Source organism: Polypterus senegalus, chromosome 6 (assembly GCF_016835505.1).
Source record: "Polypterus senegalus isolate Bchr_013 chromosome 6, ASM1683550v1, whole genome shotgun sequence".
Taxonomy (NCBI): Eukaryota; Metazoa; Chordata; class Cladistia; order Polypteriformes; family Polypteridae; genus Polypterus; species Polypterus senegalus.
The window spans coordinates 86,143,709-86,287,887 of record NC_053159.1 but is presented as its reverse complement, the minus strand read 5'-3'; the positions used below and the strand labels follow the sequence as shown (position 1 = coordinate 86,287,887).

Here is a 144,179-nt window from a genome sequence, read left to right as displayed (position 1 = left end):
CACCGGACCTCCTTGTTGATCCCGGGCCAGTAAAAGCGGAGCTTGATTCTCTCCAATGTCTTCTCGGCCCCGAGGTGGGCACCTAGGAGGTGAGCGTGAGCTAGTTCACATACCTCCAGCCAGAAGGTACGCGGCACTAGCAGCAACTTCCGCACCTCACCCTCGTGGGTTGCTACCCGATACAACAGATCATTCTCTAGCACAAAGGGCTTGCGTGGCATGGAACCGTCAGCTTGTGAGCGGCCTGGAAGAACAATCGCATTCCGGGCAAACCGCAGGGAATCGTCATTCCACTGCTCCCTTTTAAATGAGGCAGGCGTGGACCGAAATTGATGGTCCAAATTGCTCAGGGGGTCTTGTGGGCGGTTTTGCGGAAGTGTTCCCTGGCTTGTCCCTGCCCCGGCGGATACTTCCGGGTCAGAGTCCGTCGCCTGAAAAACATCCCCCGACTTGCCTGCGCCATTATGGCTTGCCTCTGAGCATGCCGTGGAGACCGTGGGAAGGGTGCCTCGTCCCCTCATAGCCAGACCTAGGGATATATATCTACATATATATATATACATATACATATCTACATATATATATACATATATATATATACCAATGTAATAGTTTTGGCACTTTTATGAGTGTTGCAGTCATCAAGGATTTGATTATCATTATTTCTTTCAATCAGGTTTGTTTTTGGAGGATGTGTTGTGTTCGTTATATTCCGTGTTTGTCAACTGTGGTAAAGATAACAGGTTTCATTCTTCGAAGTGTTCACTACCCAGATCGGTACTCGTGAATCTAAGATGTTTAACAGGCATTCCCGGTATTAAGTTGTGAATTTGCCTGTGAATATTTAGGGGTAGCGTGTCTATGAACTTAATTTAACCTTTCCCAGTCCTGCAAAGTCAGTTCACATGAGCCGCTCGGAGTACATGCATCGAAGCTTCTCAGCTGTGCTTTTGCTAAGAAAAGGAAACATTTTAAAAATAGCGTAACATGATTGTCAATGTAATAGTTTTGTCACTGTTATGAGTGTTGCTGTCAGCAAGGATTTGATTATCATTATTTCTTTCAATCAGGTTCGTATTTGGAGGATGTTTTGTGTTCAAGTTATATTCCGTGTTTGTCAACCGTTGTAAAGATAATAGGTTTCATTCATCAAAGTGTTCACCACCCAAATTGGTACTTGTGAATCTAAGATGTTTAATAGGCATTCCCGGTATTAAGTTGTGGATTTGCCTGCGAATATTTAGTGGCAGCGTGTCTATGAACTTAATTTAACCTTTCCCAGTCCTGCAAAGTCAATTCACGTGAACCGCTCGGAGTACATGCATCGAAGCTTCTCAGCTGTGCTTGTGCTATCTCATGCGATCTTGCGATGTCCACAGCTTTATTTAATGTTAGATCAGACCTGCCATACCAGCAATTTAAACTCTGTTACAGCAATTTTAACTCTGTTACAAAGTGATCAAAACTCTCGTTTAAACCCTGCTTCTTCTCATTAAACTTGTATTTAGCGAATATAGTATTTGTCGTGGGCATGACAAACGCCAGTGGCAGCGTGTCTATGAACTTAATTTAAACTTTAGGTTTACCCCGTGCTTTGTTTCCGAAGTAGCTGCACTCATGAATATGCTTGCATGCGTCACTCGCTTCATATTCTTTTGCTGCTTTCTCAATTGTGTGATGCGTTTCATTCATCGAAGTGATCACTCGTACTGCGTTCACAGTCAGTTCACGTGAGCCGCTCACTTGTGTGATCTTGCGATGTCCACGGCTTTATTTAATGTTAGCTAAGACCCGGCACTTAAAGGTTTCTCGCTGCAGCAATTTTAACTCCATTACAAAGTGATCCAAAGTCTCGTTTATACCTTGTGTCTTCTCATTAAACTTGTATTTCGCGAATATCGTATTCGTCATAGGCATGACAAACGGCAGTTAGGGGGTATCTATAAACTTAATTTAAACTTACGGTTTACACCGTGGTTTGTTTCTGCAGTAGCTGCACTTATGAATATGCTTGTATGTGTCACTCACTTCATATTCTTTAGCTGCCTTCTCAATTGTGTAATGCGTTTTTTTGTTCGGCGCTCTTTGGAGCTGTTGCGTTTTGTCTGCGTACTGCGTTTACAGTCAGTTCACATGAACCGCTCGGCGGCAGAGTGTTTCTATTGGATTGCCGCGGCTTTATATGGGCAGGCACTCAATTACGTGGGAGACGTGACCATGAGGGACGCAACTCCGCCTCACCTGGGGCCTCATGTATAAACGGTGCGTACGCACAGAAATGTTGCGTAAGAACTTTTCCACGTTCAAATCGCGATGTATAAAACCTACACTTGGCCTAAAGCCATGCACTTTTCCACGGTACCCCATGTCTTGTCGTACGCAAGTTCTCCGCTCGGTTTTGCAGACTGGCGGCACCCAGCGTCAAAGCAATGCTACTGTTCTTGTGTGATTACTCATTATTTTCATGACGCGGCTTTATTAATACACAGAAACTAACCGCATATTGTTTATTAGTGTAATGCATCTGATTGTAATTAACTCGTAACAATATAATGGTCCAGGGAACAGCCATAGTATTCCAAATACCATAACTGCTTTAGCGTTGTTACTCTCACTTCTTCTTCTTCTTCTTCTTCTTCTTCTTCTTCTTCTTTCAGCTCCTCCCGTTAGGAGTTGCCACAGCGGATCATCTTTTTCCATATTACTCTCACTGCAGCACTCGGAGTATTTATATCACTGTATCTGAGTGTGAATCACAGCAGCAGCTGATCGGAAAGAGAATTATCGGTATACGGCATTAAGCACACGCTGTCTCTGCCACTGCAAAATGTTTTAAAGCCTTTCCTGTACGGACCTTGCGGTTCAGAAACAGTTTAATCCCAAGAACTTTAAATGCACTCAATCAATTGCTCCTTGTAGAACGGTTTGTACTTATAAGTACAATCACCCCACTGTAAACTTGCACTACAGTTATAATATCTCACAACCTGGGCCACTTTATAAAGCGCGTATTTACATATGATGATATCATTTTTAAGGTGAAATGCAGCAAAATATGTTTGTTAAATTATACACATAAAACTTTAACTTCATTTAAATAATCTATATTCTTCACTGGGAGTGTCGTGAAGGATAGAATAATTAAACATGTACTACGAAGATATTTCAATGTTCTTTAAACGATTTGAAGAATCGGCGCTAAGCTTACAGATGGCTTGAAGTCTATTACAGAGCTGATTGTGTGGCGATCGGTTACTTGGGGAAAGAAAAGCAAGGACTCTTGGGCGGCCACGCCAATATATATTGAATATAAAACAGAAAGAGAAAATAACAACACAGCTAAAAGCACGCAGACAAATTTCGACAAAAGATAAATGCTTGTCATGAGCACGAGGCTCATGAAACACATGTTTAATAATGTGCTTTAGCTCCTATCATCATGAAAATGACATCACGTATACATCTCAGTATTTTAGTTATTCAGAGAGCTGTAATATCACAAATGTAATGGACTCTGTGTCCAGTTGGAGGAAGAGAGCCGGTTTAAGAAGCAAGTAGTGATTCTCACACATAGAGCACATAGAAAATCAAATACAAAACAAAGCATTTAATGTGCTACTTTAATTACGATGTGATTTGAGAAACTGGTTAATTAAACGATTTTAAGATGAAGTTTATAATGTTCTACTAAATGACAAAATAAACTACGTGATTAAAGTGGAAATGTCGAGATTGAAGTTGACATTTCGTGCTTTTTTCCCCACCGTGTGCCTTTTTCTCTGTACCCTAATAAGCTTTCATATGACACTCAGACAGTGGGCTTACAACTCTTTTCACGCAACTTTGATATGTGACTTCTTTTTATTTCCGGCACGGTGCGATTTTGTGAATGTGAGCTTTCAAGTTTCTCCAACACGCTATGTCACTCGATCAACTTCATTTTGTTGATTATACCACGGTTTATTTGAACAAATAGTATGTTTTTCCTTTGCCTCCACTTGGTATTCGCTGAAATTCTTATATTTTCCCCGTGCTTTTCCCATTGTCTTTTCACAGAAGGCTGCGCTTAAGGGCGATTTATATTGATTTGCATATTCAAATAGGCGTAATTCTGGGAGGATTTGGGGCGTTACAAAATGCACGTGCACGAGCGTTAGTTTTCACGCTGATCGGGATTTATGTAGCGGAAGAACGTGGAAGTTGGAGTACGCACAGATTCCTGCATCTGGATTTTTCTGTGCGTAAGCACATTTCGGCTTTTGTGCTTACACCATGTTATAGTGCGAGTTCTACGCACGGCGTTATACATGAGGCCCCTGGCGACCGAGCTGCAGGCTATGGCCGGTATATATGTACATAAGTAGGTTCCAGTTATCACCTATTACGCGTAGAATTTCAAAATGAAACCTGCCTAACTTTTGTAAGTAAGCTGTAAGGAATGATCCTGCCAAATTTCAGCCTTCTACCTACATGGGAAGTTGGAGAATTAGTGATGAGTCAGTGAGTGAGTGAGTGAGTCAGTCAGTCATTCAGTGAGGGCTTTGCCTTTTATTAGTATAGACTAGCAGAATACCTGCGCTTCGCAGCGGAGAAGTAAAAAGAAAAGGAAACATTTTAATAATAATGTAACATGATTGACAATGTAATTGTTTTGTCATTGTCATGAGTGTTGTAGGTATATATATATATATATATATAGTATATATATATATATATATATATATTGTGGCATCCGGCGGGGCTGGAGCCCGCCAGGACGCAGGAGGACGGAGGAGGGCTTGTGCCTCCTCCAGACTGCGAGGCGTCCGCCCTGGTTATGTTGGGGGCCCGGCAAAGGGCTTGGAAGCCCAGCCCTGTAGGGCCCGTGGCCACCGCCAGGCGCCCGGTGCCTGTAGAAGTCTGAGCCCAGCACTTCCGCCACACCAGGAAGTGCTGGGGAAGAAGACAGGGACACCCGGAGGGCTTCCGGCGCGCAGCCGGCATTTCCACCACACTGGGGCGTGTCTTCTGAGGAGTGCCGGGAAGCAGCTGGAGCCCATCCGGGTTCCTATTTAAGGGGCTTGGAGGCGGCCAGGAGAAAGGCACAAGTACTGTGAGGCCTGGACATTTGGGGGAACGGTGCAGAAGGCACTGGGAAGTGCACTAAAGCAAAAACCTTATAAATATTGTAAATAAAAGTGTGTTGGGTGAACTTACGATGTCCACCTGTGTGTGTCCGGGTCAGTGTTCACAATATATATATATATATATATATATATATATATACACACACACATATACTATGGGGTGCTAAACAGGCAAATACATTGATTTTGTGAATATATAAAGTCGGCGTCAGAATATATAAAGTCAAAAGTTTTATATATAAAGTCATTCCCAAATATATAAAGTCAAAACTTGAATATATAAAGTCACTGTCGGAATATATAAAGTCAAAACTTGAATATATAAAGTCATCGCTGGAATATATAAAGTGAAAACTTGAATATATAAAGTCAGCGTCAGAATATATAAAGCGCTGACTTTATATATTCCGACGCTGACTTTATATATTTAAGTTTTGACTTTATATATTCCAGCGCTTACTTTATATATTCAAGTTTTGACTTTATATATTCAGAAAAAAGTTTTGACTTTATATATACGCTGACTTTATATATTCAAGTTTTGACTTTATATATTCGGGAATGACTTTATATATAAAACTTTTGACTTTATATAGTTAAATTTAGTCATCATTGCATAACTTTTTCTTTACCATAGAAATTTAAAGACTAAATTCAACTTCCATTCCTAACAAAGATATTTCTGGCGACTAAATAGAACCTACTTATATCCAAATTCGAGCTATTGAGCCGTCACCTGCCTGCCTGAATCAGTCACCCTCGCTTTGCTCTTACTTTTTTACCGTTCATTTAATCATGGCTAGTGGCGGAAAAATTATAAAATGGAAGGAGGATTACACTGAGTACACTGAGCTTTACCAAAACAATTATTGATGGCGAATCGAATATTCATAAAGCTTCAATTGGTGATCTGTTTTTCTGTGTTAACCTCATATTTTTTCATACTTCTTCTCAAACCAAGGGGGTGTGAGGGTAAAATGAATCGGGAAGCGCTGATCAATGTAATCGGTGTACCAATAAATCAAGCATTGACAGAAGTTCCCCTTTGCTTGTATTGCAAAGTGTGATTAAATGCGTGATTTTTTAACACATTATGGAGCACATGCATCGAAGCTTCTCAGCTGTGCTTGTGCTAAGAAAAGGAAACATTTTAAATATAATGTAACACGATTGTCAATGTAACCTTTTGTAAGTAGTTCCTGGAGGATTCAGTGTGGAGAAACTGTAGAGACAGCGTGTGTATTAACTTGTGGATTTTTCTGTGAGTATTTGGTGGCAGCGTCACAAAGTCACTTCCGTAACATTTCGTACGTTAGCTGCGGAGCTCAGCTCAGAGCGAAATGAGGTGAATGGGAGGGGAGATGATGACGTGACTCCCCCACCTGCCTTAACTGTCAATCCCCCACAAACACAGTCTCTCAGAATTTGCATAAGCACAGCCCTTCACATGCAATTTTATCTTAGTTACAAAGTGATCAAAACTCTCGTTTATATCCTGCGTCCTCTCATTAAACTTGTATCCCGCATTACCCGTGGGCATGACAAACGCCAGCAGCAGCCTGTCTAAGAACTTAATTTAAACTTTCGGTTTACACCTTGCTTTGTTTCCGAAGTAGCAGCACTCATGAATATGGTTGTATATGTCACTCGCTCGCTTCTTATTGTTTCGCTGCCTTCTCAATTATATAATGCATGTTTTCTTCAGCGCTTTTTGGAGCTCTTCCTGGTTTTCTACGCACTGTGTTGACAGTCAGTTCATGTCACAACAACAACAACATTTATTTATATAGCACATTTTCATACAAACAGTAGCTCAAAGTGCTTTACATATTAAAGAATAGAAAAATGAAAGACATAATTATAAAAAATAAATCAACATTAACATCGAATAAGAGTAAGGTTCAATGGCCAGGGGACAGAAAAACAAAAACTCCAGACGGCTGGAGAAAAATAAAATCTGTAGGGATTCCAGACCATGATACCGCCCAGTCCCCTCTGGGCATTCTACCTAACATAAATGAAACAGTCCTCTTTGGATTTAGGATTCTCACGGAAGGGCTTGATGATGATGATGGTCACGTAGACTTCTTCCTTTTAATCCGTCCATCATTGTTGGAGCATCATGAAGCTTTGAGTAGGTGGAGGTGGCGCAGGCCACCACCACAAAGAAACCGGAAAAAGAAACAGAAAAGAGAGTAGGGGTCAGTACCGATTTTAGAGCCACCATGAATAGTTGTTATGATGAATTGAACATACAGAGTATCAGGATTAAGTTAAATTACGATTAAAATGAAGTTATAAAAGGCCATGTTAAAGTAATGTGTTTTCAGCAGTGTTTTAAAGTGCTCTACTGTATCAGCCTGGCGAATTCCTATTGGCAGGCTATTCCAGATTTTAGGTGCATAACAGCAGAAGGCCGCCTCACCACTTCTTTTAAGTTTTGTTCTTGGAATTCTAAGGAGACACTCATTTGAGGATCTGAGGTTACGATTTGGAATATAAGGTGTCAGACATTCCGATATATAAGATGGGGGAGATTATTTAAGGCTTTATAAACCATAAGTCAATTCTGAATGACACAGGTAACCAGTGTAGTGACGCTAAAACTGGTGTGATGTGTTCTGATTTTCTTTTCCTAGTTAGGATTCTAGCAGCTGCATTCTGCACTAGTTGCAAACGATTTATATCTTTTTTGGGTAGTCCTGAGAGGAGTGCGTTACAGTAATCTAGTCGACTGAAAACAAACGCGTGAACTAATTTCTCAGCATCTTTCAGTGATATAAGAGGTCTAACTTTACTTATGTTTCTTAAGTGAAAAATGCTGTCCTAATGATCTGATTAATATGTGATTTAAAATTCAGATTACAGTCAACAATCACCCCTAAGCTTTTTACCTCCGTCTTGACTTTTAATCCTAATGTATCCAGTTTATTTCTAATAGCCTCATTGTATCCATTATTGCTGATCACTAAAATTTCAGTTTTCTCTTTATTTAACTTGAGAAAATTACTATTCATCCATTCTGAGATACAAGTCAGACATTGTGTTAGTGAATCAATAGAATCGGGTCATCAGGTGCTATTGATAAGTACAGCTGTGTGTCATCAGCATAGCTGTGGTAGCTCACGTTGTGCCCTGAGATAATCTGACCTAACGGAAGCATGTAGATTGAGAATAACAGCGGACCCAGGATAGAGCCTTGTGGAACACCATATTGGATATCATGTGTCTTGAGTTGTAATTCCCACAACTAACAAAATATTTTCTCCCTGTCAGGTAGGATTCAAACCAATTTAAGACACTGCCAGAGAGGCCCACCCATTGACTAAGGCGATTTCTAAGAATGTTGTGATCAATGGTGTCAAATGCAGCACTCAGATCTAAGAGGATGAGAACAGATAAATGGCCTCTGTCTGCATTTACCCGCAAGTCATTTACTACTTTAACGAGTGCAGTTTCTGTGCTGTGATTTGTTCTAAAACCTGACTGAAATTTATCAAGAATAGCATGTTTATTTAGGTGGTCATTTAACTGCGTAATGACTGCCTTCTCTAGAACTTTACTTAAGAAGGGCAGGTTAGAGATGGGTCTAAAATTTTCAAGAGCCGAGGGTCAAGATTATGTTTCTTAAGTAGGGGTTTAACTACAGCAGTCTTAAGACAGTCTGGGAAGACCCCAGTATCTAGTGACGAATTTACTATGTCAAGAACATTATCAATTAGCACGCCTGATACTTCTTTGAAAAACCTTGTTGGTATCGGGTCAAGGACGCAGGTGGAGGGTTTTAATTGAGATATTATTTTTTGTAAATCAGGTAAATCTATCCTAGTGTCACACGAAACTCCGCCCCCACGGCTTTCGAGCTCAACTCCATTACAGTAAATGGAGAAAAATAGCTTCCAGTTTTGACCATTACGCATAGAATTTTGAAATGAAACCTGCCCAACTTTTGTAAGGAAGCTGTAAGGAATGAGCCTGCCAAATTTCAGCCTTCTACCTACACGGGAAGTTGGAGAATTAGTGATGAGTCAGTGAGTGAGTGAGTGAGTCAGTCAGTCAGTCATTGAGTGCTTTGCCTTTTATTAGTATAGATTACCTCATTGTAAACTTCGAGATATAGTTATAATACTTTACCACCTGAGCCACTTTATAAAGCGCGTATTTACATATGATGACAATGTCATTTTGAGATGAAATGCAGCAAAATATGTTTATTATATTATACAGATAAAACTTTAACTTTATTTAAATAATCTATATTGTTAAAAATTAAAGGACACTGTGTCACTACACTAGCAAGGATCTGGCGCTCTGTTCACGGATTCTTCCTGCCTCGCACTGTATGCTTCACTGGGACTTGCGTGAAGGATAGAATAATTAAACACGTCCTACGAAGATATTTCAATGTTCCTTAAAAATATTGAAGAATCGGCGTTATAAGCTTACAGATGGCTTAACGTCTGTTACAGAGCTTATTGTGTGGCGATTGGGCATTTGGAGAAAGAAAAGGAAGGACAGGAATTGGATGTTAGTATGTTTGAAAGAGACAGTACTGCTGCAATAAATTATTTTATCGAAGGTCACGCACAATCACTGCTAAACCGTGTTCCCATGTTTAATGACATGCTTTAACTCCTATCATCATGAAAATGATATCACGTATACATCTCAGTATTTTAGTTATTCAGAGAGCTGTAATATCACGAATGTAATGGATTCTGTGTCCTGTCGGAAGAAGAGAAAGCCAGTTTAAGAAGCACGTAGAGATTCACACACATAAAGCACATAGACGATCAAATACAAAACAAAGCATTTAACGTACTACTTTAGTTGCGATGGGATTTGAGAAACTAGTAAATTAAATGATTTTAAGATTAAGTTTATGATGTTCTACTTTAATGACAAAATAAACTATGTGATTAAAGTGGAAATTTCGAGATTAAAGTTGACATTTCGTGCTTTTTCCCCACAGAGTGCCTTTTTTTTCCTCTGTACCCTAATAAGCTTTCATATGACACTCAGATGGTGGGCTACGACTCACCTTTTCATGGTGACTTTGATATGCGACTTCTTTTTTATTTCGGGCACTGTGCGACTTTGTGAACTTGAGCTTTTGAGTTTCTCCGACACACTATGTCAGTCGATCAGCTTTCTTTTGTTGATTATACCACAGTTTAAACCAACAAATAGTACGTTTTTCCTCCACTTGGTATTGGCTGAAATTGTTCTATTTTTCCTCGTGGTTTTGCCATTGTCTTTTCACAGAAGGCTGAGCTTAAGGGCTATTTATATTGATTTACATATTCAAAGAGGCGTGATTCAGGGAGGAGTTGGGGCGGGACAGCAAGCACGTGCAAGTGCGTTACTTTTCATGATGATTGGGATTTATGTAGTGGAAGAACATGGAAGTTTGCGTAGGCTCAGATTCCTGCATCTGGATTTTTCTGTGCGTACGCACGTTCCTGCTTTTGTGCTTATGCCATGTTATAGTGTGAGTTCTACGCACAGCGTTATACACGAGGCCCCAGGAGATGTCATGTCTGACAAACTGTTGAAGAGGGACAGACAAAAGTCAGAACAGAAACAACTGTGATAACCAACAAACAAAACATAAGGGCAAATCAAAAGAGAAGTCAGAAACAGAAGCAGGTCAAAAAATGAAACGAAACCTAGTGCTAGGCCTACTTCATAAATTAACTAACTACGCCAGAAGCTCTTTTGATAGAAGTTATCCATCAAGGGAGAAAGCTATGTTGCGGAGACACCAAAGTTTAATGTCTGCATATGGCATCAAAGCGGCCTCAGGGTCACAAGACATGTAACATGTTGCACAAGTCACATAAACCAAAGAGAGTAACATCAAAATTAAAAAACTTTGTCCAAATAATAAAAAAATATCTTAAAACGTCACAAAAGTAATTCTACATAATAAAAAACTATCACCCAGCACATAACGTAAAAAGGAATAATGTTAATTTACGACAGGAAGTAAACTCTGCAATGCAAGCACCTGTAATGCCATCTTTGATGAAATAACTTGCAATGCACTGGTAGAGATACACAGTTTGTTATGCAGGTGTGGAAAGATGAGTAAACCAGAAGTACAACCTGAAAGAAGTCAGTCACTGTCCTCCTGTAAGACACTGGAGGGTAGACATTCAAGCAAGCTGCTGGGTTACCCGACAATCTGTCTCAGGAGGTTAGCAAAAGGTTTTAATGACCCAAACACCATCCCAGCTGGCAAAGGGTAGAATTTGATTTGAAACTGAAAGAACTGTTAATATGTTGTCCTTTTAAAAGTAAAGACTAATGGAAGCATAGTTATTTTCAGTAGTGTAATATTTTAACAGCCTACCAATCATTTTGGATAAATATCCTAATGGGCTTAGGGATGGCTTTAAAGGAGAAAAAAGTAACATTAAAAAAACAAATAATGCAAATGAACTCTGCGCTCAGTTCTCTAAATACATCAGTGATTGGCAAAGAGATATTTTCTCAAAAATTGCTTCCAATTGGAGAGGTAAACATACAGAGTACATTTTCTTGTTAACCGCTCAGGGTCTTATTCTTTAATCTAACATAAAATGACCAGTTACCACTCTTCTTTTCAATTTGCAATGTTTGTGATTTTTCTTCTAAGGCACAGGAACTAAAAGATCATTTAAATAATCATTAATGTATCAGATACATCTGGCTATCCTAACCAAAGGATATTTGGAAAGATACTATTTATTAATCTTCATGCCATTTATAATATTAATTAGTCACCAAGAAAGCTCAGCTAAAGATTATTAGCAAATGTATTCACAACTGCAACAAAAGTATCAGCCATAAAACCAACTGGATTTTATAAAGCCATTTAACAAATCATTGTAATTATTTGTACATGCTTTTTTGATTAACCTGTCTCTCATGTCTGGCCAACTATTTTCTGTTTAGACAGATTATTAACTACATTCAGAAAGCTTTCCTGAAGTTGCTGAATGGTCCATAACAACTATTCAATTAAGCACATCCTGTTTAGGATCTAATTAATGGTTGTCATGGTTTTATTTAGTTTGTTGTTAAACGTCTCAGATTGAAATTATTACTGAAAAAAAACGAGATACTCTGAAGTTTCACTCCCTGCACATCTTCCTATAGTACATTAGTTTGCTTGTGTCAAATATTGTATAAATCTATATATATATTGTGATAAAAGGTGCTATATAGTGCCCGACCTGGCACAGACTCACACTAAGGCAGGTGTAAAACACAAAAAACATTTTATTTTTCTTCACCTGTGGGACACATCTTCTCTGTGAACCCCACAGGCACAATACAGTCCAAATAAGCACACCAAACACTTCTTTCTGGAACCACCACTCCTCCCGTCTAGCTTCATCCTCCACCTCCTGACTCTGGCTCCCGAGTGGTGGTTGCTGGCCCCTTTTATAGCCCACCTGGAAGTGCTTCAGGTGCTTGATCACCTGTTTCCGATTGCACTTCTGGGTGGGGATGCAGAGTCGTCCACGCAGGCTCAGAGACCCATGCAGCACCCCCTGGAGGCCACCCCAGATCCCAACAGGTCTGTGGAGAACTCCATCTCCCATGGAGCCCTGTGGGAAACTGAGGCACCATCGTCAGCCAGGGAGGCTGCCACCAAGCATCCCGGGGGAGGTACTGAGAAGCTCATGGTTGCTCCCCCGGAACATATGTAGAAGGGCGCCACAAAATATATATATATATATATATATATATATATATATATATATATACATTGTGAACATTACCCGGGCACAGACAGGCAGACATGTTGTTTTTCCACCACCACACATTTATTTACAGTTACTATCTATAATAATAAAAGGCAAAGCTCTCACTGACTGGCTGACTGACTGACTCACTGACTCATCACTAATTCTCCAACTTCCCATGTAGGTAGAAGGCTTATTCCTTACAGCTTACTTACAAAAGTTAAGCAGGTTTCATTTTGAAATTCCTACACGTAACGGTCATAATGGTCGACAACGTCTGCCATGTTGAACTTTCTTATTTATGGCCCCATCTTCACGAAATTTGGTAGGTGGCTTCCCTGCACTAACCAAAACCGATGTACGTACTTATTTTGATGATATGATGCCACTGTCGGCCGCCATATTGAACTTTTCAACAGTCTTTGTTGCCTATGGGCCCATCTTCAAGAAATTTGGTACAGGGGTTCCCAACGCTAACTGAATCCTACTTACGTACATATATACATCCATAGCCTGCACCTCGGTCACCGTGTGAGGTGGCGTTGGGTCCCCCATCCCAACGCCTCCCACGTTGTTGGCTGCCTGCCTATATAAGGCCGTCCGACGCTCCGATCTCTACATTCCCTTCCTTGCTATGCCACGGGATTCACGTCTCCCTACTGATAACTACAGCCTTTTTGTTTAATCCACGGCTTCTCCGCTGTTTTATTGTTTGTTTATTACAATTACAGTTATTGTGTAGGTATTTTAGACTTACTTTACATTGCTCAGGTACCCATTTCCTTTATCGTTCCAACCTCCATTACAATGTCTATCGAGATGATCACTATCGATCAAAGAACTGTCACTTACCGAGTGGTTTCCATGCCCGGAGATGGCACCTACCTTTTCCATTCTCTTTGTTACATATTGCACGGCCATATCAGGCTCACTCTTGATATCCGGAGGAACATTCTGTCTTATGTATTGAATGACTGGGACAGGTTCAAGGTGTGGACTGATGATGGTAAAGGAGATAATTATACTACACAGGAGCACTATAAGAGTGAAATGCTTAAGCCCTACACCTATGGTTCTGCATGTGAGTTGATGGCTGCCGCTGAATTGTTCGGTTGTCGCTTTCAAGTGTACCGAAATGGCCAAATATTTTACACCTTTCGAAACCGCCAATGCCTCTTAAACATCTTAGATTGACAGGTGACGATTTCAGTAGTGGACACTTTGTTTATGAATTTTTATACTCTCAAAAGCTGGATGTGATTTTATCGATGAAACCGGTTGTGTGCTTACAACGCTTGACAGATGCCGAATGTCTCTTCAACACAAGTCCTACAAATACTGTAGTAATTGAAACAAACCATGAAACTCAAACCGGTTATGACAGCAGCAATCCAAGCTGTGAGATTTGATACAAGATTGCTTTTCACATGGCCAACTATAAGTTACATGCTCAAGAGTAAGCTCAGCGCACAGCTTGGTCATGTTACAACCGGAGGGCCGAACTCACAACATGGTATACAAAGAGATCCTTAACAAATAATTATTGGCATATTTTCCCTCAGTTTAAAAAGGTTTCATTTTCTTCTTAATAAAAATTTGAATGCAGTACTTCGCCGCTGTGAAGCGCGGGTATTTTGCTATTTACAATATTTACAAGTGCACACAAACCCCCACAAAGTCCTGGCCACACAATGCCTTCTTCTTCGGGCTGCCTCCACACACTCTTCTGCTTTGTCCTGCTTCCACCTGACTCCAGCTCTCGACTGTTGGGAGGCGGCCTCTTTTATCACACCCCGGATGGTCTCCAGCTGCTTCCCGGCATTCCTCCGCGGACATGCCCCAATGTGGTGGAAGTGCCGGCTGCGCACCTGGAAGCCCTCCAGGTGTCCCCTGTCTTCTTCCTCCCAGCACTTCCTGGTGTGGCTGAAGTGCTGGGCCTCTAGGGTTCTTTAGGCACCGGGGCGCCGCCTGATGGTGGCCACGGGCCCCTACAGGGTTGGGCTTCCAAGCCCCCTACCCGAGGCCACCAGCCCTCCTCCAGTCCACACGGGCATCCTGGCTGGGCTCCACCCCTAGCCGCCTGTGACTATATATATATATATATATATATATATATATATATACTATATATATATTATGGGGTGCCAAACAGGCAAATATAATGATTTTCGTAATATATAAAGTGAGTGTTCTAAATACATAACACCAAAGCTTGATTATATATTATATCCTGTATATTCGGGAATGACTTTATACATTCCAACGCTGACTTTATATATTCAAGTTTTGCCTTTATATATTGGGGAATGACTTTATATATTCCAATGCTGAGTTTATATATTCAAGTTTTGACTTTATATATGCGGTGGGCTGGCTCCCTGCCTGGGATTTGTTTCCTGCCTTGTCTTCGCAGGGATTAGCTCCAGTAGGCCCCTGTGACCCTGTAGTTAGGATATAATGGGTTGGATAATGAATGGATGGATGGACTTTATAAAGTGTCTATCTATCTATCTATCTATCTATCTATCTATCTATCTATCTATCTATCTATCTATCTATTCTGACACTGACTTTATATATTCAGAAAATCATTGTATTTGCCTGCTTGGCACCCCATAATATATATATATATATATATATATATATATATATATATATATATATATATATATATATATTTATATTTATATTTATATATACAGTGTGATAATAAAGCAACACAGACATTTGGGGCAGCCACCCATACACCCGGCTGCAAAAGTTGAGTTTCTGAAGCACGATGTGCATAGAACAGAGTTCAAACCAGAACTGGTTATTAAAGATAAAGATGGAAGCTTTAAAGGCCCGTAAAGGAAGTAACGTCATCAAAAGGGCCAAAATCGGAAGTAATGTCTTCTGGACCGGAAGTGACATTAGCAAAGGGCCCAGCACAGGAAGTGATGTCTTCTGGTCCAGAAGGGAAGTCAGCAAAGGGGTTGGCACCAGAAGTGAAGTCTTCTGAGGCACAGAATCTTACAGGATTTCCTGGGAAAGGTCTGTAGGGAACTGAGAAAGCCAATTTGTGCACTCCGCTGTTTTATTTCAATTATTTAGGCCTTTTACCTGCCTCCTACTCACATGTGTGTGGCAATATACAGTATATGTATATATATATATATATATATATATATATATATATTATATATATATATATATATATATAATGATAATATTTTTTCAGGTGATTAGCATTTTGAAATAGTCTTTGGCTGTGAGACCTACATTTCTGGATTCAATTTCTTGATTAGGATGCTGGGACTGCAGGAGGAGGTAACTTTGCAAGGCAATCAACATAGGACGGTTTGCTGAGTTGGAGATTTAATTATATACGTATTCTGAAATACAATGAGCTAAAAATTTCTATTGAATTATAAATAAGGAGTAATTTACACTGTTTATGTGGCTTGTGAGTAATAACTTTCACAATGTGGGATCTAATAAGCATTTTTCTTATGACATTTCCTCTCATTATAGTAACTGGGATAGTTTAGAACTATTTTAACACAAAGTTGTTAAACTGGACAAGTGAATCTGTTGTATGGTTTTCTCTCTTGCTGTCCATTTTTGTTGGTTACTTTCAATTTTCACAATTAATAAGCTGAGGGTTTGTTTTTTACAGGAAAATATAAAAGGTGACATTGATACTTGAGGTCCCGCTCTGAAAATTACAATCCACCTCAATAGATGTTTGAATCCTCTTCTGAGCTCTGGTTAAATTCAGTTCAGATGAAGTTATTGTATAGCATTTTTCACTGAGTTCCGTTCCAAAGGACATACACAGATTTACAGATAATATGGGAATAATTCTGACTGAGGAGGGCTAGCCAAAAAATTGAGACAACACCCTACATAAAATTGTATCCATCCCTGATCAAGAGAATGAGTATATTTATTTCAAAAAGATTATATATTGCATTTCAGAGACAGGACATCAGCCTGTCAATGCATGCCTTGAACACAGTTCTCACAGAAAAGCCATTTTGTTTGTCCTTTCTGGTATTCTGTCCCTAGTTTTATGGGTTAGGCCCCTTTTCTTTTCTGATATGTCCAACTCAGATAAGGTGGATCTCTTCTTCATACAACTAGATGAATGCCTTTTATCTGACTGGATGTGTTTCTGAAGAAGACTTCATGGTGGGGAACTTACCTTGCATATACTCCAATGACCTTATGGGCTATGCCTCATTTCTTGCATTTCTGGTCTTCACCTAAAGAAACAGAAGAAGCTTGGTTATCTAATTTACTGTATCATAGTCCATTCCTTCTCTTCATGAGACTCCAGTCAGGCACACAGGGAATCCTGTATAGAGACAGAGCACAGATCCAGAGGTAATTAAAGGCCTTGATCTCAACAATGAGGATCCTGTGAGCTGGATCACCCTTTGGGAATCGTGCCACATGACTGTAGTGCCATAACTGATGTTCCCTCTCAATGCAGGTAATGTGCCTCATTTGGGACTCCATGAGCAACCATTCATTCGACACAAAGTCAAACCAGTGTTACCCAATGATTCTCTGAAGAGACACAGTACCAAAGGAGTCCAATCTTCATCTCAGGTCACTGGATAGTGTCCATATCTCACAACCATATAGCAAGACAGGAAGCACCAGGACTCTAAAGACTTGGACCTTCATCTTTTTGCATTGATATCAGTAGCGCCACATACCCCTTTCCAGTGACCTCATGGCCTCCCATGCTCTCCTTGTTCAGTCTCTCGAGACCTCCAATCAGAGCCTCCATTGACTCCGTGAAGATCACTGCATTGTCAGCAAAGTCAAGATCAGTGAATCTTTCTTCGCCAACAGATGCCCCACAGCCGCTGGACCCCACGACCTTGCTCAACACCCAATCTATGCAAGCATTGAACAGATTAGGAGCAAAAACACACCCTGATGAACCCCAGAATCAACTGAAAAAAAGGCAGAGGTTTTGCATCCACTCTGCACAACACTCACAGTACCATAGTACAGGCTGGCCATGATATCCAGCAACCTCGTGGGGATCCCGCAAAGTCTCAGGACATTCCACAGGAAAGATTGATCAACTGAGTCGAACGCTTTCTGAAAATCGACAACGCCTGCAAAGAAACTTTGACGATTTTTGCGTTTGCACTCCATGAGAAATCTCAGTGCCAGGATACGGAACCCTCTGTGCCAGAACTGTGATTCCATCAACATAAACATAAAGAGGCTTAGGCGAACTGAACAAAGGGAGGGAAATAAACCAGGCAGAGAGCATGAGAAAAGTTTGGTGGGGGAAAAAAAAATATGGTTGTGTACATTATAATAAGTTATGTATAAATAATACAACCATTAGTATCTGATATCAGTAAATTGAAAATTTAGTATGCAATAAGCACAAGTGTATGTCTTCTAAAACATGCTAGAGTTAATATTGGTTATTCCCCCTCATTGAATTTCTTTTGTTACTATCCAAAAAAATTTCATTTTGTTAAGTTAAAGCCTGATAACATTATATTTTGCAATTCAAACTACTTATGACATGCCACAGTGTAGCATAACATCAAAAGAACAAATATGTGCCAAATATGGTTTTCATTAGTGGTACTCAATTAGTAATTCTGTAGGACCCACTTGTACACACATGGCTGAAAATGATTTCCTCCTGCACATGAGTCATTGTGGGTTTATCTTAACCAATACTGGATTCAAAAAAGGGGTTGACACCATAGACCGCTTTGCATTATCTGCACCTTTCTTACTGAGGCCTGAGTTCTGATTTCAGATCCAAACTCTTACAAATGCAGAAAGACGATATATTTGCTTCTTACTGACTACCACCATGATGAACAATACAGCACATAAGCAAAGTTTATATTGAAAAAGTTGCTGGGGTAAGGTAATCGGTCAGTTTGATTCATCTTCTGGTTTGAAAGCTTAGAAACTTTAATAAACAGAAGCATTAGTTGTTGGCCTGTCAGTAGGCTGATGCATTTGCCAATAGAAATGTAACAATTTCCAGTGTGAGTTTACCAAACCAGAATAATCATGTCACTATCCTCACAGTCTGTGACCGGATCTCCCCAGATTACATGAATATTCCCTTAACTCTGTATACTGCTTACTGTTTTTATTTATTTCGGAGACAGGGAGCGAACAAAGTGCAGGCAAGGGTGCGTAAAGAGAATAGTTAAGCCGGAAACCTTAAAGATATGAATAGCAATAACAAACTGAAAGCCCTTTCTGGAAAGTAGACAAGTTAGGAAAAGCATGCATGACTGTTTTGAAACTGCTTACTTAGTGTTTATTTACTTAATTGTAGGGGAAAATATTACATTTTTGTTTATTAAATATTTTTGTAACAATAAGTCATATTCAAAAATAACAGTGGCAGCAGAACATAACTACATGTATTAGTAGGGTTTTAGTAGAGTACATAAAATTTATGCTTTTAAATAGCATTTTAAAATATATATCTCAAAACTAAGCCGAAAAAGTTTTGTAGTGTCTGACACAGGTTTTTTAGACACCAGATCCAACTCAAGTGATGTAGAAATTGCATTTTTGTACTATTGCTAGTTGTTGGATTTGGAATAGTTTATGAATAGTTGTATTTCACATTTATTAAACATATATTTTTAAAAAGTACTGAATGGAGATGTAAAATCCATGTTGGAGTCTCATGCTAAAATATTTGACTGCAACAGACCGAGGAGACAGCAGGCAATTGTGTTGCTTTGCTAATAAATTATACTGTTAATGAAACATTGAATTCTAGCCTGCAGATAATGAAGCTCTATCATTGCTTTTAGTCTCATGTAAATGCTGAGTGCATATGTATTTACTTTATGCATGATGACCTGCAGGGCTACACTTAGAGAGCTGCTTACCTCTTTCATTCATATCAAATTAAAGGGGAACAGTCACATTTTTCTGTGTTTTAATAGTGAAAAGTGCTCTTTCATGTGGATGCTTTCAAAAAAATCCTAGCATGAAATTTTGCAGCTGTTTTCATATAAATCACTGGAAAAGAGCACACCAGAGACATCCCAGGTCTAGTACTGAGCTAGGAGGAAAACCCAAAAGTGAAAGAATCATCACACAGATCCTTTGTTCTTCCACAAATCCGACAACATAGTAAAGTTAATATTTTCTGATAATGTTGTTGACACTATGAGTTAAATCTGTTTTCTGTACCGCACTGTGAAAACCAGATGGAATCTGTTCACAAAAGTTAGTGGCATAGGCTATGCCACTGGGTTTATCCAAATGAAAGGGTCTGGAACAATCTTACAATCCTCCATTACTGTCCTTTTTATCTGGTTTTGTCCCTACATCCTCAAAGAAGTGCATTGATTGGAAGTTCTAAATTAGGCATCTGCAGTTGTGTGAGGGCTCGGCAATGAACTACCACTCCATCCAGTGATGTTTCCTGCCTTGAACCATATGGTGCTGGAATAGGTTTGACATGATCCCACACTGGATTAACCATTTTTAGAAATGTTATGTTGTCTTATGCAATTTAAATCCTGCAGCATTCTTTTTATCATGATGTGAATTTATTAGCAAGGACAAAAGAGATCAAAATATTAAAATCACAAAAAAATTAGATAAAATGGTGGATTGTAAGATTGCTCCAGACTCTTTAAATGTTAGCCATACCCGATGGAATGGTCCATCCCACTAATCTGGTAAATAATTAATGATTATTAAATGATAATGAAGTGCTACTTCTTCTCATATTTTCTCATGGAATGATGTACATGTATACACAAAAGCCAAACTTGTGTCAGAATTACAAGACAGACCGTCCCAAGCTGTTCTTAAGCCAAACATTTTAAAGTAAATAAAAATGTACAAGAATCTTCAATACTGTAGTATATTTTTAAAATGATTGTATTAAGAAGTTCACAAAGTTTCTGATTCATGTAGTGAAATATTTCTAAGTGCACAATGGTGCACTATTTACATGTTCTTTCAAATTTATGATAATACAAAAAAGTGGCACTTTTTTTAGCCATTTTTACACACATAGTAATAAGCAGCATGATTTAGTTATGCCAAATATTTCAAATAATGTTTAGTCTATTAGACTACACTACTACAGAAAATGAGAAAACAATTTTATATATAAAATTAACTAAATGAAGTATGCATTAATTCCCAGTCAGTATACTATGGCCGTTGCCTGTCGACTAGTGCTGTGGATGTAATGATGCTTTTCTTCCCTCCCTGCAGCCATTCTTTTTCATCTGTCAACCTGGCCAGTGAATTCACACACACACACACACACACACACAAACACACACCCACCCACACATCTCCAGATGAAACTCATTCTGCCTGGCTGAAAACCTAGTCAAACCATTTCCTAGATTTACAGTGCAATGTTGCTATTAAACATATATCACTAGCAGATGTTTTACATTAACAGAAAAACTCTTGCCAAGATGAGATCACTGGAAAAAGCAGCAAGTCAATTTAAAGCTGCTGTCCTCTTTCAGAGCTACATGCAGCTCTGTGTATGCTGGGTTTCCAAGGAGTGGCATCTTCTAAGAAAAAATGCATTTCTTAAAGCACTTCTTTAAAATCCATCCATTCATCCATCCATTTTCTAACTAATTTCCACCCAATTTAGCGATGCATTAATTACTTTAATATTTAAGACACTGATTTAATTTTTCTATTAGTTACTGTCTATCTAGTTTTAGTTTATGACAGTGTCATCCATTCAGATTGGGGGATCTCCTTACTGACTCTGCCAAGGTATGTAATAACCCACCGGGATGAGAGGTGGTGCTGTCACTAACATTATCATGTGCCTTCCTTCCCCAAAGTACTGAGAAGGGCGACTGACTGCACTCTTTCCAATCTACCTTCCATAAAGCCCTTGGCTACCTGGAAGAAGGCATCTTTTTGGCCCGTCAGACAGAGCTCCCAAGCAGACTGACCTTAACTTGCAGCTAGAAGTTGAATATCTTTTTGTAACCCAAAAAACACAGTGTGTCTTATGTTTGGTATTAAATGGGATGACCTGGTTGGCACCCCAAATTTTCTTTTTTGCACCCAGTCACAACAGTCTAATTCATTTTATTTCAAATGTTATAAGTGAACATAAAAAGTCATTATTTGTATACAAAAGAATTTTACAAAGTGATATAACAAACAATGATAAAATATTATATTATTATCAGAATTCTTTTTAATTCTAGCCTATCATGATAGAATTAATTATGAGAAATTAATGCTCATGTGTATTTGGAAATATTTATCAGAATCATTATAAAGTTGTTAGAATTAGTTAATCGTGTAATGGCAGCAAGGCGGCACCATGGTTAGTTCCTCTGCATTACTTATCCAAGATACTGGGTTTGAATCTCAGCCATTTTCTTTGTGTTTGCACATTTTTCCTTTGTGTTTGCATAGGATTTTCTATAAGTACTCCTCTTTTCTTTCAGAATCCTAAGATGTACAGGTAGGGTTAACTGGTGACCATACATTAGACTCACTTTGAGTGAGTGTGTGTGTGTGTGTGATGGACTCATGTCTGATTTGGGGTTGATTTCTTTTTTTGCATGTGACATCTCTGCCATAGGATTTGACTAAGCAGGCCTGGATAAATGATGAAATACTGTTAACACATTGTGAGTGACGGCCCATGTCCTTTCCTGGCTGGGACACCCTCAGAATGAAAGGACTTGGGGAGAGAGTGTGCACAGGGCATCATCTCCCCCCGAGTTCTAGATGGCAGCCAGCCTGGGTTGCAGCAGTGCCTCAGATATCCACAGGACAGCATTGGACATGGAGTTCTTTAACTCAGCCCTATTGGGTTCCATGGGTGCTGCCAGGGGCTTCTGTATGGACTGGAGAGCCCTATTTCATGGGGTTTCTGTCTCACCTGGAAGTACTTTTGCTTATGTAAGACTGGTGAAAGATAAAAGGAGCTGCCTGTTTCAGATGGATGAGCCAGAGTCAGGTGGAAAGTGGACAAAGCTTGTGAGGAGAAGTGGAGGAGGCAGTGACCAGTAAAAGACAGAGAGAGAAAGGAAGACAAAGAGTGTGTTTATTATTCTCAATTGTACTTGTGGTGGTGGGAAACGCTTGCTTGAGAGGGTTTCCCACAATTAAACACTCTTTGTGCCTTAACTTGTAAACTTGTGTCAGTGGCTGTTTGTATTGGTGTTTGGGGAGCTGGAGCACCCCCTGTTATCCACAACATGCAGAGTGAAAACATGCTGTCAAACACTTGTATAGGAGACAAGCAGTGTTTCTAAATGACTGAAAAGACTAAGAGAGGAATCATGTATAAAAGGTCATTTGCAGTAATTTTCCTGTGCTCTGATAGTATTAAAGTATGGAGCAGTGCAAAGTGTGTTATGTTTTTATTATTAAGTTATTTTAGTTGGGTTTCCATAATGAAGCATACAACACAGGATTAAAATTATGTAGTTGAAAACAAGAGTAAAACTGACAAAGAAAAACAGTAACTTGGACAAACATTTTGTTCAATTTGTATTTTTATTGGTCATCAGCAATCACTGCAAATATTGTATCATATGATAATTGTATTGGCTCTATTAATTGCCTTTCCGTGCTTCACACAGTTAAGGGAGTTAGTTAAATTAAAGATAAAATACAATTTAATACAATACAATACTTTATGACTGTAAGGTTATTGTCAGTCACACCCTTACAAGGCCATCCTGTATTTTCAACATGTCAAAAGCACATAGGATGCTTTATGGTTGCGAGGCATGGATGCTATCCAGTGACCTGAGATGAAGACTGGACTCCTTTGGTACTGTGTCTCTTCAGAGAATCCTTGGGTATCACTGGTTTGATTTTGCGTTGAATGAGCGGTTGCTCATGGAGTTCCAAATGAGGCACATTACCTGCATTGTGAGGAGACGTCAGTTATGGCACTATGGCTATGTGGCGTGGTTCCTCGAGGGTGATCCAGCTCGCAAGATCCTCAATGTTGAGGCCTCGAATGGCTGGACCAGGCCAAGGGGATGTCCACATAACACCTGACTACAGCCGATAGATGGTTATTTCTGGAGGGCGGGTCTGGACTGCGTGTCTGCCTGGGGTGTTGCCAACCAGGATCCCATGCTGTTTCGTTATGTGGTGGGTTTTGGCAACATGCTGTACCCGTGCATGCTCCCCAACCTGACCTGACCTAAAGTACATATTGTAGAGAATATATTGTATAGTATATATTGTTAAAAATGAACATGGCATTGGGATATTTAGAAATTTCTATATTGTCAATATATTTGCATCCTTTGAACAATTGTACCTTAAATATAGTCTTTGTGGCATATGGCCAGGGCACTTGCCTGGCTGGGATGCCTCTATGCTGGAAGGACTGGGAGAGGGAGTGTATCCAGAGCATTACCTCCCCCAGAGTGCTAGGTGGCAGCCCCCCTGGGTTGCCTCGGACTCCCGCAGGGATCCATGGGAGCTTGAGTTTGGTGCAGCCCTGTTGGGTTCCATGGGCATCACCAGGGGGTGCTGAAGCTGTTGCTGAGCCCTTAATTGCAGCACTTTGCCACACCCGGAAGTGCTGCCAGAACCACGTCAATGAACAATTGTGCATTTCGGTGTGCCTTATAAAAGGAACCAGCAGCCACTACACTAAGATCGAGAGTCGGGTGGAAGAAGATGAAGCTTACCAGGAGGAGTGGAGGAAAAGAAAGAAGAAAAGAGAGAGAAAAAAAGAAGTGTGCTCTTTACTTGTGACTGTGCTGCATGTGTGGGAAATGGGGAAAGGCATTTCCCATGAGAGAAAGAAAGAAAAATAAAAGCATGTGCTTCCAGTTGTGTCCCACGTCTGTCTGTGTCGGGGTCAGGGCAGCTGGTGTGCCCCCTGGTGGTCCACAACGTTCATCAAAACATTTTTCTTACTACTTTCAAAATAGAGACTTAACAAAATAAAAAAAAAACTAGACAGCTTTCCTAAAGATAGATAGCATCTCTAAGCTATATGACTACTTTCAGAAGAGTGCACCATGAATGAGCTGAAAAGGCAAAAATATAATAAATGAAAGTCAGCTGTCAACAAGTCTAGTTAACTCAAGTTGTTGATTTTCATGTGTACATAGTGAAATGAAATTCATACTTGAATGTCTCCTCAGGACAGAACATACTCTTCCTTAATTTATGTGAGAAATACAGTATAGACTATTCAAGTACAAATCTGTGCATTGCATATATCTCTCTCAACTCAGACTATCCAAATGTACCCAGGACAAGATCCTGCTTTTGAGCATTCTCACTAAGCACCTGCCTCACTGAACCACTTGTTTTCAGAATATCTGTTCCTCATACTTTACAGGAATTAATTCTTTCTTTATTCAACAGATTAATAATTATCCATAATCTTCTAATGCTCTGTTTGGGATAACAATCTACACTACACTGGTACCTTTCTGCTTAATCATGCAGAACCATTGCTAACCTTTTGGATATTTTAGTATCTGAGTGACAACTTCAGACTAATTAATCTTCTGTCCCTACTACCTGGATGTGTAGGGGAGGCTGTATTTAAACTGTTTTAAATGAGCTGTAGTTCAGATTTATAACTTAATTATTATAATTCAAAAGTTATTTGGGAACTGCAGAAACAAGGTTCAGAAAATTACTAAATGGATGCTAGGTTCAAAATATCCAAAAGGTAAATCACTTAATTTGCCCTTGCAAACTGAATAAAAACAGCGGTATTGTACCCTGAACTTGTAAGTCGCCTTGGAAAAATGTTTAGCCAAATATTCAATAAAAGCCAATAATAATAATATCAAATAATCAAATCCTAAAAGAATTAGCCTACATTGCCTCTACCTGCCATGTGAAATGCCCCTTCTATCTCTGAATACCACAAAAAAATGATTATGAGGCACAACCACAGCTTAGGACCTTGTATTTTTGTGCACATATTTTTAACATGATTAAGTACAAGGAAATGTAATTAGTATAAATTTATATAACAATCTGGTAGAAGATTATTTTTGTAACAAAATATAAATAGACCGGCCAGGAAAAAAAGATATTGTGAACTTTGGCACAGGAAGGCTCTAATATAATGGTATGGAACTTTCATTAGTAATGAGGTAAATATCATGTAATAATTATTCATTATGTATGTATAAAGTAAGAATACACAGCCTACAACTACAACAAAAAACAACAACATTTATTTATATACATACACAGCATGTTTTCATACAAATGATGTTGCTCAAAGTGCTTTTCAAGATAAAGAAAGAAAATAAAGCCTAGATTGTTTCCCAAAGTATTTGCCCAAACAACATTGCAATTGGATAATATGAGAGTAAAACACAATGTAATGCAAATGTTATAGAGTTTTTGGCAAAAGAAGTATACATTTAAATATTATGTAGATATTTTTTGTTTTCTTAAGAAAGATACTGTTTTTTAGCAGAACAGAGTACACCATAATTAAATGTAAACATTATATGACATGATGCTGCAGGTAAAGTACTGATTTATTTTTTGTTTACAGTTTATGGTTCATGTGCAAAATATAAACTCTGATCTTGTCATTTTAGCATGTGGTACCCATCAGAGATCCCATTTATCAAAGATTTTCTATGCCACTGAAATTTACACCATCGATAACACAGAAATCTGATAAATTATAAAAGACCTACCTGAACAAAAAGTCTGTCAATACCCAGTTGATGTGGCTGACTCACTCATAATCACTTTCACATGTACCATAATTGAGGAGTTCTACAAAACTTCAACATCAACATCAGTTTGGATAAAAGTGTATTATTTCTCACAGACACTGCACACACATAAACAGGGGCTCACTAACTAACATTTTATTAGCTGGGAGAATTAATATTATTAAAATGATTTCATCTACATTTTTGTGCATGTTACAGTGTTTTTTCAGTTTATAGTAATAAATATGTAAAGTGTATGCAGTTATACTGTTGTCTATTTTGAATAGAATGAGACCACAAATAACTAAAAACATCTTTAGATACAGTCATGGCTGAAATTATCGGTACCCCTGGAATTTTCCCTTAAAATGCACCATTTCTCCCAGGAAATTGTTGCAATTACAAATGTTTTGGTATATACATATCTTTATTTAATTTATGTGCTTTGGAACAGCACAAAAAAACAGAGAAAAAAAGCCAAATCTGACATCATTTCACACAAAACTTAAAAACTGGGCTGGACAAAATTATTGGCACCCTCAACTTAATATTTGGTTGCACACCCTTTGGAAAAAGATAGCTGAAATCAAGTGCTTCCTATAACCATCAACAAGCTTGTTACACCTGTCAACTGGAATTCCCAACCACTCTTCTTTTGCAAACTGCTCAAGGTCTCTCAGATTTAAAGAACGCCTTCTCCCAACAGCAATTTTGAGATCTCTCCATAAGTGTTCAATCGGATTTATATCCGGACTCATTGCTGGCTACTTTAGAACTCTCCAACGCTTTGTCTTCAACCATTTCTGGGTGCTTTTAGAGGTATGTTTGGGGTCATTGTCCTGCTGGAACACCCATGACCTCTGACGTAGACCCAGCTTTCTGACATTGGGCCCTACATTGCGCCTCAATATCTTTTGGTAGTCTTCAGATTTCATGATGCCTTGCACACAGTCAAGGCATCCAGTGCCAGAGGCAGCAAAACATCCCCAAAACCAGACCCTCCACCATGTTTGACTGTAGGTCCTGTGTTCTTTTCTTCGTAGGCCTTAAATCAGTTTTCTGTAAACAGTAGAATGAAGAGCTTTACCAAAAAGCTCTACCTTGGTCTCATCTATCCGCAAGACGTTCACCCAGAAGGATTTTGGCTTCCTCAAGTACATTTTGGCAAACTCCAGTCTGGCTTTTTTATGTTTCTGTGTCAGCAGTGGGGTCCTCCTGGCTCTCCTGCCCTCCTGTGTTTCATTTCGCTCAGATGTTGACAGATAGTTCGAGCTGACATTGTTGCATCCTGAGTCTGCAGAACAGCTTGAATATGTTTTGAAGTTGATTGGGGCTGTTTATCCACCATTCGGACTATCCTTCGTTGCAGTCTTTTATTAGTTTTTCTCTTCCGTCCACGTCCAAGGAGATTAGCTACAGTGCCATGTGTTGTGAACTTCTTGATTATGTTGCGCACAGTGGACAAAGGAACATGAAGATCTCTGGAGATGGACTTGTAGCCTTGAGATTGTTGATATTTTTCCACAATTTTTGTTCTCAAGTCCTCAGACAATTCTCTGCTCTTCTTTCTGTTCTCCATGCTTAGTGTGGCACACTCAGACACACAATAGAAAGGTTGAGTCAAATTTTCTCCATTTTAACTGGCTTCGGGTATGATTGCTATACTGCCAGCACCTGTTTCTTGCCACAGGTGAGTTTAAACGAGCATCATATGTTTGAAATAAAACGATTTACCCCCAATTTTGAAAAGGTGCCAATAATTTTGTCTGGCCCATTTTTGGAGTTCTGTGTGACATGATGTCAGATTTGGCTTTTTTTCTCTGTTTTTTTGCGTTGTTCCAATGCACATAAAGAAAATAAACATGTGTATACCAAAACGTTTGTAATTGCAACAATTTTCTGGGAGAAATGGTGCATTTTCTGGGAAAATTCCAGGGGTGCCAATAATTTCGGCCATGACTGTAACTAAAGTTTCAGTTATATTCCTAGTTAGATATTACACATACTTTGAAAAGGAATTAAGTACCAATAAATTTGTAAACACTTGACTAGATATGAAAAGGAAATATCATTCTACTTCTTCATATATGCTATGTTCTGCACAACAACTAGCATTTACTATCACCAGCAAAGCAAATAAGCAGCCATTCAGAAATAATTTAGAAAATGGAACTAGTGTAGGAGATACTGAGGCTGAGATTCTCCCTTGCAAGACAATCATGTTTTAAATCTGTAAAGATAACAATATTTAATATTCTAAAATGCTTAAAATTGAGAACTTCATAGGCTTCATTATTTATAATTCATTTGAATTCATTGCGCTAGCATGTCTCAGATACACCACACCAAAACCAGTCTTCTATTACATGCATACATATTACATACATTTTACAAAAAGCAACCAGCCAGACCATCACAGCACTAGAGCTAAGTGCTTCGTCAAGGTACACACATTCTAGTTGTGGAATTACTAAGGAGCTTGCAAAATATGAAGATTTTTGTCAATGCACTACTCATACCTTCCATTTTGTCTCACTAAACAACTTTCAAGTACATGTGAACAGCCAATTGTTAGAAAATATATAAAAAAACTCTTATATGTATTGACTGTACATTTGAAATGTTTGGATATCTCATGTAATTCATGGCAATTAAAGTATCCCATAAAATATTAGGGTCTGATTTTCATCTGCAGTTTTGTTCATTAAGAGGTTTAACATCAAGTTTTTGGGTTTGGCCCAGGCTAATTGGTTAACCTGAAATCTGTTTCCTCCATTATTATGAGTCCTGAGCATCCTTAGGGGCGAGACCCATTCTACTTAAATTATTTTTGTTCTTCTTTATTTTATTATTACTGTTACATATGGAGAACAAGTCTGTCTCTTTCAGTGTCAGGCCACAGGGAGACAACAGGGAAGGGATGTAGGCAGCACAACAAGTTATCAACCCTATGTTTCTGCCTACAGCTATGATTACATCAACCAATCAGAAGAACTGGCAAGCCTTCAATTCCTGCCCTTTAATCCTGTATAGTCACAGATTAATGCTTCTTTAACAAGATTTCTCTGTTGACTAGTTTTGTTTTTCTCACAATTTATACAGGGTTGTTTGTGTTGCATCGGCTCTCAATGGCATTTTCATTGTCTTCTTTTTCAAGTGGCCCAAACTCACCTAAATCCAAGATAAGCTGCTGGGGGATGCATGGCAGGGACTGATTCTAGATAGGGCATTATGGAGCCCACATACACACAGAAGACCAAATAAGAAATGAAGACTAAACATACCATACAGGTCTTTGGCGGGTGGGAGGGCAACTTACACAGAAATGAAGCGAACACTGAAACACCATGCAGACGTTAGCCTAACATATTAGAACCCAGATCCTTGAGGCAGCAGGACTATGCCCTTCACTAGCCTGTCATTATTTTTGTAAGTTATTATTTTGCTGAGGCCTAAACTGATTTAAAAGGCAGGATATCCAACCAATTTTTTTTTTTTGCACAACTGATGTGCTGTTGCATTACATGCTTTGGCACACTGAGTTAGAAGCGGAGATTGAACCAGTAGTCTTTAAGATTTACCGTCAGACACCAATGTGGGAGAAGCCTATAAACATAACAGTAGTAGTACTTTTTGTAACAATTTTTGTTTATTTAGCAAAATATTTGGATAGATTAGCTGCATTAGAATAAAGACAAAAAAATTAAAAATCTTTGGTATTTGTAGACAAACTTTAAAAATGTCACATCAAGAAAAACAAGAATATTTTCAGTTTTCCATTTATCTGTGTAATATTTACATAGTGTAATATTTGCACAGCATGTTTTAACTCATTGAAATTGCTATTATAATTAGATATAGCAACTGACATGATAAGCCATATTCACAGGCTTTGAACACAAACGTAATTGTAACAAAAGGTGAAATCATTAATTTGAAGAATGCTTTAGATGAGAAAAGACTAATAAACCATCCCAAATCACTGCAGTAACAATCACAGAACTGCATTCATTATTTAGGGACGTCATCTTGAATGCTGGTATGACAAGCTGAATATATCCTATGTGCTTTTTTAAGCTGAGGTAGAAATATTTTCATCTAAGCTGCAATTGTAGCAAAAGCTTTATTAATGCACAATAACTGCTTAATCCCTTAAGTGATTTCTCTCTCTTTATATCTGCAACAAGGTTTTATAGCACAGCATCTGTTGAGACTTCCTTTGAATTTCCCCATATTGTGAGCCCTTCCCAATTCCAGAATGTTTGGACCTAAAACGGTTGACAAAATAATTGAAACACCACATTAAAATTTAACTTTGAAGAAACTAAATCACAATTACAAATGCAGCTGCAAAGGTGAGTCATATTAGGCAAACTGCCAGTTATCAGTTTGTGTTAACTATAAAAGTAGGTCTAAGAAGAAGTACTTATATGTTATTGTTTACAGCAACACAAGGCAGATAACAGAGTTCCAAAGGAGTTAAAAAATCAATATGTGAAATATAGATACTTCAGTCACAGACACAGCAAAATTATTTCACGTGTTCAGGGAAAGAATATCAAAAGTAATGACAGCATATGCCAAATGCGAACAAACTTCATTAGCAAAGAACAATGTTGGCAAGTCAAATCTCAACCGATAGATGGACCCTTCACAGGATAGTAGCTAAATGACACAAAATTACATCCTCAAAACTACAATGGAAATTGTGACCCAGCCTCCACTAAAAAATTACCTTGTGATCTTCACAACCCTTGAATTCATGGCAGGGCAGTAGTTTAGATACCACCTATATCCAAGGCCAATGCACAAAGATGCATAACCTGTTGCAAGAGTATGAAACATGGACCAAGCAACAGGAAAAAGTTATATGTGCTGATGATTCATCTTTCATTCAATTTTGTACATCTGGACAGGTTTACATTTGAGGAAACCCAAAGAATGCCTTTAATCCACAGTGTCAGTTGCAAATTGCTAAATTTTATGGGTGATCTGGTATGGCCAGCCATCTCATTAGAGTCATTAGTTTCATCATTTGCTGTGAACTGTTGCATAGAAATGGGATATGAGGCCATTTTACGGGATGAGGTGCACCCTAGGGTGCAAGCACTCTATCATTATGTTCCTTTATTTCAGGATGATAATGTATCCATACACACTGTTTAACTAATTTGAGAGGTTTAATGAATTACATGGGCTATCATTTATAAAACTTTGAGTGGACTTGAGAATGAAAATATGCTTACGATAAAAAACAGGAAAATGCATATGACAAAAAAACTGATTTATAAAACCTGGCATGTGCAGATTTCTTAGGAAGAACTTACCTTTATAAATCCCAATCATTTTGTAATTGTGCGAAAGTGAATATGCCTCTAACTCCACCTGGTTGCCACTCTAAAAAAAACATACATGAACGATGCTTCATATATATGCAATCATGATGCTACAGATCTTCATTAACTGGCAGAGCAGCCTCCCTCCTGATGCATCTTGTTGCAACTGGGTGTATTGCCTATCTTCGGTGCTTTGGGGATTGGAAAGACATATGGTGCTAGTGTCTGAGTGGTTACCCATTATCATCTGGCACATGTAATGACATGATTGCTGTTACAATGAGAACCTTTGGCCATATGAAATTCTGTTACCTAACCAACTAGCCAGCCACCACATACAGCACCATCAGCAAGATGCCTACCAAAGCTGCTTTGCCTCAAAATAAACAAATCATGGGTTCACATAGGCCACCAAGCCATGATGTTTTCCAGTCTCTACATTACACATGATGAGAGTTAATGAAATGTAACTGCTCACAATTAACAAAAGCAGCTCATTCTGTACAAAGTGTACAATACTTCACTTTGCCTTTTTATGTCAACAATAATCTGCTATGTTTTATGTATGTACACTCACACCAAGCAAAAACTGAATGTAGCACCTCATTGACTGGTTAATGGCTTCCAGCAGAGTGGGCATGATGGAGGGAAGATTGGCTGAGGTATTGGTAACCCTTTGGACAGTTCCCTGAGAAATGACAAGAGGTAGGCTGTATGAACTGCTGAAAAACCAAAACAAGTCTTTAGTGAAAGTATGTAGAATTGGCCTTCTTAAAACTGAAGTAAAATATAGTCTGTACATTATAAATATCACTTTTAAGGTGTAATATGTGTGTCATGTCAACACACATTCTAATAACTGTGATATTATTTATAATGTGTGTGAGTTGTCATTTAGCTGGTTTGGCGGCATTTCCCTACTTTATCAAGGGTGTCATCATTTCCCAGTTTATCTGAAATGTTGCGTATGGACGGATCAGAGTTGCCATAAAAATAGGCATGTTCTTCCATGGAGTTTAATTTTATAAATCACAATGTTTCTACGGAAAGCTATGTACATTTCAAGCATTTTTTTATGCATATGCATGCTTTATAAATACAACTCTAGAACTAAGTATCATTGTACCTTAATGGAAACTTCTAGAGAATGTGAAATAGATTTCCACTCTATTCATCCCTCATAACGCTGAAGGCTTTTCTTACTACACACAGTTCAGGACTTGTATGATAGTATTTCAGGAAGGACTGAAGTTATTTTGAAGGCCAAGGGTGGCCCTACCCCTTTTTAAGTCCTTGATATCAATAGTTTATTAGCTGTTTCTGTTATATTGTCCACCGCATGTATTTTGTGTAACTTTCATTGGTTTCGTACTCAGATTTCATTAAGTTTAGGCGCAACTTGCAACCTAACCTTTTCATTGAAGACTCTGATAATACTGTATTTGTGCAATGTCTATAATAGGTGGAGTAATTGTCTGGCTTAAGCTGCCGCTCAAAGTGACTGGGTTCAAATATCTCCCTGGGTACTGTCTAACAAAGTAAAATTTGCATGTTCTCCTAATTTCTGTGTGGGTTTTCTATGGATACTCTAGTTTTTCTCCCCCATTCCAAAGACACACAAATAAGATTAACTGTCAACTCTAATTGGAACTGGTACAAATGGGAAGGTATATGAATGTTTGCTGTGATAAGCATTCACATCCCATTTAGGGATGATTCGTAATTAGCTGCTGGTGCTGCATGGATAGGCTTTGCCTACCTGTGACACATCAACAGAAACAGGTTGGATCCCCTCGAGGTTGTTGGATATCGTGGCCGGCCTGTACACTGGTACTGTGAATGCAGTGCAGAGTGGAGGCAGGACCTCTGCGTTTTCCCTAGTTGATTCTGGGGTTTTGTCAGGGGTGTGTTCTTGCTCCTACTCTGTTCAATGCTTATATAGACTTGGTGTTGGGCAAGATCGTTGGGTCGAGCGGCTGTGGGGCATATGTTGGTGAAGAAAGATTCACATCTTGACTTTGCTGACGATGCTGTGATCTTCGTGGAGTCAATGGGGGCTCTGATCGAGGCACTTGGGAGACTGAGTGAGGAGTCGGAGTGTCTGGGTTTGCAAGTGTCCTGGATAAAAACCAAGATCCGGGCCTTTAATGACCTCTTGGGCACAGCTATTAGCAGTGTGTCTGTTTGTGGAGAGAGTGTTGACCTTGCTGAGAGGTTAACTTACCTTGGCAGTGACAATCATGTCTCTGGTGACTCTTCCTATGAAGTCAGTAGATGGGTTGGGAGAGCATGGTGGGTCATGAGGAAAGGGGTGTGTGGCGCTCCCGATATCTATGCAAAAGGAAGAAGAGTCCGGGTGCTTCCTGTCTTGCTATATGGTTGCGAGACATGGACGCTATCCAATGACCTGAGACGAAGACTGGACTCCTTTGGTACTGTGTTTCTCCGGAAAATCCTTGAGTACCGTTGGTTTGACTTTGTGTCAAATGAGCGTTTGCTCATGGAGGCCCGAATGAGGCACATTACCTGTATTGTGAAGGAGCGTCAGTTACGGCACTATGGGCATGTGGTGCATTCCCCTGAGGGTGATCCGGCTCATAAGATCCTCATTGTTGGGGACTCGAATGGCTGGACCAGGCCAAGGGGTCGCCCACGTAACACCTGGCTGCGGTAGATAGAGGATTATTTCCGGAAGGGTGTGACTGGACCGTGCGTCTGCCTGGTGGGTTGCAAACTGGGATCCCAAGTTGATTCGTCATGTAGTGGGGGCAGCAACGCACTGTACCAGTGCATGCTCCTCAACTTGACTTGACTTGACTTGTGGCCTGGCGGTTAGTATTGAAGTTTAACACTCCTATGGACTTTGTATTGACTCTTGGCATTGTCACTGCTTGATTGGAATTTTCACTTTCTCCCCTTGTTCACCATAGGTTTTCTAGGTTGTCCATTTTCCTCTCACATCCCAAATATTTGCATGTTAGCTTAAACAGTGAAGCTTACTTTTCCCCCTATAACTCAGCTAAGGTGTGTGACATTCTGTCACTGCCATGTGCCATATACTGTCCTGATATTGTACCTTCCAGCATACCTGTTCTTCTTCAATACAGTAATTTTCACTTACATTTACATACATTTGCAGCTCTGGAACAATAACATACTGGCTGCGACTTATTGCTAATCAATGACTGTTCTTTTTGTCTTTGCACTGGGATGGGAGGGAGAAAGTTTGTTGGTTTTCCCCTTTTCCTCTTTTTGTAGTTATTATTTGAGTCTAAGTATTTACAATGGCCATTGGAGAGTACAAATTATGATTACTGAATACTGGCTTTCTTCTTTGCCAGAGTTGAATTCAGCTGAAATTTTTCAAAGCAGTGTTCTTTTCTGTTCTTGTTATTGACTTTTTATGAGTCTTTTTATCAAAACTAAAACTCTAGTCAGAAGCCAGTGAAAAACATTTAATTTGATATTCCTTGGTGACAAAATATTTCCACCACGTTTACAGCTGCAGTGACATTTCTTAGTTACAATGTCTGGAGAGATAAAATGATAGATGCTGGGTCAAGGGGAAAAGCCCAATAGTGGAGACACAAGAGAGGTCAAGAAAGAAAATAAAGCCTGAGGAATTCAGAGACAGGAAATGCTTTCCATATAAGAAATCATTTTCCACAGTGTTGTCCAATTAATAATACATATTTTCACATATTCTACATTGTGTCAAGATAAAATTAAACCTGTTTTCCTTGAATGTTGTAGAAGGATGTCTGATTGGGATTTCAGAGTACAGGGCAAAGGGACTAACACAGTATGGGAACTGCAGTATATAATGTCCTGATATAAGCAAAAAGTCCTTGCATAGCTGGATTTTATTGGCATGTCAGGGCAGAAGAGGGAATACCACCAGGGCTCAGTAGTTGCCAAATTCATTGTGATTACCCTTATAGAAATGACCACAAAGATAAAAACACAGAAGGACGGTTGCGGGGGATAACAAGTCTCTCTATCTGCTAGAAACAGTTAGTAGATCTTTTAGATACATAGTATTTTCTTTTTTTTTTGTTTTGCTATACTTTATTTATCTCCAAGGAGAAAATGTCTTTTTGCATGGTCTTTGGAAGTCAGAGCGCACGGTCAACCATTGTACAGTGCAGCTAGAACAACTTTCAGGTTAATCACCTTGATCAAGGGCTTAATGAAGTAAAATTCCTTCTGGCAGTAACAGGATTTGAACCTGCAACCCTCCAGATACCGGCAATTATCCTAAGCCTCAGAGAAACCATAGATAGATAGATGGATAGATAGACACACACTATGGTATGAGCACACACCAGAATGACTAGAAGGAAAGGAACCAAAAGAAAGAAAACCTCTAACCTGAAGGTCTCACTCACGGTTGGCATTATGCAGGCATATTGGTATAAAGGAGCCCCAGTAGTGTTCCTATTTCTACTGAATAATTTGTTGGCTGAAAGTCCTCAGAGTTAATGTGTCAGAGAGAGGATGTGCAGCATTGTTCACAATGGCACTGTTTTGTTTCAGTTATCTCCTTTGTTATGACCTCCATGGGGGTCCAGAGTGTGTCCCATAACTGTGCCTGCCCTTTTAATTAGCTCCTTAATTTTGTGGGCCTTTCTTGAAGTGATGTTACCAGCCCAGCACACCACAGTGTAGAAAATCTCAAAGGCCATCACAGAGTTGTAGAAGATGTGAAGAATGACACTTCCCACATTAAAGGAACAGAGTCTCCTAAGGAAGAAGAGCCTGATCTGCCTATTTTTATATATTTCCTCTGTGTTCTAAGACCAGTCCAGCCTGTTATTGATGTGGATCCCCAAATACTTGTAGGAGCACTACCACTTCATCCACTCCCTGATTTGTGACAAGACATTGAGGATCTTTGTTGCAATGAAAGTCAATAACCAGTTCCTTGGTTTTGCAGATGTTAAGATGCAGATAATTTCTCTGCTCCAAGAAACAAACTTCTCCACCTGACTCCTATACTCAGTCTCATCCCCCCTTATTGATACACCACATAATTGCAAAATTCTAGGAGAATTTTTACAAGTGACATAACCTGGTGTTATATTTATAGCCAAGGAATTTAAAAATGTGATTGAAAAACAAGAACTAAGGTTTAACATGACAAACTATCAGTTATTCATCATCTATATGATGTGAAGGTGAAAGTTGTGCACAAAACAGACATTACTTTACATGAAAGTGAGCTTGAACCATAGGTAAAGAGTTTATCACACACAATTAATTTAACTGAGTTGCATAATTGTTATGATTAGTGGTCCCAAACCTGGTAAAAATGCAGGACCATAACCTAACCAGCCTGCCCAAAGAGACTTACCCCAAATCCAACTAGTCTCAAAAACTGTTAATTGCAGGCTGCCAGCCTAGCAGACCCAAAATAAGGTGAGCTAGACAAATTTCTGGAAATGTTACAAAATATAGAAAAAGGCTCACAAGAGGAAGAGTGACTATAAACCATCAGCTTGTATACAAAAGGGCAAACTGTTCAGAGCCTGTCTGTGTCAGGCGTTTGGGGAGTGGGAATTTCACCTGGTGGCCACAAGTGCAGTAACAAAGAGGATTTTATTGTGTGAAACACATTTCTCATGCATTTCCCACCACACAACCACAATGCAGTTAAGTACAGCACACATCAATACCCTTGTCTCTGTCATCATCTTTTCTCTCTCTCTCAGTTACTGCTTCCTCCACTTCTTCCAACAAACATCATCCTCCTTCCTCTTGACTTTGGCTTTCATAGTTGTGGCAGGCAGCTACTTTTAAGTAATCTCTGGAAGTACTTCTGGTGTCCCAAAGGCTTGGTAAGGTAGGAGCTCCATGAAGTAGGCCTTATTTGTCCCCGCAACACCCCCTGGTGGCACCCATGGAAACCAACAGGGCTGAACCAAAGAACTCCAGTTGCAACCCTGGGGGGCTGTCATGTAGTGTTCCGGGAGAGGCAATGCCCTGGCAAGGGCCCCAGCTGTCCCTCACACTAGTAATAAATAACACTAAACATACAGTAGATTTCATTTATGAAAATTTCAAATCATGTAAATATTGTATAGTGTTGCCTAAATCAAAATCTTAATTGTATTGAGGGATTAGTGTGTTGTCTCATGCATGTTCTCAATTTATCTTCGTAGGCTTTGAGTTATTCAAAGAATTGCAAGTGGAGGAACCATTGATACAATGAGGTAAAGCTAGCTTTCCAAAATTCCTCCCTATTTTGCTTTTTATATTTCTTTATATTGGTGAATAACCTCTTGTTGTTCCAATTTATTCATCTATCCATTTTCTATGTTTGTTACTATAGCATCACATTGTCCTGGAACTTATGTCAACAGTTCTATATACATGGCAGGACACCTATGCCTTTATCCATACTACTGCACTTAATTTATTTCAATATTTAAGGAAAGAACATCTCATCACACAACCTATAATGATATCTAGCTATTTATGAAGGTTTTGTAGTATTTTGATTTTTTTCCATATCTTTATTTTTAAACAAATTACTATTTACATAGTCTACCTTTTTTCTACATCCTATGTGATGTCATTTAAGGAGGCATCACACCAGTTACTATGGTCATTATGGGACCAATGGGATACATTTGTCAGTTTGCGATATTGTGGAACGTGTTACTAAAGACAGAGGGATGGCAGGAAGCTTTGACCGTACTTCATTTAAAAATTAACCAAACACTGTTTTAAGAAAGTACAAAAAGTTTTGTTTTGAAAAGATTTTCAGGTTTCTTTTTGAAGCATACTCTTGACTACGGTTTATATTATGCTCCATTACAAAAGACTGCTATATTGATCAACCCCTACTTTTCTTTAGGTTGCGAGTTTTTGTTTGCATTTTCAGCCCCTGCCACGCCGAAAATAAAAGTCAATGACATACTCTTTTTGTTTCTCAAAGACAGAATTGATGGTTACATGCTTCAAGCTGCTACAAGCTTCATTCCCAGTTCTACATCTGCAGCTGCCTCATGGACAAATCAGACAGCCTCATCCTGTGCCAGTGCTATTTGTAAGTGTTGAAGCTGGGGGGAAATGCTGGCATTCAAAATGATACGATTATGACTGAAATTCCAGCCTCTAAAAAACATAGGATCTGCTGAGAACAGAGGCTGGTTGAACAGATAAATTAGCCTGTTACAAAGTTTGTACAAGTGACTTCACAACTTCTTAGTCAAGAGTCTAATAGCCCCTCTTACCTTAGGTTCACCTTGTTATGAACACTTCGCTTTTTCCACTGTACATAGAAGGTGTAGCAAGCACTAGTGCTGTGTTTGCCATCTAGAGTCCAATACATTGAAAACCCTGATCCTGGAAAGCCGTACTAGTTGTACAGTAGGTTTCTCATCTGAGATCATCTAAAACTCTGTTAGGAATGAAAACAACTTGTAATTGGTCAACCTGCCTCAGCTCGAACTCTGCATTTGTGGCAATGACCAATAATATGATAGGCTTTATTTCTCTCGGAAATTGGTTAATTTCACACAAAATATTATTTGTCCCCCATATTTTTTCCTTATCCTATTATTAGTATTCACACATCATATCTGATCTTTTACCTTAATCAGCAGATACAGTGGTTTCACAAAGTATGTATGACAAAGTAAAAGCATACTTTAAGAAAGGTTTGCAAATTTAATAAAAATCAAAAGCAAAAATCTCTCATTTATGTAAGTATTCAGAAATATTTTGTATGGCACTCCAAAATGTGATCAGTGTCTCTTTTAATCTGCTTTAAATGTTATTGGGTGTGTCTAGAACTAAAATGGAACCTATCTATGTAAAAAAAACTGAACTGATTGGATATGGTTTTGGCATGCAGTTATGGGTGTATATAAGAGTCTATAATTCATATTGCATGTCAGGGCAAAAACCAAGCAATGAAGTTCAGGGAACCCTCTGTAGACCTTTGTGATAAAACTGTGGTGAAGCATAGATCACGCCAAGGGTATTAAACCATTTATAAAGTTTTGGGATTCCCAGATTCACAGTGGTCTTAATAATTGTGAAATGGAAGGAGCTTGAAACCACCAGGACGCTACAGAGCTTTAGGAGTCCTTTGCTGGGACGGGAGAACCTGTTCAAGGAACGACTGACTATCTCAGCCGGCATTGCATAAATCAAAAATGTATGGTAGAGTTGCTAGATGGAATCCACATTTGAGTGGAATTTGCCATACGGCATTTAAAGGACTCTGACAGCATGAGGAAAAAGATTCTCTGGTCCGTTGAAACAAAAATATAACTATTTATTTATTATCACTATGTCTAGTGATGCCCAGGGATTGCTTATCATCTGCCTAATACCATCCCTACAGTGAAGTATCATCTGCCTAATACCATCCCTACAGTGAAGTATGTAGCAGCATCATGCCATTGAGGTGTCTATCAGTGGCAGGGGACATGAAGACTCGTCAGATTTGAGAGAAGGATGCATGCAGACAAATACAGAGATGTCCTTCAAGAAAACCTGTTCCAGAGTGTATGCAACCTCAGAATGTGGTGATGGTGACAATGACCGGAAGCATACAGCCAAGACAATGCTGGAGTGGCCTTAAGACAAGTTGCTGACTGTCCTTGAGTGGCCCAGCCAAAACTCAGATTAAACCCCCATAGAAAACCTGTAGACCTGAAGATGGCAGGTCCATCCATCTCAATGGAGCTTGAGAGGGTCTTCCAAGAAGAATAGGATAAACTGTCCAAATTCAGGTCTGAAAAGCTTAATTACCAAATAAGTTGTTATTGCTGCCAAAGGGGCTTCTACAAAGTATTGAATTAAGGGTCTGAACACTTATATGGATGAAAGATTTCAGTTTTTGATTTTTAATGCATTTGCAAACTTTTCTGAAAACACGTTTTCAACTTGTTATTACAGATTATTGAGACAGATTGATGGTCAAAATGGCAAATGTATCCATTTAAAATGAAATATCCAATATAATAAAGTGTGCAAAAAGTGAAGGTGTCTGACTACTTTCTGAATCCACTGTACTTAAGAAATATGTGCAAATACCAAGTTGGGCGAAATAAAATATTTAAAAAAAAAACGGAAATGTTGAGTATTTTGGATTACTAATTCTTTCTGTTCTTTTAAGCATGTCTCAAGCAAACAAGATTTACACTGGTTGGAATATTTGAAGTAGCAGAAGAAAGATGACCAAGCAATCTAAATAAATTACATGGCACAGGAGTTAAATGATTGGCTTAAACAAAACGCTGCAGGCACTAGCACACTCTATGACCAAGGTTTCCTGCTAATGAAAGCTGTGATTAGCACTGCAATCGTCATTAAAAAAGGAGGCATGAATATAGAATATGAAAATGTTAAAACCTATGCCCTCAGCCTCCCCAAATGTCCATATAGTAACAGGCTAAAACATTTGTGATACAATATCAGAGGTTTACAAAAACAAAATTACATGCAACACATAAGAAAATCTACAGGCAAGGTAACAATCTTATCACACTTTGATAAAACAGCATAGCTTGAAACTTTTATTTTTAAGAGATTCAAGGCAAATTATAGACTACACATAACAAAAAATGACTGCTATCATGTCTTTCTATCCCAAGGTGGCAGTGTTTTCCTTCTGGAGTGCTGAGAATATAGATTCTGCCTCCTTTTTTTCTCATCCCAGCTGCAAAGACTGGGTCACGCTGTCGGTTTGGCACGCTCTTTCTGAAATGTTGCAGATGTTGTCCCCTTATAAGGAAAAAATGCACATGAAAAACAGAAGATAGTCCGTTGCTTTGTCCTGCTCTCTAGTCGCAAACTTTGGCTTTTGTTTGCTCTTTTGTTTCTGAATTCAACTTCTTTTAAAGTCACACCCATCCTGGACAAAATGAAAAAGAGGTGTCTTTTAGCAAAAACTAATCACAGCTGCTTGTCACCAGTTTTAGTACTGAATGACTACAGCTGTAGCTCTCCTAATCTAAGGAAGAAGAATACTAATATGCATGCTTGGCCACCAGGTTTGCTGCATTTTTCCTCCTAGTGGGCCATGTCTAAATATTTTTAGTCTGCATAAAAAATTACTACACTTGGAAAGCACATCTGTCACATGCTTTGGTTTGGCTTTCCAAAAGTGAAGGCTTTCCATCTCTGTGGTATTAAAGTGTTGCAAAACAGAGTGGGACGCCTCTGACATTACTGTATATTACATTTACAGCCACTTTAGACTGAGATGATTCAAAAATATGGGCTGCACGTGGAATAAAATGGGGCCCTAAGGATGGGGGTCTTGACCTGTGGACTTCCTGCATAAGAATTATGATTCGGGTTAAAAAACGTAAACTTCCAACAGTAAAACTGGCCAGAAATATACAGAAATGTAGGAAGGTGTAATTTCACAAAAGGCTCATCCCAGTTACAGAGGCTCATGGCAAAATATGTATGTCTTTGGGAAAAAGGCTTTTTTATATATTTTTCAATATTGCATGACTTAATATGAGATATGTGTATAACGTTGGGCAATAAAAAATAAACACTTTTATGAAAAAGAAAAGCTTGCTTACAGTGTCTCGAGGATATAGCAGGAAAATGAAAGATGTTAACAAGTGTTTCTTAAAAGAGGCTTTTAAGTTGCTGTTACTTTTGATGCAAGTGTGAAGGGGTCTATTAGGTGATCAACTAAGGCTTGACAGGTTACTTCAGTCTAAAGTAAACAATACGCACCACCCATTCCCCTTTTCCAATGGGGGAACCACAATGAATAAAACATTAATCTCTGTAAAATTCCATATGGAAAATAAAGCTATTTTTACATACCTTCAAGTTTGCTCAGTAAGTGGGTGGTTCATTTTGAGCAGTGTGGTTATTCAGCAATCATCACTACTGATAGTTCATATTTTGATAGCCAAAGTCTACACCCATGATGACAGTAGCATTAAACAGCAATGTCAGTTGGTTTCAAAGCACACATATCCAGCTTTAGATAATTTAGTATTACCACACAGCAAATAGAGATTGTGTTTGAAAGGTAACAGCAAGTGAGAAATGAACAAAATTTGGAATCTTGTCAAAACGCAGAAAGAAACTACAGTACCTAAGGCCGGAAGAGCAGTTATGCCACCTTGCCCCCTAATTGAATAAAAAATATTTCACAATTTCCTAAACCTTATCAAAGTTGGTCCTACATTCTATTGTATCACTCCCTTAAACATGAATGATGGAAAGCGATTCAGCTTTAAATGAGGGTAGGTGCATTATAGTGTTTAGGCTTGGTTGCTGTTATTTGAGTTAGTGTTCACTATGATAAAAAAAAAAACAAAAAAACAAGATGAGAACCTGCTAGACAATAATTAAATGGAAAAATCGAATTAAAGCAACTAGAAGCTATCAGGTTACCTTCATTTAATTAAACTGGTGCTCTGTTTTATTTTTGGGTGGTGACTTTAAATTGGCTAAGTATGAGAGTGCCATCAATGACATGGCATCCCGTCCAGGGTTAGTTCCTGTCAGGAGGTGTTTCAGGCTTCTACATCTCAAATCTGGATACAGACAGTGGATAAATGGAAGTTCTCTATTAACTATTCCTTTTCAGATTTTCTTACTGCAGAAATCTTGTAGACTGAGTATTTATCTGCTCATCCACGGTCATATAATTTGGAACTTTAAAGACAGTGAGGCAGCAGAGACAGCAGCTATAACCTAACTTATTAATGGTTAATTTTAAATTAAACCATTATTCAAATCAAGGCTAATGTGGTGTAATCAATATAAAATAGTATTTTAAACTACAAAAAACGGACGTTTCGGACACAATCTTTGCCATAACGTTTGAGTGACTAAATGTAGCGTTCTGTTTGTATTTATTGTTTTTAGTTTCAGGATTTTGCTGCACTAATGCTTACCAGCTTAGACAAGAATACAAAGCAAACCGTGTGATTCTTCAGTAAGACCTGGCTCACCTCCTTCCCCACGCCCAGCCACTCAAGCGCCACTGCTGCGCTTTTCTACATGGAAGTGCCGTCCCACGGCTGCGTTCTCTTTTTCACTTTCAGGGAATGCGCAGCCCGCCATGACAAACTCGCCCTCAGTGCCGCTCCTGGCCAATCACGGAGAGGCCCGCTCGCAGCTCCGCAGACAGACGCGCGACTTCTCCGAGCGTTTCTCCAACACTACGTGCCCAGCTCTGAAGCCCCGCCCACCTCTCCTTGCGCTGGTCTGCGTTACTTGTCTCTCTTCTGTCCCGTTAACTGAAGGAACTGGATACATATGTCTGACTTTAACATGCCAATATCTTTCCATGATTAGCTTCTGTTTTCTGTTTAAATAGTTTTTAATGCGGATAGCATCCGCATAAGAAAGAAAACTTAGCAAGATGAGTTTTATAGGTATTATCTTAACTTTTTTGATCCTGTGTCTGAAATGGGAGACGCCGCTGGCTCAGACCTCCAGTGTTAAAGCTTTATACTACAGAGGTAAGAAAGATGTACTTCTGCTACGTCTAGTCGTGTTGCAACTGTTGTGGTTATGATATTACAGTAGGAAAAATTACTGGTTAAATGATTACTTTTTTCTACCTTGTAAAGTTCGCAGTTTCTGAAGATTTTTTTAGGTTTGTGTTTTCATGGGCTATAAGTACAAACATTTAAAGAATCTTTAAACTCATTAGTTCAATTTCATTTTCATGTCAAAAAAATGCAAAAGTTGAATTTACTTGACTTCGGATAAATATATATTTCCAAAACTTTCGTGCGCAAGCAAAACAAGTCGGTACAAAAGCGTGTGGCTACTTTACGAAAGAAAAGTTTACTAGAGATACAATAAGGATAAAAACATTTTAAAACAAAAGTGATAACTTCAGTACTGTACAAGTGTTATAATATTTTAGTCGAAACGCTTCCTTGCACGTTTTTTCACTTTATTATTACCCGATGGATTCTAGCTAGACCAGTACTGGAAAACCAAAAGATTTTTCTTTTAAGATAATTATTCTGCCAATATTACCTGTCTGTCATCAAGAAAATGTGTATCGTAAATGCAATACAAGTGGCGGTTGTACGTATGTATAATGTATTCATTTTGGATCGTGTAGGCATTCTTTCTTTGCCTTTTATGTTTCAGTTTAGAACTATCCTTTAACAGATTTTTTTCAAAGGCTACTATTATAATAATTCCATAAATACAATATTAAATCTTAGAATACAAGGAGACAGAAATGATCATTTCCATTTCGGATGGCCATAAATGTATTCACTTTAAGATTATTGATCATGTTGAGCTCTGTGATTCAAAAGATTTTATTTTTTGTGTGGGTAAATCATTATTTAATAGAGTCTAAGATTTGCATCTGTAAAATGCGTTAAATTTGTTACTTGTTTTGCTTATTTGTAAAGAAGCACATCATATTTTTGTGCACTTAGTGATGTTCTCGAATTAACTGCAAAAATGATGAATGTATTCATTTATTTATTTGGTATATGTTAAGCGAGTGGACATTAAAATCTGAGGTAGAGTACTGTGGCCCTCCAGGATTTACAAGGATGTACAGTATTATTACTATACTATTACTTAATAGATCTAAAAACGTAGCTAATACAAATAATTTCAATTATGATTTCATGGCATTCATTATATATTCCGGATTCCAGCATGGTTTATTGCACAACTGTATTGTCTTAATCTACTTTTTCCTGCTTTTATAGTTATCATGCTTTGCTTAAGGGAGTGTTATATACTAAATGTAGTTTTTGCCTTTTTTTAAAAAAAATATGCTTTTAACTCAGCAGTCCATATCAAGATTTTCTAAATGAATAAAAAAGTGCATTTATTTTAAACTATAGTTTATGCAGTTATGCAATCATTTCTTATTCATACAAGGAGATGCATTCTATAATTTCCTTGGCAAACTAAAATAATATTGCATTCGTATTAACTGCCAATAAATATAAATGGTTGCCTTTGCCTTTTAGTGGCAACCTTATTTGTACATCATAGACATCAACATGGCTTGTATGTACACATGAACTATTTATTCATTTTATTTTCTATACTACTTTGTCCGGGTGAGGGTCATGGTGGTAACATGCTGATTATGATAGACCAGACCACCCCTTCCCCTACTTCTGAGAAATCCTCATTTCCTGCAAGTCTAACTGAAAGATGTAATCCCTCCATTCTACCTGTAATGGGTCTCCTCCCAGTAGTTTTTACCTGACATATCTCCCATAGTGTAAGCACAGTGCACACCTTCAGGAAATGACCAAATCATTAATCCTGAAGAGCAGACGTTTTCCTCTGAAGTCCTGATTAATGGTGAAGCTCTGTACTATATACTCCACAACAATTTCAGCCACTTCTACTCACAATTTAGTTGTACCCATCAGTATAGATAATCTAAGACTAAAAATGAAAATAGGGACACTGGCTGTTCAGTAATTTTAAGACGTAGCTCCCACATTCCTACTATTGTGCAGTGCACAGCCCAAAGTACACCTGCCACTGCACCAAAGCATTTGACCATTTAATTTTATAGGCTCCTCTAATGTTACTTTAGAAAAAAGATTCAAAGAACTATAATTAGTTCTATATGTGTTATTTTTCCTAATCATTTATTTTGTACATTAACATTTGGTATATTACAATTTATTAAGTGATAATCTACATGAGCCCAAAGACACATGGTATCTGTTGCCAGCTGTTTTGTAAACAGGCCAATAGGAGTGACTTTTCATTTCCAGTCACATGAGTTTAGTAAGAGAAGTGTTATGGACAAGCTTTACATTTGTCCTTAACAATCAACTGTATGTGCGGCCTAAGTGGCTAGAGTGATGCAATTTAAATCTCAAGGATTCCTGCCCACCCTTGATTCATTTTGTAGGCCTCAGAAGGTCACTTAACTTGTATAATCTGCAAATAATTTAAAACTGTATAAAACACACGTAACCAATTGTAACATGTAATTTAGTACTGGAGGTGGAAATTAAGGTTATAGTCATAATCTTCAGAATTTTTTAAAATAAGAGTATAGAACCAAGAGAAAACACAACACCACACAGTGACAGGAAGAAATAGACAAAATAGATCTAAACCACTCCCATCTTCTTCCAACATTAATATAATGTTACTATCTACATACAAAGAAATAAAAAAGTACTCAATTATAGGTAGTTCCTCAGAACTGACACCATCATGGATGTTTTTTTTCCTTCTTCACTCTTTGTAACAGGACAGGCTCAATGTTATAATCAATCACATATTTTTCATTATGGTGATGTGATTGTTTAGAAACAGGAATGGGTGGTGTTTGTCCTATTCCATGTGTGGTATGTTCTCTCCTGCTTGCTGGTATTAGATTGTGCTTTGGCCTGGAAGTCTTTGATCCATCATATGCAGAAAATGTAAAGTGTAGTTGGTCTCTGTGTGTAGTAGGTTTCTTTTCTCATTTATATGACAATATTTGGTCTGAATAATGTTTCCAAACTTCACAATATATGTATGACACCATTTTACCTTGACACTATTGTTCACTTTCCTCCATGATAATCACATGCAATTTCTAGGACAGTTCCTGTTTGTTAGTTTGAGGATGACCTGATCTGTCTGTAGGATTTTAAGAGGTCTGGTGCATAACTTGATAAATTAGGAAAATAAGAATAAATATGTTTTGACAATAGAGTGTATGATGTTGCAGTAAGAAAGAAGATAAAAGTATTTGCAGTCACTGTGCTGAAGATGATTCTTTAGAAAACTTCACAGCTTGCTTAAATTTTTAGAATGTGTTCTAATTTGTGGCACAATGGCAGGGAGTGGAAACCGTGTAAGTGACATAATTTGCCTATATTAATGTCACAAATGTTCTTGACGTGACACAGGAGATATTATTACTCAGTCCATAGAGACTAAACAAATTTCTGATAACTAGAATAATATCTTTTCAGTAGTCATTTTACCAATTGCCTAGATTCTTTAGCTGTCTGGAATGAGCACCAACCACATTTTATTATGAAATGATCGCATAATGAATGGCATCCTTGCCATTCTTGACTGGAAAAATCTAGGTGTTCAGAGTGCAGCATATTCACTTTTCTGGTCCTGTGGTCCTGTTGATGATTTTAACAACCTATGTTTAATCGTCAACTCATTGGTAAGTATTGATCACCAGATATAGATACAAGTTATTCTTAATTGAACAGGGTGACTAATATGCAGTTCAGATAAAACACAAGATCTCATCTTGCTGTTGAGGAAAGTCATGCAGCGAAATGAAAACCATCTGTAGTAGTAGTAGTAGTAGTAGTGGTGGTAGTAGTAGTATTAGCAGCAGCAGCATTGTCACATAGTGCAGTGACATTCTAATGAGGAAGGATTCCTCAAATCCAAGTGTGGTATATGAGTATGTCTCCTGTCATACCCAAATACTGTTGATTTACAGTATGTCCATTTAGCTCATGTAAAAACAGTCAAACATATGTTTGTGTTACACTGGCAGATGATAACCATACTTCCCTAGAGAGTTACTTCCTATAATCACTTACAGGAAAGTTAACAGTGCGCAGAGTTAGATTCTAGATGCTGCAATTGAAGGGATACCTATCATTACTCCCTCAAGTTTTTCTCAATGAAGACAAAATCAGGCTTTGTATCTAAAAGTGCATTCAGAGTTTTTAGAATTCTTGTGAAGTTAGTTTTGAATCTAATGTAATAATTAAAGTGTCCCAGGTATGATTTCAGCTGGATTATGTTGATAGATGCATGTTTCAGCACAATGGGTCTTACCTTCCCATGTTATTTATTTAGTCCACCAGCACCAATCATATGCCTCATATTTCTGAATGAATCTTTGAAAAAAGAAATTTTCTTTACGGTTTTTCTCATTTTTGTCTAATGAATACTCCTAGGTACTAAGATGTCATAGAGTGTTTTTCATTAGTGGACCTATGTAATATCTAATATATTACCTTTAGGAATATTTTGTCTTTTTGATTAGGTGCTGTTCTCCATTAGTGGCTAAATCACTGGCCCTCAAACAGTATCAGCTTTAGTTTTTTCAGCCTTTTATTAAATTAGTAATATCTAAAATAGCTAGTTGTTGGGCCCAAAGCTGAAAGCATTTCTCGGTATTGATATTTGAAAGCTGCTCCTTGATAAAGAATTATAGTGCACTACAGTAGCTGTTCCACGCAGCCCCACCCAAGTAGTAGTGAAACAGAACAAACTTTAAAAATCAATATAAAAAAAATGTAATTCTGGCCAAGCGGAAGGTAGGTACACTCCAATGTCAAACGTTGGCAGTGTATCTGATCATGTTCAGCTCTGATGGGAGAGTGTCCTCTGAGTGGGGAGAAAACCACATGGCCATGATATCTCTGGCAATCAGCAGCTACCCTCTAAAACACACGTAGCTCTGATCACTCTCTCAAAAACGTCAAACGTTACACCTTAACAATTTGTAGATGATAATGTCTGTTCAACAAACGGGTATCAATAAATAAGCAGAGGCAAGGTACACTGTAACATGTGTTGAGAGGTAGACCAACTCGAATGGAGGCTGGCGTGTGAGTGAAGAGGGCCCCGCCCCTCCCCTCGGCCTGCAGGCACTCTCTCCAATTTGCGCAAATAAATCGTTCCCACAAGCGAACTATGATACTTATTGTGATGAGAGAAGTTGCAAAATCAAACGGAATGTTCAAGCAAATTATAGAAAAAAACCCAATCTAAATCCGTTAAGTAGTTCTCTCACGAAAAGCAGACAGACATACAGACAGACAGATGCTGGATTTTATATATATACTAGCCGTCCCCTGCAGCTCCAGCCACGTAATAGTGAAACAGGACAGTGAAGACAGCCCTCCCTGTCTCCCCACTCCTAAGGTCATGTATCCCCCTCTCCTCGGTCTGCAGCCTCTGTCTTGGATTAGTGTGAATATATCGCTCCTGCAAGCAAACTATGATTCTTAGTACGATGACAGAAGTAACAAAATCAACCGGAATGTTCAAACATATTATAGAAAAACTAGACATTAAGCCTGTTACAAACACGGGTGCTAGAACAGTAGTGCATAAACATTAGTAGGAACAGTCTATATTAAATGGCAAGGGACCTTGTATGTAGCTGTAATATGCGTCACTGTATTGTGTGCCTTTAATTTTCTCTCTCAGTAAGTGTTTTGTATTTCCGTAAAATGCCGGTAATACAGTGGAACCTCGGTTCACGACCATAATTAGTTCCAAAACTCTGGTTATAACCTGATTTGGTCATGAACCGAAGTAATTTCCCCCATAGGATTGTATGTAAATACAATTAATCCATTCCAGACCGTATGAACTATATGTAAATATATATTTTTTTAAAGTTTTTAAGCACAAAAATAGTTAATTATACCATTGAATGCACAGCGTAATAGTAAACTAAATGTAAAAACACTGAATAACACTAAGAAAACCTTGAACAACAGAGAAAACTAACACTGCAAGAGTTCGCGCTATAGACTTATGACTTAATAAACAACAAAGAAAAGTAACATTGTAACAATACATGAGCGCGCCTGTGTGTGTGTCTGTCTCTTGTACGTGTGTGTGTCTCTCTTAAGTGTGAGCCTCTTTGTCTGTGTGTGTGTGTCTCTCTCGCCTGTATGTGTGTGTGTGTCTGTCTGTCTCTCTCGCGCCTATGTGTGTGTGTGTGTCTGTCTGTCTCGTCCGTGCCTGTGTGTGCGTGTCTGTCTGTCTCACGCGCACCTGTGTGTGTGTCTGTCTCGTGTGTGTGTGTGTGTGTGTCTGTCTCACGTTAGCCTGTGTGTGTGTGTGTCTGTCTCGTGAGTGTGTGTGTCTGTCTGTCTGTCTCACGTGCGCCTGTGTGTGTGTGTCACAATGCTGAATTGATTTTGGTGTGGGCTTTTTAATAACATCGATTGTTGGGTCAAAGGAACAGTTGTTTTTAATTTTAGAAATAGATGGCTGAAGTGTATACTGTTTTTAATTTAAAGGCAATAAGATGATATGCACAAGTGCAGATAATATGTTGTGACAATATCTTCTTTATTAGTAAAGCAATTAATAATATGTTAGACTCTTACTAGACATTACCCATTTCAATGGGTTATGTCATTGCACATGAAGGCTATGTATTCTTAAACCTTTAAACTGGTAATAGCAATGAGAGTGAGGGATTTCTTTAGCTATTTAATACTCTCAACCCATGCAGTCTGGTAATTTTGCAACTCATTTCTCTCCATAGAGAATGAAATTATTAAAACATACTGAATCCCTTTTCTATTATTCTGAGCAGCTCATTTATCTAAGGTCAGTTTCAGAGACATCATGGCACTATCTTAAGTTGATTTACATTCATCTTCTAACTAAGGGTTTAAGCCTTCAGAAGAGAAAGTGCCCAATTGCTATTATTATTTTGATGCCTCATTTATCAGTTTCACATCTGTGAAAATATCCACAGGAGCATCAGAAAAGCACCTGAATATAGTTTATTTATATCACATGATTATTAGAATGTGAAAGAGATTGTTCCTTTTTAAAAAAATAGATCTAGTCAAAAAAAACCATACATGCCTTGAGTTGACAAAGCACATTTTACAAAGCTAAAAAAAAAAACTTCATGTGAGCAGCCTTAATGAGGAAGGAGTCATGTAAATTATTTAACAGAGGATCTTTGTTGATATAAAGAACCCTGAAAACTGTGGGAATAGCTAGCGTAAAAAGGTTTGTTACTTAACTGCACAAATAGAGGCAAACATAAGTTAGTAAGATAACACTGATGAAATGTAGAATAAAATAAGGAGTTCTGGCACTTTGAAGTGAAATAACAGATGTATGGAGCACAAACTCTTCCATCATTGAATGAGATTCTTCATTTGTATCACGTTGTGATGAATGCATTGTTACTAGTGGTTACCTCAGTAATTTTTTTTGTTAAATTGTGAATTTAGTGTTATGATCCCCTACAGAGGAGTTAAATGTTGGCCCTTTAAACTCATCAGTCAGATAGGGAGGAGTGCAGTAAAGTCAGTAACAGGAATAGCACAGAATTGGAAGAATCCAAAGAGTTCTATGCCTAGCATACAGTATTACTGACGTAGCACTTACTGTACCTAAAACAAATACCTTACCTTTCAAGTACACTTAGCCACCAAATTTTATTATCTTTCTTTCATACCATTTGTCAGAGTGGAGCTGACATGAAAGGGCTATCAATTCATCATACAGTAGTTTTACTGAAAAAAATAAATTAAATACTACTAAGATCTGGCGTATTAGCTCAGGTGTAACTGTTCTTATCCATAAATATTTACTTTATTTTTTTGTATTTAAGGTATTTATGAAAGTATGCAACATGCATGGGTGTCTGATGTATGTCAGTGAGAAAAGAAAACACTAAAACATTCTGAATTATTTATGGGTTTACATTACTCAGATTCAGACTCATCATTGTAAAGTGTTCTTTGTAGCATAATTCATTGCACTCATTTTGTTTTATCACTGTTGTTTACAATGATTGTTCCTCTTTCAGAGACATTACAGTTTTAAGTGTAGCACAATGGATGGGGCAATATTAAAATCTTACATAAAGATTTGAATACAAAAAAGTGCTTAAACATACACCATTGTGTCATTTAGAATAACATTATGATTGAATGTTGAAGTGAATTTATGAAGGCATTCCAAATATTGTGGCTTTTCTGCTACCATGAAACTTTTACAGTAGATAGTAGAAGCTGTAAGCCAGTTACCAGGTCATTTCATTATTATTATTATGCAAAAAACCTAAAAACTACAGTGCAAATATGTTCCTAGACTGGCCACAACATTGGTTATTTAATTCAAATAAACATAGAATTCAAAGTCAGGCTTTACAAACCGTTTTCATTCTTAATTTCTCTATTGTAGTTTTTAAATGAAATTTTAAATTTAAACTTCAGGGTGATTTTTATTCTACCATGCTAGGTTTATTATCCTTCCTGACAATACTGAAACACTTTAAAATTGATGGTTCAGTTTAAAAATCACTAATCAATTCATGTGCTTAGCTGAATAATACAGAAAAATGCTGCCCTGCTTAGCAACAGGTGGAAGTCAGTGTTCAGTTCACTTTTCTGGGATCTTTTTCCCATGTTTACATTATGCAAAAACTCAGTCATTGATTTTTGTCACAGGTTGTTTCTTGATGTGTTTAACCCATCTAGACTTCATACAGTGAAATAACAGTCACTTAAACATACTCACTATATCAAATGGGCTAATTATACAGTATGTCATCAGTTCATCATTGTGTTCATCATTGTGAATTGAGAAGAAGCTGGAATATCGATGGGAAACTCATGTTGACATGGAGAGAACATGCAAACCCAATAGAGACAGTGGTTCGAACAAAACTGAGCATTGTACTGTATTAGTATGAAGAAAATATTTTAATGCTAGCTCCGTTATAGAAAAAAATGACATTTAATGAACATTAAACCACACACTGCATTATTAAAGTATTTAAAATGTTAATTCAGCAACATATTTGAAAAAGTTCTTGTTATGGTAATGTTAATATTACCATGTGCATTTGAACAACCTGAAGTCCCAAAGAGCAGATTTGTTAAAAAGGGCCAGGAATTTCAGAAACCTGTTGTTATATACTTGGCAGGAGAAGTGTCCAAGGATATATGCAGGATTCTATACACTGGAGTCATTTTATCTTTTCAACACGTTACTAGGTCTACACCAAACTTAAAGCTTAAAGAATACTGAATACCCATGGCAGAACCTTTCCCTGAGTGATTTTGGTTTTCTCTTACTTGCTTGAGCAATGGTCCCTTCCAGTGGTCTTTCCTTTGTTAGTCAAAATTCAAGTGTTTTGACCTGTGTAGTGCCAAAAGTGTAATTGTGTTGATGTCATGTGCCACACATGTTCATGCTACATTGCTGGCCAATTTGCAATGTCTAGTTAGAAAAAGATTGCCAGTAGCAACTGAAAAACAGAGGGAATGATAAAAAAAACATAATTTTTATAATAATAAAAAGCCAGAAATAAATCTGAATTATAAAAAAGAAAGGATTAAAAAAATAAAAAAATTAATTCTAATGTGCTTCTGACCATTTAACTGAAATAATGATAAAAAATGTAATAAAAAAATTACTAAAACTTAGAGACAAAAACAAAAACTTAATCAGCCTGAAAAAGCATAGCCAGTGATGCCTGTAGTTTATTTGAATACAAAGAAGTAGCTTATGCACATAAATGTAAATGGCATCATGCCTGGTAGTGCCTCTCAATCCATAATATTAGCAAAAAGTCTTATAATATGCAAAAATAGTATGTTTTATTTATACAAAATTTAAAGTAATATAATGTGAATTGAAAGTAACAAAAGAAACAAACAGAAAAGAAATTTCATTCGCCTCTATTTCCATGGGCTCTAATATCTATGTCTTCTAAATTGCCTTGAATGGTTTCCCCAATATACTACTGGTCAAATACCTCAAATTACTCTCTATACTCATTCCAGAGTATTGTCCTGTCTCAGCTGGAAACAAATAACATTTTTTTTTACTTGAAACCAAGAGACGCGTGCAAAAGGTAAAACAAATAAAATAAAAATGAGAGAGGCAACAATCACAGTCAAAATTCAGGCAAGAAGTTGAAAATCAGGCAAGACACAAAAATCAATCACAAAGATAATTACTATAAAGGTTTTCAAGGATTTATCCACAAATCAGATAAAGCTTAGTGTAATTGCTGACCTTTTATCCGATCTTGCTGATGAATTCGAGGTCATGACCCCAGAGACCACACCCAGAGAAAACAAGGCGCAACTCTAACAATGGTTACACAAAATGGTATTCACTATAAAAAAAGGCTGTAACACCCCAAAATTCAGCCCCTATAATTTTTTCCTTTTTGCTTATTTTTGTTTCTGGTTTACTAATACTCTTTTTTCTGTTACAACAAATAAATGAAAGTGTGAACATTTCCCTCTACATTAGCCAAAGTCATGATACAGAATTAAGGTATGGTCTGTATTTAAAGAAAATGGTGGGCAACACATCACACTTACCATATCCACATCAAAATGTCACCCCAGACATGATGAAAATATTTCGTTAGTAGGCAATGTCATATGCAACAGGAGGCAATCAGGAAAATAAAAAAGTGAACAGAGTATTCAAACATTTCAAATAGCTTCAGATTCTAAAATATGATTATTTGCTGGATAAATCTTAGGTTATAAAAAAGTAAGAGTTCCACCAGAAAAGGAATGAAAAAGCAATTCACAAGATACATGAATAACTTTCTCGGTAATCATATGCAATTGAAAGTTGGTCTTTTTTTTTTCTTTTTTTTTTTTAAATGTACAATTTGTAACTTAACCAATTCTGATATTGACCAAAGAGCCTTGGATTTGGTTGCGGAGATGGCAAACTTGAAAACGATTGTGTCCTCATCTGGATTTCAGTCAGAAGCCTTCCAAAAATGGAAACATTGCTTGCATGGGAATTGAATGGCTTCCTTAGTAATGCAGAGTACCCACCTGGATTGTTAAATCAACAAAATAAGAAAGAAGAGAAACATTCAGATGTAATGCAGAGGATGACTTCAGATCTTCTTTCTCCCCTACCACAAAAAACAGGCACTGCATATGATCACATTGAAGTGCAGGCTGTTATACTTGCAAACATGTTAGGTCTCAATCAGAAACTAGAGACAGCTGCTTTAGGTTCCTGAGAATTCCTCACCACTCAATATCCATCGATAGAGACTTTCACTTACTTCCTTTTCCTTTTCCCTAAACTCATTAAACTGAGAGCACACTAGAGTATTATTATTTTACTTTGTGCTTATACTACCATTTCTTTCTTTTAATGTCTTCTTTTTAATTTTATTTGACTTGTTAAGAATGCATAAAATTTCTTTTATAATTATGTTGAATGCAATGCAAGAACTAAAACTGAAGCATGACCATGTAACAAACAACATGACCAGTTATGTGATAAGACCAATGTTGTTTTTGCTTGGCATACTGTACATATAAAGCTGTTTCTTATGTCCTAGATCAAGTTTTATGAATGGTTGAAAGTCACTATTTAACAAAAATTAAGCCAGTGATCTAGTGTATAAGAGCATCTCCTATACACTTTCAACTAAAGCATGTCCAACTTAAAAGCATATTCTGAACACCAACTAACAGAATGAAAGTAGACTGAAAGATATATATATATACTGTGTATATATACAGTATATATATACACTGTATATATTTATATACAGTAGATACCTTATATATGTACAGTATATACCATATATACAGTGTGAGTCAAAATTATGTTGATTTGAATGGCGGAAACAATTTATTCACAAAACATAATTCATATGTGCAAGATGATTTACAGGAACCTCAAACTATTCGCCATCATGTTCATCACATGTACCATATATGGGACATAAATTGTCCACAAAAATTATATATAAGTATATACATAGTAGTACCATTAGTATTAACATAATTTTGACTCACCCTGTATATATATATATATATATATATAGTTATTATATATATATATATACCCCATTTTAGTTTCTTTCTTGTTCTATATTGTATTGGGCATGGTCATTGTCTATGTTATTAGTCTATTTTAACTTTTTTTCCTTTTTTGTTAATCCTTCCTGCTTTTTTTATAATACCTCCCAAAGTCTAACTAGAGAGTAAAAAAAATAACTTTATTTGGTGTATTCCTTATATGACTTTTCATCTATAGCCCAACCATTACCAATCATGATTAGCACTTGTCCCTCTAGGTGCCATATGTAGTAAGATATTTGTGATCTTCACATCATCTCAGTCCCACCTACTATAACCTCCTACATGTTGAAAGCTTATATTTAATGCATCTCAGCATTTGTAGTTGACATGTTCACACAAAAGATGTTGTCTTCTATTATAACTTCTCAAACAGATATACAACTGGTGACTAGTAGAACAAGGGCATGTGGATCACAAATATCTAGAATGAATAAAATGTAAATATGGCTACAACTATGGCATCAAGGGAAAGTGACTTTATTAAGTATTGGTACTGATTGGTACTGATTCATGCCTCACTTTTCCAGAAAGGTTCTATCCCTCTTTGACTTGACTAAGGGAAGGACATTTCATGTGAACACCAGTTGCTGAACATGCTTTCAGTCACATGTATGGTTTTCTGTCCTGACATTTGCCTACCCTTTCTGTTGCAGACAGACATCTCAGAGACAGGACTAGGGGCTGTCTTCTCACAGGTACAGGATTGGGCAGAACCGCTGGTATTATCTACTGGGCCGTGAGTTCACTCTTGTCATGGATCATACTCCTTTGAAGTGGATGGTCACTAATAGGGAAGTGAATCCTAGGGTGACTCTTTGGTTTCTGTCTCTAATTTACGTGTTATCTAAAGTTATCCAACAAATGGTCTCTCAGCAATACAACAGGGACACCTTGTCAATTCTTGGTCAGAGCATCAGAGATATGGTGGCAAGGGGTATGGGTTAAGAATATTAGATTGTTGTATTTCTTCTTGCAAGAATAAAAACAATGGTGAAAATAATGTCACAAAAGGATACAATGGCATTTTTAAATTTACACAAAGTTTAGAGTCATTAGGGAGCATTTGGTAATAAAGATCATCCTTATTTTGTATCTTTTAGGTGACCTGTAAAAACTTCCAGGGAAGTTGTTTAAAGTAATCAAATTTGTAAGTCAACAGTAAACATTATCTAGTCAGGGACCAAAATGTTTGGGCAAAAATGCTGAATTTTCTGAGACAATGTTTAAACAAATTTATTTATAATCATAATTTAAAAAAAACCCAAAACAAAACAAAGAAAAAACTACCTGCTTTTAAGGAGATAGTTTAATAAATGTTTTTTTCTTTAAACAAACAATATGTCTTGTGGCCTGTATGAGACATCTCACACCCCAAACCTCATGTACAACTTTACTGGAACACAAGTTCTGGACCAGTGGTCTCAAACTCTGGTCCTGGAGGACTGCAGCGGCTGCTGGTTTTCATTCCAAACAGTTTCTTAATTAGTGACCTGTTTTTGCTGCTAATTAACTTATTTTGAATTAATTTTAGTTGACTTGCTCTTGAAAACTCAGACCCCTTGTTTCTTTTTACTAAATTAGCAGCCAAACAATAATGGGCTACAAAATGAACCAAAGCATAACCAGCAAACTGTGTCCATCATACAATATCTGAAAATAAAGAAAGGTGAAGGTCTCAGGAATATTGATCTGCTCAGGTCCCCAAAATATTTTAATAGCACTCTTAGAAAAGAGAAAATTAACAATTTCACAAATGTCTGCTATTGCACAATAAGGGCAGCAACAAGCCATAGAATTAAAGATCGGGTTTAATTAGCAACAAGAATCGGCTCCTAATTAAGCAACTGGTTGAAGTCAAATTGTTTGGAATTTGAGGCCCTGACATAGTTGGTCTTCTGCTGGCTCACTCACTTAACGTTTCATTTCTGTTTGGGTGCCATTTAAGGAAAGAAATAAAGCAATTCAGAGGAACGACAAAGAAATTCAGGGGAACAAATCTTAAAAACAAGCATTTTGCATGACTAATAAATTTATGAAGGACAAGCAAAGACAACAGGTACTCTGGAGTATTGGAATTTACAGCTTTGGAGGTTACTCATGGGGTTTTGAAAATAAATCTGTGTCTGAAATGACAAGAAAGGTGAGTGAATTAATAGAATTGATTTTCTATGATAATTCATTTAATTTTTCTGTAAATGAAAATGAAAATGCTCAAATTAGTAAATAATAAATTGAAACTTGCCTTTTTATTTAGTTTTTATTATTAAAATAAATAAGGATAAATGAATTTAAACAATTGGGATGTGACTCTAGTTTTAAAGTTTGAAGCTGGGTATCTTCTGTGATTACATGACAACCAAAAGGCATACAAATTATTGTCAAGTATTTATTGCTCCAATAAGTGTTACTGTGTTTGTGTCCAATGAAGACCTGTTCTTACAATGCCCCCATTAAATATGGAAAAACTAAGAGTGAAAGGATATTGAATGAGATATTTTTTTAAAGATTAATCTCCACCTGCAACTTTATGTGTTGGATATAACAATAGTGACTATACAGAAATGTTAAAAAAAGTTTCAGTTTGCAAATTTTAATTCTTAAAAGAAACGTTTAGGAGGATTGATTGTGGGTTTATGTGTGTTGGGCTTATTATTTACGATTACTTAAATGTGTGTGTGAGTTTCTGGATGTATATATATATATCAGACCTACAAATCAATGGACCCTATGCTATAACTTTTTCAAATATTTAAATGTAGCTTTAAATTTAGTGCCTTAGACTTAAAAAAAGAAATTCTGTTCAATAATCTCTTTTGTCAAATTTTATTTTAGGAATGAGAACATACTTTTCATTTTAATGTTACATAATAGGCTCCTTGTATAGGGGCTGTTCCTGTCTTCCGTTCAATTTTGCCATGATGGGTTCCAAAAATTTGATAAAATTTAATGAACATATTGATGCATGTATAGATAATTAAATGTAAGGACAGCACCAAGGGCCTCATGTATAATGGTGCATACACACAAAAATGTCATGTACGCCCGTTTCCACATTCATGTTAAGATGTATAAAAGGAAAACTTGTCATAACACTATGTACATTTTCACAGTAGCCTCAGACCATGTGTACGCACGCTTCTGCTCAGTTCTGTAAATGGGCAGCAATCAGTGTCAAAGCAGTGGTACTGTTTCTGTGTGGTCTCCCTTTCTTTTTTAGGTTTGCATCCATGACGTGAGCTTTATCAAGTACACTAAAATTAATTGTATACATTGTACACATTTTTTTACTTGATTATAATCATTCTGTAACAATCTAATGGTGCACAGAATGGCTAAACTATTCCAACTACCATGGCTGTTGTAGCATTTTTGGAAGACATTCCAAATGGAAGAATTAGAAGAGAGTGTTTATTTACAGATTATATTAATTTCTTGTCCCATGATGATGACTGGCTTCTAAGTAGATTTAGATTTCAAAGGGTTATCAAAAGTCGACATTTCGACTTTGATCTCGACATAGACCTTTTTTTCTAGACAGTGGAGTGCAAGTCACCTTTTCACTGCGACTTTGATATCTGACCACTTCTTTTTTATTTCAGGCAATGTGCGACTTTCTGAACTTGAACTTTTGAGTGCCTCTGCCACCCTGTACCACTCCATCAATTTCCTTTTGCTGTTTACGCCACTGTTTAAGTCACCAAATAGTACGTTTTCCATGCCTACACTTCACTAAGTAGGACCTCCATTTTGCATTCGCTGAAATTCTTCTCTTTTACACAGGCTTTTGGCATTGTCCTTTAACAAAATACTGAAAGTAAGGGGCTACTTATACAGATTTGCATATTCAAATAGGTAACATTCTGGGAGGAGTCAGGATGGGGCTATAGGGATGTGAAAGTGCGTGGAACTTTTCTTACATGCACTTTAATGCATATGAATTTTTCTGTGGATACGCACATTTCCAGTTTCGTTTTAGTGTGAATACTATGCACAGCTTTATACATGAGGCCTGAAGTGAGGGACCTAGGATTGAATGTTTAAGTAGAATTAAAAATTCTTTTCTCAAACATTTTCTCTGTTTTTCTCCAACATTCCAAAAATCTTTGTATCATGTTTATCAATAACTCAAAACCTGTCTAATATACTGTTGATATGTGTCCCCTTTGATAGGCTGGGTCTCGATTCCTGCCTTGTGCCTGATATTGCTGAATAAGAATCCAATGTGATCCCTGTGATGCTGTAACAGAAAAAGTGGTTTAAAAAATTGGTGGCAGGGATTCATACAGTTGTACTGTTACTGCCTGACAAATTAAAAGAACTCCTGTCAAAATAAAGGAGGCAAAGACACCCACAAAGCCAACTTAAATATAATGTATGACAAATATATCTACTACAAAGTTGTTTAATACTGATAAAGATGGTAAAATAAGTTCATGAAGCAAGGCTAAAGTGGCTGGGAGCTCCCCATATTAATCCTAGGGTGTGAGAGAACACTTTAATCAAGAACAATTCATTGAGAACTCTACTGGTTTTCAGCAGAGAATAAGTCTGGTGAACCCATTATGGTGACACAATTTTGTTAGACTTAGCTTCTTATAAGAAAGAGTAGATGCTACTCCTAAACATCTGAACATTTTGTACTTTTCACTATCATCCAAGGTTTCAGGATTTCTTCCTGTGGGGAGCAGTGTCTTTCATAGTGAAATTACCCTGTTTAATAACAGTGAGGTCATTCAGTGGTCAGATGAGTTTAAAAGCAGAATCATCAATTATCACAGCCTTCACAGTCACTTAATGATAACTCAGTGGCGCATTTTGAAAGATCCCAGAATGCATAATAGTGTATAGTGTACTGATTCAACACTCTTTTAAGTGCTTTCATAATGCATCCACAGTTTGGAAGCAATATTTTGTTTATATAAAATTAAATGAAAGAGAGAGAAGTAGCAAGACTCAAGTGTTTTCAGACGTCTTCAGATTATATAAACATTTTTTATCCTAGCAGACTTGGCATGCAACAGGAATTTACTTTATGCATTTCCTTCAATCTCATTTAACAGTTTTGTGGCATTTTTATTGGTGTGGCTAGTTTCATAAAGTCATCTTACCAGCTCACTACTTTGAGATTTTGTTTGAAATTATTTATAGTACCATGTAAAATATTTCTAGCAAAAATATATGTTTCCAACACATTATGTGAGCAGTAAGTATTTTATTTCCTCATGAAACACTATATAACATTGGAAAAACATACATAAATATAGATAACAATTTAAAGTCACACAAATGTCTTGTGTCTTTAAAACAAGTCAGCATTTGGTGGTGGAGGAGGGAACTCCCTTGAAATGCAAAACTGAAGCAATTCACTGTAGTTTAGTTTTTTGAAGTACGCTGATGGTAAATTCTTCCAAGCTTCCCATAATTATTCTTTCGATTTTTGCTGCTTTTTGCTCCTTTTTCTCTGCATGTGATCCTGCATAGCGCTGAGGCTGATGCTCTGAAAAAGCCTAATACTGTTAGTGTCCCATCTGTAGAGTTCTGCTCCAAATAGGTATTAGTTGTGTATGCAGTGTTTTTAGAGTTGGATTTGGGCTGAAAGGTGAAGTTTTTTTCAATAAGCCATTTTCTTAAAGGTACAGTATGATGAATCAATTTATTTGGTAACACTTTAGTTTAGGTACTGCAAAAATGCATCTATTACTCATTTACTCTTTTTTGGTCTTATAAAACCTCAGTAGATAGGTTATTCACATCTGTGCAGTGTAGCACATTCACATGATGGTAAAATCACTTGTCAATATGAAGGTTTTACAGGTCTTATACTAAATATATATTATAAATAGAAATGTGTCTCAGTGAAGCCCTCCAGACCACTCCAAAGTCAAGTTTTTGCTAGCAGGTCAGATTGCATAGATGAATAAACACTTTACTGATTCTATGAAGTGTTATGAAGACCAAAAGAAGTGTTTGTTAAGATCTTGTTACGTAATAGTAGATGCACTTTTGCAGTACCTAAAATAAAGTGTTACCATTTCTTTATATTTCTCAGCAGTCATCATTCCATTAACTTTGACCAGGTCTCCAACACCGCTGCTTGAAAGGCACGACCAGACCAGGCATCAATGTACTTCTTACTAACTCTTCTGACTCACTGTACTATTTTACCAGCCAAATATTTCAAATTTGACCTCATTGCACCGTAAGCCGTTCTGCCATTGCCTTTAACTCCATGCTGTATGATCTAATGTATACTGCTTCTTGTTTTCGCACATCAATATTTTTAATTGCAACACACCCTACAATATCATTTCCTTTAAAACTTCTCTGCACACTCCAAACTTTAAGACATCTTTTGTATGGTTGAAGCTTGTTGTTTGGCACCAGACAGCTCCACCAAACGTTGAACAAACACTTCAAAGACTGAAGGAAAATTCAGTTAAAGAACTGATCTTTAAGTATCATTCATAAAATGTAGACAGTATTTTAGATTTTCTACCCATGTTTTATGTCTTCATTTTTTTCATTTATCACTGACGGTTTGAACACCTACATCTTGAAAATTCAGTGTGGTTTGCTATTGTTTACTGACAATAATCTTGTTGATAAAAAAAACTATTAAAGTAATACTTTAGCTAAAAAAGTAGTTTCTTAGACCTTTAGTTCATTATAAAAAGCTATGTATCGGAGGTGGACATACCCACGAAGAAATATGGTATCTCTTCATCTCCACATGCTCTCACCTGCCTCACCCAGAGGTTACACATTCATGCCACAGGCTGCACCTCATACTATATTTGTGGTCAAAGGCAACGCCATCTGCATTTTTTCCTCATCTCCATGAGCTCATCCAAGTTACAATTCTTAAGCATGATGCAATGCTTGCCACTCACCTACGCCAATGGACTTTACCAAATCTCCAAGCATTTGAAGGGAAGGTAAGTTGCTCTCTATCTGCATCCCCTATCCAACCCCCCCATCCATGTATTGTATTGGCTCCTTTCATGGCCAGCTGCTAACTCCAGTAATTCTGCTATGTGGCATTTCTTTTATCCAGCTTCTAACCTTTTTATTATCCACAATTTTGTTTCTAATTATACTGCTTTACATTTGTATGACATACTAAACAAGTTATATTTATTGCCTTAGCAAAACATTAAAAGAGTTATAATCCACACCAAATACCTTTTTGTTCTACACTACATGCTACATTAAGGACAGATGACTATTCCATGTAGGGAAGTTACACAATGACTTACAAACTCCTGTAGCAGACATGTAATTAAACTTGCACTTGTGCCACACTGGAGCTTCATTCTCAGGATTTGCTAACCAATGTATTACTGTATTTATATCAAAATGTATTATCTTAGCCATTTCGAATCTACTCCTCATGCCATCCCAGTAGTTGTTGCTACCCTCCAATATTACCACTTATTTGTTAAACTGCACCGCTACGGCACCTGGCTTGGCTAATTACGATCTCATTAATTACAGTAGAATCTGAGTAGGTTGATAGTATTTAACAGATACAATGAATCATATTCAAATTTTATTTGTCAAAAATATGTATATAGTACAATATGTACTGAAATGCTTACCGTATATACTCATGTATAAGTCGGGGCTTGAAACCCAAAAAATCAATCATAAAATCAGACCCTGACTTATATGCCCATTCAAAAATGTGACACATTTTTTTTTTTACATCCACTTGCCTCTTCCAATCTCGCTTCAGTTTCTCAGACACATCGAATTTTGTTGCAGCAGTGCTATTACCAATTTCTTTTGCTACTTCAACAACGTTTAATTTAAGACTAGCTTCATATTTTCTTCTGATCGAACGCTCCATCGTAGATAAGGGATGCTCTTACGATAAAGGTGTATAGAGTGTGAGATATGAAAAACACAAATCAGTGCAAACGTTTCTTCGGAATAGTTTGGGCATTACAGTGTGGTCACGCATGCACAATAGAGAGAGAGAGGTTAGGAGCACCCACTGATACAGCACATTGCCGTACCCACATAGAAAAAAAGGCAGTGTGGTATGTGGTTACTCTCTCAGGTGGGCGTTAGCAAATCATAATCTCTTGGACCAATAATGTAAGTTTTCCGCATTTGACTTATACAACCGACATTATAAAATACCAGAAATTATATGGTAAAATCAAGTCCTGACTTATCCGCGGGAGAACTTAACGCAAGTATATATGATAGTAACTCATCTCCTAAGACTGTGCCTTTAAGAAGAATAATAAAAAGAAAATAACAATAATACATGACTTTACAAATACCTAAAATTATAAATAGAATTTTAAGCTTGTGACAGTAATAAATGTCTAAATAAACAAATAAATAGTGTGAGAGAGAGTTAACAATAGGGCACCACACAGTTTTCTGATCTGGACCTTAGGCACTGGTACAATTTTTCCCTGACTGCAGTACAGAAAAGAGGCCATTGTTGGGAGGACAAGAATCACTGATAATTTTCTTTGCTCTGGTCTGCCATTCCTTGGTGTATAGTTGAAGTTATGGAGTGCATACCCAGTGATGCATTCAGCTAATCACACCACTTTCGGTAGACTCATGCAGTCCTGCTGTGTGCTGTTCCCAAACCAGGCAGAACTACTTCCTGTCAGAATACTTTCAGTGGTGGATGTGTGCAAGTTCTTTAGTAATTGATAGGGCAGCCTTAAGTCTGTCAGGCATCTGAAGTGGTAAAGACATTGTTGTGGCTTATATGTGTCAGTGTGTTTGGACGAGGTTAGGTCCTCTATGATGTGGACACCAAAGTATTTGAAATTGTTCACCCTCTGCACCTGGGTGCTGTTAATACTGAGGAGGGGATAATACCTCTGTTTTCTCCCGAATTCCACCACCGGCTCCTTTGTCTTTCTGACATTCAGGAGTAGACTGTTGTCCTGACACCAGTGTGACAGGCACTCCACTTCATCCAGGTAAGCCTGCTCATTGTTGTTAGATATCAGGCCTACCACAGCCATGTCACCAGCAAACCTGAGAATGATGTTAGTCATGTGCAGCTGTGCAGTCATATGTGAAGAGGGAGTGAGGTGCTTCGAGGAGATGTTTATAAACTAAATCTGTATTGGTCTAGCTATCTCACAATGTATCAGTTTCTCATGATTTGAACAGAAAATTTCATTTCATTGCATAGTTCAATGTCATTTTCTGATGTGCTCGGACTAAGTACATCAATTAACTGACATAGTCACTCAATACAACTGTCTTGGTAACAATGCCTAATGCACACACTTTATGTGTCAAGACTAAGGCTGAATTTTGAGGTCTTATAGCCATTTTCTATTATGGAAGCCATTTTGTGTACTGTTGTCAGGGTCACATCCTGTGTTTCTAGAGGTGTGGTCTCTGGGATTGTGGCCTTGAATTAATCAGCAGAAGGGATAAAAAGTCAGCCTTAGCATTGAGCCTTTTCCTAACTGTGGATAAAACATTCTAAACCCCTTTGAATTCTCTTTGTGGTTATTTTCATATTTTGTCTGGTTTTTGATTTTTTGCCTGATTATTGACTGTGAATTTTGCCTCTCATCTGGGTTTCGGTCACTTTGTTTTTTTTATTTTTGTTTGCTTTGCCTTTTGCATGCATCTCCTGATTCAACTTCAGAAACTAATTACAGTATCTGCTTTCCTTGTTGGGACATGATGGTACTTTCCAGAGGTTGCAGCCTATCTGTTTTGTCTTCGAAAAAGGGTGTGCTGTGTGTTGTTGGGCATAAATGCCAAAGGTAGTGTTAGGTCTTTTGGAAGATATTGCCAATGGAAGGCTATCAGGAATTGTAATAACTGTTTGGCACAGGGTGATGATGAATGACTTACAAGCCATCCTAAAGCAGTTGTCTCTGAATTGTGTGCTTAATTGGAGCCTTCATTACACAGATCATAATGCAGAAATCACACCGTTCCATTTTCATTACAGGTTTTGTATTTGTCAACATGCACTTTTCATTGTGAACTGGCTGACTGGTCAGGAATTTTCTCACAGTCATCTCTGAGCCGTTTCATAACATCTGTATTGGATGGATTGCTCTTGTAAACAGAAAGCGCTTTCATTTAATTATTATACAACTAATAGTTGATGATCAAATGTGTTCATTGTACTGTACTTGCCTGTGAATTACTAGAATCGATTAAATGTAAAAGAACCAGAAAAGAATGCTCTCTATATTCTTGTTTTTTCAGCTGTTGTAATTTTTTATTCAGGTAAAAGCCTGGTTCAGCAAATAATCCCTAAATTGTGCTATGGCCTAGAAGATTGTACTCCTGCAGAAATCCTGACTTAAATTTTCCTGCATTAAACTAAATTTAAGAGTTGTAAACAAATGCGACATTTAGAGCAACCTCAAAAAAATTGTTTCTTGAAAAGTAAATAAATAAATAGTCATCAATATTGTTTTACGTTTTTCATGTGCCTTTACAGGGGAATATGGTAATGTGGTTGGGAGCAGGATAAAACATTTGTGGGAGCAGGTGGAAACAGGATAGAACTTTGTTGGTAACAGCCAGGATGGTTTTTTTTTCCTACTTGGTAATAAATATGACTAATTTCAATATGAAATGATGATTGTAGACTTCAGTTTTCTCACAGTAACCCCTAACTTTAAGACCTATTTAACTTTTGTTTCACTTTTAGCTAATAAGGTCACTTCTTGACCATATTGGTTTGGTATTTATGATTCGTGCTGTGTATTTACTTGTGAAGTAATCTTATGTTATAATTATGTGTTGACCCAGGTTTAGTTTTAAATTTTCCTGAAAGGATACTTTATATAACCAGGCTTCTGATATCACAGAATATTTACATTTTTATTGCTATGCTAAATCTGCAGGAAATCTACTGCCCACATTCTTGCTTTAATTACAAAACGACCCTGCCAAAAATCCAATACAATGTTTATTAAACTCAATAGAATTTGCGAGTAATTTTTCAGTAATTATATATTTAATTAGTGATCATTCTGAGCTAGGAGTTCCGACAAATGTAAGACCCATCCTTCCAAAAATGGCCACTAGAAGGGGGACATCCTGTCAAAAAAAACCAAGCTAGACACAAAAAGGGCCTCATAGATTCTTTATAAAATAAAAGTTTAATATCACAAAAATTCTCTTTAATGGCAACGAAACTCAAACAGAACTCAAAGGAAAAAAACAATTTGCCCTAAACAATAAGGCAATCCAAGATGACGGAGTCCCAAGACAATAAAGCAAAAATGAAGTCAAAAAACAAAGCATGAAGTCAAAAAATCTAGAGAATCACACAAACTCACCACACCCTAGTATATTCAAAATGAAACACCAAGAACTGTGGAAGACCCTCTTCATTTATAAGGTGGAGGGCAGTTCCTGGCAATACATTAATTGGCAGGTGGCCCCACCTCTTGGAGGACACCTACAAAACACATGGAGCATGGCACAGGCATAGAAAACTATGCAAAAAATAAACAAAAGTAACATTAACATAACTCAACGACTCAAAATTAAACAAAAAAGACATAAAACAAGACTTTGAGCCCCAGGCAGGTGAGGAATCCGGGCTGAGATTTAACATTGATGGGAAATTGGTTCATATGAAATTGAATTTACAGCAAAGCTTGGAGTTTCACTACATAAAACGTTTTGTAGAACCATTGGTATTTTGTGAACAGTGAACATTTCACTGACCATGTCGTTGACACGTTTTTTAGTTTCTGCCCGAAAGCATTTTCCTCCTCGAATTTCACAATCTAACTCTCTTTTCATGTTTAAATAAAGTCCTATATTTAAAAAAATCAGAGTATGCTTCTTTCACTTGTAGACACATAGATATATTGTTGAGATGTGTTTGCGGTGTTTTGGTAGTGCGATGCGCACTTTGCCAATTATGATAATAAACTTGGTGATCACAATCCTAGGGAAGAATTGCTCACTAGGCAATGGCAAGGAGTGACTTCTCATGTAATAAATTTTCTTTCCTTTTTGGTGTGCTTTCATGTAGAACATATGCAGTATATTAACTTCTTCTTCTTCTTTTAATTACTCCTGTTAGGGGTTGCCACAGCGGATCATCTTCTTCCATATCTTTCTGTCCTCTGCATCTTGCTCTGTCACACCCACCACCTGCATGTCCTCTCTCACCACATCCATAAACCTTCTCTTAGGCCTTCCTCTTTTCTTCTTTCCTGGCTGCTCTATCTTTAACATCCTTTTAATATATCAACCTTCCTTCACTCCATCATATCAGCTAACTCTCTCCCCCTACCAGTCATACTGCCAACATTAAAAGTTTCTACCCTCAGTTCCACTCTCTTTACCTTCCTCCTCTCCTCTTTCCTCTGGACACTTCTCCATTTGCAAAAAAAACACTCTAGACTTCTTTGTGGTAATAAGAATGAGAGACATACCATGAAATTGGTTTTACTGATATGCTGCAGATTACATGTACTAGAGAGTTGCAGAAATATACAGAAACATGAAAGATGCTTTAGGGTGCACTATTCCTTGTTTTCTGTCTCCCAAAAACTCTTCCTTTACAGAGTTTTGCATTTCATGGCGGCACAATCGTATACAAAACTAACTAATTTAATGTCAGTTTTTCGTCATTTTTATAGAACTCATGACCTGCACCTCTTATCTTCCAAGATTATGGATAAATAAAAAAAATATTAGCAGGTGTTTATTTAAATAATGTTCCTGGTAAAATGACATTTGTTCTATATTTTTGACTTGGCGGCAGTGAATATTCACTTCTCAGTTATGAATCCTTGCCTCACATCTCTTCTTATGGTCTCTTATGTAAAAACTTTTCTGTCAACCCTTCCATGGCAGAATACTTTCTTTGTAAAATAATTGAAACAATCATTTGTTTTGAAAGAAGTCTTTCTGTTATTTTCTCAGTTTATTAAAGTAAAATAAACTAATTACTGTTGGTATTTATTTTTATTTTGGTGATTCATTTTATTCATGATTTTAGGAAAATCAAAATTTCTCCCATAGGGAAGTTGAAACTACAGCAGATATAGTTTTTATTCAATCACATCTTTTAATTAAAAGCCAACTTTAATTTTAATGAAATATCCAATATATTCTATAACACCTTGTGTGAGTGTGAATGTGTGTGAACTCATATGTTGGCATTGTGAAGGACTGGTATCCTGTACTAGCTTTGTTCCTGCCTTCCTCACAGTGATGCCAGGATAGGCTCTGGACCTCCACAGCACTTAACTACATTACCGTAAATAAGAATTTAATGTGCTCTATTGCCTGATATACACTACAGTACACCTTTATAGGTATATTAAATTTATGTGCAATATATAGATTTTACTATATGCAGTACCTGAAAACTTTACTACAACATATTTTAAAAAATTTTCTTTCAGATTGCCCTGTGGACCTGTTTTTTGTACTGGATACATCAGAAAGTGTTGCTTTAAGAGTTAAACCATTTGGAAGTTATGTCGATGAGGTCATGGGCTTCACTGTTTCATTCATTGAGCAGCTTAAATCAAGGTGTGCATTCTGGATAGAAAGTTCTTTACTCATTTAAATTCTTAAAGTGAAAAGTATATGGATTTAGTAATATTACATAGTCTTTGTATACTGTTATTATATAAATTAAAAGACATAAGCATTTTATTTTTAAAATATTACAAGATAAAATAAATAGAAATGAACACTATGATGTCTCTATTAGATTCTGTGCTTTCTTAGTCCTTATCTTGAGTCTGTAGAGGAGTCTCCATAGCAATGTAAACAGAATTAATGGGATTCTGCTTCAGATCTGACTCTTTTACATTCCTTGAATTTTTTTTAAGGTATTATCGCTGTGATCGAGAACTGGTGTGGAATGCAGGTGCCTTGCACTACAGTGATGAAGTTGAGTTGATTAAAGAACTGAGTGAAATGCCTGCTCAGAAAGCCGACCTGCAAGGTCGACTGAGGAAAGTCAAGTACATTGGCAAAGGCACCTACACAGACTGCGCCATCAAGAGAGGCACTGAGGAACTACTAGTGGGGTGAGTGACTTGGCCTACAATACATCCAGAAGCAAGATCATTTACTTTCTTTACTAATATTATGTCAATGGCAGAAATTGGTAAACTAGCTCTGGCTGGGAATTAGTGTGGCTGAAGGAGGGAGTCTCATGCTGTGTAATATAATACTCACACAATTGCAGTAGAAGTCAGAGGTCTGATTGCTCACTTGGTTGAAGGGGGTTCCATTTAGCTCAACTGCAAAAGCTCCTACCTTCTGAATTGGAGGCCCATGTTTCATGGCCAGCCGATCTTTGTGGGGACGTGACAGTAGCCCAAACCATGTTTTGCAAAGTAAGGGTGGCAACATGTGAATTCTTGTGAAGAATTGTGGGGTACTTAGCCTCTTCTGGCATAGCAGCTTTGCTGAGTCTGCCTCCAACTTTTAGGATTCTGCTTTACAGGACTGGATCAGTTTTGTAAAATTGACTACTTTTCCTTATGTGGTGATTTTTGTGTAAGGTTTTAATCTCTTGTGTGACTGATGCAGATAAGCTCCTTCCTTGCATTAGACAAGTCTTCTAAAGAAAATGGCTTTATCTTCATTGTTGCTTTATCTTTCTTTCTTATGTTCTGTGATCAGTGTTTTTTGACTTTCTGGGCTATGTTCAGATTGGCTGACCATATATTGGAATGCCTTTCTTTCATCTTTCAGGTGCAATAGCAACTTCTTTGAACTTAAGGAACCACGCCACTGCTTTCTTTAGACTTAGCCATTTTGAGTAGTAGTCTATAAGTTATTTTACTGTTTCAGTTCTCTCTTCACTATAAATGAGTGTATTGGTATGGTAATAGCCTGACAGTTTGTGAGTGGCCTACCTCTGGTCCTGTATACAGTAGAGTCTATTAGAACATTGTGGTTTTTTTTTTTTGCTTCTGTGCCTCATATTTTCTGAGGCAGAAATTTAAATTTGGTCTTTGGGTTTATTTGTATTTCTCCATTCTTTATACACCAGTAGAAGGTACAGTCCTAACTGAGATTGAAGCAAATTACCTGTAAATGCTTGCTATCTAAAAACAGTCAGTCATTGTGTCCCAGCCAACACAGGGCGCAAGGCAGGAAACAAACCCTGGGCAGGGTGCACACACACTGACACCCACACACCAAGCATACACTAGGGACAATTTTGGATCTACACCTAACCTGCATGTCTTTGGACTGGGGAAGGAAACCGGAGCACCTAGAGGAAACCCATACAGATACGGGGAGAACATGCAAACTCCACAGAGGGAGGACCTGGGAAGCGAACCCAGGTCTCCTAACTGCGAGGCAGCAGCACTACCACTGTGCCACTGTGCTGCCCCTATCTAAAAGCAACCTGCTGAAATGCCTTCCCATGGTAGTACTGAACTGCAGCATGCTAAATGTTATATGCTTTCCATATTCTGATTGCAGTATTATTACTGCAAAATTATAATGTAAACATATTCTGCAAACTATATTAGTGTATCTTAAAATGTGTGTCCCATAAGCTTCAACCTTCCCTTTATCCAAATGCTAAATTAAATGGGACATTAGAAGTTTTTTTTAATTCAATGTTAAAATTGTATTCTATTGCTCATGTGGCAATTATGAAAAAAAATTGCTTCTTTCATTTCAGTGGTTCCCATCGACGGGAGAACAAATATATGATTGTAGTGACAGATGGATATCCCTTGGAGGGCTACAAAGAGCCATGTGGGGGCTTAGAGGATGCTGCTAGTGAGGCCAAGCACCTTGGTATCAAAGTGTTTTCTGTGGCTATCTCTCCAAGTCACTTGGTATGTAGTGGTTTATAAATACAAAAGAAAAGCTACACCAAATTTTTAGGCATTTTATGATGTTTAATGGAGCCCTGTATCATGTATTTTCAATGAGCTGTCTTTTTTCTAGCACAGATTAGCATTATTCTTCCCTGTATGATTATTTTGACAGCCATACAGCTGTAGCTATTGTACAAAGTTAAAAGTGTATAAAAACATAATTTGGTGTTACTGTTTAAAATAGCATTATAGCTACTCTATATACCGTATATAATATCCTAAGCCAAAAAATGCAGCGATTTTGTGCAATGATTTTATGTGATGTTTTTATTTCACATTATTTGTCACGCTTTAAATTGGGCTTATTTTAAAACCTATATATATATATATATATATATATTTGGTATCATTCTTTTCAGAATTTATCGAACTTTAATGTGCTGTTGATAGATTTCCAGATTCTTATTCCATCCTTCTATATAAAAGCGGTCGGGTGTCCTTCCGTCCCATGAGTACTACGCAGGCGCGGAGTTTCACATACGCCCCTTCCATTTTGCAATGCACAATGGGATTTGTAGTTTCGTTTTTCCAGGTAAAAGATGATTTTCTACTCCAGACTGTGCGATATCATCTTCTTCTTTCTTACTATATAAAAGCGGTCGGGATTGTCCTTCCGTCTCGTGAGTGGAAAGCGTAGTGGTATTCCGCTTATCACAGACTTACTACTTGCAGCTTGCGGTACAAAGCAACATGAAGTGAGCAGAGTTCTGGTGCTCCCATCGTTCCCTTGATTTTGTGCCTGATGCGCTGAAAAAATTGACAAAATTATGTTTCTGGAAATAATTAATGTTGATGGAGTACAAATGCCTCACCGCATAGTAAATATCAGGGGGTTCAAAAGGGCAACCTCAATATAGAAAAAAAGTTTAAATTTCATCACAAAAATAACAGCAACTACGAGTATTAAAGTAATACCGCTCAAATGCAATATAACCAAATTAATGAGTTTGTATAAAATATCAAATTGATCTACATATTAAATTGCCTTAAGAAGTGGTCAACTTAAAAGTCGGTCGCCTTAAAAGGTGGGTGAGCCTAGTTTTTAAATAATAAACTATAAAATCTCAAGAACTTTGTGCCAAGACATTTAACCACTCCCGGGCCCGGAAATAAAAGACAAAGAGTAGATGACAAAGATAGCTGCTGTATAGGCTTTTAAATGTTCAAAGCGGCACGCACGATGCAGATCACGGCACGCAAGATGCAGATCAGCAAGCCAGCAGCTGATCAAGCAAAGAGAAGGTAAAAAACCTGTATTTGTTTCCCATTGTATCACAGTTTAAGAGGGGGTTTTGAAGGAGCGACAGCGTCTCCTTGGGGTGCGTTCAGCCCCCCCTCTTCACAGCGTGAGCGGAACAGACGCAAGTGGCTGCCGAGTAGCGCAGGCAAGGGGGATTGGCGAGTGAAGCGAGCAGGGGGTAAACCCCTAGTATTAATTCTAAAAATATTTTCTGAAAAAATAACACAAAATATGGTAGCGAAGAGCCTTGTGATTCTTCTATAGTAATGTAGTTTACTTGTACACTTAAGAAATTTATATTCACTGTACTTAAATATCTAAATCTATTATACTAGGATTATTAATACGCCTACCAGTGGTAAGATTTTGCTGCTTCACCAAATGAAGCTTTACTTTGAATTAACTACGTTGCTAAAAATATCTGATTTACTCTTATCATCCCTCATCTGTTGGTGACAGATATCACCTGCTTCTACTACAGAGGGTTTTCAGTGTAAAGCTGTCACTGTCAGTCATACTGGCATCTTGATTATACTGTATGGCCATTTCTTTTTCTGTCAAAATGTATATAATAACAGTAATATTATTATGCACTAAATGTGTAGATGAATAAAAAGCCTTGTTCTCTTCGGAACTGTAGTAAGAAGACTTAGGCACATGTGTTTGTTCAAAAATATATTTTACTACCTCTATTTTAATTTATGTGTTGCGCAACATTAAACCACCTTAAGCATTGTAAAGGCGCTATATAGATAAAATGTATTATTATTATTAACCATTTTAACAGAGAAAATTGTTACTTAGACATGTCTGTCACCATATTGTGTTAACATCTGTTTACCTTATTGGCCAGCTAATCCATTGATATCTGTCCAACTAAGCTTAAACTTTCAGGGTTGTCTTCTTCTTGTAATTTCTCTAATAAGATGTTTCCATTATTAAGCTGCGCAAACTCACAAGTTAATTTTTGTGTATGTGATCTTTTAACATAACGAAAAGAATTTTGATTTGTAATGCATGTACGCTCTGAATGAGAACTGTGCATTCAGATAGCATAGAATATTGATTAAATTGCATGTTATCAGGCCTGTTGCAACTCTCAAATACAGTATATATACCTCCTTATACTTCCAATTTAATCCTATCTGTACAGTAATAACAATAAATAATGTTTAAATTTAAGTTCATGGTTAACATTTAAATTATATTTACACCTAGAAAGGCTACATGATTCTATTATGTTTTTAACTTAGGAAACCAGACTGAATGTTATTGCAACAGATAACACATACAGGCAAAATTTCACTGCAACGGGTACCATTGCAAAACAGAAGGAAGAGACAATTCGCAATATTATTGATCTTATTGTAAGTATCACCTTCTATCTACCAATACTTATTTCTTTTTTTAAATGTACTAAACAATAATGGCAAGTTTTTATTGTAACCTTTCCTTAAAGCTGTATGTTTGTATTTGCTAAATTATTCACATTGTCCTTTTTTTGCTCATTCACTGTTAAATATAATCTGTGATTTATTTAAAACACATATAGTACTACTTTATCTGTATCCTTCTGAATTTCAAATTAAAAATGATTTTGCATATGGTATGTGTTCAATGTGTTTGTATTCTTACAACTTCTTTTATTTGGTATAAAATGAATTTTAATAAAAGATTTTTTTCAGTCTTTCAAAGAAAACTGACAACTTCTCTTTCTTTTCTTTGTAGGTTAAAGAATCAGAACATGCGGTATGACTTTTACACTCATTTAATAATTTTATTTATTATTGAAAATACATACCAAATTGACTTTTTAAGTGATCTTTAAACATATATTCTCTCCTTTTTTGCAGTGCTGTTCCTTCGAATGCCAGGTAAATATTCTACTATGCATTTGATTTTTTTTCCTTTGTGATAGATCTAATATGGCCAGTGATCATCATTGTAAAGGTCTGATTGAGCTGAAATGACTAGTATTTAGTGGCCATTTGGATACATAGTCCCAAATATAACTGTTGTTCTCTTGTCCTCACACATCCCTAAAGATATGCAGTTTAGGTTGACTGGATAGTCCAAATTGACCCTGTGTTAGTGTGGGTGTTGGTCATGTGGTGGACTGGCACTTGTCAAAGGTTGTTTCCTTCCTTGCACTCAATACAGCTATCCCTGTCTCCCCTGTCTCCACTGTGCGCCCAATGAATTGGATTTAGCACATTTAAGATTGTTATTTTATGTTACAGGGACACAGTGGTACTCTTCCTGTGCCTGTATATGATGTCAGATTTCTTCTTACATTCGAAAGCCATGCATATTAGGTTAATTGGCCTGGTTAGAGGTCATATACATATGTTTCTACTACCCTGTGCTGGAAAAACAGGTTGTACAGGGAAAAAGAGATTTGTCAAACCTACGGGTGTATGGACACCATCTGAAGATGTGATATTTTATGCACAGAAGTGGATAGTTAAGTCACCATAGATGCACTACAAAATAATTTTTCTTTGTATTTTGCAGCCACCCAGAGGTCCAATTGGTTCACCTGGAGAGCGAGGCTATGATGTGAGTATAAATATTGAGCAATATGGCAAGTGTTTTTAGAAGAACCAAAGAACTGCAACATGTACAATGTTTCTCAGATTAAGTTCTAATAAGGAATCATTTTCCACAGTTTAGAATAAATATGGCTGCAGCATCTACTCTGCTGTTACTTAAAAAAAAAATTAAATTAAAATATTAAATTAAACATAGACTCAATTTCCAATATTTACCTTGTACTTTGGTCATGGTTAACAAATACGTATTTAATCTCATGTGTATTAAGTCACTTGCAAAATCAGTGTACAGAGCAGACATTTAACTTTAACTATACTGCTTCTTGATCTCCAAATCTTGTCAACATTTGCCTAGTGAAGTTTTCAAATTGGAAGGTAGTAGTGTATTAGTGTGGAGGAAATATTTGTCTCAACTATTTAAATGTCTCCTGTTGACTAGGAATTCTTCAGTTATAAGTGTGGAAGCTTTACTTCATTTTAATTTTTGATCGCCAGTCCTGAAATAAAAAGGAAACTGAAGGAGGTGAAGTCCACCAATATAGTGATCAACCACATTATGAATTCTGGACATGCAGGCACCATGTACTGGAGGATTATCAAAAGAGATTGGCATGGTTTGCCAAGATAAAGAGCTCTTAGCCCTGCTTATGTGTATTTCTGATCCTCAAATAAAAGGGAATAGAAAAAGTAGGCAGAGGTGGCATAATGTGGAAGTCCAAAACAAAAGAAATACTTATTGAAAAAAGAATGCAGTGAAGCAGTAAAGCAAAAGATTGAAGTACTGTGAGTCAGAGTGGCATTGGTCTTATGTAAAAGAGGTGAGGAAGCACTTTGTAACTTCTAGAAGCTGGACGACGTTTGCCAGTGATGGTAGTTTGTCTTCATCTTCAACCTGTGTTCTATTTGTAAAGGCTTAGATGTAAAGACTAATAGCATTAATGAAATCTTATACTATCCTAAGCAAAGGAAGAGAGGTGTCTGTATTGTGAAGTCATGAAAGTGTTTGGGTAAGCATTTCATCTGAAAAGGTCTGTCCATGCAGTATATGTAAGTGCTGAAACTCTTGAGCACAGGGGAATGGGGGGGCAGGTTTTTTCTTGGGGTTTAGAGTGCTGGGGTACTGAAACATTCAATTCAACTTGTATTTGTAAAGGCTTGAACAGAGGGGCTATTTCTGTGAATTAAATCATGTAGTTTTGTAAGCGTAGAAGGAGAGATGGTTGCATTTTCAGGCTATGAAATCTGTAGAGGCTTCCATGGATGTTAAACATAAGGAGCTGTTGATAATGCATATGTGCTGTAAATGGTGTATTGTTACACTGCTTGTGTAAGCTTAGGCTGATCTTTTTCCTTGGTAATGTATGTTGCTGTAGTGTGTGGCTGTGTCATCATTTGTTGTTCTTGTATGTTTGAATTTAAGCTGCGTCTTGCTCGTACAGCTGTAGGTTTTGCGCTTTCTATGTGTGGTTGTGGATTTCCTGTCACACTCTGCTGTCAGGCAAAGCACGCTGTTGCATCTTTGCTAGCTGTGAGAAGGGCTAAAAACCACATTTTTAAAGCCTCCAAGGGCCAGATGTCCAAATCGTGGGTTGCATGTGTTGCATGTGTTATGGCATAAGCTGTCAATTGAGACCAAGATCAATCTTCAAAGGCCAGGACTATGCAAATTTGTGCTTGACAGACAGAAAATCCTTACGATTTTATATACTGCATATAGGTGACTATTTAAATTAAGATGATGTGTCCTTGACTGGGGCTTATATTTAAGTCCAAAGAAGCCAAATAACGTTGATACAAGGTCTAGCAAATCTTGTTGTAGTAAAGGCAAGTCTATAGATAAATAAAGTGGTAGCATTTTTTTTGCTAACACAATTATAGGTTACATGATCCCATCCTCAGATGTCAGGAAGCTGAATGATGTTTCTGGCCTTTTGATATTAGTACTGATGATAACAAAACTGTTAATGCTGTTCTCCTCCAGCATGCTGGTTCTGAAATGTTTTTCAAATTGATCCGGTTGATCTTGTGTTCAGGGATGTCCACTGAAAATAGCTGATTTGAACAAACCTTCATATTTCTGAATATCAATAATATGCAGTGTCAAGTATAGGTGGTGAAAGATGACATATTACAAACCATGTTGGAAAGTCCAACCTGAAGGGATCAAGATGCATCAGTTAAAAAATAAATAATCAAAAAGAGACTATAGAAAATCTATTATTGCAGGATAAGAAGGAGGACAATAAACATTAGAACATTTGAAAGATTTAGATGAGAACAGGCTATTTTGCCCAACAAAACTCACCAGTATATCCACTTAATTACTTCCAAAATAACAGGTCAAGTTTTGAAGGTCCCTAATGTCCTGCTGTCTAACTTATTCCATGTGTCTATGGTTCTCTGTGTAAAGCTCATAATGTTTGTGTGAAATTTACCTTTAAGAAGTTTCCAACTTTGTCCCCTTGTTCTTGTTAAATCTATACATTCAAACAACTTTATTTTCATCTTCATCTTTGCATCTTGAAGGACTAGATGATAAGCATAATTATTAAAAGTGAAGTTAAATATAATGAGATAAGCTTGATATTTTAATATAAATTATCTGTTAAGATTGTAAAGTGTTTTTATGATTCCTTTCAAAGGAAATGATAGAGAACAATGCTACATTAATTGAAAAAAAATGAAAACAGCTTAATAAGAACTGAGTGTCTTGTGTTACCCAGTCTAGATACTTTTTGAGATAAAAAGGATCAGATACTAATGAAAGTATAGAAAGACAGGGAGATGGCAAAGATTAACATTGTTTGCAAATATTAGGAGTGTTCCTGAATTTGTTTCTGATAGTTTACAATTTCAGTTAAACAGTTCTGAGCATCTGAAAGCTATCATATTTTAATTCTGTAACATGTTATCAGTTGGGCCTTCTGGTATGTAAGTGTACAGAAAGCACATGTGAAAATTGTAATGTTAATTAAGCCAATGTTCTTCCTAAGTTAATCTGCAATTGTCTTTCTACTTTTTAGGGCGAAGCTGGAAGACCAGGTTTACCTGGAGAGAAGGGAGCAGCAGGAGACCCAGTAAGTCACCTAAATGACTTCAAAGTCTATTAAAGCTCCTTATATCTGGACACATTTTAATTCCAAATACACCGCTGGTAATGCAAAGTTTATATTGAAAGCCTCACTGCTTAAGTAAAGTCTAATGCATTCTACATTATATTTGATGTCTGTAAATTTTATTACCAAGCAAAAGTTACAGGTTATTTTTATGAACATTGCCTTCTCAAGAGTGCTCCTAAAAATGATAAACAACAAAGAACAAATGCAATATATTTTCTCTCATGACCATTTTTGCTCATTTGTTTGTATATAGTTTATAACTGCTCTTTTCTTTTTGCAGGGAAGGCAAGGTGACATTGGACCTGTTGGTTACCAGGGCATGAAGGTTGGCATTTTCATTTTGCCCTCTGATTTATTGTATGTTATACTGAATTGTACAGAATCAGACATATACATTTATCCAGCATATTAATGAATCACTATGAATGAATGGTAATATCCATGCAAATATCATCTTTATATTACATCTAGAAATGAATGTATTTTACATATGGTAACTGAGAAACAAAGTGTTATAAAACATATTTTTACTTCTACTGGGCAGAGTGGTGGCCCTGATGCTAGGGATGTATTCTGGCAATTGGAAGGTTGCCAGTTTGAATCACAAAAACGCCAGAAGTGACTCTACTCTGTTGGGCCCTTGAGCAAGACCCTTTACCTTCAATTTCTTTGTCTTGGGTATGACGTTAATCTGCATCCAGCACTGCAAGTAGGTCCTCCAACTTACAGGGGAAACTTGGGGGTTGGTGCCAGGATTGGCGCTCCATCCACCATAAAATAACTCCCACTGCTCCAGTGTGGTGCTGAGGTGTCACCCACTGCACTCAGGTCCCGATCCAGGTGGTTGTTGTGTGGTGTTTATGGCAATGCACTATCAGCGCGTTCTACCAACCTCTCCTCTTTGCCAACTAGTGCATGTTATAATGCAGGGTTAAAAGTAAAATTCAGTGACAGCGCAAAAAAAGAAGACTAACACTAGCATGTAAAGGTGTTCTTCAATAGATGTCTTTTACCAGTAATTGATAGGACTTATGTAGATATAAGACTGATTGGTGAAGGGAAGAATTTAAGGAAAATTACTAGGAGAGACTAGCCATTGTATTGTTTCACCAGGACTCTGTGTAACAATAGGTGTGTATGGCAAGGATAGGGTCCTGCTAGCCTCAATGGATGGTAAAGTTAATGGAGATAGTGATGCCAAGCGTGCATTTAGTTTAGTTGCCAGCAAAGGGCATTTTAAAATGGGCTTAAGTGAGAACATTATTTACCACAGAAGTAATTCTAGAGAAAGCTCAGAAGTGTCCACCTAAGTGGGCTTTTCATGCTGTTCTCTGCAAAAAGTGTTCTGTATCCACAGTTGGAAATTGAATGAATGTTCACTGTAAGGAAGTAGTGTTGGGGGGAAAAATTTCAGAGGCTTAAGCCCGTGATCTTTTTGTCCATTTTGGATATGTTTATATACATATAAACACCCAAAATCGGACTCCACCTCCCACTTTCCAAAACTATGTCAATACCACAAGGGGGATCTCTGCCCACTCAACCCGTGCTGGATGCTAGGCTAAAAAGTAATGTAAAATTTGAAACACGTTGCAAAGAGAAACAAGACACTGACAAGGGGGACCCTGACACCATCAAATCCAATCTGCTGTAAGGGAAGTAATGAAACCAAAAGGGTGAAACAGAGAGTGACTGAGGGGAGCTGAGAGGGTAAATAGTAGTGTGTTGTGAGATTTTCGATGAACAGAACACCCCACCATACAAACAGAGACATTTGGCTTGCATCAGACTAACACAGTGGGCCAGGCAGCATTTATTTTGTTTCTAATTATGTTTATATTTTATTCATTCCTCCATTTTTCTTTAAAGAAAATTCTTTCATTTTGATGTACTGAAGTCTTTTGACAAATTTATTAAGGAAGGAGTGATCCTTAAGAAGTTGACTTTTAATAGTAATTGGTAGATTTGTGTGCAGTATATTTTAAACCTTGGCAGTCTTTTCATATGCCAGATTTGACACTTCATATTGATGCCAATACATAAATACATAATGTACTTCTCTTAGTATAGTGATCACACAGTTATGTCAGGCATAGGCATAATCTTAAAGTATTGTGAATTTTAAATTTTTTATTTTTTATAATTCCAGGGTGACAAAGGAGGCAGAGGCGAAAAGGTAAGGCTGTATTTAATTTGTCAGAGAGTACATTGCTAGAATCCACTCTTCTAATATATATATCACAAAAAATGTACCTTTATGTGCATGCATTGCATTACAAATCTGAAACAATTAGGGTCAGTAACATAATACTATCAAGTAATAAAAGCTTCTGTACACATTTTTCTTTTGTACATGTATACGAAAAAATTAAAACTTCATAATATCATTTTTAATATAATCTTTTTTTATAATAAAATAGACCCTACATTGAGCACGAAATTATGGATTTTAATTCATATCTTATATTGGACCATTATTTAAATGGAGACTCTAAAACTGAGACTATATAATGGAGCATCCTGCAGGCCTGGATGCTCTACTGCTTTTCTTGCTTAGCTGTTTTATTTATTTAATAGGAGTCAGTCTATTTAAGGAGTACAGTATGCACTTAATTATCGCCTTGAGCTATATGCTGACCGCATGTTCTGTTGTTATTTTTAATTACCTTTTTTTTTCCTTGCAGGGCGAGAAAGGAGCTAGAGGTTACAAGGTCAGTCACAATTCCATTGAACTCTTTTTGATCAACTCCTTGTTTGAAAATATTCCTTACTGTGTTCTTCTTTAACTGATTTTGTTCACATCTTTATTTCAGGGAGAAAAGGGGCAGAGAGGAATTGATGGTGTAGATGGAAAAAAGGTATGTGGAAGATGTTGTGATGTTAAATTGCACTGTTGTTGTCATAAATTGTTCATGTCACAGGGTTTTTCAGCATATGCAGTGCTTTCGATTTTCTCCTCAAATCCATTGGTTTTCTAATTGATTACGTACACAGTTTGTGAAGCACATAGGCATATTGATTTGCTGGCTGGCATATACACACGGAAGGCATAACATTTGTTATTACAGGTAACAGATATATTTTTGCAAAATATCAGTGGCGTAGCTAGAGTTTGTGCCGCTCAAGGTGGGGCAGTGCTTCAATTTTCCGCCCTCCAACATATCTGAATATGTTAACCTCTTTAAATAGAAAATTAAAATGATGTATACAGAAAAATTAAGATACATATAGAAACAGAAATAATTTTTCACATAGAATTATTTATAAGCATTTGTTATTACAGGTAACAGATATATTTTTGCAAAATATCAGTGGCGTAGCTAGAGTTTGTGCCGCTCAAGGTGGGGCAGTGCTTCAATTTTCCGCCCTCCAACATATCTGAATATGTTAACCTCTTTAAATAGAAAATTAAAATGATGTATACAGAAAAATTAAGATACATATAGAAACAGAAATAATTTTTCACATAGAATTATTTATAAGCATCAACTAGACAAGAATATAATACAGACACACTGATAATCTGTGTTCTAATTATTAGTTTAATATAGTTACGCTGTGAAAACCAGAACCAGTGTAGTGTACAAGTGATAGGTGGGGATGTTTTCTGCAAAGAGATATTATCTATACTAATAAAAGGCAAAGCCCTCACTCACTCACTGACTCACTCACTCACTCACTGACTCACTCACTCACTGACTCATCACTAATTCTCCAACTTCCCGTGTAGGTAGAAGGCTGAAATTTGGCAGGCTTATTCCTTACAGCTTACTTACAAAAGTTGGGCAGGTTTCATTTCGAAATTCTACGCGTAAGGGTCATAACTGGAACCTATTTTTCTACATATAATGTAATGGAGTTGAGTTGGAGATGGCCGTAGGGGCGGAGTTTCGTGTGACATCATCACGCCTCCTACGTAAGTACGTAGAGAACAAGGAAGAACTCCAAACAGCGATGAGCACAAAACGCCATTTCACAATTGAGAAGGCAGAAAAACATTATGAAGCAAATGATGCATACAAGCATATTCATAAGTACAGCTACTGCGGAAACAAAGCACGGCGTGAACCGTAAGTTTATATTAAATTAAGTTCATAGACAGGCTGCCACTAGCGTTTGTAATTTAGTGCCTGCCCATATAAGGCCGTCCATCAGCGGCAATCCAATACAAACACTGCGGGTAAATATTCACGTGTGAAGGACTGTGCTTATGCAGAGGAAGATGAGATGGTCAGGGTGGTGTTTGGCACAAACTCAGAAACTGCGAGAGAAACTTTTAAGTGCGGGTCTTAGCTGACATTACGAGATGGCACCAGCACAGCTGGGAACCTTCGATGCAAGAACACCAAGCGGCTCACGTGAACTGACGCAGTGCACAGACAAAAAGCAACAGCTCCAAAGAGTGCTGAACAAAACCGAATTACACAATTAAAGGCAGCAAAAAATATGAAGCGTCTGATACATAGAATCATATTCATAAGTGCAGCTACTGCGGAAACAAAGCACACGGTGGAAAAAGTGAATGTCCGCTAAAGGAAGACAGTGTAAAAAAAACCGTGCATGCAGTTTGTCACATCTCAGATAAAGAGGAAGACGAGCTGTTTATTGATGCAGTAAGAAACTAATCGATGAATGAAACCTCTTATCTTTACAACGATTGACAAACACGGAATGTAACTTGAACACAACACATCATACAAATACGACCTGATTGAAACAAATAATGATAATCAAATCCTTGATGACAGCAACATTCAATAACACTCACAAAACAATTACTGTATATTGACAATCATGTTACGTTATTTTTAAAATGTTCTCTTTTCATAACTTCTACTTCTCCACTGCGATACGCGGGTATATATATATAAATGTATATATATACCCCGATCTACAATACATACTCTCATAGACAAGCCACACGCTGTGGCTAATTGTAGAGTCTTAAGCCTCTAATGCTGACATCGAGGTTCGATTCCTGAGAGGGATGCACTGAGTATATATGCGCGCTACCGATTCATTTTACCTTCGCATCTCCTTGGTTTGGGGCGTATGAAAAAATATTTGGTTAACTCAGAATCATGTTACGTTATTTTTAAAATGTTTCCCTTTATTAGCACAAGCACAGCTGAGAAGCTTCGATGCATGTACTCCATAACGCGTTAAAAATAACGCATTTAATCACACTTTCAATTCCAGGAAGCGGGAACTTTTGTCAATGCATGATTTCCTGGTACATCCATTACACTGATGCACACATCACAGCTACAAAAATGTTATAGTCGGAATAAAGCGTTCCTACAACTGATCATTTCGACTACCCGAAGCCTTGATAAAAGCATGGTTTTGTGCACACTGAAAAGCAAGCAAAATTAGATGCATTACAGAAAGCAGACTTTGTGGCTCTTACTGGGGATCATTGGACTTCGTGACCGTTAGTAATTCTGATTACATCTAATTACAAAATGTTCAATGAACACACTGTTTTAGCCTAATGTACAAAATAATTTTGGCTAAGGTTACTCAGAGTTTAAAGATTAAGTTGGTCAAATTACCTTTTATGTTTCTGACTTATTTTTTTAAGAAGAAAAACTGCACTTTATGTTGAAATTTTGGTTATTATTATTTAAAGACAATACTATTCTGAAAATCTACTTAAAGTACTTAAACTACCACTTTATTTTTAAGTCTGCCCAATTTTAACCAGGGATGATATTTTTGTTTCTGTTTTGAATTCAAATGCAGTTTAAAGGCTTTTTTCAGAAATTAAAACAGCTTCAGTTTACAATATTCATGTACATGTCTATTATTTGATTCTGTCGCCCACTAAAACACTTTTAAATTAAAAAAAATATTTGCGATTTGGGGCAAATTTACGTGTGCGATTACATATGATTAATCAAGATTAATTCTTACACAGCCTCTAATTAATTGGATTAATTTTTTTAATCGAGTCCCACCTAATATATATATATGTGGATATATATATGTAGATTTGTATATATATATGTGTATATACAGTATATATGTAGATATGTATATGTGTATATACAGTATGTATATATATGTGTGTGTGTATATACAGTATGTGTATATATGTATATGTATATATATGTGTCTGTGTGTGTATATATATACATATATATATGCCAGCAACACTCATGACAATGACAAAACAATTACATTGTCAATCATGTTACGTTATTATTAAAATGTTTCCTTTTCTTTTTACTTCTCCGCTGCCAATCGCAGGTATTTTGCTATATATATATATATATATATACAGATATATATAAATATATATATATATAAATAGATAGATATGACAACAACACTCATATCAATAACAAAACAATTACATTAACAATCATCTTACGTTATTTTTAAAATGTTTGCTTTTCTTTTTCATAACTTCTTTAACACACTACTTCTCCGCTGCGAAGCGCGGGTATTTTGCTAGTAATATTATAAATTGTAAATTAGTCGTTTATCTTCCTAGAAATTATTATCGGTGTAATGTTTATGTTTATTTTTGTTATTGCCTCATAAAGTTCAACTGCTGTGTCTGATGCCGTCACAGAAGGATAGTCTGAAGATTATTTTTGAAACATTTGTGGATAAAAATCAGAGAATTTTACTTTTTTCATTCTGATTACACACAAATTGTACTGAGCCTTTTGACCAATAATGCTGCCCTCAAAAATGTGCCGCCTGGGGCGGACCGTCCCTCCACCTGCCCCTAGCTACGCCAGTGCAGAATATCCATTCAAACACAACAGTGTTTTCTTTAGCATTTATCAAGCTATACTGCTTTTGACTAGTTAAAATTGTTATTTATTTTGCTTACAATGCCAGAACCCTGAAACAGATTAAGTGTGCTTGATAATGGCTGGATGGTTATTTAAGTAGTTTGTGACTGTTTTATTTCATTTTAAATATTTCATGAATTTCATGAACAGAGTCACAAACCTTTACCACTGAATAAAATGACAAAGTGACTCAAAATGAAATAGAAGAAAAATGGCGGAGGTAACAGCTGACCCCTTCATATTGTCAAGCATTACAAAATGGCTGTCATTGTGATATTGGTTATAGAGATTTTGTGGCTGCTAACAAAATACTTTCTAGTTTTTAATTATGTTTTGCTTACTTCAGCAAAGATAACCTTCTTTGAATTCAGCGCAGTCCCATTTTTAAAATAAGAAAACAGTTACAACAGTTCTGGTCATTAGAAACACGCTCTTCTTTTCCATTCATTCAAGGATTCAAACAAATCTTTCTCAGTGATAGTTTTTACCCACAGGTCATAAAGCTGCTTAATAGCTTCTTGTACTGAAAACATCATGAACATGCCTTCTGTGTTTTATGTATTGTCCATTATTAGTATTGTACTATTGTACCTTAACTAGCCTGTGAGAGGCATATAAGTCGGGATCTCATTATACCATGTACACGTGACAATAAACTTGAAGTAGTGGACAGACATCATTTACATTTGCATACAAGACACCCAACAACAAAAATGTTTCCTTTGCAATGAGCACTGCAAAAGCCTTTTATTGTAATGACTAGTTATGGTCAAGCACTGGTCTGTATTTTGGAACAAGTCTTTAATTAGTGACACCAACACAAACTGTTAAAAAGCAGAAATGCAAAACCATAAGAAACCAAAAAATGGATATGACTGTTCCTTTAGCACCCTTTAAAGGAATTTTCATCCTATATTGAAAGCTAGTCCTTAGGTTGGTTGGGAGCATGCACTGATAGCGTGTTACCGCACCCACCACTTAGGTCATAAGGGAAGCCATCCTCATAAACAATGAGACCTCTTTGCATACTTCTTTTTTGCCCCCAGATATACTCCTTGAGTGGCATTTTTCTGGTGTGTGCATTATGGTTAATTTTATAAAACACACAATCATTAAATGTAAAAGCTACAAAGAAATCCCCCTGCTTGTCTACAAATATATACTGTTTAATTTGTCACTTTTTTAGTCTGGGACAGAAAACAGCATTTCCATATCACCTTTTTAAAATATCATTGACCATCTTTAGCAAGAGTCGTTTTTTTTTTTTTCAATTAATAAGTAATATTCTTTTGTAGTTTTTTTAATCAAAAAACCTTGAATAAGTGTTTGTTTTAATTTAAATCAACAAGTAGCACATGCTCCACAGACAGAACTCACAAGTCAAAATTGTGCTTCCCTTCCTGTATGGATTTTGTGTGTTCTCCATGTGCTTCCATGGATTTTTCTCCATTAACTTCTGTTTCCATCCCACATTTCAGAAAGATACAACGTAATTAGAAAATGTCAACTGTTGTAGACTTCATGTAGCATGTATATAGATTTACTGTAAGTGTGTTATGTGATTTACTGGTGAATTACGCAAGTTAAAAAATGAATGGGTGAAAGGATTTCATATTATATTTTTCGGATCTTGTTTAATCATACAGCATTTTGCATTTGTTACATTTATTGTCCTTTACAGAAGTGTGCCATGGACCTGTGAATAATGGAAACAGTAATCAATTTATGTGAACTTTTATAATATCCTTTACACTAAATACTGCATCAATGGTTGTTTTTAAGTGTGAGGTTTTATATTTCTTTTCTTTTCTCTGTAGGGTGAAGCAGGATTCAATGGCTTACCAGGCTGTAAAGGGTCCCCTGGGCATGATGTAAGTGCTAATATTTTTCTAATGGAAAATCCTACTTAATTTACCTTTCTTTTCAATTCCATATATTTTGTACAACACACATGGTTATTTTAGAAAAATGAAAGGTAAACCTCACTATCGAAACTCTTTAATAATGCTGCTTGTTTGTGTGGATTTTACTTTGTTCTGTGCATTTTCACCTCTTTCTCATGTTTCAAACCACTGTTGAAAGACAATTAAGAAAGCTTCACTGGAGACCCTAAACTTTGGGCCAGATTTATAACCATCTCTTGCAAGATGTTTTTTATGATATAATCAGCCAACCTTCAGCCCTCCACTAATGTTGCTTTATAACTGACTAGCTGTCCCCCGCAGCTTCGCCTGCATAGTAGTGAAACAGGACAAACTATGTAATAATTTGTATTGAGAAGAAGTTATATTGATAGCTTTCATATCCAAGGGCCTCATGATATACAATATTTTTGGTTTTGTTATCAGGAACGAGAATGTAGCTGTGATCTCTTTTCCAAAACTGTAAAAATTTGGAAAAATATCTCAGACACAGCGGAAGGCAGGTATGCTCCAAAGTCAAATGTTGCCACTGCCACTTTTTGAGAGAGAGATCACAGCTACATGTGTTTTAGAGGGTACCTGCTGATTGGCAGAGATATCACGGCCATGTGCTCTTCTCTCCACGCAGGGGACGCTCTCCTGTCAGAGCTGAATATGATCATTGTGATACCACAATGGGCAACGGTGTGCATGGCAAGACAAGTATACAGTATTAAGGATGGCCCCAAAAAGGAAACCATTTACTAATGTCAACTGATAGCTAGAGAGCACAGTCTAGGTGGGGCAATGTGGTGTCAGTGTTTACAAGTTAGAACCTGTGGTGACAATACTGAAAAGTAATCTAGACCAGGATGTGTTCTCAGGTCTTGAAGCATTAAGCAAAGTAAATTTGAAAGCTAGTTACAAAACCTTAATACTAACAGTGGCAAATTAACAGAATGTTCCTTAAAAAATAGAAAACTAGACAGAATGGTCAGTTATCAAGAATGCAGTTTAATGGATGACCGTTGCAGTAAGTGATCTCAAACAGCCTTCAGATACACAGCCATCAGCTAGCTGGACAAATAAGGACTGAATACCTGATCCTACAGCTTATGCATACCAGAATGGCAGCATACGAATGTCACATGTATAAACAGCTTTGGGGCTTATGTTTTTTTTGGGTGCTTTAAAAATGTATCTTAATAGTATTTGTCTACTTTAGTCCCTTTGTTCCCTTAGTTGGTTTTTCTCTCTCTCTTGGCATTATATTGAGCTAGGAGAAGAGCATGGTTCAAGCACTTCTAGCTTTATAAATAGCATTCTGTTAATTGTGTGACTGATCTTGCTTGGAGCCTGCTCTGTGGTTTGTTGATCTTCTTGGTAGTTCATGTTGTTCATGTTCCCTTTGCGAATTGTTTTGAGGAATTCAGCATACAGTATTTTGTTTACTGATGTAACAAATACGGTTGCTAGTCCCATTTTATGAAAGTTGTGGTTTTCATCATCTTTTAGTACTTTGCCTATTTTTAATACTGTGTAAAATATGATCTTAAATGTATTTATAATCTTAGGTCTTATTAAGAAGAACTACACATTTTCAAAAATGATTTTAAGTGAAAACAGTGCTTGAGATAGGATTAGATCACAGTTGACACTAAATCTTTTTCAATAGATTTACTTTTATGGGTTTTCTTTAAAGTACTAGGAACCTCCTTATGAGCCTTCATACATGTCCTTTGATAATCTGAAAAAAAAGAAACTGCATTTAATTATCTTCATAATGCTCTACAGCTGCTTTCCTGATGATTAATAACCATGTATCAGAAGCCGGTCATAAAACCTGTTTGTGATCCAATTTAAAATTGTGATGTAATTTCCTGTTATTTCAACTGCACTTTAAAAGATTATTTGTATTTGATCAAACTTTAAGGTAAAAATATATAGAGCAGTGTGTGTGTTTTGGTTTCAATTATCATTTTGAAATCTGAATAAATCACTTCATATATAATTGCAGGGAGATACAGGCGGTGCAGGACCTAAGGGAGACCCTGGCCCTTATGGAGCAAAAGGAGACAAGGTATGTTGCTGTTCTTCATGTTATCTTCACTTCACGCATCTGGTTGCTCTTTATATACACCACATGTGAGTATTAATACACATCCATATGAACGTTGCTTTAGAAAAGTACAGATGTACACGATTATCTTTCTGCCTGTAACATGAGCAGCATGAAGCATTTTAGAAAAAGTAGATTCTGACCTTGACTTTAAATTGTACATTTCAAAAAGTACTGTATATTGTGGATGTTGCTTAGTTATTGTCTTAAACAGGCCATACTGCCCTTTAGATATCACCTTTACTAACCATATAACTTATAAGCTAAAATTCCTGTGTACAAATTTAACCTGTTTTGCATCCCACAACCCAAATGTGTGGGTGTTAAATTAGTTAGATTCTGCATTGACCCATTGTGTTTATGTATTGATGTGTAAACCAGCGTGCCCTGCGCTGAGTCACTGCCCCGTCCAATGTTTTATTCTGCCTAATGCATGATAGTCCAAGGATAGCCGAATTAAGGGTTCATCTCGAGTTACTATTGGAGAGCTAGTAAATAAAACAAAAATAAAGTATGAATAATTTCGAAAAATTGTCTCTGCTGCTGTAATAGACTCCAGTTAACCACCATTCTTATTTGGATTAAGGAAGTTGGAGTTGGGTATACTCAATTCAGGATTTGACTTTTCGTCTGTTTAATCATATTTGAGTTTGATTTTACCTTGTATTTTGGCGAAAGTTTATCTGGGCTTTCTGTTAACAGACTTTTACCTAATTTTGCCAACAGCAGTTTTCCTGGCGTGTATGCCACGCACACATAACCGAAAATAAACATTATTTCTGATTCCTCATTTAATGGACAAATTAATCTGATCAATAAAAAGCAGTTTATTTTTATGTAAAACAAATGGTAGTATAAGAAAAGGAGATGATAGTTACAGTTTCATTAATAAAAATTTGGTTGACCTAAGTGAATGTGTACTCGTTATCGTATTTACATACACATACAGACAGACACACAGACATAATTCCAGGATTCCAATACTTTCCCTATATTTTGCATACAAGAAAGTCAGGGAGGTCTAAAACATTGAGATTCATCAAAATCTCGACATCAAATCTTTGGACGATTACAATACTTCTCCTATACTTTGTATACAGGAAAGTAAAAAAAACAATAAGAAAACAAAGGTCATTTTACATTTTAGGCACTGTTATTGTGTTCAGTGGAAAATGAGTACAGTACTAACAATCTTTTCCTTTAGGAATATGTTAAGCTGATAGTCCCATGTTTATGGGAGAAAAACATTTGTATGTGATATAACTTATAGTGCTATTACTCTTAGCAAAAAATATTTCTGCCGGTTAAACTTTAAGTTAATTAAAGGACATGTTAAGTTTAAGTTACTGATATCATTAAAAACATGATACAGAGTTTGTTTCTTCGTAAAAAAAATGTTTTTTTGTATCCAATTAGGGAGATCCCGGACGTGATGGAGAAAGAGGCCGGCCTGGAAACAATGGAGCTCCTGGACCCAAAGTAAGAGCTTAAATTAATAAATAGTGAAAAGCAATAAGTTTCAATGAATAGTTAGTATTCAGATCTGAAGCTAATTTCTATACGATTTTATTTAACTCTTTGTAATCAAAGTAATAAATTAGGAAACAGTTTGGGCTGTATGAGGTAGTGTACTGATAATGATCCTGATTAATACAATTACTCTTCTATATACAGTATATTGTTTCTAACTACCTTGGGTTTTTTACAGCGAAAATCAGTAAGTTCAACTGTGGGTTGGTCAATTGAACGAGAGTAGACTCTTAAAGATTGTGAAGTTAATGCTAATCCCTTTTACCCACTGCCAGAGTGGCGTGAATAAAATATTTGTATTCCGAAGTTCAGAAAATATTGGGTTTGAAGAGGTAACTGTGTAAAGTAGAATGCATTCTTGTTAAAACACGGAAAGTGCAAACGTGTTGCATGTTCATTAGCACATGCAAGCAAGAATTTCACTGTACTCTGTGCAAATAATAATAATGACCATATAAGCCTATAAAACCACAGTTATATTTTAGATATTACTGATCACAACCTCCTGATTAATTTTAATTATTGGCTTACCTGACTATCTATTTATTTATGTATTTTAGGGAGAACCTGGAGACAGAGGATCAAATGGGGAAAAAGGAGAAAGAGGTGATGATGTAAGTCCTGTTCTTTCTTGTGTTTAAATTTGACATAACTTTAATCCTTTTAGCAAACCCCCCGCTAATATGCATATCTCATGAAATGTGTCCTGATTTGTACAATTAATGTTCAGCATGCTTTCAAATAATGCCTTATATAATTAATCTACAGTATGTGTTTTCAAGTCAGATTTCCCAATTAATTAGTTATTTACAACGCATGTTTCATTTAATCATCAGAATTGTTCTATGCAAAGATAATTATCTTAATGCACTTTGCCTTTTTACATGTTATAGGGTGAACCCGGCCCAGATGGTCCCAGAGGAGAGAAGGTAATATTATCTGTAATGGCTTAAGTAACATACATTTTTAAAGTATATATGAAGTAAAACACTATTACTTATACTGTACGAGGTGTGATCAAAAAATACGGTGAATGTTTTAAAAAAAGAAACATTTATTGCAGTATAAGATTTACAACTACTAGTGACCCTTAAAATACTCTCCTGCACTTTGAATACACTTATACCAACGCTCCTGCCACTTTGCAAGTCAGTTCTGGAAGTTTTCTTTCGAGAGTGTATTTAGTTGGGCTGTCGTGGCTGCCTGGATGTCCTCAATGGATTGAAATTGTTTGCCTTTCATGGTCATTTTCAATTTAGGGAACAGCCAGAAGTCACACGGTGCCAGATCTGTCGAATAAGGTGGATGCGGACACAATGTATTGTTTTTATTAGACAGAAATTGCAATACTAGAAGGAATGTGTGACAAGGAGTGTTGTCATGATGAAGAATGAAACCGTTTCAACATATTCCTCAGTTACTGATGTTGAAGGACGTCCTGATCTTTTCTTGTCTTCAACTGAGTCAGATCCATTACAAAATCGATCAAAACACTTGTAAACAGACTTAATTGTCGGTGCAGTTTCACCATAAACAGATTTTAACATCTGATTGGTTTCCTGATCTTTTTGCAATTTGAAACAAAATTTCATGTTAATGCGTTGCTCGATATTCATTATTAACGACAAACTTGAAAAAACACAATTGAACTCAACAGTGGCTCACAAACGACTGACAGTATCAAACAACTTGAAACTTGTCACAAACTAGGCTCTAGGATGGACATGTCAGAACCTGCATTGAATTGTTCTGCGTTGCTCTTGGATGGTGCTCTGCTTCAACATTCACCATAACTTTTGATCACACCACATATCTTCCATGTTAGCATTCAGCATTTCACAGCACAGATTAGACATTGCTAGCTCCAACTGACAAAATACATTTTCATACCAGCTTAATCCAGTTCCAGTTTGTGGAGTGCTGGGCATAAATTGGGGTACTATCCTGTATAATCTATCACTGGATACAAACACACACTCACTCATTCCCTTTGAGTCCAATTCACAGCCATAAAATAGCCTAACCTGCACATTTTTGGTGATGTGGAAGAAAAACACAAACTGCTCAAAGTTTTGAGAAGAACATGCAAAGTCTGCACAGACAATGACCAGACACAGGACTCAATCCCAAGATACCAAGTCAATGAAGCAATAGCAAAAAAACACAGCATTATTATGCTATGCTGGCTAGGCTATGCTGGCTTTATTACAAGGAAGTCACCGCCTTTACTGCACGTAGCACCTGCTTATGGTGGATAGCAAGTCAATGTGTTTTGCAATACAGAATTATAGCGCAATTGTCCCCATATATTTGTTTACAAAGGAGAGCTGATAGGCTACCAGACTCAGTCAAAAATTGGGACAGCATTAGAAAAGGTGTAGTTTGTAGTTCAATGACCAACGCTGTTAGTAAAGCTAATGTATTCAAACTACAGGGTCATTATTCAAATGCAACATGATTTGCCAAGAAAGTTATATCCTGCATATTCTATCAAGGAAAATAAGGAAGTTTAGTTTCAGATCTTTAGGCCACAATAGCTGAGCAAGTGCCAAAAGTCAAATTCTACTTATCTCAGTTGGAGCAATGTTATTTTTTATGCAATTTTTATTTCATTTTTATACTGCAGTATATGGCCTGCTGATGGAACACAAATTAAAGGTCATTTATGGCCAGCACAGCAGCATTTTTTTTTGTTTTTTGCTCTCACATAATCTTAGCATGAGTCATGGGAAAACTGGAACTTATCCCAGCAGCAAAGGGCACTTGGCTAGGCTTACTCTATCACTGCAGTATATCCACTAGAAGATTTGAAAAAGCTGACTACCTTCTTATTCTATTCAGTTTATACTTTTACAACACTTTTCTCAAATACAGAGTGCATGCACAATATCAGTAGCAGTAAAAATATAAAACCTCACAACCCTCGCATACATACAATCAAATATCCATCCACTTATTTTCTTTATCCACTTATGCAGTTCATGATTGTGGGGAATGGGGCTTATCTTAGCAGCATTGGGTACAAGGCTGGAATTAGCCCTGTATAGGATTCAGGCAAATTCTCACATGGCCTCAAAGTAAGCTTACATGCACATCTTTCAAACCACAACTGAAAAATTTGGAGAAACCCCCCCATAGACACATTCCTTTCAAACTTCACATGTGAAGTACTCAGGCTGGGATTCCACCGAGGATTATGGAACTCTATGGAAGCATTGCTAAACCCTGTGCTAGCCCTAGATCTACATTTTTAAACTTATTAATTAAGGGAGTGTGAAAACCTGGTAAGGCTACTTGATATTGAAGGATATGGGAGCAATGACTCCAATAAATGTAAGTCCTGCAAAAAAACACCTGTCGGAGTCTACACTTGTATGGAAATTAATAACTTTGCCAAGATAACAGTGATGGCAAGTACCATGACAGGATACAGAGGAAAAAAAGGGAAAAGGGTTAGTGATCCCATGTGCTCAGCAGTGCCCTCTTTGTGGATTTCATGATATCATAGGTCACATGACCTGTGTGTCAAACGCCTAACAAGGGTCATATTTACGCTAAACAACATCCTGTTCACCTAGATTGTACAAAATAACATCAAATGGTGATTTAAAAATTGCTAAATCCTACACTCCACCACAGGATTTTAATAATTTATTCCAGTTCCTACATGAAGAAAAACTTTCTAACATTTGTGCTAAATCTGACCTCAACAAGTTTCCAACAGTGTAGTTTCCTGATAATTGATTGTGCTGCTGTTTAATACTTACAGTAGTTATGGTTAGGATTATTGTCTATATTTTTTGACTTTAGATATTAGACTAATACTTTAGTTTTGGTTGCTGGATCATTTGATGTCTTGGATCAAAACCCTGTCTGCTTTATGTTTACTCTTTTGATATCTTCTGGCCCTTCTGTTTTTTGTCCAGTGGTTCATGTACAGGTAATTTTTCTTACTTTTTGGACCACAATACAACCAATATCTAATTGCAAGGAGAACTACATGAGCAGTGCTATCATATACTATATGTTCAAATGCATGTGAACCCCCCTCCAAATTATTGAGCTGAGATGTTTGAGATTCACTCATTGTTAACAGTAGCATAAAATCAAGCACATAGCCATACAATGTGCATTGACTAACATTGGCAGTAGAATAGGTCGCACTGAACAGCTCAATGACTTTAAACGTGGCACTGTCATAAGATGTTACCTTTGCCATAAGTCAGTACATGAAATTTCTGCTCTGGTAAACCTTTCCTAGACAACTGTAAGTGCTATTATTGTGACGTGAAAGTGTTTAGGAGGAACAACAGCTCAGCCACGAAGTGGTCGTTCCATGTAAACTCACAGAGCAGTACTGCCAAATGCTGAAGTGCATAGTGCAAAAAAAAACTGTCCATGCTCTGTTGAATCACTCATTCTTAAATGCACAAGGACTATGTGTCGGGAGCATTGTGAAAAGGATTTCCATGCCTGAGGAGATGACCCAAGACTAAGATCTGTATGCACAATGCCAAGTGTCAATTGAAGTAGCATAAAGCATGCTGCCATTGGACTTTAGAAAGGTCTAAATATGTTTTCTGGTATGACAAACCACATGTCACAATCTGGCAGTCTGATAGCTGAATCTGGGTTTGGCACTTGCCAAGAGAACACAATCTTCCGGACTGCATGGTGCTTAATGTAAATTTTGGTTAGGGACTGATGATGGTCTTGGTGTATTAATCATAACAAATAATAAAGGGACACACAAAATTACCAAGATGTGCCTCCTTTAGTGGTGACTTCTCCCACTCCCAAATAACTCAAGTTTATAGGTGACGTTAGCTAGGAGTTTTTGCCTAGAGGCCACCAAATACTGATATATAATCTATTTGTCCAATAAATTGCCTTTTTTAGGGTAATCCTGGGGAAAGGGGCGCACCAGGAACTCCAGGGGCAAGAGGAGCCAGAGGTGATCCGGTAAGTTACAATTTATCTTGAAATTCTACATTACACCAGCAGTACAGCTGACCAATGAATGAAAGAATGTTTGGCAACCCTTTTCAAAAGATCTTCATAGACCTAAAACCAATAATCAATGTTATATTTTTCTTTATGTGCTAGTCATATGCTTTTATAACATTTTACATATACTGTGCACTGATATGTTTTTATTTCAGAACAGTCATTATTTAATTCATTTTCTAAAGAAATACAAGTTGGCGTTTTCAGCTGGCTGTTATTTCACTCATGGTGCTCAAAGTGGGTATCATGATGAAGCCAACTTAATATTTGATATTTGCCAAGTTTAACAGAAAAGGTGCTTTGGTTTTAGTTCTAGTTACTATTATTATTTGATATTTGTTATTTGTACTTTTCTTAAATTAAAAGGGTGATCAAGGACCGGCTGGTGAATCAGGACGGGAAGGCTCTCTTGGTCTTGATGGAGATCCTGTAAGTGCAAATATACAATATTTATACAGTATATATACATACATACATATTTGAATAAACTGCTTTGTCAGTGTTTAATACACAGAGAGACCTTAGTTCAAACAAATTACGTTTTGTAGCAGGTCCCTGTAATAAAATAAACAAATCACCATCTTTGGACAGTGTGAATCTTAGCATCCTCCTGACCGCTACACATTTAATATGAATATGAATCAAAAATGTTAAAGGGAAATACAGACAGAGACAGACCTGGAAGAAACCCAATTTAAGCACATTGTAGGAGTCAACTGGCTGGAGACTGGAGAGCTAAGTAAATTGTCCACAGCCAGCAGTCATGATTTTCCATGTTCTCATGTATTACCAGTATATTTATCATATACTCTAGTAACCCAGCGGCAGATTTACTATATTCTGTGTGGGGGTGTCTTTTCAAAAATTCTTTCTATTCATTGCTGATGCATTGACTAGGATTTTTTTGTACACATACAGCCCCAGTGTGAGAAATGGTGCATTTAAAGCCAGAGAGCTTTCCTATTGTACAACTAAAGAACTAACTAATAATCTCTGACCTGATAGTGCCAACCCAGGTCAGAATTTGGGATGAACCCATATCGAAACAGGCACTACTAGAAGGTTGATCTTACTGGGTTTTATAAATAAGCCTTTTATTTTTCAAAAAAAGAATCATCTAAAGTTGGCAGGTTATTCATCAGCAGAGAGATTAATAAAAAAATCCATTATGGCCAAAAATATTAACAGGATCCAAAGTGATATCAGAACCTAAAGGCAAGGTAAAACTCAAATCTAAAAATCAAAATCAGAAGTCCAAACTCCTGTAGATTTTACAGCTCTAAATGATGGCTATAAAACTGAAAATGCAATTCTCAAACAATAACGCCATCTTGGTTCTTAGTTTTTATGTCTTTTACCCTTCTATCAAATGAATACCACATAATGAGCAATACATAGCAATAAACATAGAAAGATGTAAATATCAATTAAAAGAAGGACAGAGGCATAGCCTCAGCTAGTGATGTCACTAGTCAGTAGGGTTGAAGAGATGGGACTTCTGGAATTGAACAAGAAGTAATGTCAGTTCTCCTCCCAGGGGTCTTCTTCTGTTCTGAGGATAGAAAAGGAGAAGGAGATAACAGCTGAGGTGGCACGGTGGCGCAGTGGTAGCGCTACTGCCTCGCAGTTAGGAGACCCGGGTCCTCCCTGTGTGGAGTTTGCATGTTCTCCCCGTGTCTGCGTTGGTTTCCTCCGGGTGCTCCAGTTTCCTCCCACAGTCCAAAGACATGCAGGTTAGGTGGATTGGCGTTTCTAAATTGGCCCTAGTGTGTGCTTTGTGTGTGGGTGTACTTGTGTGTGTCCTGCGGTGGGTTGGCACCCTGCCCGGGATTGGTTCCTGCCTTGTGCCCAGTGTTGGCTGGGATTGGCTCCAGCAGACCCCTATGACCCTGTGTTTGGATTCAGTGGGTTGGAAAATGGATGGATGGATAACAGCTGAGCTTCTTTATGCTTTGATTTAGGAGTTCTTATCTTGACAGAGCCCTGAAGATGCTCCCTAGGCACACATGTCTTTGACAGCATATAAACTTCCATTACATGGTTGCGGGTGTTGTCGATGACTATCCTTTCACCACTAGGCACAAGGTAGTAAATGACCCTTGTCAGGGTACGAGTCTACTGTAAGGTACACACAGAATGAAACACACTTAAGAGTCACATATTGCAGGTGGCCGTTAGGAATTACTAATTAACCTAATCTGCACACTTGGTTATTTGGTAGGAAAACTAGACAACCCAGAGGAAAACGTACACAGATACCGGATGAATGTAAAAACTTTACACAGGCAGTGACCGTGTGTTAGATTTGAACTCGCTGGTTGCATGAAATAGCAACACTCATTACATTTAAATAATAGGTTAGCTAAGCTGCTAAGGGACAGTCTAATTAATAAAGACATTCATACTATGCAAATGTATCTGAAAATGGTTTAGTGACATTTTAAATGTTAATGCACTTATGATACGTATAAATTTGATTTCCTCATCTCAAAAAAATGCAAAACTGTGGTGTCTTCCAGATTGCAGGATGTAAAACACCACTGGTGTCTACAGTTTTAGGTCTGGTAGCCATCAGTGTTAGACTGAAAAGAGCTGAGTGATGAAATGTTTCTCTGGTGCATCTGCAGTATAGTGTAACAGACCGAGTCTGTAATTAAATCCAGGACTGTCTGGGAAGTGTAACCAGGTTAGAGGTTAGCCAGCATATGGCAACAGCTGTTCATATCTCATTATATGACAATGTAATCACAATTTCATAGAGTAAAAGCTACACAAATACCACATTAAAATAACATTATGCATTATTAATACTGGGCACTTAGTGATATTTAATACTATCAGGGGAGTTCATTATATCAGAACACTTTATAAATCATTAACTGTGCCATGGAAAAATATGAATATGACATTTTTTCTGTTGTCTACTTACTCAATTACTGTAATCTAATAACTTGGTAATCTTCAACTAAAGAATTGTTGTGTTGGATAAATTGGTTTCTGGCTTTCTGAGCCAATCTTTCTAGTTTTCAACTTTTGTGTCTGAACTCTTTAGGATAGCCATAATAACATACAGCATTTAGAAAGGTATGTGTTGATATCATTATAAAACCAGGCCTGCCCAAATAATTCTGCATAAAACACCTTTTGAAAAATGAAGTCACTATGTTCACTAACAGTAAAAGAGCTTAACTTCTAATTGGATGCCTCTCATCCTTGCTAATTTAAAGTCTTGGTGAGGGAGAAGACATAATAAGAGTGTCACATAAAATGCTTATGAATAATTGATCAGTTCAGACTTTTCAAAATCTACATCTAGTGAAGTTTTTCTGTAAGCAACAGAATAATAACCATAAATTAGGTTGTATGTCAAAAATACCTGATAGAGTGTGATGACCCTGTTTTATAACATCAGCGCATGCATTTCTGTTAACGCATGTTTCTGCCATTTATTCAATATTTTTTTCTCTTTAGGTCATGATGATAGTTAAAGGGTTAGGGCACTTTCTCAACTGTCCAATGCAGTGCACATTTTTCTTATCAGTTACTGAAAGTCTTTTATTTACTAAATGTCAGGCAGATAAACCATCAACTTACATAACCCGTTATGTAATGGAGGAAATATAGGCCAAAAGTAATGCAGTGCTTTCAGTCTCCATTCATTCTGTGGCGTTCTGGCAGGATATGGTGCTTGTTGTGGAACTTACCCTAGATCAACCATGCCAGCCCCATGATCCATGACACTGTTGGCTATACATGTGATCCCACGATTGGAGATATAGAGAACATTGTACTCTCCTTTCATTTCCACTGAACTGTAAAGATACATGTGTACAGTGACTTCCAGCCTATAGCAGCTGGAAACATTTGCTGCACTACTCCCACAATCTTAAATCCAAGGCTGTAGAGGTTGGTCTTTAGCTTTGGTTTAAATGTTGAACAGTTGATGATATCTTACAAATAACAGTTCATACAGTAAAAAACATAGCATGACATAACCTACTTACACCATCCTAATCTCATTCAGTGTTGCAGGAGAGAAGTAATGAGATGTTAAGACAGTAAAAAGACAAACAAAAAGACCTAATCTGTTTAAAATGTTTTTCCATATTACAGACATATCCCTTTGATTTTGATTAAGCTAAATATTATTGCTTTTTGTCATGCTTACTGGTGTTGCTTATCCATATTAAAAGTATAAATGGAGGTATACTTATAGAATAAAAATAATAAGAAATCTGAACAAGACTCAAATATATATATGTGTGGGTTTTTTTTTATTATAGGGTGAACGTGGTCCAGTTGGCCCGAAAGGTTATAAAGGAGACGAGGGTCTTCCTGGCCCTGAGGTAAGTATTGGCGCTAGAAATTCTTCACTTTCAGGTTAATAGTTATATCTGTATCGTCAAATACACATGAAATTCTTATTTGTATTTCCAACCAGCAAATAAAACATCATCACTATTCACTGCCATGATAAACAAGATAGCACTAAAATACATAACTCAATTTTAGTTAATAGAAAACATAGCTTGCCTTATCTGATGAACTCTCTATCCCTGTTTATTGTGTATTGTGCTCGAATACACAAAGGGGTGTCGGTCTCATCAGTTGCGATAGCTGGTTTCCATTAATCGTTTTGGGGGAGGCTGGGGTGTTGCTCGATGACAGTGGATGGTTTCCACAGGAGAGGTTAAGGGGTTTATGAGCTGTCCTTATTTAGGTAGTAATCAGGTTTAGCACCCTTCTATAGAGCTTCTGGCTCTACTACTGGGTATCAGGTACACTGACCTAAGAGGCAATTACCACAGAAAAAAGTTGTCTGAATTCACATGTCAGCTTAAAAAACACATTATATTGAACACTTGTGCTCAACACAATAGAATGCCAGAAAGGGATCTTCTTAAAGAATGTTACTGCCATCTGGATGATCTTTTAAGTTTGCCAGGGCAATACATGTAACATTTGGCAAAAATTTTATGCCGCCTACCCCTAAAATAGTCTCATTGTCCCTGGTAGGTACTGTATTCTGGTGTAGGTGTTCTAGTTTGAAACTGCCCTACTGCCAGTTTACCTGAATATATTGCTATCATTGAATAAAGTATTATTTCAGACTCCAAAATATTCCAAAGCAGAAAGTCTTAGCCTATGAGCTGAAGATTGGTTAACAGGTGCCCTCTGGAGTGACAGTCAACTTTAATGTTCCAACTAATATACTAAAGAATGGGTCAAGTAAAATCATTTTTGTATTTTGGAATGACAGAAGTAAAAACTAGACCTCACTCGGATACAACTGCGGTGACAAGATCAGAAAAAAAGTTGTTTGTTAAAGAAAGTTAACAGATACAGAGCAGCTAAAGCAGCTTTCCTTAACACAGGTCTTACAGCCTCTATACTAAATATAGGGAATGTTTCACTGATGTTCATTGCTACTAAAGAATAAACATTTAAAGAGCAAACTAATGTGGGTAATACACTTTCTTTAAAAAACAAAATAACTAGATAAATAAAAACTAAATAAACACATGCCTTGTAGTAAAAATTTAACATTTAATGTACTACAGTACAAGAGAAGTTCACAAAAGTCACATATTTAGACATTAAAGTTTTGATAAGTAATTAAAGTAATATATGAAATAGAGCTCCAAAGATTGATATAGTCTTTCTAAAAATGTCAGTATAATATCATTGTCCAAGAGCATTTATTATACTTTTTGAACATGTTTATTTGAAAATATGTGCTATAAATAAATGTTGCTACCAATTTAGTAATTTATCTAGTAATAAAATTTATAGTATATAAATTAATTTAGTAATAAAAACTTACATACAACATGAAAAAGAACACCTAAAAAAGACTTTATAGTGGGTTAAACCCTCTAATTTTGAAATTTTTTATTCAAGTCCTCATGTCCTTTTGCTAGAAGTGGTTTTTTTATTTATAAAATGTACATTTTCTTTTAGGGTGTTAAAGGACTTCGGGGACCAAAGGGTGCTCCTGGTGATCCTGGTGTTATGGGCGAAAGGGTAAGTTTTGTGTTTTTTATATTCAACACCTACAATATGTTATAAATTAGTTTATTTTTTAATGGGCAGTAGAGTAACATTAAAGAAATAATTTGCTTACATCCATTGTGCATTATTTCTCTATTATATTAAATATATAGCCTTAACCACTCCCCTCCACACAGCTGGCCCAATCATTCCTCCTACTGTACACATCCTCTCTCCGTACCACCCCATGACTCTCCCAGTGCTGCTAACTCGCTCTTCAATGCAGTCAGTTATAATGGCAAGGCAAAAAAGCAAATTACAGGTATCTATTCAAGAACATCAAATTTTAGATGGCAATAGAAAAAGAGCAGCAAAAGCTGATAATGAACGTCAAAAAAAAGGAAATGAACAAAAAAGAGCTGCATATAATAAAAATCCAGGACAAAGAGAATTTGTTTAAAAAATGAAAAAGAGAAAAATATCCCAAACAATATGTGAAAAGAAATGCAAAAAAAGAAAGTTTATAAAATGTAAGTTAGAGGATAAAGTAATTCATAATATTGTATTTGACAAGGTGTTAATGTAATTACATTTTTTATTTACTTTTTATTACATTTTATTTTTTAACTTTTACTTTTTACTACGTTTTATTATTTTTAACTGTATTTAGAAGAGATGGTTGTAGTGAAATACTCAATTAACTGATTTTTTATCTATAATAACTAAGGACCAGACCATTTTCGTTCTGTGCTCGCATACTCTTCTATATAACATCTCTTTAAATACAATCGCTTTCTCTAATGGAGGAGTGCCCCAACACCCTTTGAGCGGCTCAGCCACGAGAGAACATGTACCCAGCGCTTGTTGCTGGGGGTTGGCAAGCGAATCGAGAAGGGGCAAAGTCCCCTAGTAGTTAATTAAAATTGAAATGTCACATATTGTAGAGCAACCATACTGTTTGAAATATTGAAAAATGTTTCTTGCCACATAATTCCCTTTGTCAAAATGACCCTCTATCCCTGGAATTATTGTCTGTCTATAAGTTCCTGCGGAACACAAAAAATTCATCACCGATGTTATTTCTCATGACATAATTTGTAGCAGATAGAACACTATCTTTGGTTTAAGTGATGCACAGGAAAAATAGAAAAAAATTTTAGCGAATACCAAGTGGCAGCAAGGAAAAACGTACTGTTTGCTAGTTTACGCAGTGGTATAAACAACAAAATGTAGTTGATCGAGTGACAGAGTGGTGGAGAAACTCGAAAGTTCAAGTTCAGAAAGTTGCACAGTGCCCGAAATAAAAAAGAAGTGGTCAGATATCAAAGTCGCCATGAAAAGGTGAGCAGTGGCCTACTGTCTGAGTGTCATATAGAAGCATATTAGGGTACAGAGAAAAGAAAAAAAATAGGGATACATGCTTCTTAAACAGGCTTACTCTAACGCAGACAGGACACAGAATACATTACATTCCTGATATTACAGCTCTCTGAAGAATTTAAATACTAAGATGGATTCTTGATATAATTTTCATGATGATAGGAATTAAAGCATGTATTAAACATGGGGGCACACAGTGGTAGCGATAAGCTTGTGCCCTGTCCAGAGGTTGTTCCTGCCTCCCGCAAGGTGCTTACTGCGCTGTGTACGACCCTCAATGAAATAATTTATTGCAGCAGTACTGTCTCTTTCAAATGTACTTACCCCCAATTCCTGTCCTTCCTTTTCTTTCTCTAAGTAATCAATCGCCACACAGTAAGTTCTTTAATAAATGTAAAACCATCTCTAACTTTAAAATGCCAATTTTTCAAAATTTTTAGGGAACGTCGAAATATCTTCATAGTACATGTTTAATTATTCCAACCATCTATCCATCCAGGGTCACGCCAGTCCCAGTAAGCAAACAGCGCAAGGCAGGAACAATCCCTGAACAGGGTGCCAGCTCATTGCTACCTCTGCACCACTGTGCCCACACATTTAATTATTAACAGTGTACATTATTTAAAAGAAGTTAAAGGTTTATCTGTATAATGTAATATACAAACTTAATTGAAATCATTTATGCTCCAAGAAAATAGCACTTGGAAATCTAAATTGACTTAGAAGCCATCATCATATGTAAATACATATTGAAATAAATTCCTTTATTGTTATTGTATGGTACAATGGGATTCAATATGCATATCCTTCATAAACTTATATTCCTATAAAATGATATAATAATAAGATAAAAAACAATGAAAAATATACAATATGAAAACATAAATGGCTCAGGTTGTGCAATATTACAATTGCAGTGCAGGTTTACAGAGAGGTAATTGTACTTATAAGTACAAACACTTCTACCAGGAGCACTTGATGGACTGATTGAGTGTGTTTAGAGCTCTTGGGATGAAACTGTTTCTGAACCGCAAGATCCCTACAGGAAAGGCTCTGAAGCATTTGCCATATGGGAACAGTTCAAATAGACTGTGCGCATGGCTAAGGCAGTGTGTGCTAGATGTTGTATCCCATAATCCTCTTTCTGATCAGCTATTGTAAAGCTGTGATTCCGCGCTCAGATACAGTGGGTTTAAATACTGTGAGTGGTACACTGAGAATAACAACGCTAAGGCAGCTGTAGTATTTGGAATAGTTTGGCCAATCCGGGACCATTATATGGTTACATGTTGATTACAATCAGATGCCTTAATATAATAAATAATGTGCGGTTAATTTCAGTGTAGTTGATAAAGCCGCATCAGGGATGTGAATCTAAAAAATAAAGGGAAACACACACAGGAACAGTAGCACTGCTTTGACTCTGGGTGCTGCCAGTTTGCAAAACTGAACTGAAAAATTGCGTACGCAATGGATTGAACTGGCGTGAGAATATGCATGGCTTTATGCCAAGTTTAGTTTTTATTCATTGCAATGTGAGTGTGGAAACAGGTGTATGCAACATTTTTGTGCGTACACACTGTTTATACATGAGGCCCCATGTGTTTTTGACAAAAATAAATGCCATTATTATTGTAAGAATTTTCATGTAAATACTAACAAAAATATACGTTTGTTTTCCATGGAAGAAATTCTAAGAACCCTTAATGGAATAAGAATAATTATTTTTGGCAAGATATTAAATGTTCTGATGAATTTCTTATGAAAGAAAGAAAAGCAGATGTGCCAAAAGCACAGCTCTTAGATTTTTGAGTTATGATTTGCATTAATTTACTGTAATTGTTCTTGTCTTTCCAGGGAAGTGATGGTGGCCCCGGCAATGGGACCCTGGGATTTCCAGGCTTCCAAGTAAAATGTTTTTTAACTTTTGTGCAGAATTGTAACATTACTGTTTATGCCATGGGTGATAAGGTATTTGCTTTTTTGCCTTTCAGGGATACCCTGGGCCAAGAGGCGATCCTGGAAATAAAGTATGATTTATTTTTTGATTTTGTCAACTTTTATGGCTACCTTAACTACTATCATTGATGAGCTGTAGCTCTTCAAATAGCTCTTTAGTTAAAAGTCAGGCCAGGGCATTTTTTGAGTAACTGTGTAATCTAAACAAAACCTAAAGAAATATTTTTGTTCTTGTTCCTATTTGTCACAATCTAGCAGACTAGAACAAAAGAATTGCTTGGTTGCTAGGTGCATATTTTCATTTTTGAATGGTTTAGGTTGTTTCCTAACTAGTGGATAAGCATAAGGTTGAATTTCATTTCCAAACTTAAAAATAAGTAGATCATATTGAATCAAGCATCTAATTCAAAGTAAAAATTTGAACTGCCAAGGTCAAAAAGCAAAATGCTATAAACTCTTCAATACTAAAGACCATGTTATTTTAGCTTTTTTCCCCACAATAGATTTGGTCTTGACATTTTGGCACAAATCATTTTCTTTTTACTTCATTCTTTTCCCAACAAAAAGTTTTCTTTCTTTTTATGTTTTCTAAAATGTATTATTATTTACTTCATCCAGACCTCAAATTGTTACGAAAGACTTGTCTTGCCTTTATTAGATACTTCAGAGTTTTAATGAATAAATTTGGTAATTTTCAAGTCAAATATATTTATTCACAATCAGTGTTTATATTAATTTGGCCCATAAAACTGCGTCTTAAAGGGAAGTGTTCTTCAAAAATTTAAATAATACTGTATATTGTCCTTTTTTGCAGCTTACAATGAAGCTGATGGGTACACGGGTCCAAATATGAAAATATAGGCTTCAACTTACAAAATATGTCGCTTTTTCAAGAATGCTATTGATATTGATCATCCTGTGATACAAAAATATTGTAAAACTATGTATCTATGTTGCTTTATCAGAGAATAGCAAAATTAAACAAATTATTTGTGAGACCCATTTAAAAAGGAAACTGGCTCTGCACCTCCTTTCGTTGATTATGTCTTTCCATGCAACCTTTCACTCCCCAGGGGCAATGTTCCAGATTTAAAAGATTATGCCAACTGCAGGCATCACAATTTCTGCACTGCAAGCTACATCAGTTGCAGAAGCAGTGGAATGACTGACACAGAATATGTTTGGTACTGCAGATGGCTTCAGTAATGGCCGATTAGGAGCACATTTTTGTTTTCTCTTTTGCAGCCAAGTAGTCATCCACACAGAAATAAGTGCCACAAACTCACTTTCAGTAGGTCTTCTGTTCGAGTGTTCACATCCAACTTAATTGCTAAAAGCTGTAACTATAAGGTGTGATGGAGACCATAAGTAGGTCCGAAACTATAACTGCTTTATTTTTTTTATTATGTTTACACCCTAGACATATGCATTTTTTAACCATTTTCTTGAAATGCAAAATTGCTCTAAACAGCTACAGGCATGTGTTTGATTTTGTGCTTATCAACTTCGTTATTTATGTATTAGCTTCACTTACAATGGTGGCTGTGAGCAGACAAGTGAACAGGAAATATATTCTTACCTCAAGAAATATAATTCCAAGAATCTGTGATGAAATAATTACTTCTGATTTCCTTTTGTTATCACAAGAATGCTTCATAAGCACGAAAGGTGCATTTTCCTCAATCAAAACCTTTGCTACTTTAAGTGGACATATTCGCTAAGTTTTAAGGCTTTATCTATCATGTGTGGACTCATGTGTCCTTCAGCCCCAATACAAGCTGCAAGAACAAACAAAATATTTTTAAAGTTAATATAAAAAACGTGTCATTTGGAACATAATTTTAAGTGGAAAATATATACCATAGCAAAATACCTGTGCTTTGCAGCGGAGAAGTAGTGTGCTAAAGAAGTAATGAAAAAGAAAAGGAAACATTTTGAAAATAATGTAACATGATTGTCAATGTAATTATTTTGTCACTGTTATGAGTGTTGCTGTCATATATACATATATACATACATATATATATACACATATACATATATTTACATATATATATATATACATATTGTATATATACATATACACACACATACATACATATCTACATATATATACTGTATATATACACAATCATACATATATACAAACACACATATACATATATATATATACATACATATATCTATATCTCTATCTATCATCTATATCTATATCTATATATATACCTCCTTTGGGGTGCAAGCAGCTGTTGCTGGGGGTGCCAGAATCCATCGAGGAAGAAAACTTAAAAACATTATTTGTACAAAATCTTAATTTATCTATCCATTCCTAAATAATTAAATGGGCAGGCTATTTCGTATCAGTGCAATATGCTGCTTGTTAAAACGGATGACTCCCGCTCTTACGTGCACTTAGTGCTGCGTGGGTATTATGAACTATCGTATCTGTTCAAGTTCAATTTAAATTTTAAATATAAGTAATTTTTATTTAGTCGACAGAAATATGTTTGGTAGGAATGTAAGTTAAATTTAGTCATGATTTCATAAATTTTTCTTCACCATAGAAATTTAAAGACATAATTCAACTTCCATTCTTACCAAAGATATTTCTGTCGACTAAATAGAACCTACTTATATCCAAATTCAAGCTATTGAGCTGTCGCCTGCCTGCCTGAATAAGTCACCCTCGCTTCGCTCTTACTTTTTTACTGTTCATTTAATCATGGCTAGTCGTGAAAAAATGATAAAATGGAAGGAGGATTACACTGAGTATGGCTTTACCAAAACAATTATTGATGGCGAATAAAGTATCCATTATTCATAAAGCTTCAATTGGTGATCTGTTTTTCTGCGTTAACCTCATATTTTTTCATCTTTCTTCTCAAACCAAGGGGCTGGGAGGGTAAAATGAATCGGAAAGCGCTGATCAATGTACCTACATGGGAACTTGGAGAATTAGTGATGAGTGAGTGAGGGCTTTGCCTTTTATTAGTATAGATTATTGTGAAGAAACAACTTTGACTTGAAATATACTAAACTTATCCTTTTAGGCAACACAGTTTTGTCCTGCTGTGAGATTTAGACCCAGTTCACTAGGTTGTAAACACAAGCTTTAATGGCATCACCACAATAACCTGTTACCATTTGCATGAAGGAATTCTCTTGTTTTTGACACTACAAACATCAGTTCAATAATTTCAAGGTAAAGACAGACACTTATAAATGATGCTTTCACTGAAAAAAGCCCAGGGATCTTTTGTTCATTTGTCTTGGTCCTTGTCCTCTTAAGCTGCCCATGTTATTTTCCCTTTTGGATGCTGCAAACTGTTTCTATCTTGTTGTTTCTTGAGTAAATTTCACACTGCCCATGTAGTTTCTTTGGTATTGCCATAGCTTGGAACATCAAATCTGCCAATGTGATTATTGAAAGTTTTTTTTTTTTCTCTTTTTCAATCTTTTGAAGCACCAATGAACACAATAAGCGTCCACGCATTCTGTTGGACTTTCTGTGCAGCTGGTATTTCTCAGTGGACCTCCTGCTGCCATGTCGTGTTTATTTTTGCAGTTGTCCTGTCCTCAGTTCAAACAGCTGCAGTGTTTGCTCTTGCCATGTGTGCACATCTGGTCATTATCAGCTGTGCACGTGTCACCTGTTCTGTGCTTTTCTGTGTACCTGCTTGATTGCAGCAGCAACTACTTTGATTTTGTAGCACGTTCACTTTAAAGAAGTTGTGTTTTTCACTCTTTCAAGTCTTTGATTTCATTTCATAAATTCATTGATTGGCCAGTCCCGGTCACTAACATTGAGTTTTGGTTAACTTGTTGATAGTATTTATATTTATTTATATTATTTTATGTATATTTATATTATATTTATATTATGAATTGCCCCTTTGGATGAATAAGGCATCTATCTATCTATCTATCTATCTATCTATCTATCTATCTATCTATCTATCTATCTATCTATCTATCGATAGATACTCACTCCTTTAACAGTTTCTGTACTTAACTGCTACCACTTAGAGAAAAAAATATCAGCAATCTCATAGGCTAAATGGATTGTTTCTTTTTTGGTAGTCCAACTGGGTCTGCCTTAAGTCATTTGTTGTTATAATCAGACTTGTGATTTTAATTTCTTTTTCTGTTATTCCCAGTCCTATAAAATTATTTGGCCATTATTTCTGGCATTCTGAAGATCAAATAATCTCTTGGTTATATTTATTTTCTTCTTTAGTGTGTTTTTGACATTTTAAAAAATTAATTATGTTCTTCTGCAGCACTAATTTGAGACAACTTTGTTGATGGTTGCAATTAGGCAGGATGACTTCATTGCTACGACAGTATAAATGCCAATATCATACAATTTCTACTTGTCCAATATTAGATCATCCAAAAAATCTTTAGCAGCCACTCACTATATTCAACTTTGTGCTTTCTGGTTATGATTTTTGTTTTGCCCTTAAACTATGATCATTGTCAAGCATTTTGGTCCTTGTTATGGAAAAAGATGATCCGCTGTGGCAACCCCTAATGGTAGCTGTCGAAAGAAGAAGAAGAAGATGATTTTGGTTCTTGTTACATGACTTTTGTTTTGATTTATAGACTTTCCTATACCACTTACTGACCTCAATTATGGCTTCATGTCCTGAGTTTACTTTGCTTGATTATAGTATTCCTGGTAACTACCTTGGTTTGCATTTTGATTCTTTCTGAAGCATCTTCTGATTCCATTATCTTCCAAAACTGTGGCCATCCTGGGCAATCAGTATACAGTACTTATACAATTCTGAGAAAAAGGATACAGACTTTCATTCCAAACAAAGGATGCTGTTACCTTTTCTTTTAAATGAATTTGTTGAGCGGTGTTCAACAACTCAAAATCAAATCTCGTTACCCATGTCCTTCAACTGAAGCGTTGTAACACTGTCACTATTAACAGTTATGCAAGGGGATGCCAATTCTCACAGACCAAAGAACTGATTCTCATCATTTCTTAATTTTGCAATAATTACATTTATTATTTAATGACCTACAATCTGATGTTTTTTACTATAGGAGAAACATTTTGTATTATGCTTGCTGTGCTATATGGTCAGTTTTGGTCATGCATTTAAATGTATAAAATGCACAAACTTGCAACATTAAAAAATGAGCTTTTCTACCAGACTCTCTAGATTTCACAGCAGCACTGTATTTGATTCTCAACCCAAACCATGCTTTAAGGCCCCTATTTTCTTGGTCTTGTTCTTCTTTAATATTATCTTCTTTTTTTCAGCTTAAGTAAATGTGCATGTAAAACAAGAAACTGTTCTCATCTGTGATGTTTCTGTCCCTTTTGAAAATGTTTTTTTACCATATAAAATTTCTTTATGTTTGTAGCATGACTATTTTTTCATTTTCTAATCCTGTAATTTGTGCTCTAAATGTAGCAAATTATTATTGTTTTTCAAGTGGTATAGTCTCTTATTTCTAATATTAAGTTCTCACTTTTTACCATATAGATGTGATTTGTTTTCATTGCAGGTTTCTAGTTTTTTTACATTTTATTTTTCAGAATGCTTAGTTATTTTTACTTGACACAATGATCTAGGGTGGATTTGAAATATTATCAGTCATGATAAATAATGTATTGTCTTTAATGCAAGTGCTTTACTTCACTTTAAGACATTTGTATTTCTCAGGGTCCAAAAGGCTACCCAGGGCCTAAGGGAGATGATGGAGAACCTGGTGATCCTGGACCAGATGTAAGTGCCCCTAAGCTTTGTCTTTATTATTGAATGAGTCAGTTTTGCAGAAATCCTGAATGAAACTCATCTGTAAGACAACAGTATTGTAGTGGGAGGCCAATATAAGGTATAAACTCAAAAACTCTTTACATGCAGGCCATAACACTAATTTCAATCATTAAACATTTCACCAGCAAATTCCATCATATTCTCAACTTTACTTGCCTCTTGTCATTATTGTTCATTTCCCTATTGCTGTCAGACTCACAGCAGTGCATTAAATCCTAAGATCATTAATGCATTAAAAGCAAATATCAGTTTTACCATTTATCTACAGATTTGTGAAAATTAATATTAGTATCTTTAAAGCAATTTCAGAAAACTCTTAAATGGATACTTACTAATAAGACATAGCAGTTCAGTTCTGCACAAGTGTGGTGGATTAACATTTGAGCAGAAGGAGGTAACCTCGAGAAGCCACATTCCATACTTATTACAAAACAGGAGAAAAGCATCTGCTACAGTGAAGGTGTGTTTACTGGCACAATTTGCAAATATTAATTAATATACAGTAGTTCATTAAAACATTTTGTGGCAGCATAACAGTGGGATGACAACTGGGATGATACAGCTCTAAACTTGTGGCTATACTCTCATCCTTTCTTTTTCTGTCTCCAATTGTTTGAACCATTTGTATCAAATAGGGATTTGTCCTCCAAAGGTAGGTAAAGGCAAATATAATTACAATATACAGTGTATATAGTTGTAGTATGTGTTTAATTTGTTTAAAGTGCAAAGTTAGAGAATGTTGTGCCCTGATTGGCTGCAGTAGCTGAAAAATTGTATCTTACAGAGCAGCTGTTTTGAATCTGTTGTAGAAATATTTCCATCATTCCTTACATTTAGAAGCACCAGGGAGTTTAAAAATAGTTTTCTAACAAACCTTTTCAGATATTTCTAATACCTTCAGGTTATGAAGTGATGCAGTGTTTAGTATTTGTGCCTCTGAGATCCAGAGTTTTGATTCATATTGCAGCCTAGGCCTTGTCTGTGTGTAGTATGCACATGGACCCTTTGCATTTTTTGAATGGTACCTTGGTTTCCTTAATAATCCAACACCCGTGTCCTGATTTTCTTAGCAATGTTATAACTAAGGGTTTATTTGGCCAGTCCTAGAAAAGATAAAAAGTTATTGACCAGGAGATGATGTAAGAAATTGTCAGGTAACAGCTAGGGTTTATAATATGTATTTTCCTTTTTATTGTTGTGTTTGTTATTTTTGGAGTATTAGTTTAAATATTTTTTCTGGTAACATTTTATGTTTACATATTGTTTATGTACCAAGTATTTAAGTATGGATATGTTCCTTGTCTTTTGTGGGTGGATTCCCAAGACTTGCTGCTGGAACCACCCTCAGTCTTTATATTGAGGTGATAGAGATGGTCCCAGCTGTGGTTTGAAGAGTGTGTTTTTGTGAGTATTGCTTCTTTGGTCTCTGGGTTTATTTGCTTCTTTTTTGAACTTCAGTTCTTGTATTTTCTTTTCTTTTTTTTTGAAATTTTATTAATTTTATTGCAATCATTCCATACAAATCAATCAATTTTTACAAAAAGTAGGATTAAGAACAAGTCAACCCCCACCCCTGAGAGAGAGTGCATGGCCAATGGAGTAAAACTGAAGGCTTGTAAACATACCTAAATTGATGAGTTTGATAAGCCGATAGAGATGAATGGAGAAGAAAAAGAAATACAGAAATAATTGCTTCCTCTGTGCTTTAAGAGCTTATTCTAAAATATTACTGAATAAATCCTGCCATGTTTTGAAAAAAATCTGTACAGATCCTCTAACTAAGTATTTGTTTTTTTCCAATTTCAAATAGTATATAACATCAGTTTCCCACTGACTTGAAAGAGGAGAGTTAGGATTCTTCCAGTTTAGCAAAATAAGTCTGCATGGCTAAAGTGTAGTGAATGCAATCACAGTTTGTTTGTCTTTCTCCACTTTAAACCCATCTGGAAGAACCCCAAACACAGCTGTTAATGGGTTAGGAGGGATTGTGACACCAAGGCTGTCTGAAAGGTAATTAAAAATTTTGGTCCAGAATGATGTTAATTTGGTGCAGGTCCAAAACATGTGACCCAGTGAGGCTGGGACTTGATTGCAGCGTTTGAAGGTTGGATCATGCCCTGGAAACATTTTGGAGAGTTTTAGGCAAGACAGATGTGCTCGATATATAATTTTGAGTTGAATAATTGTATGCTTTGCGCATATGGAGCTTGAGTGAATTCTCTGCATTGCTATTTTCCACTCCTTTTCTGATATATTAATTGAGAGATCTTTTTCCCAGTGTCCTTTTGGATCTTTGAAAGGGAGGGACTGTAAAATAATTTTATATATTGCAGAGATGGGTGTTTGAGTCCTTGAAATTGAGCAATATTTTTTCCAGCATGGATGAGGGTGCAAGATGAGGAAAATCGGGCAGGTTCTGTTTAACAAAGTTCCTGATTTGAAGATAGTGAAAGAAATGTGTAGCTGGAATGTTAAATTTGGAATGTAATTGTTCATAGGATGGAAAGATGTTGTCTATATAAAGATCTCTAAGCAAGTTAATCCCAAATTTTTTCCAGATATTAAAAACTGCGTATGTTTGCAAAGGTTGAAAGAGGTGGTTCTCTTGCAGAGGTGCCACAGATAAAAGCTTCTCCATCTTAAAATGCTTTCTACATTGGTTCCATATTCTGAGTGAGTGAAGCACAATTGGGTTATTAGTATATTGCCAATAACTTGTGTTTATTGGGGCACAGAGCAGGAAATATAGAGAAGTACTGCAGGATTTTAGTTCTATTGCGGACTAGGCCTGTGTATGTTCATCTATTTGTGTCCAGTTTTTTATAGCTTGTATGTTTGCTGCCCAGTAATAAAACTGAAAGTTAGGTAGAGCCATGCCACCTTCTGCCTTAGGTCTTTGTAGGGTCGCTCTTTGGATACGTGGATGTTTTGAGTTCCAAATAAATGAGGTTATTGTTGAATCTAATTGCTTAAAAAAATATTTATTGATTTATATTGGAATGTTTTGAAATAAAAAAGGAGCTTAGGAAGAATATTCATCTTAATAGTGTTAATTCTTCCAGCTAGAGTGAGATGAAGGTTTGACCATCTATGCAAGTCTTGCTTAATTTTTTCCATGCAGACAGCGAAATTTTTTTGATAAAGAGCTTTATGTTTACCCCGAGGTATTTAAACTGTTCTGCAATGATAAAAGGTAGGGTGTCTAATCTAATATTATATGCTTGAGAATTCACTGGAAAGAGTACACTTTTATTCAGATTAATTCTGAGACCAGAGATCTTTTGAAATTCTGTGAGTGCTGTTAAGACTTCTGTTAAGTTTTTGTATTTTCTGTTGGTTCTTGTTTGCTCTAGGTTGCCTTTTTTGGACAAATCATTTTGCCTCCTTTTCTGCTGTTTTACCCTTTATTCCATGTTTGTTGTTCTTTTTTGCTTATTTAACTAAAACTCTGCATTAAATGAAGATTCTTGATTGGACCTGACTTTTCAAGCCAGAGATTGACAATTAAACTCTACTTTCGTGTATCTTTACGCGTTTTAAAGTATTTTGAACTTTAAGACTTGTTCCCATTTGTCGGCCTACATGGCATCAGGTGTCAGGCTGCTCAGAGTGAGGCCTAACTTTAGGCAGGTTAGTGAAGTCTCTGGTCTACTTTGTGGGTATTTCAGAGGCCTCATACCCTTTCCTTTCTGTTTTTTTACTCTAATCATAAAACAAATAAGGGCTTAAACAAAAGGATAGTCAAAAAGGTAGGCATTGGTCGTATCAATGTTTGACAGCAAACAAAAACATGAGAGGGAAGTCATTACTTGCAATAGTGCTAATTGGCACTAACAACAAGATAGCATAGGGAATGGTAAATGGTAAATGGCCTGTATTTGATATAGCGCCTAACTAGAGTTCAAGAACCCCCCTAGGCGCTTTACAACACAACAGTCATTCACCCATTCACACACACATTCATACGCTGGTGATGATAAGCTACTATGTAGCCACAGCTGCCCTGGGGCACACTGACAGAAGTGAGGCTGCCGAACACTGGCGCCACCAATCCTTCCGACCACCACCAGCAGGCAAGGTAGGTTAAGTGTCTTGCCCAAGGACACAACAGCTGCATTCTCATGCCGGGAGCCAGGATCGAACCTGCGACCCTCCGATTGCTGGACCACCCGCTCTAAAAGGAAAAACATTATGTTTATAAAACATTATGTTTATACCGATGTTGCTTTATACACAAAATTGGACTGCAGTGATACCACAAAGCAAAGAGAAAAATACCAAAACATAAACATCATAAAATATAAAAGTATAGATTTACAAGTCAAATTATAATAAGTGAGAAGATGTGTTTTTTGTTCAGCAATAGGTTGGGTTGGTTCTAATGCTGCTGGCATGAGTTCCTGCTCTGCAATAAGCCAGACTGAAAAAATGAATAAATGGATAACTGATCGATTGAATGTGTTTTTCTACTACATTTCCATATTTCACTCCCTATCTTTGACTGATTGTAAGCAGAAACAGATTATTAGTTTTTCCTAAGGATGCACACATGAAAGTGGTAAAAGAAGACTGCTAATATGAAAAGCAAAATATCATATACAACTTTTTTCATTAACATTATTAATTTTTAACAGCTTCAAACTTTTAATAAGCGCTATATGGTTAAAAAGTTGAAATACAATATAAATTGGTACTAACCTACCTTATAATACACCTTATAACAGGACAATCTGTACCACTAAGTACACTTAATACAGAAATAATTAAATAGTAAGGCTAAATACAAACTTGAATTATCATATCCAGTTGCTGAAAGTTTAATAACAGTTATAGCCCTCAAGAAATGCAATTCTATACATAGTAGTAGAATGCTGCATCAACAGTGAGGGGTTTACTAAAGGAATGTACTTGAATATACCATAGTGGCAACTGAACAATGATGTCTCCTGTCCATTACTCACCTAAAGCTAGGAGTCGTAAACTTGTTTGCTACCTGCCGCTTTTTTTCCAATCAGAATTTATGTGGGGCTCAAGTTCTTCTTTTAATTGATATTCTCAGAATTAGCTTCTCTGTAACTCAATTTCCCAGTACAATAAAGGGGTTTAAAAAGTGTCTTTTAAACTCAGCTTGTTAATGGCCAAAGTGTCTGCTGTGTTTTATTTTGCCCTTACTCTTCATTGAATAGTAAACACATTTTTTGCTTAGTTTAGCTTGTCATTTCCTTCATATAATTATCAGGAAAAAAAAGTGCATTGTTTTTAATTTTAAAATTATTTTTTCCATATTCCATCATGGGGCGGCACGGTGGCGCAGTGGTAGCGCTGCTGCCTCGCAGTTAGGAGACCCGGGTTCGCTTCCGGTCCTCCCTGCGTGGAGTTTGCATGTTCTCCCCGTGTCTGCGTGGGTTTCCTCCGGGCACTCCGGTTTCCTCCCACAATCCAAAGACATGCAGGTTAGGTGAATTGGAGATTCTGAATTGGCCCTAGTGTGTGCTTGGTGTGTGGATGTGTTTGTGTGTGTCCTGCGGTGGGTTGGCATCCTGCCCAGGATTGTTTCCTGCCTTGTGCCCTGTGTTGGCTGAGATTGGCTCCAGCAGACCCCCGTGACCCTGTATTCGGATTCAGCGGGTTAGAAAATGGATGGATGGATATTCCATCATCTTGCTCACAATGCCTGACTGGGCCTCAAAAGCAGTGGCCGCTATAGTACAGTATGCCTTCCCAGCTACAGCATCTGAAGAAGCTATACTATGAGGACAATATACGGGACATAGAGCATGACATTTTTTGAGTGCAGATCATGACAGAATCTGTTGACAAAAAAAAAAAAGAGATGACAAATAAGTAAAAACAATTCTCCATGTCTGTGATCAAAAAGTGGTCAAAAGCTAGGCAGATGGTCATGCACAGCAGACCAAGAATGGCACAGTTAAAAGTCTCCAAAAAGCACCACACAAAAGCAGGTAAAAACAGGCAAAAGAAACATATACTAAATATCAGAAGTACAAAATAAAAAGTAACACCTAAAACCATGATCCAAATGTCAAAACTAAACAGGTCAAAAGAACAAGGAAGCTGCCATCTGTGCTCATTTTTTACTTCCCCATCCCTCTTATCATTTGACAGTAATTTAATTAATCTGACAATGATAGGAGGGGCAATGACCAATTAACTGGCAAAAGGATGTAATCGAGGCAGTGCCACAGCCTATTCCGGACAATCACAAGTGCTTATATGAAGGATCGGTGTCCTTCAACAATTTAAAGGAAGCCAGTTCATCAAGGTATAGAGAAAGGCTGCCGTTAATCAAACTGGCACATCATGTGTCCTTGTGTTGGTATATTGTAAATAAGTTGGCAGCAATTTAAGTAACAAATTAATTGGAAATGAAATAATTGAATGGCTAGCAAAATCTCTTAAGAGACAGAACCCTGATCTGGTAAGCAGATTTCACCTTGAAAAGAAATCTTAACAAACAGATTGCAGACTATTTTTAATGCAGTGCCCATTTTGGATATGCTGGGACTTACTTTAAGTCCCCTGCCATATACACCTATGCTTAAAGAAAGTAATAACCCCTTTGTAATGTCTCAGTTTCTCAGCCATAACTAGTGACCGAATAATTTTGATGATGCCTGAGTTTGTCCAATCAAACTTTAATGCCGACTAAAGAAAGGCCTATTGCTGTTACATTAATCTAGTACCCTGTGGCACAGCACATTACCTGTCAAGCCATGTTTGTAATGTATCTAATTGCATACATGTGACAGGTCTGCTTGAGATTATTTTCTCAATCAAAATTAAATTGTTTTTCTTTGCTTTCTATGAGCTTTTATACCATGCTGTACCTGATTAGTGCCCCTTAATTAAAAAGAAATCCTTAAGCCTAATGGACTTTTATTTGCATGGTCCAAACTTCACCAAGGGCTATGGTTTTTAAACTGTAAGCTATTGGAAAACTGGCTCCAGGTTCAAACATACATACAACTGTTCTAAAGTTTGGATACCTTGCCTAATGAACAAAACAATCTGATATTTATGTTCTTTTGACTTGCTGGAGGACTATAACTCCAGATTGTTTATGCAGCTTTTTTATTCAATCTCAGCTTCAGCCTACAATGACTGCAAACTAAAGAGAGAGATTTTCTTGATAAGCAACTTTTTCCATTGCCTTCCACTTCAATCACCCCTACAGAAAGGACTTCCTTTCTTGTCTGGGTAGTGTGTAACTTGATCTAAAACAAAAAAAAATTCTGCCGTTGATACATTTAGGCTCTAACTGAAAAGCATTAACAATTAACAATGAAAGAATAAATTTCCATAATTTCTGTAATTACAGTATATCTATTTTTTTTCTGACAGGATCACTATGTCAGACCTTAAAGACAACTTTGAAAATGGAAACATATATTTTTTCTTACTTAATGTTTTCAATTTAAACTATGATCTTCAAAAAATAAGTTTTATACTTTATGTGAACATAATAGTTTACCCAGTAATTTAGCCCATTAAATCCCTAATTCAACTTACGTTTTGTGGAATGAGAGTACAGTTCAGAAGATTAGGACAATTTGAACATTTGTATAGTAAAAGCAACACAGAAGATTAGATAATGTCAAGAGCTGCAATTAACACAAGACTATAAACAATGATAACAAATCCTTGCTGTGCCAAAGAGCTGTAATCAAGTGTGCGCACAAATCACAGCTACAGAAATAGTTAGACACGCTATGGACTATTTTTGAATGTTGTGGAAATCTCACAAATTTCTTGAAAGAGCCTCTTAAAAGATAAAGGTTTTTCTTTCAAGTTGATATGAATTTGGTTGATATACGTTTGCTGTATAATTCTGGGTGTTTGGTTTATATATTTAGTAAGTGGTGTACCTTGTTGTTATGAAGAGAATTAAAATATCTACATTGAATAATGCGGCATACAAGAAGAAATGTAATGGAGGCCCTTCTTCTTAAATGAAAATACACTACACTAAAGTAATTAACTTGCACATAACACCTTATGTCTCACATACACATATATACACATATATACATATACATGTATATTTCAATATAACTTGTATTTACAAAGAATTTCAAAATAATACTCTCAGATAATAAAATAAAATATAAAAATAAGCAGACACAATCCCTGCCTGGAAAGCCTCTGTTTAATTGCCCTAGGCAGAAATAAAAATTGGGAGTTGTCTCCCCTAGACTTTCTCGTATATTCAGATTTGGGGATGGATATTTGAGGAGTAAACTGCAAGACAATGATTATATTTTTATATTATGTATATTAAAGAACCATCAACAACAAATTAAATCAAAGTAATAATATATTGAACAATTATTATAAAAGTAAAGTTGAATAAATTAGACTCTCCATGAATAAAAAAGTACCACTTCCGGTTAGCGGAAATAGCTCAAAAGTTGTTAGAAATCTACGTTTTGTACGTAATTCTTGTATGCAAAATTTGGTTGACCTAACTGAAAGTGAACTCAAGTTATCATATCACACACACACAAACAGACATAATTCCAAAAATGGTTGAGAACGTTGAGATTCATCAAAATCTCAAAATCTAATTTTTGAATGATTATAATACTTTCCTTTACAAGAAAGTAAATTGGATTCAGGGAGGTCTAAAACATCGAGATTCATCAAAATCTCAAGGTCGAATTTTTGGACAATTACGATACTTTCCCTGTACTTTGTATACAAGAATGTAAAAAGGAAGGTATAAAGTACAGGCTCAAAAAAGATAGTGTCATCCTAAAACAATTACAGTCTGTTTAGCAGAGAGACCTCTGGTTTAACAAGTGAAACCACTTCCTGTTAATGCTATCCTCTAGATAAGGAGTTGAGGTCAGAGCAGAAGCGACATCACTGCTCATCAGGCAAGATTTTCACCATGCTAAGGATGAAAGTGGAAGACATGTTAGTGATTGCAACACTCCTTTCTCCATTTGTCACTCACCTGAAATTAGTACTTGACAAGACAAGAATTTTTTTAAAGAACTTTTAATTGAAACACTACCCAAAATGATATATTTTATATGTTACTTAGTCCATGTAGTTTGTAGAAGTGTTTTTGTGGAGAAACTTTCTGGTAGAATGTGACCAACAGTAGATACCTATGAAAAATATCCATGAAAAAAGAAGAAAAAAAAAATCACAAGTTACTTGGGCTGCATAATACATAGATGATTTAAGTAGTCCTATGCTCAACACTTGCAAAATGCATGCTTTTTGGCTAAAATACAGTTAAATATTTGCTTTTGGAATAAACAGAGGAAATTATAACCAGATTATTTGAATTGAAGACAGGAATCTTGGTCAACAAATGTAGCAATTTTGCCTTTGTCCCTTTTCCCATTAGCCTTTGTGTTCTTCTGAACATGTTTGTTGGGGTCTTTTTGGCTTTTGACTCTGCATTTCTTCTTTGTTTTTCCCTTCATATTGCAGAATGTTTTTTTTATTGGATTGCCATTTTTGCTGATTCACATATTTAGTACAGGGTGGTCCAGATCTAATTATGCAGATCCAGATCATCTGGATGACTTTGATTTATGTGGGTACGATTCCAGTTCGGCGCAAAGACGATTCCTCATGTCGTCAGTTTGCACACTTCTCAATGGTCTGTGATTTTCTGGGTGATTTTCTATGTAATAAACTTAATAAGTTATAGCGTAATGAAAACTGCATAATTAGATCTGGACCACCCTATATTTAGTTTGGAATTTTTGTTTTGGGATTCTTGTAATTTTCTTGTATTTTGCATCTTTGTAGGTTTTTGTATTCTGTTGTTTGGCTGAATTTTTATTTTGTTTGTATTGATGGTTTCCTTTTCACTTTAGGGCTTTGCCTGTTTAGGCTTTTTTAAGTTTTGAGGTATTGTGCTCCTTTTGAGCATTTAGGGTTGAATCACAACACATAAAGTTAGCGGTATCATGTTTGAAGTACGAAGGGAAGTAGTGAAGTGGATCACAACTTTTACTTTCAAATTATATCTTCAACAATAATCATAGAGGCCTGAAATATATATTGAAGTACCATAGAAGATATTTGTTCTTTGGAGACCATTTGTGAAGATTTATTAGGTGAAATGGCTTGTTCTCCTCCAAGCCTTCTTTAAGTTCTTTCTTTAAAGCTTTCTTTAAGTTGTTATGTGTATTGCAAGATTATTTTTATATAGTATACAGTGCATGTCTGTTATTTTAGGTCTCTTGATTAAGAAGGCACATTAAAGAAAAATATCTTGTAATTGCTTAGCTTGCTTTTTAATTGTATCAAAACTCAACAGACAAAAATTCTATAGAATTGTCAAAGCCTTGAGTCGGGTTTAATCTAATTTCTGATGCTGCATTTACTTAAATTTGATTGTCAATGTCACATTGTGTTCTGCACTGTTCAAATGCCAACACTACTCGAGTGCACACTGTGCAAAGCATTCACTTTAAAGGTCACTAAGAGAGGGGTTTGGAATTGGAACAGAATTTTTGTCCTAAATTTTTTATGATATGTTTTGTTGTGCAAAAGTTTCATAAGTTGAGTTACTGGACCACACACTCACTTTAAAAAGGTTATTTTATTTCTGTTTCTCATAGAATGATTCCCCAGGACTTCCAGGACCAAGAGGTCCAAAGGGACACAGAGGACCTGAAGGACAACCAGTAAGTTTCTTCTGTAAAGAAAAAAGTTTAGGTGTTATAAATAGCTTTATTATTTTCATTGCAGTAAAATTAATATATTTAGAATATTTAGTTTTATTAGAAACTTTATGGACAGTTAAGTTAATATGGTACACCAAGGTTCTTAATGCTGCTGTCACACAGCCTGAATTCATTTCCTGGCCTCATCAGAGTGTGTGAAGAGCTGCACATTCTGTCTATATTGTGTAAACGCTGGCCCGGACACAGACAGACGGACAACATAGTTTCACCCAACACACTGTTTATTTACACTATATACAATTGCCATGCTCTCAAAACCCCAGTGCCTCTTGCACCAATTCCCCCAAAGTCCAGGGCTCACAGTTCTGTGCCTTTCTTCTGGCCACCTCCAGTCCTCTCCCAAGCTCTGTCTTGCTACCTCCCGACATCCACCGACTTGCCACTGTAAACGCTGGCCCGGACACAGACAGACGGACAACATAGTTTCACCCAACACACTGTTTATTTACACTATATACAATTGCCGTGCACTCACACATCCCAGTGCCTCCAGCACCGATTCCCCCAATGTCCATGGCTCACAGTCTCTGTGCCTTTCTTTCCTGGCCGCCTCCAGTCCTCTCTCCAGCTCTGTCCACTTCCACCCGACATCCACTAATGACTGGAGGGAGGTGGCCCCTCTTATAGGAACTCGGATGGGCTCCAGCTGCTTCCCGGCAATTAGTCTTGGCCACACCCCTGTGTGGCAGAAGTGCCGGCAGCGCACCCGGAAGCCGTCCGGGTGTCCCCTGTCGTCTTCCCACCGGCACTTCCTGGTGTGGCGGAAGTGCCGGGCTCCCGGAATAATAAGGCACTGGGGCGCCGCCTGACGGTGGCCACGGGTCCCTACAGGGCCGGACTTCCCAGCCCCCTACCTGAGGCCTCCTGCATAACCAGGACGGACGCCCCCTCTCGGTCTGGAGGAGGCACACGCCCTCCTCTGGTTCTCCAAGGCGTCCCGGCCGGACTCCCACCCCGGCCGAGGACCACACGGGATAAACCGGCACCGGGGCGCCGCCTGGCGGTGGCCACAGGTCCCTACAGGGCTGGGCTTCCAAGCCCTCTACCCGAGGCCCTCAACCTAACCAGGACGGACGCCCCCTCGCGGTCTGGAGGAGGCACAAGCCCTCCTCTCGTCCTCCTGGGCGTCCCGGCCGGGGCGACCACAATTGATATTGGTTTTGTTAAGGTACCTGGGCTCATATGACATCTTTAATTTTATCACTTTAGTTGTGTGAGTGTTTGTTTGAATGTATTTGTTTGCAATGGACTGGTGTCAAAACCAGAGTTAGTTTATGCCTTTGGTCTATTGCTGCCAGGATAGACTGGATCATCATAACTCTGTACAAGAAAACAAAACAAATTAAGAAAATGTGTCCATGGATGAATGTGCTTTTTGTCAATATAGTGCTGTCGTGGTTAGAAGCATTACCTCTAAATATATGCTGTGCGTTCGTTTTTGGCCTGAGTATTCTCAGTCTTGGTTAAATATCATCATTGCTCTTAAGTAAAATGTCTGTAAAGACTTTGGCTTTCTCTCAATCTCTAGGGAACTTCTTGTAGGTTAATTTATGACTTCTGACAACAAATTGGTCTGTATAGCCTATGACAGCATGATGTCGTCCTGATGTATTTGTAGTCCTGCCTTATATTTATACAGAACATCACCAGATTGATGTTAACTGCCTATAACTATCAAAGTACAAAACAATATAGGTTTTGATAATAATGTATTTAAAATTTCATTTCTTTTTAGGGACCTATGGGACCACCAGGACCTCCAGGATCTGATGTATGTAATCTTTATGCTTTTTTATATGTTTTTTATTTGGATGTGTATCTGTATTATCACATCTGCCATATTTAATTTTATGTAAGTGCATTTCTTCATTTAGTAAGAAAATCAGTAGGCATACCGGTCCCTTGCATGAATAAATAAATGATACAAGTCAAATGGGAGGCAATTCATTTAGTTAGTAAAGTCAGGAGGGAAAAGTGCTCTAAGAGTAGAACTGAAATAATGGTACTTTTTGCAGATTAGTTTAACAGGTTTTGTGACTGTGGGTTCAGCAAGGACAGTTTCAATTTGAGTGAACTTGTGATGTTTTATGATCACTTGTGGGGAAGGAAGGCAGTGAAATAAAGATTGCATTATTATAATTACAGTGCATATTACTTCAGGGTTTTGCTGTTATTGTTTTTATTTTGTGTACAAATTAGTGTCTTTTTCCTCAATTGTCAGAACTTTATGAAAAGTGTAGTATTACCAATGCAAATTATTTTTGTGTAAATTATGCAGTATGTGCTATTTTCTCAGCTAGTATAATGAAATTATAAGATTGGGTTTGATGTCTTATACAGTGGTGTTAAAAACTATTTGCCCCCTTCCTGATTGCTTATTCTTTTGCATGTTTGTCACACAAAATGTTTCTGATCATCAAACACATTTAACCATTAGTCAAATATAACACAAGTAAACACAAAATGCAGTTTTTAAATAATGGTTTTTATTATTTAGGGTGAAAAAAAAATCCAAACCTACATGTTAGGCCCATGGACTTGGTATACGTCCTTAAAAAAATGCATTACTTCATATCAGTCACACATGTAAAGAGCTTAAGTGATGTGAACAAACAAAATCACAGAAGCTGCAAAACAACACTGGATTTGCCTGTGAACTTTGCCTGTGTTGTAAACCATGCTTCATATTACACGTGCTACAGAGTGCAGGTATTAGACACTGTCATTCAGAAGCTCAAGAAATATGAAGTATCAAACAATAGATTCATGACCTGAAATTTCAAAACTCAAGAGGTCTGAAACAAATGCAATACTTAATAAAGAGCCAGATGTTCATGAGAAAGTCTTGAGAATTTTGCAGGTTGTCTAATGGTACTTGTGTTGAGGAATAACATCTGCATCAATTTTGGAAAACTGTCAAAATTATCCTGAGATATGAATGATTTCAAAATCCATTTTACTTGCTACTTTTGGGTTGGAATTTTTCCTCAAGCTTTTGTTTATTTAGAGTTAAAAATATTCCACTTTGATATACAATATATGTTTGAGCTGTTTTGGCATTAATACGTAGGCTTAAGTAACCTTCTCCCGGAAGCTGTCATTTGACACTTTGAACAACTGTGACATCTTACAGTAAAACACTGGCGTCCATGCTATCATGGCCTCCAGGTTCTTTCATTAAGTCCATATGGACCAAAGTAATTAATTGACTGGCAGAAAAATATTTTTTGGAGTTTCATAGGGGAGATCAGATGTAGTCATGTCAGATATCACAAAGTGTCAAGTGTATTTGCAGGTTTTAAAGATGTTATTAAGCTAAGTTCTAAAATCAGAAAATTGTAAAAACAAAGTTGTCTTACAAATCTCTCCTTTCATTTTCCACACTACTTTAACTGCCTAGCCAAATAACATAAACCAGCCAACGTGATTTCTTAGATCTCATTTCATTTGATTTATGTGCCTACCAGCCACAAAGCATCATAGTAACTAAACACAGAAAATGTTGGTGCCTATGAAGACCAGAAATACAAAATGGCGGTGCCCACACAAGCCAAAATGCAAAATGGCAACACACATGAAAAAACAATTTTGCCACTGTCATAATGGTAAAGCTATAAACAAATGAGAAATAATACTGTATGAATGCATTGCTCTGATTAGCATTATAGAGGCCTTAAAATGGAAAACACATGGAAACAATGCTAACATATTCATCTCTGCTTATTGTCTAGAATAATGACCCTGACAATGAAATTGCATCCCATTTCAATAACAGTGAGAGATTGTTTACAACATAAGCCTGTTTTTATGTGATACCTGCATATATCTCTTTGATATACAATCGAATGTATATTTTCATTCACCATAACCCTCATCAGTTTCTATGCCCTTTATTATAAAAGTCTGTGTTTATTGCACAAAAGTAAATGAGAAGCTGGGCAGAATTCAATTGTTCCTCTTTGATTACTGAAACACACAATTAGTATAATCTGTTTTCCCTGTTGTGATGGTTTCGGTCGGCTCCACATCCCCTGGTTGCTTCCGGAAGTCTTTCCATCCTGAAACCGTCGATAGTCATAGACAGAGATGAGCTGGGCAAATGAGGACACACTCTTACAGCAAGGTGTCGGTGTAATGCTGACAAGGGCTTTCATTAAAAATAATAAAACATCAAACAATGTTCAAAAAGAGCATCTCAAAATCTTCAATAAATAAATAAGTAAACCATAAAACCAGTGTCTGTGCTCAGGTTAAAATAATCCATAAATAAATATCCTTCTGCAGTGGGCTGGTGCCCTGCCCAGGGTTTGTTTCCTGCCTTGCGCCCTGTGTTGGCTGGGATTGGCTCCAGCAGGCCCCCGTGACCCTGTGTTAGGATATATAGGCTTGGATAATGGATGGATGGATGGATAAATATCCTTTTAAATCAAGGTTAAAATCTCAAAACAGGAAGCCATTCTAAAATCTCAGTCCCTGCTGCCTTCTTTCTAAAACTGACATCCCCTCTTTTTACCCCATATAGGATCCTGCAGACAGAGGAGATGTTCTGCTGACAGACACAGCCAACTTTTTCTCATAGGTTCGGGTCCCTGCTGTCCCACGGGCTCCCAGCAGGGCACCAAAACAAGCTGTGCACCTCCTGCTGTCACTACCACTCCTTGGCCTTACACGAGATTGGGCATTGGGTCACTCCAGCTACCCTAAAAAATGTTCAGCCAAATGCCCCTGTTCAGCCCCCAAGCATTGGTCCTACGCTATTCTGAGGGGCAGTCCTCTCAGCTGCACACCTCTTTCTTTCAGCACCCCAGTGGCTCCTGATCCTGCCTTTGTTCCCCCACCTCAATATATTTCTTTTTTTTTTGTTCCCCATCTTCTTTCTTTCTGTTCTGCCCCTTCTTGTCATGTGCAGGCTCCTTTTATCTGGCGTGAATGGCATAGGTGTGATACACCACCACCTCTGAGGTGTGAATGTGGCTCCTGACTGATGCTCGCTTCGCACGTGTGTGTGTGATCAGCCAAGGACCCCAATCAACCTCAGAAAGAAGCACACGTGCACACACCTTCACCCGACTCATTTACTTATTTAAAACCTGCCCAATGCCATGAACCACACCTGCACATCGTACAGTATAGTAACGATAAAACATTTTTTATGTAATCCTTACAGGACTGTGAAATCTTGGACATAATCATGAAGATGTGCTGTAAGTACTCAATTTTATTGACTAAATTAGTTTCTGCTTTATCTGTAGGTGAGGAAATGAACAATAGTTTTTAGATTTAGATGTATTAGTAAACATTTATTGGTGTTCCTGCTTAAGGCACAATTAGAGACTTATTTTTTGTACCCTGTAAGTTCTGAAATGAGTCAAGTGTAAAGCTCCTGGGTAAAAATAAGAGAACATGCATTCAACTATGAAAAAGTTTATGTAAAGGTGAGAAAGAAGGTTCAATTTAGGCAGTGTGGGTTTAGTTGTTATAGAGGGTTCTTCAGAAAACTAAGTCACTTTGTAATGTGTCTCACCATTTTGCAATGCCATTTAGGAACAGATACTAAAGCTTTTTTGGGAATTGTATACATAGCATGTACTGTAAACAGAACACATTTTCTGTAAAAGATAAACTAGAGCACTAATTTGAATGGTAGAACGGTGATAAGGACCACTGCTTCTGAATTCCAAAGCACTGGGTTCACATTTTTGTGAAGTTTACATGTTCTGCCTCTATCTTTGTGGGCTTTTCTAAAGATGTGTGGGTGAGTGGGTTCTGCCATGCATAAGCATGATATCATATGTTATTCCTTTCCTGAACCCATGAATTAGTAACAGAAAAGAGTTTGGAAATAAATGAATGGCACATACATAAATAAGCACTACTGATTAGTGTTTTTTAGGTAAAGTTACATTACATCTTGCCTGAAAAAGGGGCCTGAGTTGCCTTGAAAGCTTGCATATTGTAATCTTTTTAGTTAGCCAATAAAAGGTGTCATTTTGCTTGACTTTTCACTACATTCATAATGGCTAACACGGTACAACACCCTAGTACTACTTAGGTAAAGTTAGAGCATTTTGTGTGTTCTTCGATGTTTCTGGTGTTTATTATTATAAAATTATTATTTTATGCTATCATTACCAATGGTTCTCTCAACCTATGATGTGTTAGTGTATGTTAAATCCTATAATAAACTTTTCTCATCATGTCAGTCATCCTTCATGTATTTATTAGTTAAGTAAATGCCAATTTGAATCCATTATACAGTATAACCAAAGGCCCGCTTTTGTCATTCTCCATCTGCCACAGTATTTCAAAAAACTATCAGGGTTTAAAGCTCAGCCCAATGTATCTGATGGCTGTCTTAGCCCTTGGCAGCTTTTCTCATTGGCTGGTTGGCATTACAACCTGGTACACAACATTCTTCTACATCACTTGAGTCTTTCAAACTTCATTTTACACATCATGGCACCCTAAAAAACTGCAAACCTGCTGCAATACTACAAAATTGTATTCATAGATAGTTAATTCTTTGATCAAGGGTTATATTAGTAATGGGGTTGATACTGTGGTTATCAAGCAGTTTGCCTGCCGTTAGCCATTCATAATGTGCACCTTACATACTATGAATGTATCGTATCCTGTGGCACCACAGTTAATCGTCAAACTTCTTTACAGCTAGTTTGCTTATTAGATAAGAGCTTTCATAATTGGCCTTTTCTTACAAAACACTTAATCTACAAAGACTTTATTTTGGCATGATTTTTAATGCTTGATCACTTAAACCTGTCGTATCTTGTAAACATGATTCAAGTTCTCTGGTACTGCACTTTTTCCTGAAATTAGAAAAATCTGTATTTTGACATCCTTAATTGATCTGAAATTTCATTTGCACACTTGTTGGTATAGTGTGTGCTGTTTTACTGTAACAATGGTACAAATGTTTATTGCTGCACTATTTCAGTGCTGTATAATGGTTTATTTGTTTGCTGAGGAATTCAGTGTACCACATCTATGAGTCAGCATGTCGACATATTTTTGGATCTTCGAGTTTGCATTTCAGTATCTTCCAAAAGCCACCTACTTAAATGTCCACATCATTTGGGGAGAAGAACTGAAGATGTGTCACTTGTTCATTTATCCATGCATCCCTCCGTCTGTTATCACACCCTCTTAACCATTATGGTTGTAATAATAATAATAATACATTTTATTTATATAGCACCTTTTCCATGATCAAGGCACTTACAGAATATAAGAAAGAACGGCAGGGTATACAGTATATAACATTGTACAAAACAAATAAATAAATAAGATTAAGACAGTAAATTCAGAGAAAAGCCTAACAGACAGCATATTTGATAGTCTAGCACACACATACAGGTTACATGAGCATCTTGACAGAGAGGTAAACTGAGAGAAGGGGAATAAAGTCAAGTAGAGCTAAAAGCCTTCCTGAACAGATGAGTTTTGAGTTGTAGTTGATATGGTTTCATCTTGATTTAGTTAGTTGTGATCAGTGAGTACATTCATTAAGTTGTAAATGGAAATACAAAACCTTAAGTAGCATGCCATATAATTCAAAAGGTTGTTGGCCTCTTTCAATGAAGTTTTCACTTTGTTAAACCCCCTTGGTTTATGCCTTGCACATGTTCAGTACACTCTTCTTCCATCTCTAAATGTTCGAGTTTGCCTGTTTTGTGTCAATGTTCATGGCTTTATTTTTTTAGTTATTGCTCTAATTATTAAAGCCCTTCCCTTTAAAATGCCTTGTTTTCTGACAGTAGATGTTCCAAAGTCCATTTTCCTCTTTTTCATGCACTCATTTCCTTCCCATTTTACAAAACTACATTTTTTAAAAATGAATAATGTCCTGGTCCATTAATGGGCAATGAAAGATTTTGGATTACATAAACTGTATTAATTCTAAGAGACATGAATTATGTTTTGCCATATGTTGTTAACAATTGCACTTTATTTTCTCTTTTACTATTACACAGCTTGCTGTGGTGAGTACAATCATGCATATTTTTTGTCTTTTCAGCTCGTTTATGTTCCTATGACATCTTGTACTAGTTTGCTTTATGGCCACATTAATACCTGTACTCTGCTGCTAAATAAGCCATTCATCAAAGTAATATTCTGTTTGAAGTATATTCAAAGATATACATTTCCAGACCATGCATTCTCCTTTTTCAAAGTGGTTGTTTATGTTGCAAATAATTTTATGAAGAAGGTTGCACCCATATATGAAGTCACCCATATATATTGCTTTTTCACAGAATGTAAATGCGGACCTATTGACATCATGTTCGTCCTGGACAGCTCTGAGAGTATCGGAATTCAGAACTTTGAACTTTCCAAAGATTTCATTATTAAAGTACTTGACAGGCTAGCCAGGGATGAAAAGGTCAAGGTAAAGTATTTTGAAAACAGCGCCATATTAAAGAAGGCACCTTTGGTAAACAGCAATACAGAATTTAGGCTGTATACTCATTCCATTTTCCCATAGATGACATTTGCACATTTGCCAAAGATTGAAGGTCTAGAAGAGAAAAGCTCCTTTTATTTTGAGTGCATTACTCACACACATTCAACTACACACTGACTTTAAAAATATCCATCAGTTTCATAGCCCACTTTTTCCATTACAGGACTACAGGGAGTTAGACTGGCAGCAGTGGCTGAAAACGGCCCTCGACTGCACACCAGTAGAGTTCATTCGGGGACATATGCTTACTTACTGTACTTACAGTATACTGGGCAATTTAAAGTTGAAATTTATCCTAAAAATAATGACCTTTTGGATGGGTGAAAAAATATGGAGAAAACCCTCATACACACATCCAGTTCACAAAGACAGAAATGGAGCTGGATATGAAACTGAGGTCCAAAGAGCTGTGAGGCTGTGGCAATAACCACTGCACCCCCCTGAAAGACACTATTACACAAAATGTCCCATTCTTTTACGGCACTTAAATATTCCAATATTATTGGGGTTTGTTATTTGAAAATAATGTATATTTAACTATTTTTCCTGCAATATTGTCTTTTGTATTTATATTTGCAACAGAGTATGTTTTTCATTACAAGCTAAATATTAAAAGATAACTTTCTTTAAGAGAAAATTAAATAAACTAATATAATAGTCAATTTGGCCCTTTTATTAAACATTAAATATATTTAAACAACAAATGCAATATCCTGTATGTCTACTGTAGTGCAATGAAAGATGTTCTTATTTGTAAGCATTACAGTATACAACACTGATAAGAGTAATACAGGAATAAAGAGTATAGTGAGAAAATCACCACAGAATTTAAGGTGAAAATATTTTAAAACATGTAAAGAAATTAAAATTTTAAAAGCATCGTTCTTAAATTATTGTTCTTTCAGTGAAAATGATGTTTAGAGTGACTCATAAATGGATCCTACATGATTATTACATTTATTTTTAAAAAGATGCTCTCTTGGGAATATAACTTCCTTTAAATCTTTTAATGTTACAGTAAAGAATATAAATTGTTTCAATATGACCTTGTGGTTAATTGTGCTTTTTGATGGACTAGCATACTGTCCAGCACTGGGTCTAGCTATGTGCCACTCTCTGGTTGCCTATGATCTTGAATTAGAAAAAGCTTATTCATACAATGCGTGCACACATGGATGTTTCCAGAAGCTTTTTTCTAATGGACCTCGTGACTTTTTTTTTGTAGTTTATGTCCTTAAAAAAGTTCCTGTTACCATCATAGTTCTAATTCATTAGAAATTGTCTGAAATTTTATGATTAAAAAATGTATTATGTAATGATACAGTTTGATGGAAAAGAATCCAGAGCTGGAGTTGTTCAGTACAGTCATGAAAAAACTGAGGAGCTGGTGGCCATGGGTGATGCCAACATTAAATCCATCCGAGACCTGAAAACGTAAGTTAGTTCTTGCATTCTGGAAGACGAGTGGGGAAATCAGCCTTGAAACAATAATAATACTGTTGAAATGCAGTGGAATGTCTGCTTGTACAAATTAAATTTACTCAGTTTAGCTTGCAATTTGGCTATTGTTTTATATTCCACGATTCTGTGTTTAAAATATTTTTGTACTTCCTTTTTCCTGGCTAGTGAAATTAATGTGAGATTATTTTAAATTGGTTGTTTTCATGAGTTAAATATTTATTAATTACCATTAAATAATATTAAAAATATCAGCTCTTGTTATCCTCAAAACCATTTAGCCAGTCATTGTCTAACCCACAATATCCAAACACAGGGTCACGGGGGTCTGCTGGAGCCAATCCCAGCCAGCACAGGGCGCAAGGCAAGAACAAACCCCGGGCAGCGTGCCAGCCCACCACAGGGCACACACACACCAAATACACACTAGAGACAATTTAGGATTGCCAATACACCTAACCTGCATGTTTTTGGACTGTGGGAGGAAACCGGAGCACCCGGAGAAAAACCCACGCAGACACGGAGAGAACATGCAAACTCCACATAGGGAGGACCCGGGAAGCGAACCCAGGTCTCCTTACTGCAAGGCAGCAGCGCTACCACTGCAACTCCGTGCCACCCAAAACCATTTAGTGGTTGTTAAATAGATTTGTTATTATATATGAGGTGAGACACAAAAATAACTGGACTGGGCTAGGGGCTTTCCTGGAAAACCATCTTGAGTTCGTTCGTACGTGAATCATTGAACTATATTCCCTCCCACACGCCCCCTCAAACCATCAACCGGCTAGGTATATCCTGTGAATAGCTCAGTCAGTATTTGCACAACAATTGCTACATGAGTTGCGACTGTAATGTCGGGTGAAAAAAATCGAACAGTGAATCAACATCAAATTTCTTGCGAATTTGAACAAAACAGCCACAGAAACTTATGAAATGATGAAACAGTGTACGGTGATAACAGTTTGTCTCACACACAAGTTTTTGAATGGCACAAATGTTTCAAGGAAGGACAAGAAAATGTGAAAGACGTTTAATGTCCAGGTCGCCCACGCTTGTCTAGGATTGATGAAAACATCGAAACAGTGAATCAGATTGTTCAAAATGATTGTACTGCTTTTTCTGTAAAGCAGTTATTGAGTGACAAAAACATTCCTGTCCTCGATCATCCTCCCTATTTGCCCGATTTAGCTCCCTATGATTTTTACTTGTTCCTGAAAATCAAAAGTGACCTGAAGGGAACGCATTTTTATTCAATGGATGAAGTGAAGACAGAAACAGCAAGCCTGTTGAAGTGTCTCAAGCAAAAAGACTTCCAGCACTGTTTCAATCAATGGAAGATACGTATGGAGCAGTGTAGAGATCAGGAAGAGAAGTATATAGAAGGTGACAATGTTTAGAATGCTGTAATTCATCAATAAATATATATTTTTTGCTTTTTGTGTCTCACCTCGTAGATAGATACTGTAGATATAAAAGGCACTATATAATGGACAGATCATACTTTCCTTATAACTGAAGGCAAATTGACTTATTCTAACAACAACACAGGCCATAAAATACACTACAATTTAGTAAATAATTGCAAAGTTTTATGCAAGTCCAAGGTCCAGGACTGTACACATAATGTAATCATAATGCTATACAGGAATACTGTCTGTGTGTCAGTGTGTCTGTTAAATAGTAACTGTCTTGGGTGAATATTGGCAAGATGGAAGGAGGCATTATACAGTCTGATGGCTGTGGCAAGAAAAGCTCCCCAGTAGTAGTGGAATGAACTGATGTATAAAGGTGCTCCAAAACAATGCCTTTTGAACAGGATGGGTAGCATTAACCAATATGGATTCTAATTATATAAAGTTTATTCAATAGATGTTTTTCATTTATCTTTTCTTTCATTGACTGGTATTATTATATCACCCTTTTACCATTCCAGAATGAATTATTTTTACTTGGCACTATTCCTACAGGGTGGTACAGCAGTGCAGTGGTAGCTCTTCTGTCTCGCAGTGAGAAGACCAGTGTTTGCATCCCTGGTCCTACCTGCATGGAGTTTGCATGTTCTCCCCAGTCCAATGACATGCAGGTTAGGTGAATTGGCAATCCTAAATTGGCCTTAGTATGTGGTTGGGCTTGTGCTTGTGTGTGTGTGTTCATCCTGCAATGGACTGGTGCCCTGTCCTGGGTTTGTTCCTGCCTTGCACCCTGTGCTAGCTGTGATAGGCTCTAGCAACCCCAGTGACCCTGTTCGGGACTGAGCAGGTTAGAGAATAACTGACTGACCATTCATACAGAGAGTTTGAGATTTAATTTCAGTCTTTATTAACAACACTACTACCTGCATTGTATTAACAGAGCTGTGAAGAGCCTTCAATGGATTGCTGGTGGCACCTTCACTGGATCTGCATTGCAGTTTTCGAAGGAAAATCTGTTATCAAAATTTAAGCAGGGTAATCGGGTGGTCCTCGTTTTAACAGATGGACGGTCAGATACAATAAGAGACACCACTCCACTTTCAGTGCTTTGCGAAGTCACCACTCAGGTATGCAGAACTTTGATTGAGAAAAGATGTGGAATTATTTAGTAAAGATCTGTTAACTTCTTTGTTTGATTTTAAAGTAAAATTATGGCATTTGTTCATTATACTGATGTATAGTGCTTTAAAATATTTTTTATTTATAACCTTGCTTAATGTCAAGATTTTGGGACATTTTTGTGACATTTCTGACATTTTTTGTTGTGGTTTTCTTGAACTTTTATTATTTTGTTAGTGTTTTGGTATTCACAGTATCACTGGCATATATCGCTGTGCACAAACATTCATGTGTAATGTCATAGGCAGTGAGTACTCAACATTTGCTGGTGCAGATGGTGTCTCATCTCTGATTCACTCATTTCAGATCCCACCTAATGTTAGATTAGTCACACTAGAAAAAAAGTTGAGATGTGTTTAGAAGTAGAGATATAGTCTGGAAGCCAATAAAGGTTGGTACTAGAAACATATAGCTGCAGAGTAACCAAAACAAAGCACAAGACAAAAAATTAAGTCAAAATATCAGGCATATTAAAAAGAAAAACTTGAGATTCAAAGAAATTAATAGTTGTGAAGAGCAAGAAGTGTGTTTGTAATCTGTCAGTTCAAAACACGATGAAATCTGTACAATGACCTTTCAACCTGCTGTGTCGTTTCCTCTTGGAGAGCATGCCACTGACAACATAAGACACTAACCTAACGATAATTAGTCCTGGATGTAAAAAAAACAAAACAAAATGGCCACCAAACCAGAACCAAAATTTTTGACAAAAGTAAAAATATCCTAAATTATTGAATTATGACTTCAGAATCAAAATCAATGACTAAAAACCCTCAAAATGAGTATCTGATCTACTAAAATGACAGAATAAAAACTTCTAAAACCCTAACCCTTATACTGTTAAATATTATACTCATGTCCAATTACTACTACCAATCAGGAATTACTTGTTTACTCTCTTGAGGAACTCACTGTGACTCATTGAGCACTGGGTATCGATCTGTTGTTATCGACCAAGCCATTCAGTTATGCTGTGGTATTGACTTGTCTGTGTAACTACCAGAAACAGTCAACAGTCTGCTTGTCAGTACAGCTCTGTGACCCACAAACAGTCCTTTCTATAGTATCTGCTGCCGTGTGTCCTGTCCTGACTCATCACTATCAAGATATCTGCAGAAAAAAAATGTTTTTTTTGATCTGACTATAGTACCTGCCTCTTTCCATCAGCCTTATTAAGATGTACCAACTATTCACTTTGATCTCCATTTTCTTTGGTGCTACTAAGTTCTGGTTACTTCCATAAAAGATAACATTTTGGCTATGAGCCCTTCTTTTACTTTCTTTCATTAGGGTTTAGGCACTTATAAACTGACACTCAACAACAAATGAAAAGCAACATTGCGTCCCAAGAGTCAGAAAGGAATAATAGTATGCTTTTCTTTTTATCAGTTTATCTAGTTTTTGATACATATGGTTGTAATAGACCCCTTACATCCAACTTCAGCATGTAATAATATGCTATACCACAACACAACTTCACTACATCAGTAGCAGAATTATGTTATGCTTGTGCCTCACATTTAGCTTCCTCATTTTTCTCCCTTTGCATTTCAAGCCCTCTTTCTGTTAAGTGCCAGGATTGTGCACTGATTCTGGTATGTAGCGAATATCATCATCCTCAAACTATGCTGTCATTAACATACTTGCTATATGATGAAATACATAAGCTTTGCTATTTAACATGCCTAACGGACAGTACAAATTCTTAAAAAGGAACAGTTTGACTGAGCTAAATTTGAAATCCATGCCATAAAAACTGACATAATTGACTTGTACTTTTTAAGCAATATACACCTGATGAAGGCTATACAGCCAAAACGTTGTGTATTTAACCTTCTTTCCTTTTCAGCATGGAAATAACCTGGTTCTTGCCTTGTATATCTGTAATATGTGCATACATCGCTTAACTTGATTGACAACAGAATTGAGTGAATTTAGCACCTACCTCAGCATCATTGGACAGAAGACAGAAACTATCTCTGGATGTATCACCAAGTCATAGGACAGTGAACATTGCAAAAGAAAAATACTTTCATTTGATAAAAATGGTAGCACAAATTTAAAATTTCCTTGCTACTATACTGATGCACGTTCTGAAATAATGATCAGTCTCCTACAATTCAGTTTATTTTGAAATATTGTCTGAACTTTAATTTGCAGGTAGTCTCTGTTGGTGTTGGGGATATTTTTAAGAAGAAACCCAGATCTGAACAGCTGGGACAAATATCCTGCTCCAGCGCTCCTTCACCTGGAATCAGCTTACAGAGAGACAATTTTGCAGAACTTCTGGATGATTCCTTCTTGTATAACTTGACCCGTCATATATGTCGAGGTAAATTCTTATCTCTATACTTATGCCCCCCAGTGTTGCTTATCTCAGAACTTGTCTCCTTGCACTTGTTGTTGGCGGACATAGGCCTATAGTACACAATGGAAGATTGTTGGTTTAATCCTGAAAAAATACTGCACTTATTAGGATCTTCAAACTTCAACTGCAGCTTCTACAAAATTACACCTCTTTAGGTAGAGGAGTTGAATTTTATGCATTTGCTGGACCTTAAAATAACTTTTTTTTACAATAGGAAAGTTACTGTTGCAAAAATAAATTTGTACAAATATTTCTAGATTTCTTACCAAACATATTGCTGAGAGTTGTAGAGTGGGCCCATTGATTACCTGGTCACTTGAGGAGCTTTAGTTGGACAATAGGATTACTTTTCTTTAATTAATTCCAGTAATGATTGCTGGCTTTTTGTCTGTGATTATGGAGGTGGATTAATAGGGGCAATTATTAAAGATCTGAACCTAGAATACAGATTTAGCAAAATAACGATATAAGCTACTCATCCCCTGGACCCTGCAACATGGTAATAAATTTATTTTGGTCTTACACCCTACACTAAATTCATGCCAGATTTCTCTGTCTTAAAGACTAGCTAAGAGTTTTTGAAATGTTTTAAAAAGTCACATAGTTAACCTGGTTATTCGTTCTATTTGATTGTCCATTTAAGCATTTGGATTAGCCACTGTCTAACAAGGAGCTTCACAAGAGAGCAGTTCTTCTTTACATCCAAAAAGGCACACTTTGTAATACCATGAATGCTCAGAATGTAGACATTAATTTACTTTAAGATCAATGTGTTGACGACGTGGCTAGAGGTTATCAAAAATTAAGTTTTATAATAACCTGAAACTAAATACCAATGATAATGAATTGAATACTCATGGATTCTCTCTATTTTTTGAAAAATATACTAATAACTATACTGCACTACAAAACAATAACTAAAAGAATAATTGTAGATATGTTTCGCCAAAATTATGATTATTATGAAGATTATTAACTCATCTGAAAAAAAAATGTTAATTAAACTTTTTATGATGAATGTTTAAGGGTATTTTATTCAAAGTGATCAGTAAATTGAGCTTTTTATTAAACCTCTGTGTTCTTTGCATACATTTTCTAGTTAATTAATGTAATTTTCCTTTTATTTCATCTTATAGAGAAGAAGTGCCCAGACTACACTTGCCCAAGTAAGTGCATTTCACAAAAATATTAAGAATGTAAGATATGTTATAGCCGAGAGAAGAGCATTCAGGTCAGGAAGGTGGTTTGAAGGGTTAACATCTGAACTTTCCAGACATCTTATCAAAACATTTATTTTTATCCACCAAGTTCTCCATTTAAGTTGAATTGGCTTGTAATTTGGACCAGATTCCCATCACCTTTAATGTTAATAATTGCTTTAGTTTCCATCTTACATGTGCTTCCCTTAAATCCCACCAGTGTCCTCAAGTCTATGGTTATTTACATAAGCAAGACAATTCAGGGAATCATCTTTACGTGTTTGAAAAACTTCTTCCAAAAGTTTCTCTTTTCAAGGTTAAACGTGTATTATTCTCTTTTGCAAGATGCACTTATTTACTCAAATCTCTTTGCTGCTTCTTAAAATGAGAGGTAAATGGCACATGAGGGCACACCTACAGCTTGTGCTGATGATTTTCTTTCAAAACTGGAGAAAACGCTGCTCAAAATGTTTTGAAGCGTTCACTCACAACACCATTTTTTTACCTTCTGTGTGTGGTTTGGCTCTTTCAATACTTTAATAGTATGGCACATTCTCTCAGTAAAGTGTTTTGCCTTATTCGATGTGGGGAATGTGCAATAAATATTATTTGAAATGGTATTATAAACATGGCCTCAGCATTTGAATAAAATGTGCCCTGTAAAATGATTTTTACAATCTTATGTTTTTAATTATTTTATATTGAATATTCTTAGTTGAAGAAAAAATTAATACTACATATTTATCTTTTTTTTTGGGCTGTTCATTATGTCTTTGGTGCAAATTTGTCTTAAATTTATACTAGTGATCTCTTTTGTAGAAACTGATTTTGACTTTAATCAGTGCAGTCTACATTACTGTCATAATCTTAATTGTCCTACACCATGTTTTTCCCACTGCTAAGCAAATCCATGATGAGCAATGCTAAATGATGGCTTCGGAGAATATCTAGCCCACCTCTAAAAGAAATCCCAAACTGTCAAATAAAATGTCCTTATCTTTGATTTGGAATAAATGCCATATCCACACTCTGTGTTTTTACAAATAGTAAACTGTTGCTTCTTACTGTATATTTCTCCTACCCACTTCATCATTGATTTGTCATTACACTGTGTCGTGTATTTTTCAAAAGATTATTAACAAAGATTACTTATAGAGACGATCAAATGGGTGGGTATGAGGAGAGATCCAAGTGTTTACAATCTTGAAAGGAATTAGTGAAGTCAATCCAGTGTATTATTTTAAAATAAATGCTTCAATGAGAAGAACTTGAGGACACTGTTGGAAACTAGGGGCACATTTCACCAAAATGTTTTTCATTATCCAGAGAACCACAGACATATGAAATAAATTAATTTGATAGTTGAAAAGAATATTGGGACCTTCAAAGCTACACTTGATGGTGAATAGGATTGGCAAGCTTATTAGACTGAATGGGCTGTTCTTGAACAATTTGATCTTATGTTTTAAAATCATCAAAATTAACCCTAAAGTCTCATACTATATTTAAATAAAATAGATAACAGGATCAAAAAAGCTCAAATTAAAACAATCTAATCCACCATTAAGAATAAGTATGGCTACACTAGGCTTGGGTTATGCTTTCTGTTTAAATGCATTCTTGCTGCACAAACTACCTGAGGACCTTAACATTATCATTGTTCTTTTTTTTCAACCGGCACATTAAATTCCACACTTATAAGTTCATCTTGTCCTAACTTGGATTTATTCTTTTCTGTTGCAGTTTCTTTCACATCCAATGCAGACATCACAATTTTAATGGATGGTTCATCCAGTGTGGGGAGTCGAAATTTTGATGTCAAGAAAAGTTTTGTGAAACGTCTGGCTGAGCGTTTCTTAGAAGCCAAGAAACCATCCCAAGATGCAGTGCGAGTGTCTGTGGCCCAATACAGTGGCAAACGACAACAGAAGCTAGAAGTTACCTTCTCCACAAATTACACAGATATTTCCTCCAAGATTGACCAGATTGACTTCATGAATGAAGCCACTGATATTAATGCTGCCCTAAGTTTTATAATAAACCAGTACAAGAAAAGCCGGACTGGAGCCCTGAAAAAAGTTCTTATTTTTTCAGATGGCCGTTCGCAAGGCATCACTAGTGCAGACATTCAGAAGCGAGTGCAGGAGGCCCAGGCAGCAGGTATTGAGATTTATATTCTGGCTGTGGGCAGCCAGGTGAATGATGGCAACCTTCGCTTGCTTGTGAGCAAGTCTGGCACATATGAAGTGGCACACGGGGAACGCCATCTGTTCAGGGCAACTGACTATGCCTCTTTGTTGAGGGGGGTATTCTACCAGACAGTATCAAGAAGAATTTCTCTGACCAACTGAAGTATTCCAGTAGAATGGGGGGGTGGGTAAAAAAGCAGATGGTTTCAAATGCACATGGCATTTGTAGTCAAGACTTGCATTACATTGCATTTACACATTCTTCACACATTCTTTTTGTTGTATGCTTCAATGGCAAAAGGTAAGCAGGGACCCCTTGACTTAAATGCTTACTAAATAGCACAAGGCTTTCATAATATAGCTTAATCAATCCGTATAGAAAACCTTGCGCCCTGTGCTGTTTGTCCCATTTATGAATGGCATCCTGAATCCAAGACTGCAAAGCTTTTTTTAAAAAAGGTCACTTAAATTATTGTATACTACTTACTTTCGTAGTACTTGTGTCCATTCATCGTATTATTTTGCAATCAGACACGTTTTATCATACCAAATATTGGTAAGAAACACAGCTACACTTATACTTATACACTTATATAGATTATTCACTATTGACTACAATGCCATATAAGAAAGCCTTTGAGTCTACAAAATTACAACATTTTTGTCCTCAGTGGTATTGCCTTCTGTTTTTAGTTAAAACTTGCAATGTGCATTGATCAGTTTTATTTTTGCTGATGGACAAAAAATAAAAATAATAAATGCAACTTCTGTTTTGCACGTTTCAATCTACCCATAAATACATTAGACATAATGACAAATAAATTAATCTTGGTGCTATTTTTTAAATACAAATGTATTTCCTTTGTCAAAGATTTTTAAGACAAAAATTAAAAAACCATTAAGGAAAGTGATTGTGTGATATATTTGATTTTTTTTTTCCTTTTAAAACCAGTAATTCTTTTCAAAACAGTGGAATAGTAAATATGTGTTCAAGCATTTTATTCACTCTAGACATTTCAAAACCACAACAGGTTCCAGCAGTGTCTTATTTATATTTTTGTAGGCATAATCCTGTCCAGTTTTATAGTAATATAAATAATAGCATGAAGATTTTTGAATGCTGCATATAGTAACAGATTTATGGATGCATTGTCCTTTGTCTGGTTATTGCTGGTGTGGAGTTTTCAATATGTGTGAGATTTTGGCTTTCCTCCCACATCTTCTCTTCTATATTTACAAAACCACTTTGATGTGGTCTGATTCTGATTTTTCTCCATTTATGATACAGATTTGATTTTGGTGTCAACAACCAAAAATCAAAATGTGGCCAACTGTTTCACATTATATTCAAGCTGCTTTTGTATGTGCTACTGAATTATGATTGAATCCTGATCGGTCATATCCAACCTAAGGCTTAAACAGTCAAACCTAATGTTTGCTAAAGAAAGCTGCCTCATGACACCATTTTGGTGCATTTTGCACGATGTTAAAATAAGAGAGGGGCATGGTGAAAGATGGTTGCACAGATATCTATTTTAATGTTCTTCAGCCATTGGGGGGGCATAAAAGTAGCTAACAATATAGTGCTGCCAGTCTTGGCTCTGTGTATCCAAATTCTTCTGGGAATTGTGGTGGGGGAAGTCATGGCAGAAAATGCTAAGGCATATAATACTATAGCCCATTTGTATTCACTCGCCACATACAGAAAATTAACTCTGCTTCTAAGACGTAAAAAAGCTGAAAAGCATCAGGACAACAAACAACCCAGGATCCATCTTTGTGCCTTACTGAGTCACTACACAACAACACATGTGCAGCCCATACATTCCACATAAGCTGAATGTGGTTTTAGACACTCAGGCTATTGTGGCATATATAATTTAAATGCAACAAACACTGAATTGGTCTTCCTCACCATTTCCAATACAAGCATGGAGAACTAGAGATGGAAATTTGGCCAAAGACATCCATGTTTGGTTGATTGGCTGCGAGTGGGTGTGTGGATTAGTGAGTCCCGCCAGAGGCTGATACCACCTTGGTATGACTTTAATAATCCTTATTTACATCATCTTGTAAAGGATCTTGTTTTAAACAGGTAACACAATGACATAGACAGTAAATGCCACCTCATAATACCTGAGATGTCCAGTTGCATTGCGCCTTGTGTGTGGGGATTTTTCTACCTAAGTTTTATGACTTCCTTTTACTGTTTGAATATGTCTGGTTGACTGATAACTTAAAAGTGAGCTTTTGTGCAAGTACGAGACTATGTGTGTGTGTGTGTCTGGGCATCTCCTCCTGGGTTAGTTGTGTACTTTGCATCTATTCTGTCTTCCCATGACCCTGACGTGAAAACAGTAGCCTCAGAAAATGAAATGAAAAAAGGATGAAAAGATTACTCTCAGGTGAATGCATTCTGATTTTAAAGTTATGCCGTTAAGGTTATCATTTCAGAAAAAAACAAAATTAACAAATTTAAAATATCATTAATTTGCATTTCTAGCCCTTAATAGTACTTTAAATAGTCCCTACAACTGTAAGCAACTCATTACGAGCAAATCAAAGTGGTCTGAGTAGTAAAAGGTGGACTTTTACGTCTGTTAGCAATGAATGAGTGCTCAACCACACGTACAATGCATACCAGGCCGACAAACAGTGAAGAAGAATGGCGGCTGCAAGGAAAGCAAGCATATTGGACTGTGTAAACAGAGCAGAGGCTTGTCGAAACTTGGAGCCAAACCAGTCTGTTTGACATTTTATGTCTAATTTTCCTGCAGTGTTTCTTTTTATTTTGGTGATTGGCTGCCAAAATGAGATGATGCTTTAGCGATGCAAGGAAAGATTTTGAATCATTAGAGGTAGTCACGTAATCAGGCACTTCCTGCAGTTCCTAGTTGTATAATTTGGTACTGTTAGATAGTAATTAAATTTGATGTGCTCTTGGACTAAAAGAGAAGTCATCTCAAGTCCAGTAGTGTGACACTAGTGTAAGGGATTCATGTTTGTGTCAAGTTAGCTCTGCACCTTGAAGCAAATGTGCCATGCTTAGAATTAGCATCCCACCCAGAGTTAACCTTGAACCCACTGTTCCCAATGATCCTGTAGTGCAATGGGTCAATCAATGAAATAATCCAAAGATAAAGTGTTGTAGATTTATACACTACAACAAAAAGCCTGATTTCTGACTTGTAACTTTGTACCCCACCCAATCTAATTTGTTGTTAAATGCAAAATCATCTTCTTTGTTTTACTTTTACAAACGCAAGCAATGTTTTTGCTGAAGTCCTGACTTAAACTTATTGTAACAAAAATGTCTTTGCTCTGAGAGGTGAGTCTTGAGCTTCTCATGACACATTTAGCTGCTCATCTTTATAACACAGCAGCTCAATGCCACACTAAGAGCTACTGAATGCTTCACTGAATCACTCCTGGTGCACAATTCCACATCTTT

At 36.8% G+C, this 144,179-nt stretch overlaps 1 protein-coding gene across 2 annotated transcripts; it reads left to right on the top strand.

Annotated features, from left to right (window-relative positions):
- The first annotated feature begins 44,091 nt into the window (after positions 1-44,091).
- On the top strand, positions 44,092-141,630 carry col6a1 (collagen, type VI, alpha 1). 2 transcript variants are annotated; one of them, XM_039756474.1, is made up of 36 exons: positions 44,092-44,350; positions 57,106-57,147; positions 69,844-69,973; positions 70,279-70,479; positions 72,099-72,258; positions 74,794-74,907; positions 75,269-75,289; positions 75,394-75,414; positions 76,055-76,099; positions 79,116-79,169; positions 79,492-79,536; positions 81,361-81,387; positions 81,896-81,922; positions 82,025-82,069; positions 87,838-87,891; positions 89,939-90,001; positions 91,457-91,519; positions 92,131-92,184; positions 92,464-92,499; positions 96,470-96,532; positions 96,944-97,006; positions 100,861-100,923; positions 102,539-102,601; positions 105,806-105,856; positions 105,943-105,978; positions 111,592-111,654; positions 122,313-122,378; positions 124,174-124,209; positions 127,606-127,642; positions 130,430-130,438; positions 130,712-130,845; positions 132,245-132,354; positions 134,734-134,920; positions 137,133-137,304; positions 138,477-138,506; positions 140,283-141,630. In XM_039756474.1, exons 1-36 carry the CDS (start codon positions 44,251-44,253, stop codon positions 140,888-140,890), a joined length of 3,093 nt encoding a protein of 1,030 aa, XP_039612408.1. In that variant the 5' UTR covers positions 44,092-44,250; the 3' UTR covers positions 140,891-141,630. The 2 variants fall into 2 exon arrangements, with proteins under 2 accessions (XP_039612408.1, XP_039612409.1); XM_039756475.1 differs by lacking the exon at positions 57,106-57,147.
- The last annotated feature ends 2,549 nt before the right edge of the window (positions 141,631-144,179 follow it).

Bases quoted from the DNA above. Each gene is read 5' to 3' on its own strand.
- col6a1 (XM_039756474.1), top strand. From the start codon at position 44,251: ATGAGTTTTATAGGTATTATCTTAACTTTTTTGATCCTGTGTCTGAAA. The intron at 57,148-69,843 runs GTACAGGATTGG...ATTTTCTTTCAG, and splicing joins TAGGGGCTGTCTTCTCACAG to ATTGCCCTGTGGACCTGTTT. The intron at 92,500-96,469 runs GTAATATTATCT...TGCCTTTTTTAG, and splicing joins ATGGTCCCAGAGGAGAGAAG to GGTAATCCTGGGGAAAGGGG.